The 144,179-nt window shown below is 40.8% G+C and overlaps 2 protein-coding genes across 12 annotated transcripts; both read right to left on the bottom strand.

The window, feature by feature from the left end:
• Positions 1-41,168: 41,168 nt before the first annotated feature.
• On the bottom strand, positions 41,169-43,246 carry LOC131592974 (Bardet-Biedl syndrome 10 protein homolog). The gene is made up of 2 exons (XM_058865014.1): positions 43,019-43,246; positions 41,169-42,949 (listed from the first exon to the last, which is right to left on the bottom strand). The coding sequence occupies exons 1-2, from the start codon at positions 43,213-43,215 to the stop codon at positions 41,197-41,199; spliced, it is 1,950 nt and encodes a 649-aa protein (XP_058720997.1). The 5' UTR covers positions 43,216-43,246; the 3' UTR covers positions 41,169-41,196.
• A 125-nt stretch (positions 43,247-43,371) lies between these two features.
• Positions 43,372-127,062, bottom strand: LOC131592973 (oxysterol-binding protein-related protein 8-like). 11 transcript variants are annotated; one of them, XM_058865012.1, is made up of 26 exons: positions 126,918-127,062; positions 122,886-122,969; positions 97,640-97,741; positions 92,337-92,373; positions 89,365-89,530; positions 88,488-88,622; positions 71,912-71,982; positions 68,515-68,595; positions 67,609-67,710; positions 66,732-66,935; positions 62,897-62,981; positions 61,600-61,771; positions 58,236-58,470; positions 56,675-56,859; positions 55,901-55,982; positions 55,115-55,213; positions 54,573-54,669; positions 54,098-54,196; positions 53,237-53,334; positions 52,478-52,567; positions 51,775-51,911; positions 51,215-51,400; positions 48,842-48,929; positions 48,334-48,436; positions 47,676-47,781; positions 43,372-47,455 (listed from the first exon to the last, which is right to left on the bottom strand). In XM_058865012.1, the coding sequence occupies exons 6-26, from the start codon at positions 88,576-88,578 to the stop codon at positions 47,320-47,322; spliced, it is 2,547 nt and encodes an 848-aa protein (XP_058720995.1). In that variant the 5' UTR covers positions 88,579-88,622; positions 89,365-89,530; positions 92,337-92,373; positions 97,640-97,741; positions 122,886-122,969; positions 126,918-127,062; the 3' UTR covers positions 43,372-47,319. The 11 variants fall into 11 exon arrangements, with proteins under 11 accessions (XP_058720995.1, XP_058720991.1, XP_058720994.1 ...); XM_058865008.1 differs by having other exon boundaries at positions 89,365-89,457; XM_058865011.1 differs by having other exon boundaries at positions 88,488-88,619; positions 89,365-89,457.
• Between the last annotated feature and the right edge of the window lie 17,117 nt (positions 127,063-144,179).

Genomic DNA, 144,179 nt, shown 5'->3' with positions numbered 1-144,179 from the left:
GGACTTAGAAACACAACCATTCAAAGACCACTTACTGATTAGTTTGCATAAAATCAGAGGTTGATAAGTTGCTCTTTTCCCCTATACATGAACTATGTGTGATTTCCTGATCAATGCTGAGAAGTGTTTAGGCAAGTGAAATGAACCAAATCTTGCTACAGCGATGCAGCTGCTCTGCATCTCTTTCTGTGGCCACCCCAGATGTGCTCACTGCCTAGCCCAATCTCCTGGCTCCCTGCTGTGCCAGTGTCCTCTTTTCCACCAGGAAGATGTCACTGTGCTGGGCCATGCAGTGAGCACGTGGGCTTGTCTTCACAGATCAGACCTAATGTGTAGCAGGTTGAGTTTGGGAGAGGCCACAGCACAGGGAAGAATCCCCGTTGCCAAGTGGCATTGAGGAGCCCAGCCATCTGCAGCTGATCACAGATCTCATGGGCAGGCAGATTGGCACATGAGGCTGTGGGCTGGGAGGTGAAACTCAAGGACAGCACATATTTCTGCTTGCAAGGGACTGTGAGTCAACAAACAACCGTGGGTGACCAAGACTGGTCGGTCTTCCCCCTAATCCTGTTTTTGGAAAGGTGCAGTGCTAACAAGGTCATGGTGTCATGCTGTCCTATTGCTCCCAGCAGCAGCAGCAGCAGCATGTTCCTGCCCCTTTTCCTGACAGCTTTTTCTTTCTCATAACAAGGCCTGGGAATTACCTTGTCTTGTGATTCATTCTAATGCTCCCACTGCTGTAATACCTGGTTTTCACAAAGACCTGTCAGGGTATTATTCCTGGGAGGTCACAAGCATCACATCACCAGTGGAGCAAAGCAGGAGAAGAGGCACATCTGCCACATGGAGCACAGTGTGACACAGCAAGTGCTGAGGTCCCATGGACCCTGTTCCAGAGCTGGGACCTTCTCAGCTGTGTCTGGCGCGGTGCTGAGCGGGCTGCAGGCAGCTGGCTGACACAGCCACCTCCCTGGGAAGCTCCCAGGGACAAAACTGCATGTGGTGACAAGGTGCCACATCAGTGCCTTGCTCCACTGCTTGGACGTGCCCAGGAATGTCCCAAAGTACTATTTTTAGGATATCAATTCAGCACCATTTTCAGGCATAGATATTCCAAATGGAAAAGACCTGTTAGCTCTCCTGACCATCCTTCTTGCCTAGGAATGGTTATGAGAGCCACTGATACCTGAATTTGCATCAGTCTTTCCAAGTGTTCTCTTTGCAAGTATAAGCACATTGGCTGCAGATTGTTCCTAACTTGCAGCTTCTGAATCAGACACACCACTGCTAGTGCTTAAGGGAAAGCAGGGAGCATCTGGGTGCAGCTTGCCAAAGGACAAGGCAAATCTGTGGGCAATAGTATTCATTCTTCCTAGTCTGCCTCCTAATAGTCACAGAAGAGGACAAGAAAAGAGAATGGACTAATGTGTAACAGCATCATGCTTCTCCTGCATGCACTCACCCCTCCTGGTGCCTGCAGGACAAGTCAGATTTCCTGGGACAGGAGATGTTAGGCTTAATTCCTTATTTTGTCAGTCAAGGCAAATATCTGGAAATGTTAATTCCATCTCTGGAATGTGAAGAGGAAGCAACTCTCTTGCCTTTACATGCTTAAATACCATTGCCTCCTGGGGATTGGCAGAGCCTGTTTGATGAATCTTAAATTGGGCTCGTAATTGCTTTTAGGAAGTACACAGGTACTGCTCACATTGCCGAACCAAGCACTTGCTTTATTATTCTAAGACTCAGATCAGAGGAGAGAGAAACAAGAACTTGTGAGCTCCTTTATACCCCTTTGCATCAGGAGTATCTCATGTGAGCCTTCAAGGGTTAACCTGGCACAGAGCTGCTGGGAAGGAGAAGAGAAACAGGGCCCAGTAGCAGACCACTTAGCTAGAAGCTAATTTCTCTTTTGCATTCTTCTGTTTCCCTAGTGCAAGAAGTTCCCAGCTTCGGACAGAAGTCACAGGGAAACTCGCTGAAAGTACAGCCTCCTGCCACCTCCACAAAGGAGCCAAAAATCACATAGCGCTGGTGGGCTGGGAAGGTTTATAAAACATCTTAATGTGATGCTGCTGTTTGTTAAACACTGAGGGCAGAATACAGAAACAAGGAAGCAGCGAGCCTGGCGCTCCTTGCTGGACCTATAGGATGATGGATGGGTGTTTGTTCTCAGTGCACTCAGCACTGCCCAGCTCCCCTGCTCATTCAGCATTTCTGCGGGGCTCTCTTGGCTGCTGTGAGCAGCTGAGGGTGAGCCCTGGCAGTGCCTGGCTCTGCGGGGTACGTGTGCCATTGCAGGGGACACCCCGCACAGAAACCGGACAGTACCACACCCATCCTGACAATTCATATGCTCGGACAAAGCAGCAAAACCAGAGAAACTGACACAGTTATCCTGCCCAGCAGCAGCTCTAAATGGACTAGGAAAGCACTAGAAGCTGTACAAAACCTTGAATTTTTTCAAAGAATAAAATCTGTTTTCTTTAATGCAATATTCCTTTAAATTGGTTTTTTGATTTTTTTCAGACAACTGAACAAACACAGTAGCAGATGGAGTCCCTGTTTCTTTTCCTGGCATGTTCACAGCTGGAGTGTGCAAAGCCTTAATCTCCATTTATAAGAATATTAGGAAATATATTTACATTCAGTGTTGCTATGGAGGCTGAACGGTAAATAATTATGATCTCAATATACCGAGATGGTTGGCAAGATATTAGCAATCAGTACCACAATACTTTTGTGTCATACTGCAATACCGAAAGATTTCTATAGGAAAATACCTGTTTTGATGTATTAATACATACAACAAATACAGAATTTTACTGTTATAATCCTACATAATACTGAGGTCATTTATATGGATTTTTTTTTAAAAAGAACAATATATAAAATTATTCTTTTAGTATGACAAGGCATAATTTGCAGGGGCTGTCTAAGGACTAGATTACTTTTAAGCTACAGTTTGGGAAAAAGAATCCAGCAGCTTCTTTAAAACATGTTCTGGGGTCAGCCCTTCAGTTATCACCTCAGTATGTGAGGGTGCCAATTAAATTTGGTGTTGACAAAAACTTATGAGGTTTTGTTGGTCCAGGGGCAGATGGTGGGGTGGTAATCAGATATCCAGAGGGCTGAAGTGGCAGGAATCAAATTGTATTTGGCAAAGCAAGGTGGAGGAACAGGCACCAGGGGATTAATAAGATGGTAACCTCAGAGCACATCGGCTGGAAACTGCAGGGGAGGAGAAACACTTGGGTACAGCAGTCAAACTCAGAGAGACTATGTGCTGGCAGTGTGATGCCTCAAATGGTCCTTGGGAACATATTTCCAGAGGCAGGGAAATATGAGGCAGTGGCTAACTTAAGGCATTATAACAGTTTGATACTATGAATTATTGATATCATAAATGTTAAAGATTATCAATACATCGAGACCAAACATAAAACAGAGCAGCACAGCAAACCCTCCCCTGCTTTGGTGTGGACTTTGTCCTGTTTCTGGTACAGCCACACACCACTGCAGTGGATTGGATATGAGGAGCCACCTTGTTCCTGGCTGGAATCTGCCCCACCTGCCTTTTAGGACAACCCCTACATCATCCAGATTCCTTCATCAGAGCCCGCCACCCAGGCTTGCTCCAAAGTTGAAAAGGAGCAGGTATTTTGGGAGCTGCAGTGTGTCTGATCTATTTTAGACAGCTCCTCTGGGGTAAGGCATACCATGTCCTGGAAGTGCCTGTTTCACTCCGTCGCTAGACATCTACATCTGCTCCCACCCTGCCTGCCATCAGCAGGCTCAGTCGAGTCCTGGCAGCCCAGCTGACTGTGGGAAAGTTTTGCTAAACAGACAGATTCCTCTCTGTATATTGCTGGTTTATTTACTTTTCAGGAGGGTGTTATTTATTTAGTTTTATTTTTGTTCAGGATCTCTAAATAGTTTGAGGGGTGAACTCTGTGTTTCAATTTTGAACTGCAAGTATCAATTTAAATACTTATTCTTGTTTAAGAATAAGTATTTTTGCTGGAAGCTTCTTTCAGAGAGTTTCTTGAAAAAAAAAATAACAAGGATTTTAATTATTGTGTAGTTTGTGCACTTGCTTTTAGGAAACTGATTTTTTTTTTTCCAGAAAATATATGACAGTTAGGAATTTCTAGCCCTGATCTAATTTGAGTAAGCTGGCTTTGAGTGCTTGTAAGAATCCCAGCTGCAGATTTTAGACCTCATTTTGACTGACACATTCTTAATTTCAGTATGGCAACAACTGAGAAAAAGCAAGATTTTAACATCCGCTCTCGTGGTTTTACACCAGCAGTAGGAAATCCAGTTGCTGTTTCAGTCATGCCCCATAAGTGATTGAAGGCCTGTTTTGCAAAGCAGGACGATGCCTGTGTACATTCCCAGGCTGATGCTACCTGTTTGTGCAGAGAATCATAGAATCCTGGAATCATCAAGTGGTTTGGGTTGGAAAGAACATTAAAAACCATCTGGGCAGGGATAACTTTCACTAGACCAGGTTACTCAAAGCCCCATCCAACCTGACCTTGAACACAGAGATGGGAAATTCACTGTCCCACGTTTCCCAGAACAAGTACATTTGGGAACATGGAGGTTGTATATTGAGGACCAGGGCCAGAAGATGTACCAATGCTTCCAAGGCAAAGCCATAGGTGGTTTTTCTTGGAAAAGAGAAGAATGTATATTACATTCTTTCATATTTCTGACTGTGATTGTGCCCCTTCCTTCAGCGTCTCTGAAGCACCAGCTCTGTCCCCTAGCAGACAGCCATTACTCATTACACCTAAGCCTTGCCATTATTTTGAGGCTTCAACATTAATTTTGTTGGATTCTGTTATGTTGTTTGAGGTGTTTCGAGGTGGTTCAGGCATCCACAGTGATCTCCAGGCAGTGCAGACCTGTCCTGTGTTCACGCAGGTGATTCCCACTCACTGAAGAAATCCTGCTCAAGTAAACGTCAGCAACAGCACAAGTACAGAACTGTATAACCAGACTGAACACCCTGGAAAATTTTGCCATCAAAAGAAAGACAGCTCTCTGGAGCTCTCCTTTTCATATTCATGAAAGATGGCAGAACTGCAGAGGAGTGAAAGTAAACACCATGCATAATTTAACAAGTATTGGCTGCAAAAATATTTTTAAGATTACCTGCAGAAGACCCAGAAAAATGTGACTAATTCATGTTGTGTGGTGAGGAAAACAAGAGAGCCCTCATGCAGTTTGCCATGCTGCCTGCCTGCTGGTACTGCTGAGTGATGGTACAGCTCATGGTACTGCTCTGGTGCAGCTGTCCCTGTCTCTGGTAGATATTCCCACAGAGTGGTGGTGTTGCTCTCAGTGCCATGCTTGTGCTCATGAGCACACCTGCAGCCCCATTTCCACTGACAGGCAATACATCTGCTTCCTGCCTGTCCTGAGAGCCCAGCCATGTGGTTAGGAGAGATGGATTTTGGCTGGGTTTCCCTGGCATCTGCCTCAGTGTTATTTCCATCTAGCTGTTCCTTGCCATGGCAGAGTAAATGTTGCTAAAGGCAACTTTCTGACAGTTTGGGATTTGGGTTGGAGAATGGATGGAAAAGAGTGGAAGCCCTGCTGGCATGCCATGTCTACCTACATACACCTGCTTTGAAATAAAAAGGAAATATGCAGAAGACAGAGTAAAAATCACCAGTTTTTAGCAAGAAGCAGAAGAGTGGCAATACTGAGCTGGCACTCCCTTTATATCCTCTCTCTGTATCCTCTCTCTAAAAGCAGCCTAGAACAGCTGCCTCCAAGAAACCTGGACACTACTATTATTGGTTCATTTCCCCTGGGTAAAATGTCTTTTGCACCTGTATTAAATGAAGGGTGTTACGGTCTGAGAAATGAGTATTTACATGTACATCAATGTAAATGTAATTTACAATTTATCCCTGTCAAATAATCACTTCCAACACCATGAATAGAAATAGGAAGCCTTTCTTAAACAGACGGAAGGATTCCTGCATTCTGGTCTGGGCATACGGTTTGATTTTCTTCCAGTTTCAAGTCAGTGAAAATAAAGACTCATAGAGAAATCAAGGCCAGAAAGAGCAAAGAAAACTAGGCCAAAACAAAGCCAAAAGTCTGTAGGAATTTAACTTCAGAAAGCAAAGATGGAGTGCAGGAGAGAGGCCATTGTCATTCCAAGCTGGGTTAATGCAAAGCCTCAGAGCCTGAGAAGCTGGTTTGTTTTCTTCCTTCTTTCTCTGCCATATAGATATGGCCTTTGGGTAACCTGGGCATACAGCAGAAGAAATGTCAAGAAATCAAACCGAGTTTATTTTTTGGGGAATACCCATCAAGCTGCATGAAAGAAAAGGTCACTATCTATTTGACAGGGTTTAAAAACATTTTCTAGATTCTATGGCTGGTACAAAAGCCAAGGTTGTGTAATTCTGGGGAAGCATCAGTGGTCCTAGTGGTGTTTCTTTCCCTCTTCTCTGGAGAGAGAAGCCAATTAGAAAAATTAGCAATTCTTAAAATTCTTCTAACTGCATGAAGTGTAGGCTTTTCCATTTACTTTATTCTGTTGCAGGCACTTCAGTTGTTGGATGAGTGATAATCACTGTGGGATTTGTGGAAAATTAACCTTACAAGACACCTCTTTCAGGACTGGTTGCAGGTAAGTTCTCCAGAGCATCATTTAATCAAATGGTTGTAGCCATAAATTATTTTTAACTAGAAAACAGATACATTTAAAAGAGTGAGATGCTGAATCTTGAACACTTCAAAAACAGTGAACAAAACTCCCCAGCTTTTTGAAAATTGCCTTGAGTTACTCAGATGTAATTAAACTTTCATTTTAATTAAAAAAAAAAGAGAGAAAGGAAATTGTTACACTTTTACAAAAAGCTATTTTTAAAACTTGAATGGCCTGTTTCTCCTTAGTGTTTTTATCTGTGTTGAATGAAGTGTTAGGGATCCAAGTACAGCATCACTTCCCTCCCTGTTTCAGGGCTGTGTGGGCACTGGGTGCAGAAAAACATGATTCTGCATGGTCCTCCAGACAGGCGCTTGGGAGCCCTTTGCACATACCACTCAATATCTGGAGGCGAGATCATTAGGTATTAATAGCCATGTTGGTTTGTAGATGGCACAGAGAGCCCGAGGGATTAAAGATTTCATCTCTTGACTCCTCCTTGTGCACTGGAGGGGTGCAGTGCCCAAGAGATGCATCTTCATGAGTTTGCACAGCCATTAACTGCATCTGTTTTCCCCAGCTTCTCCTCCAGCCTGGGCCACGCTCTCTCCAAAGGGATGGTGGGCAGAGCCAAATGTCTGAGCAGTGGGAGCTGAGAACAGCTCCATGGGTGCGTATGGGTGTGTGTGTGTGTGTGGGTGTGCATGGGGGAAGGTGGAGGCACCCCCAGCACCTTACTGGGATGTGTAAGGGCAGGGGCCAAAGCTGGCATGGGAGGAATTGTCCAACAGCTGAGTCCGAGCCCAGATGCAAAGAGCCACTGCAGCTGTGTGATTTACACAGCTTTTGACCCTGTAAGAAACACAGCTGATCCAAAAAATATTCCACCCACATTTTATAAAGGGTAAAAAGGCCTGTTCTTCATAACGTGTTTGGTTTCTGCAGGTTTTGTCAATAAGCCCGACACAGATTCGTGCTTTAGGCTCCCAGACACCCACAGGTTTCCTCTGTGCCCTTGAGAGGGAGTCAGGTCCCTCCCTCCTGCTGCTCCCTCTCCATACAATGAACATCACCAGTTTCCTTATGTCACAGGTGTGTGGTCAGGCTAAGGGCACAGAAAGCCAGTTTGGCAATAAAAATGCAGGCAAGTATCCACTCTCAAATCCAAAGGGCAAAGATGAACTCTTTCTCCAGAAAACCTTTGTCTGCAAAGAAAACAGTCCTGCTGCAAGGCCCTGCATGGGAGGTGCAAGTGAGTTTCTGCATGCAAAGAGCAGAGTTCCCCCAGGAAAAGACTTTTACTGTAATTCCCACCTCATCCATGTTTTTCTTTCAGCCCCTGTTCACCATTAATTATTTTTTCAGACTCTACCAATTTCTCCTGTCTTTTTCCCCCAGGCAATTGCTTCAAGGTACTTCAGCGTTAATGGACCATGTGTTTATTTTTAGCTCTGCATCTCTTTAGTGTAGGAGAACCTGGTGGATGGCAAAATAAGTACTTCTAGCCATCATGAACAAATTCTGCCTCCGGTGCCCTTCCAGATACTATTTTGTCATTTTTTCAATTAAGTGACAAAATGGTGACCTGCTGCACAAGATGCAACCTGTGCATCTCTGTGACAGGCACCTGCAGGCAGACTGCCTGGAAGGGCAGAAATGCTTCCAGCAAATTGTGGAACACCAGCTTCACCTCTCTGCAAGCGCACAGAAACAGCAGAGAATGGAAGAATACTCCAAAAGTACACCATTCCTCAGTACAAATTGCAGACCACCCCTTCCACCCCAGCTGGAAGGACTTCACAAAAGGTATGTCAGTGCTGAAGCACCCCAGAAAACATGAAACTATACTGAAGGTCTAACTGGTGGTGAGGAGGGTTAGGTCAAAATGCTCACACAGGCACAGGGACAGCCCAGAACAAGCCCTTGGGCTTCTGAGTAGTATTTGCCAAACAAGTTCCTGGCTCAGGCTTGTTTTGTCTGAGGCAACTGTGTGCCAGCACTGCAGGTGGTGCAGAGCCCCCAGCACTATGGCGAGACCTAGAAACAGAACTCAAAGATGACAGCCCTAAATGATATGCACACACACTCTCCAAGCCATGAGAATTCCCAAAACAGGGAGGGACCAACCCAGAATCAAAAGGTATCTTCAATACAGAAAAATGAGGGACCTGTATGGCTCAATTAACTGGAACAGGGCTTATTCCTGCAATGTTTTGGTTGATCTGTTCAATGTTGGGCATGACTTTTCACCAGTGGGACACTCTTCTTGGACTGGCATTTATTTTACATTGTGCATTATTTGTGTGGTGCTTTTTAAAGCTCAAGGCTTTTCCTAACCATTTCCTAGACTAGTTTTTCATATTGACACCTGAGGTCTGCAAAGCAGAAGTGACACCACCACAGTGTTCCCTAAAGGACTTCCAAAACATTTCACTCAGCACGTGTGGATGTGGATCTTACCCAGCAGTTGGAAGCATCACTGTGGCTTTGCTGGGCTGCAGTATAGCAGCCCAATTACATGAAACACACAGCTCCCATGACTGACTTCCCAGCCCTGGCACCTTGCTGATTGCACAAACAAAACCTGTAGATGAAGGCTGTATGTCTCATGACCTCTTTGCAGGATGCTGACACAGCAGTGTCCTGTGCAAGCAGCAGGAAAAGCAGGAGCCAGCACAGGTCACCCCAGGACTGGGCCATGTTTGCAAGGAGAAATGCCTCCTGACAAGCTCCTCTTTCCAACAGGCAGGTCTGCATGCTTATCTCTGGGGCTGAAGGCTTTCTTCAAAGCAGGCGTCAGGGAAAAACACCACCTGTACTTTGAATGCTCCTGGCCTCCTTCTGACCTTTCCTCAGCCCCCCTCTGGGAGTGAAATCTGGATGAAGGCAAGGATTACCTCTCTCCTTTCATATCAGTAATTAAGTGCAAAAGGATAAGGAGAAAAACTCTGGGAATTCATCCAAGAGAGGCCAGGACAGGGGGCTGGGAATTTCGTGTGGGTAAAAGTGTGGAGGTCAGGAGGTCACCCATCCTGGCATAGTGCTGGACAAGGATGGGTGAGCAAGCCCCATTCATCTTTGTTCCTCCAGTTGCAGCATTTTAATAATGCATGATGCAGGAAAGTGCTGCATAGAGCAGCTACTCATAAAGTCCATCCAACTCATGTGTGAATGAATTCCAAAATATTAAGTTTTCCCTTAGCCCTTAATAAAGAACAGGTTGAGCCCCATTTGGATCATTGATTTTAAGTGAGGGTTCAATATCAAAATGCTTTTGATGTATTTGCCACCTCTGTAGATTGTAGGAGTTATTTGCTGTTGCTGCATTTTTGATTTGTCCCCTGACTCTGGGAGCAGAGTTGGCAAGTGTGATCTCAGAGAGGGGGGCCCCTCTGGCTAGCTGATGGCTGGTGGCTGGCCTCCAGGATGACAAGGTAATGAGATTTGCTTGCAGAAGGTGTCAGGAGCCCCTGTGCCACAGCCAGCCTCTCTGAGGAAAGCACAGGGACTGGGCAGGAGAGGGACACAGGGATTCATCCACTCCTGTCAGCTCCTGCCCATTTCAGAGGTCAGCACACATGCTAGGAGGACGTGTATGCAAGTTCATGAGCTTTTTTCAGTCCAGGGGGAAAATATCTCACTGAATTGGATGGCTTTTGACCCTATTTTGGGTCCATACCATGCCACTAGTTTGTGGAACCTTATTAAGCTGGAAGCTCTTCTCTGAGGGAAACTAGTAAATTCTGTGAAGACTGTTTTGCAAAATTTTATAGTGTGTTTTATGTCTTTTTTAATTTTTTAACAGGAGAGCTCCACACTGGATGTTCTTTCATCTTCTTGCTTTCCTTCCCTGTGGTTGACAGTGATTCAGATCCACTGAGGGCAGAAAAGTCACGTGAGTACTTAGAAGGTGAAACATAAAGCTTAATGCTTAAATAAAAATTTGCACAAAGATTAGGCACTTTCTTGTAATTAATACCAATCTATAAGTTTTGTTGATGAACATTTCAGCCAATAAATGCATTGTATAAGTCTATAAAGTATTATATAGACTTATTTTCCCAAATTCCTTCATAGTCTTATAATTATCGAAGCTTGATATGTTTTAATCTCTATAACGTAATTGACAGCTGGGATCAGGAAGAAACGTATCCGTATGCCATACAGATATGTTCTACTTTCCCCAGTGCATTCTAGTGTGGATTTGTTTTCTTGGAGGTGGTTTTTTGTGTTTTCTGTAGCTTCATAAATAGGTCGCTGCTGAAGAAACAAGAAACGAGACCATCGGCAAATCGTGGTGTCACAGTTTATGCATTCCTGTGCAATATGGGGATGTGGGGGAATTCTCATTGCAGTGGGTGAAACAGTTTCCTTTAGAGGTCCCTTCCAACCCAAACTCTTCTATGATTCTATCCTGGCCTTTGGGTCAGTGACATCTTGGTCTTTATTCCCAAATCTGGTCTGTTTTGCTGAGGATTAGGATAACATTAGGATTAGGAAGTTTTTGCAGGGGTGTATATGTGTGCCATGAAGTTGCTCCTTGGAGTCAAAAAGAGAGCCCGTGCTGGTGCAGGATTTGACTGCTGGCGGTGAAGTATGATGTCCTCTCAGAAAGAGGGAAATTGAAGGAAGACATTTACACATGAGGTGCTGGCCCATGTGTCAGTTAGGCCACAGCTTTCCTGGAGAGGGGAAAGAAGGTGCTTGTGTCCTTGAAGCCATGTGAAGGCAGGCAGGCAGAAGGAGAGGGCACACAGAGACCAGCACCCTGTGTCAGATGGGTCCGAGATGGGGACTGGAAAGGGACCACCTTCTAGTTGGGGTTACGAGATAATAAATCAGATGTCAGGCAGAGAGATGCATTGCCTGCAATTGTTTGCAGGCCCCTGTATGTGAGTTTGTGCAAAGGGAGGAATGAGAACTGTGATGGAGGATGCAACAGAGGCTCTGCCAGTCACGTTGGATGTCCTTTGCATAGGGTCACCATCCCAGGGCACAGGCATGGAGCAGCAAATCCAGGTGTTGAATGCTGGAGCAAAGCCTGGTTGCCCCAGCTGATATGTAGTCCTGGCTATGTGGGCAGCAGGCTGTTCTCCAGGCACATGGTACAGGCAGCGGTCAGTGGGGGATGCACTTCTGGGACATAGGTGAAATGATGCTCTGAGGAATCCTTGCAGGGAAACATAAGGGCAAAGCATGAACAAGGGTCTTTCCTCGCCTAAGTGGGCACATGGTGTGCAGTGTTGAGCCCACCTAAAATTCTTTGTGCCCTTCAGATGGAAATGAGCATTACTGAAATGCTTTGAAGATGCTGCATAAGAATTCCCCCAACCCAAAAAGACAGATGTTAAAGAGCACTTTATGATGAATAAATGATGTGACAAAAAGGAACAAGAGTGAGTATGCAAGTGCTTCCCCCCATCACATGCATGGGCTCAACTCTTCCCTGCTGCTTCCTCACAACCTCTTTACCCTTTCTATTTTGTACTTATGGAAATATGCATCCTGTACTCTAACATACCCTATAGCCTTGCTTTATAATCCTCTGTTATCACTTCATCTTCCAGCACTTGACCACAGCACACTGCACAGCCTGACCCACCTTTGAAATAACTCATTTGAGCTCCCTCTTTGAGGGTCTGACTCGCAGCAGCCCACGGCTGCTCCGTGCACTGCAATGAAAGCAGGGCATGGCACACAGTGGGCTCCCTCCCACGGGTGGGCTCCTTTCCACAGCCCCCCAAATTCATGACTACTTCTTCTGCTTCTGTGTAAATGAAAACTGCAGGATCAGAGCCCTTAAGGGCTAGGAAATATTGTAGTGTTAACATTTAATCAGTCTCCTTGGGCAGCTCAGCTGGCAGGTCGTTAAGTAACAGCTGAGAAGGAGGCAGCAGGCAGCAGTGTTTGAGAAGAGAGAGTGAGAGGGAAGGAGGCGATGGATAGAGCTCACAGCAGGAGCTCCTAACTCTAAACCCTGAGCAGCTCAAGCAATATGTGCTGTATGTCAAAGGCAAGTAACAGGCAAGGAGACAGTAGTGGTTTTCATTTAATAGGGAAACACAATTTCTGTGAAATGCTGCCTGCAATATTTTGCCTCTCGGCAGCACAAGTGGTATTTGTGGGAGAGATCAAGTGTTTGCAAGCCATTGAGCAGGAATAAAACATCTCTCATGTTTCTCCAAGTGCCTGACTGCCTGGGGGGCAGTCACTGGACTCATTGAGCCAAAACCAATGGGAATTTGACAGTGTGGATCTTCTTCCCCAAGGATACCAGCACCCATTCTTCAGGCAGTGTGCTCCATTCCTAGCAGCTGGGCATGAGGTGCACAGCACTCTGAGCAGTGTGGTGGCACAGGGCAGTGCCAGGACACACAGCTTGTTAGGCCTCACCCACAGCCAGGTTCCAGGGGCTCTGCTCACCCTGCCAACATCAGAGACAGGGCAAAGGCAGAGCAAGTAAAAGGAGATTTGCACATCTCCCAACTCCCCATCTTATTTTCCCACTTGGATTGCAAACTCTTTGGGTAGGGGTCATCACTGGAACACAACCCAGAAATGTTTGGCATTGGAGATAATCCAGTAATAACAGGAGGTACTAGTTCTTCAGAAAGTTTGTTGCTGGATGCTCATCTCCTTGGATGATTCATTATTGATGGTCTCCACATGACTTTTTTCAGCAGTCCCTTTTAAGTTCAGTTATATGCTTCATTTGGAGAGAAAGAGGAACTGAATGAACATGTCACCGGCTTGTCACTTTTTCATTCCTCTTTCTGCCATGGCCCTTCCTTTAATAGTCTGTACCAATTTTAGAAAAGTCTCTGATGTCATTGGTGATCCATGGCCTCTGAGAACTGGAGAGCCAGCTACCAGTCAACGTGGGCTTGCTGCCACTTCCCAGGAAAGAACAGTGTTAACACAGGCAGTGTTGGTGCAAAGCTGATGATGTGCTGTGCGATCTCCTGCAGCTGCTTCAAAAATTCCATTTTTAGTCCTTTTATTGATTAAACTGACAGACCTTACCCCTGTTCAAGAGACATTTTAGGCTGAATGCAGCTATCAGATATAGAGGTACTAAATATGCTACAAGATAAAAACAATAAATCTTTAAAGCCCCGGTGCCCCGCAAAGACAACTTGTGATCTACCTCAGTGCCCTTAACGCTTGCAGTCCAGCGCTGTGCTCAGCCCAAGCCCTCAGTCCAGGCCTTGGCGTACCTGATCCTCATTGCTAGGAGGAATAACGGAGGGCTGGACTCCCCTATAGCTGAGCAATATGTTCTTATTCTGGCTAAACATGTCATTGCATGAATAAAGAGGCAAATCTAGTTCAGCTCTGTCTCAACCTCACTGCTGCATCAGTGCCATGAGCCCTGCAGACGGAGTCTGGGAGAGACAGCTCCTGGCTGGGCAGCAGGAGCTCCAGATGGCAGCTCAGCTCTGTGCCTATTTTGCCACAGTTGGAGCCAGAACTAATGAAGAAAAGATTTTCTGATTTTCCATGAAGTCAATCCTGGACTTCCCTGGTTGGACAAGAGCGGTAGGAGTGGGGAAGAACAAAAAAATAAAAAAAAACAACAAAAAAACCCCCACAACTTTCTCTCCTCTATCAGTGAGAGGGAGATAAAAATATGAGGGTGGAATCACATGGGTGAAATTAGCACTCTGCCAAAAGCCAGTCAGGAGTCCTCCATGGATTTCAGAATATGACAAAAAGAGGAAAACCCAACACATTAAATCTAGCCAAGCTTGAAAACTATAGCACAAAATCATTCCTACTCAGATGCCAAACCTAAACTGTGGTGAGAGAGAGACTTTGCTTGGCTGGAGGTTGGGCTAGCAACACACTTGGTACCAGCTGCTGTACTGTGTTAATGACTTCTGTTCAAGACACATATTGAAAGATGTTGCTCAAGCCATATAACTGTAAATTCTTATTAATTCTGGCATAAAAATCACCTGACGAAGGTGTTCCAATAATATTGCTTATTGTATCAGTTAGGAACAGCCTGAAGTAAAATCCCATTTTACTACAAAGAGCCTGTTCACAGCCTGGCATGCAGGAAAGGCCTTTGGAGAGGTTGTAGCTCACACACCCAGCGAAGTCACCTGGTGGCTGCACATGTCCCTGGGAGAGCCTTCATCCTTCAGGATCCACAGAGGCCTGGTGTAAATGGCTCTGCACTGCCAACCCTGGAAGTGCTGGAGGAGAAACAACAACAAAACTTTGACGTATGGAGGCTCTGGACCTCTGGGCTTTCTGCACATAGGAGCAAGACAGGTAAAGCCATGCTGGCCACTCTCACTGGCTGTGGCTGATACAGCAGCTGAGTCTCAACACCGCAGGGATGGCTCAGAGCAAACGTCCCTGTCAGGCTGGTGCCTCAATGGCTGAGCAGCTCAGAGACATGAGGTCCTCAAACCCCTAATCTGAATGTTCCTTGGATGATGGGATAATTCAGCACACACACTGGCAACTTGTCAAAGCCAGGCTTTTGCAGGCTGTCCTGTGCCTGCAGTGAAGAGGATCCTTCACAGCAGAGGCAAATTTGACAAGGCAGTGGTTTATGTCACAGTGATCACTGACCAGGTAGATGTTGCACCATGCCTGGCAAGCAACAGGGACCAAATCACACACTAGGAAAATTCTCCAGAAAGAGAGTCCTGTGGTTCTGTCCTGTGGTTATGCTAAATGATAATCCTCCCACATCTAGCTGGGGCTTTTTGTTTAAAGTATCCATATGCTTTGATTTGCAGGCAGCAGAAAGCTCTGCTTGAGACACATCCATCAAAAATTAGAGCTCTTGATTTTATGCTCGACTCTTCTGATTTTATGACCAGGAATGGTGACTTGTGTCTGATGAGATTTATTGCTTTGCTGTCACTCTCCTGTCACCATGCCGCCCAGCACCCAATGCTGGCACCCAGAGGTGTGCTGAGGTGTGCAACAGCACTGGGTAAAAACAGGCTGGGCTGGTTTTATTTCTGTACTCATTATCATTTCAGATTTATGGTGGCCTTTGTGTGCTGAAGTCAGAGCAGGGTTCAAGTAACATAAATTCAAATCCAACCCATGCCTAATGCTTCCCTTGTTCTCTGCAGGAAGTTGCATAAACTCCTAAGCTGCAGAATAGAGAGAAACCCTCCTAAAACTTTGCTGCCCCTAATGCATTGTCTGGACAATCTGCTTAGACTAGTTCCTTTGGACTCTTAGTTGCTTCTGCAGAGGTGTTTGTACATCTGGCCCTGAATGTGGCTGAAAACTTGCTCTCCACATGTGACAAATCAATGAATTGCATTTACTCCTTCTGGCCTTCAGTAAGTGAGAGGCTCCAGAAAAATCCTCTGCAGGCCTCGGGATGCCACAGCCCCTCTGCCCAACAGGATACAGCAGCCAGGCACTGCAGGCAACAACTCAGTACAACAGACAAGCCATTGAGGGCTTTGCCAATAAAACTAGGCTTCGGTGTAGCTGGAGAGAAAATGGATTGATGCCGGACCTAGACAGCTATGAGGTGACAAGAAGACCCTGTTGGGAATTTGCCATTCCTTAGATCCATGTTTCTGCCCTCATACATGCCCAGTGCTGTTCAAAAACATTTCTGGGGGGGATCTGCAGCTTGTGTCCATCAACTGTCAGCAAATCATCGGCAGTGCCTGATGATGAGGAGATCGGGGTAGCTTGTGCCAGCTAAAATTTTGTCCTCCTGGCAAAAGCCATGTCAGGCAGCTAGGACATCCTACCCCAAGAACAGAGGAAATGGCAAGGCTGTGCTCTCATAACAGAGAGCAGATGACAGCTCAGGGATATTTTATTTGTTTTAATTTGTGGTATGCAAATTCAGATGCTGCAGCAGATGTTCTGTAGTCTTTAGTCAGAATATGTTCTCTGAATGTCACTTTACTGATCTTTCCTGCTTTTTTTGTCAGGTTGGTGATCCTCTGCATTACATTTCCTTTTAGTGCTTCTTTGTTATTTAGTGGCAAAACACCCTGCAAAACAAGCATTTTTTCTTCAGGAGGTTAGTGTGATCTGAATATCATCTGGCCTATTTCATATATTTTGTGAAAATATCCACAACCTTCTGCAAAGCTGATGTGGACAGAATTCTGACAGTCATCAAGCTACGAAAAAAAAATCTTAAATTATTCCATTTGGGGAATTTCTACCGGAAAGATGACACAGAGTGATGCACTTCACTCAAGTGTCCTTGAAAATACTTTTTATCACATCACTTTCATGTCAAGAAAGTGCTGAAAGCACTGATGGAAAAAAAAATCAGTATTCAATGTGCTTTCTGAGAGCTTTCTAGCAAACATACAGGAGTGCAGCAAAAGCCTCCATTTTTATTTTAATATTTTCATACAACTCCTCATCAGAAAACCAGGCGTGCTGGAGCTAGCAAGCTCCAGAAGGGCTGTGGCCAGCTAGCAAAGGGGAAAACATTCCCCAGTGCAAAAAAAAATGAATACAGTTTACAATCTTGCAAAGAACACAGTAGCCCCTTTGGCTGGGCAAAAAGCTGGGAAAAGGGCTGGATGCTTTTCCCAGTCTTTCTCTTGGGAAATCCATGAATCAAGGGCTGGGGCATCATGCAACATCTCCATGAGCTGTAGGTTTGCAGTCATGTGGGGAAAATTTCCATCCAAAGATGAGTGGGATCTTCCTCTGTAGCTCTGTGGGGATGCTGCAAAGCTCCTGTGTGAATGTCAGTTTGAAGGTTTTGTTGCTTCAGCCTCTGCTCATCATCACCTCTCTCAGGGCTGCTTCTCCCAATGGGCTGTTTTCCCTCCTCCTGTGCTTCAGGTTTCACTTCATGTCATTTCTGAGCCTCACCTAAAAAAGAAAAATGTAATAATCTTCTTTGTCTAGAAAATTATTTTAATTAGCAGTAATTTACTAAAGAGTTCTCATGTGAACAATGAGAAAGATTAACATTTCACATTGAAAATACATTCAAGTGACAGACATGTTTCTTTTACAAGACAGCATTTGACTCACTTAAATTTCAGTGGGTACTGGGAGATTAGTCTCTAGTAAATACGATCCAAAGCTACCTTGCTGAGGGGGCAAATGTCTGTTCATCCAAGTGAAATATTGATTCCTCTGATGAATGCTAAGCTAACTCAAAATCTTAATCATCTGAACTGATTTCTACAGGAAAGTTAGGGTGACAAAGGTATTATGTGTTCAGACCAAGGGTCTTTCCATACTAGATGTCTCTGAAGCCAAGCCACCACACATTGGCTCTGCATAAGCTAGAATGTGGCCGTTTTCATCCTATTTTGTGTGTCAGTGATCAGGAAAACTTGGAGAAACTGCTGAGAATACTGCTTATAGTAGGGGGAGCACAAGGTCAAAAACAGAGGTTGATGATTTTGACCTGCTATTTGCATGGGTTTTGTTTGTTGTAGATCAAAGCAGGTACTCAGGTGGTGTGTACAACAATGTGCATATGTTAATGTGTGCTCTTATATATATATATATATATATATAAAAAACCTATGGAGGAGTTTGGTTGCCGCTGTGAACAATTGCTTAGGGTTGGGCTTCAGGAGGGGCTGGGTGGCAGCAGGCAGCAGAGCAAACAGCAGTGTGTACATGATACAAAATGTATCACTGGGAGGAGCTGCTGACTCCCTCAAAGGCAGGAGGGCCCTGCACAGAGACCTTGGCATACCAGAGGACTGGGCAGTCACCAAACACATGAAGTTCAACATGGAAAAGTGCTGGATTCTGCTCCTGGGACAGGACAGCCCTGGATGGACAGACAGACTGGGGAATGAGAGGCCAGAGAGCAGTGCCAGGGAAAAGGACCTTCCTGGTGGATGGAAAGCTGAACCTGAGCCAGCAGTGCCCTGGCAGCCAGGAGGGCCAACCCTGTCCTGGGGGCATCAGGCACAGCATGGTCAGCCAGGCAAAGGAGGGGATTGTCCTGCTCTGCTCTGCAGTGGGGCAGCCTCACCTTGAATATTGTGTGAAGTTTTGGTCACCAAAATTCAAGAAAGATGTTAAATTATTAGAGTCCCCAAAGGAGGACAAGTATGATGAAGGGCTTTGAGGGGAAGCCCTGTGAGGAGCAGTTGAGGTCATATGGTCTGTTCAGCCTGGAGGAGACTGAGGTGAGACCTCATGGCAGCTACAACATCTTCATGAGGAGAAGACGAGGAGCAGGCCCTGGTCTCGTCTCTGTGGTGCCCAATGACAGGACCCAAGGGAATGGCCTGAAGTTGTTTCAGGGGAGGTTTAGGTTACGAATTAGGAAAAGGTTCTTCACCCAGAGTGTGGCTGGGCACTGGAACAGGCCCCCCAGCACAAGCACCAAACCTGTCTGAGTTGAAGCAGTGTTTGGACAATGCTCTTGGGCCCATGGAGTGACTCTTAATGATAGTCCTGTCCAGGGCCAGGAATTGGACTCAGTGATCATTGTGGGACCCTTCCAATTCAGCTTATTCTGTGATTCTGTGAATATCTGCCTGTCACTGATAGAAGTCAAGGAGAACAAAATACCACAGTCCTGAGTGAGGACATCCCAGTTGTTCAGGCTTAACACTGCTTAGTTCAGGGCAGGACAGGAATCATCATTATGGACAAAAATAAACCCCAGTTGCTGTTGGAAGCTTTCAGAACAAAAGCAGGCTCGGAGCACAGCCAGTACCCTTCTTCTTGGCTGTCTCTCCCCCCAGAAACAGTTGGAAAGGCACAAAAAAATGGGATTTTATTTTTTTCATTAGTCACAATGTTGTTTCCTTTCCATCTCACTTGTCCTCTCTGGAGCACTTGTTGGTGCCCACAATTTTTTGTTCACTACTATATTTCTGTGAAGAAGGACACAATGCCAAGAAGGCTGTTACCACAGCGGTGGTCTAAGGTCAGAGGAGAAGCAAGATTTGCAAGGAAGAGTCATGTCTTTTACACCAAACAATACACTCAGAAAAAAAATGGAGACACCCAAATGCCCCAAAACCTGCCTGCTCTTTTCTCCTGCCTGTGTCTGGTGGTCTAGTAAAAACTGTGGGCTCTCCTGACAGAGCCTGTCTCCTGATGCCAAGGGATGTTCTCTGTGCTCTAACGCTTCTGGTGAGCACAGAGACTGCCAGGTGCTTTGTCCCTGCATTCAGAAGTCCCATGAGAGCCTTACCACATCCTTTGGTGGGGGTAGACCTGGAGCTCCCAAGCACGAGAGATTTCTCTGTTGTACAAAGCAGTCCTTTGCATAGTGAGACACACTGAAGGCACTGAGCCACCTGCTCAGCTAATTGTCTCCAAATGCTTTCCAGCATGTATAGACAAACTCCAGAGCAAGGAAGCACTGTATGTGCTCAGTCATGTGCTGTGAGAAACACACAACCAGCCTGCAGCCTTTGTCCTCACCAGCCAGCCATGCCAGCTAATATCTCTAAGCAGAGCCTGTTTTGCCCTTGATGGTATTTGATGAATGATCTCTCTCCCTGTCCTTATCTCAACTCATGAACCCTTCATTAAACTTTCTCTCCTCTGTCCAGCTGCAGAGGAGAGCACAACAGTCAAGTCCCAGGCATGAGAATTGCCCTGTAAGGCTGGAAGAGCCCTCAGTACACACAGGCTGGTTTAAGTGTAGAGGACAAGGTCTGCAGGGAGCCATGGTTTTTTCCATCCCAGGGCTATCTTGCTTTGGGCTTTGCAGGTCAGTCTAACTGGGCCCCGGTGAGCACAGGCTGGGGTTTCCCTGGTCAGGTGCTCCTCACCCTGAGGCCCCTGGGAAGCAGATTGCTGCTTGCTGCCTTGGGGAGAGGGACTGCCAGCAGGATGCAGGGGACATGAGGGATGGGACAGTATCCTGCTTTGCACTTTTGGGGTCCCTGGGAGCCTGGGCCCTGCAACTGGTTTCTGAATACTGAGGAAAGAGTTATTTCTCCTCCTGCCCTAAAGAGAGGGCAGAATGGTTTCAGGTCCGTGCTGGCACTGCTGACACACCTTGGAGCAGCCACAGCTGAAAATGCTTGCTTCCTTGAACAAGGATTAAATAGCTCACCAGAATAAGTTTGCTGTGGTCTCTGACTTCAGTTTTGCAAAAATATCAGAAGAGGGTAAGGCCAGGGAAAGAGTTCACTTGCTCTTGTATTCAGATTGCTCTTTGGAGACAGTGGCTGTAAAGACCACTCATCCCTGAGCTCCGTTCCCTCTCTCTGTGTCCTGGCTGAATGGGGAAGCAAGGCAGCTCCTTCTGTGTGCTCAATTTTCACAGCCACACATAAGCAGTTTCCTTTCACCTGTGGCTACATGTAGCATCATTCAGTCTTAGGACTGAGTATTTTATCAAAATTTTGCAAATGGATGCCCCTCTTCCCCAAGTAGTCTGAACTCTGGAAACTCATTTGATTACTTCTTTTAATGCATGATGTCTGCTTCAGTTCTGAGTCCAAATAAAGATAAGGAAACTGCAGAGATCTGCTAGGCAGAAAGAGTTGAATTTATCTTTTTTTCAACCTGACAGGGAAAGGCCAGTATAAGCAATCCTGGAGGAGATATGCTCCAAGGACAAGGACAAGAGCTGGCAGGGAGAGTGGGTGGCTTGGCAAACCACCCTTCAGTGAAACCCAAGTGAAACCACAGCTCTGCTTTCACCTCAAGACTGCTCACCCTTCAAGCTTGCCTGAAGGGAGAGCCCAGAAACACCCCATATGCCCCCACACTCCCCTCCTCATGGTTTGTGTTTTTTTATTTCCATGTGCTAAAGCAAAGCAGGCAGCCAGCAACTCCTGGGGCCTTTCCTCTAACAGCCAGGGGATATTTTTGGAGGTGGATTAGGGGACTTGTTTGGTTGACTTTTGCTTGGTTGTCTCTCACTGGATCAGATACCAGCAGCTCATCTTCCCAGGACAAGAAGGTCTGGCAGGGAGTGTGCTGGTAGACATGGCTTAGCCGGCTTTCCTGCCTTGGGCAAATTGCCTCTCTGCATAATGAAGGCCATATCCTCGGGGCTGGCATGTGCCAGGTAATCCATACTGCAGGATAACTCTGCTCCAGAGGTCCTGAGAGCAGCACTAAAACCATCAGCACTTGGGCAGTCAGTCAGGAGATGCGGCAGCCTCAGTAACCTCCAATCCCAGCCAGGAGATGTCCTGAAGGAACCTGACCTCCAGATACCTTTAATTTTAGTCTGTACTGAGCTTCAGAAGGGTAAAATGAGAATCAGTGTGGGTGAGTCACCTCTCCAAAAGCGTGACAGACAGCACCTGTGGCACTGCCCTTTGCTGTGGATGGTGCTACAGGTGGACCTGCAGCCCCGTGGCCCTGGGCAAGCAGCTGTGAGCCACACCAGCCTCAACACCACGAGCCCCTGGAGCCGCCACTCCGGGTCAAGGAGCTGCAGGAGGTGATTGCTGTCCCTGATGGTGAGGACTCAGACCAGCCAAGGGCACACAGACAGGGAGCAGCAGCAGAGCTGAGATTGGGGCAGACACCCCTGTAGGGTCTGATACTGAATCAACACCACCAGAGCGCATCACAGGCTATGATGCCAAAGAATGAGCCAGCTGAAGAGGATATTCCTCCTGAAAGCCCAAAAGGCATAACAAGACCTGTGTGACATCCCTGTTTTCAAGCTCTGGAGGACACACACACATCCTGATAGTGGAGGCCTCATGTCACACGAGCAGTCTGGGCAGCTGCTTTTGGCTGACATGGTTGGGGCTGAAGGCAAACTGATGTCCTGCAGGCTCTTCTTTCCAGCAGATAAGAGGGATGTTCAAGATGATTTTAAGCATTTGGGCAACAGCAATAGCACAAGAGTAATCCTTTAGAGATAAGGGAAAGAAAGAAAGAAAGAAAAATTTGCAATGGCCAACACCATTGGGAGGGCATCTTGTCAAAACAAAGCAAGAGTCAGCTGGGGCTGAGGACAGATGGGCTGCTTTTGCTCAGCTGTGATTTTGTTGTTTATGCAGCCTCTGAAGCCAGCCTAGGTCACTGATCTCAGCTGTCAAGGACCACGAGCCCTTGCTCAGAGGAGTTCAGAGGAGACTGCTCTCAGGGCAGCACAGACACGCTTCCACAGCACGAGGCAGGCAGAGATTTAGTGTTAGATGTTATTTTTTCTGGACCAGCCTCCCAAGCAAGGAATGAGCTACCAAGTACCCCCATTTAGACATTCCATCTGTATCCCTCAGGCAGTTTCTCAGGAACCAGGTTGATAGCTCTCTCGGTGCTGCTAAAAAAGCTGCTGTGGAATTCCCACTTACCGAGCTGGAGTCAGCAATGCTGAGGCTTTTCTGGAGTTTCACAACAGCCATGGTGCATTGATATCACTTACTAACTTGATATCATTTACTAACTAAGCAGAAAGTGAATTAAGGAGTCTGTGAGACAAACCTCCTTTGGTCACCTCTATGTCCTCACCTACAGAAGATGCAAGTTGAAAACTTCCCACACAGCAGACCTGACCTCCTCCTCGCTTTCCCACTGCCAGTTTCCAGTCTCCAACTGACCAGCAATGGGAAATGAGAGATTAACAGTATTCAAATGGCTGTGTAGCACTCCTTACAATACCATGGCACTCCTGCTGTTTGTTACAGCCCAAAATGAATCAGTAGCCTAGCACAGGTCTCCAGACACCTGCATGGCCCTTGGTGAACACTTTCCTGTGCTGATGGTCCATCTTTGCATGCCTACCTCTGCCCACCAGGTACCAGTCTTCTCCCCAAACCTGACTGGGCACAGGGGAGCCGTTCTTTGAGGCTGAGGGCATTGACGTGCGCAGCCAGTTTAGCTGCTGTTACACACAAGCTATGTACCTATACATACCAGTACCTGGTCACAGGTACGTGTACGTACACACAAGTGCACACACCTCTGTGTGTGCTCCGGAGTGAGCAGAGGACCCTGTGCCCAGAGGCAGGAGGCTTTGTGCACACACGCTGCTTGCACGGGACCTGTCAGACCCCGATGGGTGCCGAGCCTTTCCTGTGCAGACGTGGTGCTCCAGAGGTGCAGAAACAGGGAGAGCTGCACCCCCACAAGGTCCCTCTCCATTGCCTTGGGCGAACGCGTCTGAGTCTGGGTGCAGCATCCCTGGGGACAGCAGGTGACGTGCCTTTTGTGCCCCATGGCCAAAGCACAGGAGTTCTCTGGCTAATTTAGCAGCTCCCACTCAAATCACGACTGCTCAGCCCCACGTGGGCTGCTGAGGTGTCCCAGGATGACCGTGCTGCCCATGAGTAAGCCTGAGCTGGCAGGGGCGGTGCTGGCTGCCTGCCGGAGCACAGCGTGTCCTGCCCCTCTGCCAGGCCCGCAGCTCCCTCCAGCAGCCAATTCTTCAGCAAAGCTGAGGTGACACAGCAGAAAGAGCAGTGTTCACTGGCAGAATCATAGCATGGTTTGAGTTGGAAGAGACCTTAAAGTCGTCTAACGCAATGCCGCTGCCATGAGCAGGAGCACCTTCCACTATAACAGGTTGCTCAAAAACCCTATCCTGCCTGGCCTTGAGCGCTTTCAGCTGAATCTCCTTCCCCTCTTCCCCTTCTGGAAAGCAGAAGGAAGGACGAAGCTGGATGTTCAGCTGTGTGACCAGACACCCCAGAGCCATGCATGGGCACCATGCAGGCAGGACTGGCAGGCAGAGGTCTCCTAGAGCCTGCCTGAAACGCTCCAGCCATCAGGTCAGTTCTAGGGGAGGTGACCCAACCAGGAGCTCATTCGGATCAGGCACACACGAGCTGTGCAGCAATTTCTGCCTGAGCACTAATGCTTGTGCCACCACTGTGGCCTGAATTAGCAGGGGAAAGGAACTCTGCGTAGTACATTGAAGCAGCCCCACAAATTCACATTTCAGTGAATTCACACGTGTTCTTCAGAAACTGTCTCAGGGAACGGATGCTTTTATAATGTGCAGATGGGTACAGGTGTTAAAACTGGCACAAGTACAGGGTAGGACAGGTCTGTACCCATGCAGAAAGAACAGGAAATTTTGCTGCAAAAGACTGCTGTGGGAGACCTCCCTTCCAGCTGTCCTTCCCAGGTGTGACAAGATTTCAAACCCAGCTGAAGCAGCCTTCCTGTGGAGACCTGGTGCAAGAGGTGGTCTCCCTCAACCCACCTGCACCTGCATCCCCCCCTTGAGACCAAAGCTGTTGCTTTGGGCTATGCAAAGTGTGGAAACACCTCAGGAGGAGAAACCAGTAATCAGGCAGACTGCTCCAAGCACTGGGCAGCTGGCCCTGACCAGCCTGTGGTACTCTGGGCACGGCAACCTTTTATAAATGTGGAGGCAAGCACTGTCTGGGTAATGTACAGTTGCCCTGGGTTTATTACAGCCAAAATGTGCCAGCAGGCAAGCTGTCACTGAAGGATTTACCCCATATGAGGTAAAGGACTTGCTCTCTCCTGAGACCACCATGTGCAAAGTCCATGCACTCCTCAGGGGTCAGTTCCCCAAAGCTTTATTCCACATTCAGTTTCAGGTGAGGAAGAAATTGTTGCAACAGATGAGCTGTGCATGATATCTGCTTGTTATCTAAGGGATAGGTGAGGGAAGGAGAGAAGGAGAGAGAAAGTGTTGTAGGTGGACAAGGCAGAATAAAGGGAAAGAGAAAAAAAACCAAGATGAAGCCAAGATGAAAACACAAAAAAAGCCAAAAATAGCCAACCAACACCCCCCAGAATTAAGCCAGTCAATCTGCCTCTCTTTCAAGACAGTCAATTCCTGTCTTTCACAGCTGATTTCTCACTTGCTTGATGCCAATTGCTCAGGCAGGAATTACCTAATTATAGGCTGAGTTTTCCTGGAGTTTGCCTTACTACTCTACTGTGCATGATTCCCTCCTGGCAGCATCTGCGCCAGCAGCTACTGTCCACAGTCTTTGTATCTGGTGAGTGTGCTGCATCCCCACAGGAGAGGCATGAAAAGGTTGCTCCCACTTTTCAGGATGATTTTTTTTGTTGCAGGCCACACATGGCTGATAGTTCATGGTCCCTAGCCTTGCCTTACAGTCAGGAGAAAATGGATAGTGAGACTGACTTCTTTCACTTTATTTTCTTAATTCTTTTCTATTTCTTTAACATGGGCAACACTGTTCATCCTATAATATTTATTAAAGGCAAGGGAGAAAAAGCATGACAGTGATTCATTCATGCAGAGCAAATTTTATGGGAAAGTTTTGTTTATTTGTTGAGAAAAGGATTAAATTAAAACCAGAAAGAAAAAAAGAACCCAAAATTAAGAAAATACAGGGTTGGGCAGGGGTAGTTAGAAGACAGCTGTCCTGAAGGTGAGGCACAGCAAGGCATCTGTTGTCAGCCATCACAAATAAGTTGGAATCCACTTTCTATTGATTTCATCATTCACACATACCTGAGGAGGCTCCTGCTGTTTAATCCATGGCTTTACTAGAGGAAAGGCTGGAGATTTCAGCAGCAACCCTATTCTTGTGCTTTTCTAATGCCAAGGGTTGCTGTGGCACAGCAACAAGCCAAACACCCATCACACCAGCTGCTTCCTCACCAGCCCAGAGGGTGAATGAAGCACAGGGGAAAGCAGGATCAGCGTTTGGCAGGAGCCAGCAGGGGTTCTAACTCCTCCTTCAGGTCCAGGTCCTGATGCCCAGGTGAGGTTTTCATCCTGCACCACTTCACTCAGTGGATTTACAGACACAAGATTATTTTCAGGTTAGTGCTTTACAAGTATTGTGAAGATTTTTTCCTAACAAGTTAAAAAAAGAAACGTGAAAACATGACTTTAGCTTTCCAAAGCTAAAGCTGCTGTCCTGGGTATACCAGGGTCAAAACCACACGTGGGAAAAGGTGCCTTTCTCATTCTTGTTAGCATCACAGGAGCCGGCAGATTAAAAAGATACAATAAACAAGCAAATATATTTTCATAGTTCTGTGGTTTGAATCTCTAACGGACATCAGGAAAGTACCTCTTTTTGCAGTGAAGAAAAAGAGAAATACTTACAGCAATAACTGGCTTTATATGCTTGGACTGGGTAAAGAAAGGCCTGGTTTGTACCCTGCTGTTCAGTAACAGCTCATTTCTAGGTCTCTGACTCACTTGGAGCACAGCAGCCATGTACATTGTTTGCTGAACTGCAGCAAAACTGTGCACAGTGCTTACAGATAATGCCTGATGCTTTGTGGTGTAGCAGGCAGCAAATGCCTGCTGTGGGTGATTTGTACCTGAAGCAAAGCAGAGGTACACAATGAAACTCAAAGTTGCAAGGACTTGGTCTACTTCTGTAAGTGGAGAGAAGGCAGCAAACATGTGAACTCCTCCTATCCACAGCCACTGGAGGTACAGCCGGACCAACTTCTTTTCCAGAAGCATGACTGGGCAGGCATAAATAGCAGGTTGTGCTCAAAGAAGTCAGCTGGAGAGAACAAACCAAAGTGGTATCAGGGAAAGGGCCAGTTGTATGCAATACAAAGGGCCAGTATATGCAACATTTTAAGATGGTGAGTAGGAGCACTTTGGTTGGGTAATTCACATTACCTCCATTGAGAAGGATAGCAATTCCTGCTCAAGCTACCATGTTGCTTTGTGGCAATGCAGCAAAAACATGCCTACAGTATGAGTCTCAAAAACTGGAGATATGCCAATAATTTAAAGGTTATTTGACCCCACAGCTTACCCAATAATTTCTGGACATTTGAAGCTTGCCTCTGCTGGCACTGCAGGAGCTATACAGCAAGATGTGAAGGTGGTTGCAGCACTTGAGTGCCACATACCACGGTGGCAGCTGCCTGGTGTCCCTTCAGAGGGGTTTGGCGTGTGCTCTGCCATCCTTGCTCAGAGGCACTGCCACCACTCACCTCAGTGGCCCGGAGCCCCTGCAGCCCCTGGAGGAAGCAGCCAGCCTCCTGGGGAGCACTGCCCTGCTCTACTTTCCACGCCTGCCAGGGTGTCAAGCCTAAAATGCTCCCTTTCCAAATGAGTGCTGAGGAACTGGGGTCCCTGCAGCCCAGTCCTGAGATCTGTCTTAAAAGAAAACCATGCAAAAATGATCAGCTGCTAAGAAACAACATAGTCTTGATGGGCTGCTCACAGGCACACCTCTCGGAATGGGCTGGCAGGGATTTAAAACACTGACAATTAAATGCAATCCATGGGCTTTGGTGGGACTTTTGAAAAGTATTTTTTGAGCAAAGCCTTGTGACAGAACACAGCTTCATTTTCAACAACTTTTAAGACTTTTTGGATTTAATTATAAATAATAATTTTTAAGCCTTTTACAGTTCAGGTTTCAGCTTATTTTTTAGCTATTATTCAATGTTTTCATTACTGCTAACTAAATCCCAGGAGCTTTTGTAGTTTTAGCCTGAATTAAGCCTTTATTCCTCATTTGTTTTAAATGCATGGAAGTCAACTGAGTTGTTTTGTTTGATATTCTCCATGCCACGGTGAATTCTGTGCTGGTAGGACAGTAAATGGGCCATGTTGTTCATTAATTACTAATCCCTGTCACTCACATTTTCTGGGGAACACATGCTATATTTAGTCTTTATATTTGGAAAAACAAAGCTGGAGAACTCTCAGGCTTTTTTCTCATTAGGAGTCTTCAGAATATTCCCTAAAATTATAATTCAAGTTAGATAATTCAGTCACCAAGTATAAGTGTTCTTCATTAACCATGGTGGAAATTAGACCCTTGAATTGAGAGGCTAATTAAGATAATTACATCTAAAGCCTGAAAGGAAACTATACAGACATTTCTTAAAATCTCATTTGTCCTTATGTAAATCTGGACCAACTCCACTGTCATTTTCTGGATTTACACCCAAGTAATTGAAAGCACTATTGAGCTCTTCTAAGCCCTCAATATCAGCAAAAGGCATTGAAGTAAAACAATTAACAGTCAGGCTGTGTTTTTCTCTGTAACTTCTAGATGAACTTAATATCACAATGCTCCTCTTTCCAAAGGTATTTTGCCATTCTGATGGATTACTTATTTAAGGAAAAAAACAAATCAAAACCCATGATGTATTTAGAGGGCTGTCACCAATGCTGCCAACTTTTACAACATTAGCAAATGAAGAGAGTTGAAAAGTTCCAGTGTCAACTACTGCCTCCTCCAGGGCTGATGTTATTTTTAAACTGCGTCTTTCCTGTGGAAGGAACTTTCTCCTCTGCTGTTTCTTGTGACTGCCAACTGCACTGAGACCACCGTTTAGGAAAAAACACTGAGTTAATTCTGTACATGAACCAAGCTGAAAAGTGGATAAAGTGCGTGAAGAACACCATTAAATCATACACAGTTATGAGTTTTAGCAGTGTGCATTCCTGTGCAGTCACCTGCCATGCAGCTGTCAGGAAGGCGAACCCCTCTTGGCTTATACTCACTAGGAGGGTTGGGCAGATTTCTGACCACATGATGAGTTCTTCTGCCCCCCAGCCCATCCCACCAGTGATATCAGCTGTAGACAGATCTGTGCCAGTCTGTCTTACACAGAGCAAATGTGAACTGAAAGGCAGCCTGCCTAGACAGCTATGAAACGCCAAGCCCTGCTGTCTGCTTATCTCTTATATCCAAAACCAGTCATGAGAAATGGGGAGAGTTCACAGCTCTCCCTGACCCAGATCACCTAAGACAATTCCAGGAGGCACATACCCTCACATCTAAATTCTGAAGGCAGGCAGGCATTAAAAAAGCTGAAGACCCAAACCCTGCCCATCACCAAAAGTATCACGTTATTCCATACTTTGGAGCTGGTTTTTCTCTCAACCTCAAAGAACTGAAGGAACCAAGAGCAAGAAGCAGCCTGGAGGAGACCAGATGCTTCAGCTGCATACAGTTTACAAAAATACATTAACAGGAAGGAAAGAAGGGGATGGAAAGAAGGGCACTGTAAGATAACAGCAGGACCAACAGCTCAGCCCAAGGAGCTTTGCAGTCTCTTTCTGTAGGCTGATACCTACCAAGCAAATGCTTGCAAATCTTCTTGGGGTTCCTGGTTCTTCCGTGATCCTTTGGTGAGATTTCAAGACTAAAAACTGAGGGAGATTCACAACCTTTACCTGTTTTCACAGGCAGTGTCTGTGTAAGGAGGAAGGCCTCCAGGGAAAGAGAAAAGAGGCTTCCTTTCATCTGGGTCAAAAAAGAGATAGAGGGGAGACAGGTTCATTTAGTATAAAAATACTTAAATTGCTTCTACATATGCCTCTGAAGAGTATCCAGGATACCTGAAGCAGATGTGGCATCTGAGGCCAACATCTGTTCTCATTACTGATACAAAGTGTTGTTTCTTTTTTAAAAATTCTCTTCTTTGGAAGGTTTTTAGTGGCACTCACAGCAGTCAGACAGAGACTGCCAACCTCGGCATGGGAGGCTGCTGCATCACAGGGAATGTTAGCTCGCATCTGGAAGACGGCCAGTTCTCCTGCAGTTCTGGCATCTCAGCAGGAACTGAGAGTCATTGCCTTGCAGACAGCAGATATCCTCGGCTCAATAAACATGCAGGATGGTCTCAATGAAACCGGAGACAAATGCAAATGAAACCCCTCCGTCCAATCCCTGACTCCCATTCCCATTTCACAGCGCTTGCAGTCTGAATTCAAATTTAAGGAGTCCATGCAAGCATTCCATCAGCTCTCTGGAGTTCAGAATCAGCCCTTCCCAAATGTCCCTTGCCTTATAAACCTAAAACCTTCAAGTTGCCATCATGTGAGAACCCAGGTTCTGTAGAGTATCTTGAATTTAGGAAACAAAAGAGGTCTCCATTTCACCAAATGCAAAGGGGAGTTCATGCTTCAGGACTGTACACTCTGGTTTATTTTCCCATTTGTACTCAGGAATTTGATTTTTATATATTAAGGAAAATCATTGCAAGTAACTTCTTTCAGCAGCAGTAAGGCAAAGCAGCTTCCAAGGCAGCTTTCCATGACCCAGGGCATTAAACCAGTCTGCCCCTCTGTGGCACAGCAAAGCCAAAAAAACCTTCCTCTCCTTTCCCAGTTCTATACATTTAGAATGTAATGACAGTAGTCTGACATTTAATGCATCATACACTGGTGGGATTTGGCTTCTCCAGTCAATCTCCTTTGCAGCAGCAGTCAGATTTTAATCAAAATCTGTTGCTTGTTTTATGAGCAACAATAAGCATCAACCTTCTTTGTTTTTAACATAAAATTGGGGTTTCAGTTACTAATGGCGTATGATTCAGTTCTCTCTGACTTTCCCATATGACACTGAGGATAATTAATCAGCTTTTTAACACATTCATGCCTCTCTGTCCTTGTCTTTGCTGCTGGGATGTTCTGTCAAGGTACCTGTGGAAGTTCAAGTTCAGGGCATCTGGCTACAACTGACATATGTAATTCTACGAATAAATATCTAATACTCTACACATTTAAAGAATTGCTATAGAAATGACATTCTGCAAATTAAGTATTATACAAGACACCCAAGCAACGCAAATCAACTCTCAAAACACCCCAAAAAATGTTGTTTTTTTGTCCATTGGAACAAATCTGAGCAAAATTACTTCTTTCTCTTTTACAGACTAGAGCTGAAGGACTGAAATGTGGATTAAAATCCCAGGTAAGAACCTGATTTGTGTTGGAGCTGTTTTTTGTGTAAAGTTATATGTTATACATGTCTATTTTTATTTTTTAAAATGTGATCTCTAGTATCTATGGAGAAAGAAGCAAAATTCCATAGGTAAATGATAAATATGTAGGCATTGGACTCACTATTTTAATGGCAGTAGTAAGTCTTCCAAACCGTAGAATATTTCATGAGGACTGTTAAAGTTTAGTAGTCAAAAGAAAATGGCAAGACATTTTTATTGTGCTGGTGATTAACAGAAGCAAATATTGGAATTATTTGACGAGTATAACCCACTAAACAGTCTCCATCTCCACATGTTCCATCCTAATGCAATCACCCATCCCCAGTGTTACATGGCTAGTCTGCTGCACACTTAACCCAGGCTCCTAGCAAACCAAGTGATACACTCCACAACAAATGTGTTGTTCCTTAAAAAGTTACACCTGGACTTGGATTAAGGAACAAATAAATGAAAGATTGGGCTGCAAGGGGAGAAGAGAGAGTTTTCCAGGCAGTGATTTTCCATACAGCTTTCCTCCACTGCTTTTAGGAGACAGAGCTGGTGCCAGGCAGTATGGCAATACTCCTGGCTGGCTGACTATGGAGAAGGTCATATCATTGACCTGGGCATCATTATACCATACACAGGCCATGCCAGCTCCAGAAGGGAGGCAGCTTGCCTGGTTCAGCCAGGGATACCAGGGCTTCCTTTGCACCTTTTGGAAGTCACTGCTACCTGTTCTGGCTGGGCTACACAGCACATATCCTGATTTTCACAGAATCACGTTTTTACTTGTTCCAAGCTGCTTGGAGTTCAAATCACAAGCAGTGGCTCAGAGAAATAAAAAATAACAAAACAAAAATAATAATAATAATAAAAAAATTTAAAAAGAAAGTGGAGAACGGGAAAGGGGGTTCATTAAAATCACTGCATTTTAAACATTTCTCTGTACTGCATGCAAAAATCCTTAGCATGTAAGGGAGCTGGATTTTTATTAGAAGGGAAAGGAATGTAGGAAATGGTGCCTGCTTCCTCATTAGCAACTCAGTTTTCCCACAGCAGTCATGGCTAAAGGAATACAATGGGTAATATCCCCAATCCTGGTAGAAGCAGTTTTTCTCACTCTATAAAAACATAATTGAGAGACTGAGAGGATATAAAATACATTACTTTTTTTGCTTTCTTTTTTTTTTTTTTTCAAACAGACAATGATTGCATTTGCATCTGTCCATGGATTTCCAATGATTTTAAGCATGGTCTGAAACCTTTATGAATATGAAGCCCACTAATATCTCATGATGAAAAATTAATCACATGGGCATTAACTGACTTACTCCAGGCTATGCAGTAAAGCAGTGCCAGCAATGATAAAACCCTGGGGTCTTAAACTCTGCCTCCTCCTCTAGCTGATTACTGTCACTCCATGATATTTAATAGCTATTCCTGCAGAAGACCAACTGTTGGTTAGTTATTTTTACAATAAATGCCTGTTATTGTGAAAAGTTTGAAAAGTCCTCAACATTGGCTTTCTTTAAATTGAATATTCATATCTGCTGTTTGCTATTGAATCATTCAATGACTCTTAAACTTCATTTTTGAATAGGGTGATTAAAAAAATGTGAACAGAAAAATAGTAAGTCAAGAGAAATTCCAGCATCTCAGATTTTTAACAAAACATGACAACTCTCAGCCTTGAGGAAAGAATATAGATAAGGAATGGCCAGTGTCACATGGCACATCAAAACAGTGCCAGGGAGGAAAATGACGGAGGGAAAACACATGTCACATTATGGAAACTAAAGAAAGATACATGCACACATTTCTTCCTACAGACGTGGGTGTTTTTATGAGTGGAGCAAATTTATTCCAAGTTCAAAACTGGAGCATTTGGAAAGCTCATGATGACAAGTGCAACACCATTAGGAGCTGTAGAGGCAGCATTTCAAGGCACTAGCATTTATTCTACCTTCTGACGTGAACACCCACTCATTCTGACAACAGGAATCCAGAGGGAATAATGATAAGAAATTTATTTCTCTGCATTTCAATTTAAATTCAGAGTTCATTATAAACCTGAGCAATGTTAAATTGTAAAGATACAATTGTTAAAAAGCTCCACAGTTTATGAGATCCTAAATGCCGTTTGCAGATGCTGCTGGTTCAGGATCCAATCCTAACCTCGGGCACAAATTGTTATAAAACTCCAGAAGAAAAAATCCACTAGTTTCCCCCAATGGTTAATGGAGTCAGATTTCCAAGATATTCAGAGATGTTTCCTACGTTTTTATTATAATTTGGTCTTTGCAGTTAAAATGCTACAGCCAAAGTCAGTCAGTTACTGAATCAATAAAAGGCTTTTGAAATCATATATTAATCATATTTACAAAGCCCTAGAGACACCACAGAATAAATGGTTAAAACTCAAATATGTTAAATACAATAGCAAGCAAATGATTGATGATCTTGTTCACGCATTTTAATTCAACCATGTTTTGTTTTTTTTTTTTCAGCAGGAAAAGCAGTGTGAACTATTATTTTAAAAAATCTGGTATCAATCATCTTCTGCTCTAAAGTTCTAGGCAATTAATTTTACTGCTCTGGTACTCTGTCAATTCAATATCTTCTGTTTATAATCACTTGAATACATTTGAATTAGAGGTTTGGGGTCTGAATATGCAGAGGCTGAAACCTGCTGTTTTCAGTGAGGACTGACATTTTTCATAGGTGCTAGCTATTAAATAAACAAGATGCTACCAATACTGGATTGGTATTGGAGATGCTGGAAATCTATGATTTTTACAAGAGTTGTTTCTCTTAACATGGTTCAGTCTTCTGAGAAATCAGAACTACACAAGAATTTTTGTTTTCCCTACAGTTCAATAAGGAGGGTAAAAGCACTGAACTCCTGCTATATTTCACTATGAAAAATAAGCTTGGAGGTCCTAGACTGGCTTTCTATGCTCTAACGCAAGTAAATTTAGCTTCATTATCTAAGGCCTAGCAGATGGCAAATTTATCAGCTGATGATTTATGACTTAAGGAAGAGTTCATACAATTATTTTCAAAGCAGTAAACCCAGCAGCTTCCCACTACAGCCCTGTGTTATTCAGTGGGTGCCCTGAAATGTAAACCTGAGTTCCCCAGGCTCAAGCTCAAGCCCTGAGCCCCTCATCACTGAGGCTGGGGAGCCAAACTCTGTGTTGCTGATAACAGCCTGTACCTGCAAAAGACCAAAGGATCAAAGCACATTCCGGAGGTTCAGGACAATGAGGACAAGATGTGCTATCTAAATAAATGTAATCCACACCCAGTAATTTCTTACCCACTCCTAGACACTGAGCTTCAGGAACAGAAATGCGAATCTTTATCTCAGGCTGCTGCAAGTTTAAAGCCCAGGACACCTTGAGATATGTAGACAGACTGTCTCCACAGCTCCTAAAGCTTTCCAAGATAGCTACTCCCTAACATCAGGACAGGAGAAAATCAGTTTTATGGATTTTATCTTTTACCATTTGGCAACTACAATCTACCAGTCTTCCAAGGGGAGAGGAGAACTTAATGTCTTTCCTTTGCTACTGCTTCTCCACAGAGAGAGGTGTGAAAGCTGGGGCTGCTTCTCCCCATTTATGTATCTGAGACTATATTCTTCCTTCTACACGACAGTCCTTTCCTATGTTCTATTCATCAATCAACCTTCATCTTTCCTCCCTCTTCCTTTTGAACTGGGTCCTCTTATCTCCTGTCTTCTCTTATCTTGTCCCTCCTTCTCTCCACCCACACACCCATAAAGTTATTACCATATTTCACTGCCTCATGAGCTCTACAGTCAAGCAGAAAAGAAAAAGCAGTGACACAGGAGGGGGAAAATTCCTGCTTTCTGCGTGATTACACATTGGCTCCTCCTGTAACTTCTGCAGCACACAGGATTATAGCCCAGGTGGCAAACTTTTTAACAGAGGGGAGTCGTAGAACAAAATGATCCTGATACTACTTGCTAATTACTGCCAAGTCTTAAAATGTGTTTCACTAAAAAATTCTGCAAGGTGACAAAAATGTCTCAGATTACAGGGAATGTAATTTCTGATACTTGCTGCATTATAAGCACTGGTTGTTTGGAAATGCCAAAAAACCCCTCCGCTTACCTACACCACAGCTTGCAAGATCTACTGAGCTGCTGAAATTGAATCCTAAACACTCTGGTAAGGTGAACTGTACCACATCTAATCTTGGCACCATAGGACCCATCTTTGTGTGACTGCTGGAGTGCAAGGGCAGAGCCACCTCCAGTACCAACAGGAATGGCAGCAGCAGCCCTGCTGTGGGGCACTGCTACTCAGGATTATACTCCTAGCACGAGGACATTAAAAAACACTCATGCTAACAGCATCTCCAGTACAGTCAACACTGATAACAGATTTAAATTGTTTCAGCACTTTGTGAGTATTTTGTACTTTTTCAGGACTGTATCAGTAATTAAAAGTCTCAGTATTTCTGATTTTAGGAAAAAGCTCCCAAGCAGTTTATTTGCTCTACGAATATAATCCAGTAGTTTCTACAATCATTTTTGATGCTCCAAAAGCAGTGGCATATAAATATAATCCTCATGTAAGATACCAGACATGCATCAAATCTAAAGTTAATATCTCAGTGGATGTTACTCTAATCTGGAGCTCTGTTCCCCACGTACACAGAGAAAGCCCTGCTATGTATTTCCTCTCTGCATTCCCATTTTAAGGTAATATTTAATCACATGCTTAGCCTGCAAAATGAAGACACCCACTGAAAGTAGGTCATGATTCTTATCAGGAGCAAGATCACCATGCTGGATTGTTTTACCAGGAATCTCAAAATAAGAACAGATTAGAAAATCTGTGCAGTAAAACAATACCTTTTTTAAAATACCTTTAATGGAAATTTTATCTTTTATAGTGATTTCTGCTGTTGATGGCTTAGGACACAGCCATGCACGACAGAGCATTACTGATGTGCCCTTAATCCCACACTGGACCAAAGCCTCAGTGTAACAGTTCTTTTATCTGCTGGTGACTTTGTGAGAAGCAAGCTGTTTGCTGAACCAGCACAAATGGTGTCCCTATGGAAAACTGTTTTGTTTCCTTTTTGCCAGGACTGTTTTTATAAAGGGTACACTGCTTGATCTATTACAGGAATAAGCATTGCTTACAAAGTCTGGTCCTTTATTGAATCATATAATAAAGAAGGAACTACTATGTGTTACATATATTACATTTTTGTTATTGTTTTTAGTTTTGGAATGCACAAAATTAAAATTCTTATTTTCTGGAAATAATGATTAGCTTAATATTCTATTAAGGGAGAAGTAATTTGCATAATCCTTGATCTAAACATCTATTTTTAGTCTCATTAACAGAATACAAATGACACCTTACACAAAATGATACTGCAAAACTATAATCATGTTAATTATGCCCAATGTATTTCAGCCAATAATAATAATAATAATAAAACAAAAAATAAAAAATAATAAATAATAAATAATAATAAATACAGCCAATGCAAAGTGACTAGTGATAAATTCAGACATTTACTCTCTTGTTTTGTTTAGTTTTAATAGCAATAATGGGATAAATACTATAGTAAATAGAGAAAGTATTTAATATCTGGGTTTACTAGTGACAAAACCATAGTAGTTTCTTAGATTTCAAGATCAAAATTAAACTAAACAGAAATTTACAACTGAACATTGAAAGCTTTTCTCTCTTAACAAGAGATTTAAAAGAACCTGACTAAAAACAATATGCAAGAGGATAGATTAACCTAAACAAGGATAGAAATAAATCAGCAATGAAAACAGAAGTTTCTACCACTAATAGCAGATCTGTCATGTAACAGAAAGGAAATTCAGAACAGATGAATGCAATTCTAGTGAAGTCCAGGAGATACATGCAAGTGAAGAATTTAATCTTCCTTAATCTTCTCACATGGTGTGATTAATCCCCTACCTTTGGGATCTAGACGATGACTTCTAGAGATAGCACCAGAAACAATGTAATTTTTCTGCATATAAAATATACAGAAAAATATAAAATATGCCATTATACAGTTATGTTCATGAATAAAATGTTGCATTCTCCTATCCCTTCTTACAAACGTGATTCAGCAGCGTGAGATTTGTGGCACAATAGAACAACATTCTTTGTTGTGCCTGGTTCCTATTTAATGATGCTCTCTGTATAGCTGCCAGAAACACTGAAGGTCAGCTAAGCATGGATGAAAATGTAAGGCCATGCTCAGGTTGCATAACTTCCACTAAAGAAGTTAAGCAATAACAAGTTGGTAACCAGGGAGCTGGTGTCATGGAGAGCAGAAAGCAGGGCCAGGGAAGGTGCTGAGCAGGGAGGAGCTGGCAGGGTCAGCAATGGTGACAGTGGCTCCAGGAGAGCTGGGGAGAGGAGCTTGCCTCAGTGTGGTCCCAGCACCTGCAAAACTCTGCTCAGACTTGACCCCCACACAAATCAATAAAAAACACTGTGTTCCTGACATGTAAATAGATTATCCCCATTCTCAAGAACTGCATGCAGGAGGCAGTTTCAACCTAGTCTCACTGCACATTACTAGGCACATGTATTAAAACTGGGGTTTTTAAAATGTAAGAAAAAGGAGAAACTACCTGCCTGTATATGTGAATCTGCTACCTGAGAAACAGGATTACCTTGCTTAAAATATACCTACCAGTCTTTGTGGGTGGGGTGAATGCCTTCAAAATATTCTGATGAATTTCATGTGGGGCAGAATCCAAGTTTGCTAAGGGCTGCAGAAAGGAGAGTTTAACATCAAGATTTTTTTTAAGCCATTCTTTTAATCTTAGGCTATTAGCATTAGCATCCCTGAACTTTACATTGTATTTCAAGACTGGATCTGAGTTGAAACACATCCATGTGTACCTGACTTCCACTTTGCATGGAGGCCTACCCATATTTAGGGTTAAAAGTAGTAGAATAATGGTGCAAAATAGAAATAGTCTCTGTGAAACAGTGCATGAAGAAAAAGCCATAGTGAATGTCCCAAACCACTGGTCCCCGTGGTTTTGAGTGATGTCCCAAGCTGTCCCAGGTAACCTCCTTGGTCCCTGTCACTGTGTCTAGAGACCACTTGTCCCCCTGTCAAAGGGCAAGCTACAGCTAGAGACAGCTTTAAAAATCAGGATAGCTGCAAGATGTCATGAACAATGGCATACCTGAGGCTTAGGTAACAAGGAACAGTAACAGCCCAAGCAGCCTCTGCAATGCAGGGCCATTGCTGTAGCAGGTCAGAAACAGCAGCAGAGCAGAAATGGCAGTGGCAGCACCTGAGCCTGAGCCCAGAAGACAGACTGAGCTGCTTCTCAGGGCTACAAGGAGACTTTCTCTTAGAGGGTAGATGGGATAGCAGTGAACCCAAAATATTTTCTAAGATAGATCATGTTTACACATCCTGGGTAATTACTGGAGAAGACTCCTAAGGATAAGAAGGACCTGAATCCAGCAGTAAATCTGTTCTTCTCGCCAAAGACTAAGTTAATGCCTTTTTTTTTTTTTCTTGAGCTGGTGCACATCTTGTAATGAGCTTAGACTCCAGGACTCGGACCAAACAGCCAAATCCTGAACAACAAGCATCCACTTCTGCAGACCAGGACAAAGAAAGAAGGGACATTCCTCTCCAAGGAAAAAAAACTTCCACTTTCCCAGTTCTGCAGACAGAACAGGGAAACTAGCTCAGAATGGAAAACTGATTGTTCATAAAATATAAAAGGACAGAGAAGTCAAAGAAATATAGTTACTGCTTCAATGAATCTTCAGACTCGAGAGGTTTCACCAAAAACAGGTCAGAAAAAAGTTTTATATAACTGTCATTTTTTAATTCTCCTTTGTATCTCTGGCATGCAAAAGTAAGAGTTCTATATATGATAAAATTTCTGGACTTTCTTCTTCTTCTCAGTAAGAATGACACCATTTAAATCAAACGACCAGAAGGCTGTTCATGTAACAAAATATTTTTAATCTTTCAAAGAAAGCAAATCTGAAAGTAACCAGATGTGCAAATGGTATAAAGTAATGTCAAATGACACAGTACTCTCTTTATTCAGACAGCACCTTGATTTGGAATACAAAAGCTGCTTCTGCAGAGAACCCCTGCTGCCACCAGGCTTCACATGTTCTACACCACAGTTGTTAGACTACCACAGAGTCTAGCTGTGGTAAATCACTCATCCTTGGCCAGCAAGTTGGTTGTGGTTTGAAGAGAGCATTGCAGAAACTTATGCAAGAGCAAAACTGTCTCATCAGCTCATTACAAGAGTAAAATGCAGACCCAAGTGCCTGTTGAAGTGCCAGGGCTGGTGGGAGCTCCATCCAGGCAGAACAGGGCACACAGCTCCAAAACCTTCCACAATGGAGGTTTCTCTTGGCTCCTACTGGACCCTTCGTGCTAGGCAGCTTCCAAGAGCACATGGCAGCAACAAGAATGGGATTCTCCTTCCTCCCTATTTCATTCTCTCCCACCCCCACACCTGCCAAAAGATTCTAACAAAAAGAATTACTGTCCTTAGTTCTTTATTAAATCACTCTAGTGAGCTCTGAGTTTCATTATTATTCATCTGCAGATGTCTGTAAGGGTGTATTAGTCAGGAAAAAAAATTATTACCGTGTTTTATATTACCAGGAGTCTATGTAAAATGTCAATGGAAAGCTGTAGTCAAACGAAGCATTGCTGACAAAACATCTGAAAGAAATTTGGCAGTTTGAATCTTCTGAAGAAACTGAAAAAGGAAATGCATAAATTAACGGAGGGGAAAACAAATCTCTTTTCTAGCTGTAATCATCTCAGGTATAGCAGGTAAATATGATTTATGCTTATGGTTTTAAAACAGCTCCACTAAATTTTATTTGATGGTAGATTAAAAAAAACCAAAACCAAACAAACAAAAACAAAACAAAACAAAATAGAAAAAAAGGAGAAAAAAAAGCCATTACTGGCAGTATTATGCAACACTGGGAAACACACAGAGAACTAATTTGATACCACTATCAGCTGGTCAAGTTACTCAAAAACCTCCTCCATCAAACCTGTAGTTTTTAGGACCCAGCAGAAAGGGTGCAGGTGCTACTGGGCCTAAAGCAAATATTCTTACAGTGAAAAATCTAGGGAAAAAAGAAGGGAAAACCAGAAACAGCCAAAAATCAAACCCAGAATGAAATCCCACATGATCAAAGACCGAACTGTCCCAGCTTTTTCACACAGATCTGCATTACTGTCTGGGTAAACTTTTCCCATAAGTACATAGCCTTTCATACCAGGACCACAATTCAACCCATGGTAGTTAAAATTAATAATTGTACTAAGCAATGACATATAAACTAATTTTCCAGAGAAACTGCCATAAAGTCATGGTATGAAATTATTTTTAACTCTTCTAGTTCAACTGAAATGAATTCTATCTCCTATCAGAAAATTCTTCACTGGGATACACCACAGTGGTTTACTGCTGCCTGCCCCAGTGCTGAACAGGCTAACATTTATTTTTTTCACTTTATAGTCAAAGTCATGACATATATAAAATAGTTTTATTTAAAAAATTAATCTGGCTAATTTTGAAGGCTATGAAATCCACACACCGGTAGATTAATTTGAAAGTTCAGTGGCTCATGTCATACTGGCAACTTTTAACATGCCAAGAAAACAAATCACATCTAGCTTGTGAAAACACTCAATCCACTAAAAGAGGCAAAAGTGACCCTTGGCTTGAATGTACATCCTCAGCATGTGGATGGAGGCTGCACTGCACATCTTCTGCAGTGGAAATCAGCTACGCTCCTTCACGCTCAAAATATCAAACCCAGTTCTCCACAGTCTCAGCTGGTTAGCCTTTTTCTTCTATGAGAAGAAGCATCTTTTAGTCTCTAGCACCAACTTTTGAGGGTGTCCATTTGACAAGACACAAGGAAACAACAAATCATCAAAATCATTCTTTATTAACAATTTCAGGAGTCATCTTCTGAGTCACGATCCTCATTTTTTTGGAGCGGCCGCCTAATACCAATTACTAAGTCTATGGAGAGAAGCTCTGTAACACAATGAAGAACTGAAATGACTAACTGGTATTTGCAATACACTGACTCTAAGCCTTCATCGTTTACAGGCAGTGGCTGATTTTTTCGGAGCAAATTAATGGCTTCAAGATAGAATTTGGTAAAGCCATCTCGTTCTGCAGTCTGGTACAAGGCCTGGGGAATACTTAGCAAAGCATCAGCAACCGTGTTAGATACAATGATTACCTCTGCCTGCTGACACTGTTTTGCATAGTCCTGAATATAATAATGTAACAAGATTTCAAAGTAACCTCCTACTGGCAAAACTGATCCTGCTTCTATGAGGCAACTGGAGTAATCCTGTGCAATACCTGCACAACTCTCTTCCTGTTTAAATGGAACTGCATGGCAACACGTCTTCTCTAGACCTTTGCTAACATCCAGGCCCTCACACACAGTGACTGTATCAGTGTTATGTGCCACTGACACAAGAGTGCTGTGGTTCTTTTGATTGTGGACCAGCAGATCACTTTCTAAGATTTTTCTCTCTGTTTCATCACTAAGTGCTTTCAGCTGACATTCAGAGACCTGGTTACTATTACAAGTATTTTCTATCACCAGTTGTTTCTGAGTAGCTGAAGAATGCCAAGTGCAAACATCCAAGGTTTCGCTCTGGCTTTCACCTTCTGCTTTCCATTCCCCCCTCTGATCAACTGTTTTAAACAGCTGCTGCAGCATCGTGAACGCCTCCTGCAAAGCAGCAGCATGTTGCTCATTAACGCCATCGACCGGCCCACAGAGGATCAGGCAATGGGGCTGGAAGGCACACACACTGGTGAAGCCAATGTGGACGCATCTCTTGGAGGCGAGCAGCAAGGGCTGGCAAAACGTCACTACGGCAGTTTCGGCTATTTCTCTGTCCATGTTATCACTAAAAGGTGCATAAGGGGACACACCGGTGATTTCACTGATAAGGGCCATTTCTTCCAACGATAAGCACTCTACCACAGACACACCATATAATTTGGCAGAGTAGATAACTACTTCTTCTTGCTTCACACTCGACAGTAACAGCTTAACGTTGTTACTCTGTAAGCGTTTCATTACGGCTTCTGTCCTGTTAGCGATCCAGCGCAGGGAAGCCTGATACTGACCTTCGGTGTCTACAACAAACTCGACACCGGGGGCCGTCAGGGCGGGCCGCAGGGGCTCGGTGACGAGCAGGGCCCGCAGCTCCCCGTCCGTCGGGCAGTAGGCAGCGAAGTCCCTGCGGAGGACGACGCCGGGCAGGATCCTGGAGCTGGCCAGGGGCAGGCCGGGCACGGCGGCGTGCAGCTCCGCGAACCGCCGGCCGAGGAGCCGCAGCACCTGCGGGCGGGCGGCGGCGGCCGGGCCGCAGCGGCGGCACATCTCGGCGCAGAGCCGAGCCAGGAGCCGCCGCTCGCCGGGGCCCAGCCGGCCTGCCAGGTACGGCTCCAGCAGCGGCTCCAGCAACCCGGGCGGCGCCGGCCGCAGGTGCCGCCGCAGCCCCCGCGCCGCCGCCCGCTCCAGCACGTGCGCCTCGAAGTCCCGCAGCGCCCGCCGCAGCCCGGCGCCGCCGCCCGCCGCCCGCAGCCCGCCCAGCACGGCCGCCAGCAGCACCACGAAGCTCTTGGCGCCGTCCCCCGTCGCGGCGCGGTGGCTGCAGGCGCGGGCCGCCATCACCCTGCGGGGACACGGGCAGCGTTAGGGAGCCGCCCCCGCCGGCCCCGCCCGGCCCCCCCCGCCGCGGTACCTGGCCGCGGGCGGCTCCACGCTCAGCGCCTCCAGCAGCCGCCGCCCGTCCCGCGTGGGCAGCGCCTCGCCCGTGGGCCGCAGCAGCAGCGCCCGCCCGCCCCGCGGCCCCAGAGCGCCGCGCACCGCGCCCGCCAGCGCCGCCGCCTCCTGCCACAAGCGCGGCCGCTCCGGGCCGGCCGCCGCCATGGCCGCCATGGGCGGGCCGCCCCTTCCGCCCGCCGCGCGTCACGGCCGCGCCCCGGCAGCGGCTGAGGGGCGGGACAGGGGCCCCGCGCTGAGGGGACTGAGGGACGGGACAGGAGCGGCGCACAGAGCCCAGAGACGCGGAGGTGCGACACATCTTTATTGGAGGCGGCCCGTAACAGTTTAGAGCCCTCAGACAAAGCGGTGATCCCGGGTGCCGGACAGGGCGGGACACGCGGGACGGGGAAGCGGGCGCTGTGTCCTGAGGGCTGATTTTCCCGCTTGGCAGAGCCAAAGGTCAGGGTAGGACAGAAAGGAGAAAAAGCCTAAATGATCTCGCCTTGAAGTTACAGCGTTCGAGCTCTTTCTGTCTTACCACAAAGTAGTGCAGCTTCACTATACACATCCCAGATCTTCCACTCTCCGCTTACCAGCCAGAAAGAAGGAATAGTGTAATGTTTCAAGAGCTGATTTTTTTTGCTCCCCCCCGAGTCTGACTAAGCAGGAACATCAGTTCTCAAACACAACAGCCCTCACAAAAGGTTTGATATTATATATGGCACAAATCTGGCAAATCTTTACATGTCTCCAAACAGCATAGAAACCCATCAAGAAGGCACTGTTTACAATACTTGAATATCTGCTAAATTTTCTGTGATTTGCGGGTACTCTTGAAATAAAAATAATTAAAACTTAGAGATGTACAGAAATTTGTTACACATTATTTACACAAAAAATAGTAATAGCTAAAAATAACAGCCTTCAAGAAACACTGAGTTACAATCTGTTTCATAAACACGAGTCTAGGAAGAAAGAAAATTGCCAAAGGCACAGAAGGGCGGCAAACAACAAACAAAAAAAAAGAAACTGTAACCATTACATTTTACAGGAAAACCTTGCCAATAAATTTGTGAGATTTCACAAGTGGGAGGAAGGACATGAAAACTGGGCTATACACCCTCATCAATTAATACCATCTATTTAAAAGGAATCAACACATGAAATTCAAGAAACATCATCTACTGAGAATGATACTTGTTGCATTTCACATGGCATATTTACTTTTTCTTAGCTTAGGTTATCTGTACCCAATTAGGCAACCGGTACCTAAATGGCAAATTAAAGGCATAGAGTGCATTTGAAAACAAACAAACCAACCCAACAAAACCATATGGCAGTAAATTCTGCAGATATTTCCTGTACAAGGAAAGAAACCCAAACAAAACAGGATTTGGAAATCAAATGTGAAACAAGTGCTGTTATAAACTTTAAAAACTAGAAGGCCACAGCCCTCAAACATCTGCAAACTGTACAATCAATTTTTATACATGTGCACAGCTCAGTCTTAAACAGGTAGTAGTCAAAGTCTGCTGTACATCATAGCTAAAGAGACAATGGTGACACACTAAAGAAAAAGATCCATACCTGTCTGTGACCAACTGTACAGTAAAAATTAGGGAACAAGTTTCTTTGTTCTATTCAGATGAGAGAACATACAAAACCCAGCAAAATAAGAATTACCAGGTATTCACTGTACTTTTCAGAATTTATCCAATCATAAAGTCTCGCAGAAGTCTGCAATTTTACTTTTCAAGAAGTTTCATCACATATTCTTTACCTTTCCAGATCATCATTAAAACCACTTTTTCAATGGAATTCAACTCTAAAAAATAAGTTGAAAAGGAAAATAAGCATCAGGATTTTGTTTTGCTCTGTTCTGTTGAGTTGAGCATGAACTTCAGCTATGGAGTATCTTTTTAGTCTGTCATTGTCCAACACCAAGCTGCCAGCCAGCCAGCTGGCTGGGTCAAATCCACTCACTACCATGTGGTCCATGTAAAAATGCATGCAGACTGTGTTACTCACTGCTCTTGAATAGAAGTGATTGAAAAAATCAGCATGAAAAGGCAGAAGGATACTATTTACAAGGGAGATAAAAGCTTGTAACTATCAGTCAAGAGTTTAAGCACCACATATTTAGCAGAGTACTATTTTAGGGGATTGAAGTTATTGCCCAAATCTCACTCATTGGATTATTCTCACGTTCAGAGTATGTTTAAAGGCTTGCAATGGATCTCAAGACAGGTGAAGCTTTGAACTCTGAGTGCAATAATGAACAGCCAAATTCTAGGCTAAGAATGTTCAAGTGAATGCTGAAATACTCTGCTTTCCTAATTCCATTTCATACATGCATAACAACTTCAGTTGCCATTTAGAGACTGAAGCATTCGTAATTACTTTGTTTGTTTATGAAGGGACTTTCTGTGTTCACAAATTTTGCCCCATCAGCTGTAGATTTATTAGAAGTCCAACCAGGTTTGGTCTTGCCCATGGCTACAAGATCTGGTTAACGTAACACGTTCCAGAGAAATTATTCAAGACCAAACCATGCTGATGTGAATCTGTACGAAATATGCTGAAGTTCACTGCTTACACAATAAACTTTTATACAGCTGAGGCCCAAGGAAGAGGAAAGGTAAAAGAGAAGGGGAGGTGCGTGAAAGTGTCAGCCACAGAAATATATAAGCTGGATAGACAAACGAGTAAACAGTATTTTCACTAAATACTAGTGAGACTGATGCAGAACAGAAAGGCAGATCACCTTGAGAGTCAGGTAGGCTGCCCAAGGCAGAGGCATAACCTGGCCATGGCAAAAATCCAAACATGACTTTCAAACTGTTCCACTGCCCAGGATGGATTTGATTTCTGAGAGGATCCTCTGAAATTGAACTTGGCTGTCCATTGTGCCATTCATCCTCCTGTTGTCCCACCTGGGATACTGAAAATACCTTTTCATTTCTACAGCCCCTTTTTGCCTTGGTATGCTTGACTGGCACAGGGAACTCGCCAGATAAACACCAGCACTACTTTTTTTGCTGGAATTTTACAAATTCTATACATGCATATATTTCTTCAAATAAAAAATATTACAAAACCTGGTTTTGAATTTAAGCTTTGCATGAATTTGTATGGCTACAGCATACTAAGAAGGTGCATCCATGTATTCTGGTAGGTAGTATATACTTGCAGTAAAGAGGGATTTCACAAACACTTGGATTTTCTTCTTATTTGAGATATGTGGTATTAGCCATCACACAATTTCTGACCTTTTCCTGTGTAAACACACACATTTTCATTTGCAAGTCTACTCACGACAGTAGCTGAATCCTATTCTACATTGCCTTTTGGAGATTGAGCTCAAGCTACACACTAAGCATACCTCTTCACATTTTGTTCCAAAAATAACCATGAGTTGTGGCATCAGCAGTCTGTCTGCTTACCGTGACATGGCCACACACAAATGTAAATCCAAAGCTGTAGATTTTTCAAGACTTACAAACATACCAGAAATCCTTGACATTTGCAATTCATGAGAGAGAGTAGACCAAAACAGTACCTCCCTGGCTGTTTTACTGTTAAAAATGTGCTCTGTACAGTAGATGTGGGAATGTTTTTGTGATCAATCAGAAGTTTTAAAACTATAAAACAGCTGGCTTACAAGCTTATAGTAATTCAGGATAAAAACCTTATACTTCCAAAACCAGTCAAGGACATTATGTTGCAGATTTCCCAAAGACTTTAGCTTTTTACTTGCCATTTCCTAACACTCATAATTTTTCATATAATAATGTTTTTGTTTGACCTTTAACAAAAGTTTACTTCCAAACACCCAAAGCCATATACAAAAGCTGTTGGCTACTCCAAAAGTTTCTTTGTTACAAAAATGATAAGTTTATATGTAATGAAGAATGCCTGTCTACCATTCTACCATAACAGGAATCACATCCTACCTATGGGGTCTGACCTCAGTGTTTAACTTGATCTATTCTGTGGTGCAGATTCATCGGTATGACGCAATATAAACACAAGGCTGATGTCGTATGACTGCGAGACAGAGGCACACACCAGGAGCAAGAGTGTACTGGCACTTACACAATTCTTACTGCAACTGGGTAGACACAAGTATGATTCTGAACCATGAATGCTGAGGCAAAGTTCTGTAAGTTGTTGCTACATGGTTCTTTTACATAATATTGCATCATTTAAAGTCCAGCTTAAAATGTGGTCCCCAGTAACAGTTTGATCATTCCAGTTCAAGAAGGCCCTTGTTCACACTTATTTGAACAAGAAATTAATGATAAGCTGCAGCAGAACCATGAGTACAATGAAGACATAGTGCTTAAACTGCAAGGAATGGTAGTCCCAGGGTGATGAATGAGAAGTGACTCTATTTCGTAGTGCCATGATCTCCCTGTAAGACACAAAACAATATCCTGTAAATTACTGACAATTTGATATTTTTTACTATGTTAGGGCTCCCTACAGAAGGCAGCTTTAGGGGAAAACTAAGAAACATCAATGAGCAATGAATATTTGAGAAGAGTAAAGACACATACCAGCCTCTATGGGAAAAAAAAAATCATGAGATTACTATTCTGTAAACCATTTTAAAGCATTTTAATTAGTACTACCTCTTAATGTCTTCCTGTGTGTCCTTTATAGACTCAATGGCACCCTGCAGTTCACCAAGATCTGTCCCTTTTTTTCTTATTCTTGTATTATGCTTCAAAAGTTGTGCTAGAAGGATACAAAAGCCAGATGTAATTGACTGAAGTAACTGCTGTCATAAAAGGACAAATGACAATCTAAAGCTGAAGTAAAAATGAGGAGAAAATTTTCTAACTAGCTTCTATTGAAAACTTTATTTCAGAGTCACCTACACCACGGGACAGCAACTTAAGTGCTTGAAATATCTTTTGAACACTCATCATATTGTTTAGCTTCTGCAAACATTATCAACAACAAAAATCTACCCTCTAGCCACATACTAATCTACAAATTAAAACAATTAACCTTTTAAGAAAGAAAACAGTTTATAAACACCATTCTTTTTCCCTAGATATCAAGTATGTGCAGCACTTAAGTCTACCTACACTGCATTTAAAAAGACAGGAAAATCTGCAATTAAAAACATGAGCCATTCTGCTCCTTTTGTTTTCCAGAACATGCTTCACACATTGCATGGAACTAAAGCATAATAAAAACATTGAGATAAGAGGAGTATGTGTGACACTGAACTCTTCAGCTGTCAAATTTATTATTTCTGTATGTAAATGTATCTTTTCGTACCTTCACTCCCAGAGGAATCCTGGTTATCAGGCTCTGGGGATGAGAAACCACACTCTCCTTTCTTCTGACTGGCTGGCTTTCGTTTGATTTTTGGAACAGTCACCTAAAATTGATGAATTTATGGGTTATTTCCAGAAAACCAGAACTGTAGCAAACCAGCACATTCAAACAATCACAGTTAAGAGCACAATATCTAATAGGAGTACAAGTAAAAAATTTTGATGTATTAGCAGTCTGAATTTTGTGCATCTTCCCATCTAAGGGAAAAAGTACACATTAAACTGCTGAGCTCAAGTTTGCGTATTTTATATTTCTATCCAATCAAGTAATTTCTACTGCTTAGGATGCAACACAGAAGTGAAAGACGTTTTATGGACTGTGTGAACAACATTTTTGTAGGATACTAGCATTTCCCATCAACCTCATTGCTCTGATGATCTATATACACATAATGAGTAATATATACAAGCTCCTGGATTTTGCATGTGCTGTCAGAACTGGAACATACCATTGGTGTCCGATGTCGAACTTTTGTCTGGATTGTGCCATCTTTTTCAAACTGGATCATATCATTCAAAGGGTCCCATGGTCTGGTACTAGACAAAGTGAATAATATTAACATTACAGCAATTTAAATAAGAAATATTTCCTTGCTCAGAAACTACTCAGTATGAAGAGGCTAAAACTCACCCTGCATAGAAATCAGATATGCATCATGATCTTATCTTCTACCTATAGTCCAGTCTTAACCCGAAGGGCCAATAGAGCTAAAAAATGAACCTCATCTCCAGATGAAACCCCCAGCCAGCTGATAGGGGTACAAACTATTAGATTAAACAACAATATTATGAATTCTTTTTGCCAATCATATGTATTTGCAAACATGGAAAGATTTCCTGCTTCAGATACAGTTATTATTTTACAACTACAGGGAAATTAGGGGAATTTAAAAATCTTTAGACAGCTTTTTGTTTTCTTTTTGTCCTTTTAAAAGATGCCTATGAAGCAGAGTTTAAGAATCAATTACCTGAAACCTGCTTTCACCCGAAAGTGGCTTATGGTAATCAAGATTGGTTTCATGAGACACTATGCACAGTTTTCTTGTACTGATTTTTTAAGAGTGTTTTACCAATTACAGTCTGCTAGAGAATTTAAAAAATAACACAACAGCATAGCTCACTGGAGAACAAGCAGCCAAAGGAAAATACCAACGTCACGACTGATGACAGACTTTTCAGGACAGAAACTGCAAGTGAGCTGCAGGAAGGATATTCTGACGCACAGCTTTAGTGAGAGTAGATTAAACACGGATTTCCTTTCATGTCCTCCTGTATGCCTTTTAAAGAGCTGTAGCTGTTTCAGATGTTGTGAACACAGACCTGCACTTACATCTTAGCTTAACCTGACTTGAATTAAATGTCATCTGAGGTAATTGGGTTAAGAACTAGGCATTGCTCTCTTCTCTATTTGTAATCCAGATGCTAAATCCATAATCCAGATACCTTAACAAATGCTCCAGCTCACTGAACATCCTTCACAGTAAGTGTAGAAGACTGCTCTCTACATGGACCAGGTGGTGAGCCAGCATTATATGCTTGAAAAGAAAGGCCTCTTCCAGGGAATGCTGTCAGTGCAGACTGCTCTCTGGCACACAGCAAAATTTCTGTGGCACATCCTTGAACCACAAGGCCTCAAGGACATCAGAAATAATGCAGATTAACATGATAGATCTTAAAGCTGCAGGGTTGAGTCTAAGAGATTTCAGGTATGGTTCTCTTCCTAATGGTTCTGCAAAGGGTTAAAGAGTATGGGCCGTCAATTCAGATAGACTGTTCACAACTCTTCCAACAGGAAGAGCCATCAACAGCACTAGAGAATTCAAACCAAGAGCGAGTGCTTCACTGAGCATTTAGTCTAGTTGGGGAATTTCCCTGCTACATGATGTTTTCAGTGATGAAAGTCTGCACAAATTTAATAAGAAACCAATGAAAATCATGGAAAATAAATATATTGAGAGTTGTTATACACACAGATTCCTTGTTTAGTTCCAGAAAACCTCCAAGTTGCAAATTTGCTGGAGACATGTAGAATGCTCAGGATTTTTGTACTCTTCCCTGTACGTACACTTAGGCCATTACCTCAGTATCTCCATTCTTGAACAGAAAGGTAAAGGCCTCCCAGGTTTAGCCATGGAAACATGCTTCCAGCATCCATGGGTTCAAAGTTACTTAACTTTGTGTGTATCATCTTTGGCTATTTTACTTTACAAACCCTACAATACAGAAGCAAGCTGGGTACTGAAAAAAAAACCTCAGCAGAGCATGGGTGCTCTGTGAAAACCATCACTAGTGAAGGGCTCAGCTTCAAGTTGACTTTTGAAACATTGGTGAGGACACAGAATGCATCCTTCCAGGAGTCAGGGACACAGCTACATCTTCAGCTTCTGACCCACAGCATTACACGAAGACATTCACAGACACTCTTGTCCAGGGCATATTTGACAGGCAGAGCTACCTGATCCCAGCGTTAATTATTGCTGTCAACCTGCTATTCTAAGAATTATTCTAATATATCGCAAATTAAATGGCTCAATCCAGCTAAGCACAGGCTTCTCTGATTTTCAGACACTAGATTTTCTGATTTCCAGCTGGTATGCCTATATGTATCACATTTTCCAGTTTGGGAAAATCTATGTAGATGTTCTGGTCAGTCTAGGGGGAAAGAAGGGAGGACAATGCACCCCAAATTCCCATGCCCCCAAAAAATCTATAACATAGCAAGGCTACATGGCTACATGTAAATAAGCTATATGAATTAGTTCTTTTGTTGCAGAAACCACAGAAAGAGGCTCAGCAACATTACCAAGCACTCCAGGACTCACTCAGCATATTTGTAGTGCCACTCTCCTGTGACTGAATCCTGATCGAACAGCTTGCATGTCCACTCTTCACCCTTAAGTTTCCTCTCTTTGGCACTCTTTCTCTGAGCTTCTTCCAGAATATACTTCTCCTGAGTAGCTTCTGTTTGGTCTTTATTATTTATTGCTTTTGTCACTTGTTGCCAAAGCCTGACAAATGAACAAAATACAGAGTCACCAGAGTCACAATTTGGCTCACAGAAAGAATTGCAAACAATTTCCTCAATTATAGGCTAAGTAAATGGACCACCTTCCAAATTACCCATATTACCCTTTTAATAGATGTTTTATATACATTTATATCAAGATTTCCTGATTATAAGGTATTATAATAATAATAAATATATACAAATATATAAATAATAATAATAATAAATAATGATCTTATATTTAACAATGTTACTTTTATCATCAAAAGCTAGTATCATCAAACATGGGAAAGTAATTATTATTTGCTTCTAATTTGGAGAAGATTATGAGTTTTATTTTGGTAAAATAAATAGATGGTTCTAAAGTGAACTTACTTCTCTGACTCAAAGTCATCTTGCTCCTCAAACTTCACAGTGTATCTATGTAATCTACGCTGTTTCATATCAGATGTTGGGTTCCAGAATGTCTCTGAAACACCTGTCTTCTTGTCACTAATAATAACTTCACTGTCCTGTAACAGATATGATTGGTATCTTCATTGTAATTATCTCCAAAAGTGCCAAAACAACAAAAAAGCAAGGAAGAAGCCTTTTTTTTTGGTAATAAGAACTTATTTTCTTTAGAATGCATGCAGTTAAGAATAATCAGATATGCCAACTTTAAAATTATATTTCTGCCCTCTTTGCTAGGTTCTAGCTTGGAACAGAGATGCAATGGAATCATTACTACATCCAAAAATGAGTGATGCCATGCCACTGCACCAGAACTGAAACAACCTTAAAAATTTCATTCTGGTGCCATAAAAATTCTTAATAGTACTCATGCATATACCAAAATATTTCACAAGCTTAATTGTGAAGCAACACTTCATTTTCTTCACAAACTACTTAAATGTGCACTTTTCCACCTTTTAAGAGCTGCAAATAGAACAATGTTGATTCTATACTTGCTTGAATACTTTCTGCAAAAGCAGTACTGAACTTTTTTTAAATGTGAGTCTTTTTTGTATTTAAGAACTGGTTTCACCTGTCTCAACCATCAGCCAGAATTTATAAAAGAACATCACTCACTACTTACCCAGTGACCCTCTAATAAGGCCAGAACTTCTTTGCCAAGCTTAATTCTCCCTGATATTTGGTTAACACTGTCATTGTTACCCAAAAAAGGCTGCAAAACAAAAGGAAATGGTTTCATGTTTATTTTAATAACATTTTATTTTTGCTTATATTTTGTTTAAGGAAAAATGTGAATTTGTGAAATGTGCTGTAAACAGCCCTGATATCTTTAATATTTTATCTTCTACCTATTAAAGGAGTGTAAAACCAGAGTAAGTAGTTTCTTATTTCCTCCTTCTGAAAAGATTTTCTGAGTAAAAGTATTGTGTAACATATGTGGAAAGAAAACAGAAAATAATGCAGAAAACAGTGACAATATCCCGAATGACACAGTCATTTGCTACACTAATTTCACAGCTTTGCCAAGGACCATTTGTTACTAAAGATTTTATTTTGTAGAAACAACAACAATTGCCAGGGATTTTCTTTGGCCTTTTGACAGGCTGCCCACGTATCCTGTGGACTGACAAGGCAAATTGTCAGTTAACACAGCCTCCCAACTTTAATGTTTGCCCTATAATTCCAACTGAATACAGTTTCCTTCTCCATGTGCAGACTTCTTGAAAACTGTTTTTTCAGCTTTAAATCAGTTTCCACCTCAAGGATAGCAAATGCATTTTTCAGAAGCCATCTAGAATTAGTTGACAAACCTTTGTTTAGCTCATGTGAGTGGACATTATGTTCATTCTCCTTCTTGCGCCCACTCACAGCATTCACTAACCTTGAGTTTGAATTCAATTGTTGCACTGTAGCCAGTCTTCTCACAGGTGATGTTAACTATTCCTCCAAGCTCCAAAGTCATTGTTCCATAAAGAATTCCTGCAAGAGAAAAAAAAGCAACAAAAAAAAAATCAAAAACCTCCAGCTAAAACAAATGTTTTTAACTGAACAAAACAAAACCCCTAAGTTGATTGGGTACAATTGCTAGGGTAAACATGCTTGTGCCAGAGGAAAAATTGTATTTTCAGATGACCTTTCCTGTGTGATTCTGTGTATTCTAAAAGGGAATTCTGGAGTATATGGGTAGAAAATACTAAGTTACAGCTTAAAAGTGAGCAATTCTGCAACCTATTATGTGCTATTACCTTCCAGAAAACTTACAAAGCACTGACCTGTTTCCCATAGTGAAACAAAGGGCAAATGTTCATGATTTATAATCATGTGACTTCTAATCAAATCACACTGTGGTGTAGATACTACGTTGCCTTTCATGTTTACTAGAGGAAAACAGTGGAAAAGCTCAAAGCTGCTCTAAAAAAAGGCAACTCAAACAGTAAATTAATGTCATGTAGTGACAGATAATCATGTATGTACATATGCTCTTACTATTTCTTACTAGTTAGGAAAAAAAAATCTTTTCCAGTGTCAAAAATTAAATCATGGCTTAAACAACAGGTGTATTTTTCTCCTGATAAAATATGTGGAAACCTAGAGCCTCCAATGTTGCCAATGTTCAGAACACTCTCCTCCAGAGGACAGGCTTGAATTCAACACAGCATATTATTTAGAAAAATGAACTATTTAGAATAACAAACTTCTTTTCTCATAACTTTGCCAGCTAGAGAATGAAAAAGAACACTACCTTTACAATGGGCATATGGCATTGTCATTACATAATCTTCTCCCCTATTTAGAAACGTTAGCCGTCCTTCTCCATCTAGTATGGCAGATAATGAATTCCCTGAAATTCAAAGACAAACTGTCATATTTCTCACCCTGCAAGACATCAGTAATAATTTCCTAATAATAACTAAGCAATACAATTAAAAAAATCAGTATATTTAACACTGCAACCTACCCTGTCTAGTGAAGCCACTTTAATACATAGCATTCTCCAATTAAAAACTAAAACATAAAAATAATATTCAAACATAGAAAACATTCAAAAATAGAAATTAAAATTCTGAAAACCAGTAGCAAGAACTTTGTAAGGAAAGGACAATACAACAAGCAAAACACTGACCCTTCTAAAAGCCTTTCATCCACAAAACATAGCTCACGTGCACCAATTTTGCATGCCTCAATACACATACAAGCAAAAAAAAAACATTATTTACCATAGAATTTTGATTTGGCCAGAATGCTACCACTAAGGCAAAAACCATCTTTACGGTTGCTAACATAGAAGGCAGATACTGGAGGATGATGTGACACCTGTTGGAAAAACAACACACATATTTGAGAAAAACAAAAACAAGCAATGTAGTAAATATAATATAAATGTTGAGCTAATAATGACAATGCAAAATTCAGGCTGCACATATTAGAGTGAAGTTAATACATGAACAGTTTGACTAAAACCTTTAGAGATAAAAATCAAGCAATCACCTACTGAATTTCAAGAATTAAGAAAATCAGCCAATAACTTGTTCCAGGGGAAGAGGAACAGAAGTACTGGAAACACTTTCTTCCCTCTCTCTCTTTAGGAAGACACACTTAAAAGAGACATCTGTAAGAAAACTATGCTCACTGGGAGAGGTTTTAGGATGCTATTTGAAGACTTCAATATATTTTCTGAAACTACCATAGCATTTAACTAGCAAAAATATACACTGCATTTATTTTTCTTTAAAATATTTTTTCCAGTTAGTGCATCTACCTGTTCTGCAATATAAAAAGTCTTGCTGTTTGTCCTTGGATGAATCCACATGCAGCGGAAAAACTCCCCAAGTATCGGATTGTACGGCTTTTTTAGTCCCTAAACAGAAATTGAATAGAGAGTAACCATACTGTGCACTTACACAAGTCACAAAACACTTTATCAGTCTATCATTGAAGATAAGACACACAGGAAAAAAAATTATTATCATATATATGCTAAAGTACATGGTACTTGATTTCATCATTTGAATATTATGCTCAATTAGTCTGCTCTTCATTCTAAGGAAATCATCATACATTCAGTATAGCAAATAAACTATTCTACATGTAAGGACACACAGAATGTAAGGGGTTTTTTTGTTTTTGTAGAATTATTACAGAGCTTTTATCCTAAGTTAGGTAGTAAGTACTTTCTGTCAGCACTATTTCCCAACAACATGACTATGAAGAATATTTAGTGCAAAGCTAAATGATGTGGTGGAAACATTAGTCCTCCAATTTCAGACTTATATCACTGAAGAATGATAAATATAGAGCTGGCTCAACTTCATAAAAAAACATTTAGTTCAACTTCTACTCCAAGGGACAAATGCAATTGAATATAGCTTGAATTGAATGGCTAGGGACCAAAAATTTCCATTATGTGTTTCTGTAAGCAATGCAAACTTAACTTTGATTTTTTAAAAAGTGCATTAAATTTAAAAAGAAAAACTTACTCCAGTATATCCCTGAGTCCTCAAACTAGACGCAATGACTAAAGACAAAATAATATGTGAAAGTATACCTTTGGCTTTTTGTAGAATCCTGATAAATACCATTTCACTACTTTTTTCATGCGGTTGTAAGCATTCTCTTCAAGAGCAGCTCTGTGAAACACAACACACAGATCAAGTATCAGTATTGCATCACTTATAACATGCTATCAATTGTTGTGACATATCTTCAATGTATGAGCTGACTAAAAGAAGGTCTGTGATTTGTACTACTGCAAAACTTTCAGTCCAATCTCACCAAATTTAAAGTTTTCAAATAATTGTCTGAAAATTGAAGTCAAACAAAAATACCAGAAATGGTATTTCCATATTTGAGTCTGTTCTTTGCAATGTTAAATTCTGCCCCACCTCCACTCAAGTTCTTCCATTTAGTTTACTACTTTGGTATCTTTTTACTACCAGCCTGCTTACATGCAGAGCTCTGAGCTGAATAATATTTCAATTTACAGTCTTTAATTTATTAGCTACATTTGAGCAGGCAACTATAAATATGGACAGAAAATAACACTGAATTAAAAAAAAATAACTAGTATTGGTTTCTCATTTAAAATATGCTTCTTGAAGAAAAAAAATTGAACTAATTTTCTGAAGTCTTTCAACCAGTCTTCAGAAGCTAAACCAGAAACACCTGCAACATGACTACTATTAAATTGTAAGAAGGGCCAGACTTCAAGATGTATTATATGACCTCTCATGGCAGTTAGCTTTCAGAAAATGACAGTATCTGACACTGTTTTAATTTTAAAAAATGGTAAGGATGAAAACCAGAGACTGGATTGACTTACTCAGACAGAAAGTCTGCATGGTAGTAGTAATCAGACAGCTTGTCCAGGAAAGAGCGAGGTTCCAAAATAAATGTAGGCAGTACAACCTTGGACAAGTCCATTCCTGGCCTGACTTGCTTCAACAGTGTCCAAATCAAACTTTTGTTTTCTTCTGACACTTCTTCTGTCTGAGCAGCCTCACCTGCCTAGGATGAACCAAAAAACTGCTTACAGAAAGGACAAAGCAAACAATCCTCCAAAAGACAGGTCAACACATTCTAAGGTTGCAGTGAGAATGGGAAATGGATACTTAAAATAAACCACTCTGAGATGCTGAAGCAACTATGGAAGTTAGATCAAGTTTCTATAAATGCACTTATGATACATCTTTAATGAAGTATGACAGATCTACTATTCAGCATTAAAAACTGCATTTGGTTTACATTATCTCTAGCCTGGAAAAATTTGAGATAGAATGTGGTTCAGAAATCCTTCCTTAGTCCTTCCCTAGGCATCACCTGCATTACTCTCTTCTCAAATGCAGGACTTAGACACCAAAGGGCTGGTCATTCTTCCAGCTCTTCCTAACCATAAAAGATGGCATGTCTACACTTTTCACTGTCTGGGATCAGTCAGCACCATCAGTGGTTTTCCTTAAAAAAAAAAAATACACAACTTAGGGGTAACTGAGCAAAACCAGCAGCCACACTCCATGCTCCTTTCTGTCCAAGAGGGGAGATATTATCCCATATAGTTGCTGAAATCAAGAGCAATGGTTGTAGGGAAAGCAAGGAAAGGCATCCTTTTTTCCAGAACAGTTCTAAAACACATACTCAAAACTCTGTCACTTAAAACTCCTCAGCTTTTTCTCAAATATTGCTGTCTAGACATGGTACTAGAAAGCACTAAAGTGTAAGATATTCAAGTTCCATGAGTAGAAAAAAAAAATATCTCACAGTCATTTCTCTTAAGAAAAAAGAGGAGATTTGTGAAAAGACTAATTTTGATTTCTGTTACCACGATTTTTGGTTTACAAATCCCTGTCATATTTCCGTGTATAGGCAAATACATAAAACAACCTGCAGAAGTGGAATAGCAGCTCTGGGGAATCATTAGAATGCAAGGTGACATCAGAAGCACAGCAAGCCTTCCACTAAATTCTGCAGACTACAACTGCTTAACTTCTCTCTTACAGGAGGAAAAAAAGAAGTGTCAGGTTGCATTCAAACCTTCATTTCAAAGATTTTTACTTAAAGAAAAGAACAGGTCTAAGTTAATAAAAGCCAAACAGAAGTTTAACAACAAAAGAACAAGTAGTCATGATGAACTTCTGCTGCAGGTCACCCTTTCTGTACCTTCTGTCTGAGCAATACACTAGGTAATTTCCTTATTGCTGTTAAAATCTCAGCACAAGAGTGGCAAAGCAGAGCAGAATATGGGTGAACAGAACCTTTCCTATATTTTATTGCTGAAAATATGAAAGCCAATCCTGCAAGTCAGCTTTCAAGTGGAGCCTGACCCTTAAAACATCAGCTTGCTATTTGGAGAAACTGCTTACTCAGTACATCAACAGCACTTTTACCTCCCCAAGTTCTTCATGATTCTGTTCTAAGTAAATGGTTTCCTTGATATCAATTGGTTCTGGATCGACATAAGAATCATCCTGTCGCTCTGATGTGTCACTATCGCTTTCTTCACTTTTCCCCAAACCATCATTGTCAGATTCCTCGTGGTCGTGGTCATTTTCCTTATCAGACTTGTCAGAGTAGGTATCTTGATCTTTGAAGTGATGCCTTTCCATTTCACTGTCATTTAACCTATTAAAAAACAAAGGCTAAATGAATCTTTAACTTTACAAAATCATTTAATTGTTTCCAAACCAGGATCTTAATAGAATACACACCAAAATTACCAGCATCAAGACTGAGGTGGCAGCAGTCTCAAACTAGTCTTGCTGGAAACATACTGGATGTATACTCTTCTCACTGAACTGTCAAATGACACTGATGAGCCTGGGAGATCAAGCACCTCTCTAGGAAGCCTGTTCAAGTGTCTGACCATATGCTTGGTAAAACACCGCTCCCTAATGTCCAGTCTAAACCTATTCTGATTATCCTTTAAACCATTCCGATGCTTCCAAACCAGAGAGAAGAGTTCAGCACCTCTCCTTCCAGTTCCCCTCCTCTAAAAGCTGTAAGAGAGCTCAGTTTGCATCTCAGCCTCCTTTTCTCAGAAGGAGACAAAGTTCTCAGTCCCTCCTCACAGATCATGCCTTCCAGCTCTTTAACAAGATTTGTTGGTCCTCATCAGAACATAGTCAAAAACCTTCATAACCTTTCTAAATTTTGAGGCCCAGAACAGCACACATCCCTCAAGGTGAGGCCACACAAATGTTGAATATAGCGGCATAATCAACTCTCTTGACAAGCTGGGTAATGTTTGTTTGTTTGATGCACCCAAGGATGGGGGTTTGCCCTCTTTGCTGCCTGGGCTCACTGCTGATCCATGTTGATCCCACTTGTCAGACAGACCCCCTGGCCCCTTCCCACTGCCCCTCATCTGGCCCTGCACTGCCTCACAGCCTTGGGCCACCGTGAGGGCAGGGCTGCTCCCCAGCCACGCCTCTGCCAGTCTATTCTTGTGCCTGGCATTACCCTGCCCTAGGTGCAGAATCAGGCACTGGGACTTCTTTAATTCCATGCCACTGATGATTGCCCAGCTCTCCAATCCAGGCAGAACCCTCTGCGAGGCCTCTCATCCTTTGAGAGAGTCAGCAGCACCTCCCAGCTTGGTACTGTCAGCAAAATTCCTAAGAGTGTATTCAACTCCTACATCCAGATCACTGATAAAAACACTGAACAGAACAGGCCCATGACTGAGCCCTGAGGGACACAGCTGGTGTCACCAGCCAGATGTAGCTGCATTCACTACACCCCTTTGAGTCCTGCCATTCACCCAGTTCTCCAACCAGGAAGAACTGACCCTGCTCAACCAGGACACATATGAACAGCTCATCCTTAATACCCCATAAGCTGGCATGGGGAATTAACTCAGCTATGGGGAAGCTGTGAAAATGGGAGGAACTTCACAATTGCAGACTTTCTGGGCAGCTGTTATTTGTGGAAATTAAAAAGTCACAAGAGAACTTTTGGAGACCTCCATGGCCTGGTGAGAGAAACTCCTCTCCCTACAAGAACTGATGAAAGACTATTGTAGAGGTGGTAGCTGATTGAAAATCCCAGGTTTTGTCTCTATGTCAGCTGGGGAAAAAAATAAGTCAGGCAGGGGGAGGAGAAGTGTTCTAAAAGTTTTATTCTGATCTTACTATTCTTTTAGTTCTATTAATAAAGTTTTCTTTATACCTTTTAAGTTCTGGGCCTGCTTTGGCCTCCTCCTAATTCATATCTCACAGCAGGAAAGGAGTAAATAATTCTAGTAGGTGCATTGACAATTTTAGTCAGTGCTAAACCCACTACATTATTTGGTGCATTGGCCAGGAAACTCAAATTGGCGAACTCCAACCACTACGGGTTGCAGGGGGCAAGCATTTGCCTTTTTTGTGCTTTTCTCAGACTATGTATTACACAAAAAAGAATTGCATTTCTCCCAGTCCTGGTCTCTCTCTGGCAGAGCATACTTGTACCAGCAGTACAAAATTTCTGCCCACCCAGAAAAGACAAATGGACAGTTAAATCTTCACAAAGTATGTTGAATTGGTGGAAAGTTACTGAGATGGATGCCTGAGAGGAGGCTGTGAACACGCGGGAGGCCTGTTCTGGAGCAGGCTCCTGGCAGGGACCTGCAGACCTGTTGGGAGAGGCCAGCGCTGGAGCAGTGTCCTGGTAGGACCTGTGACCCTGTGGGAGACCCACGCTGCAGCAGTCTGTGCCTGAAAATCTACCCCCTGTGGAAGAGGGACCCACATGGCAGCAGTCTGTGGAGAACTGCTGCCCATATGATGGACTCATGCTGGAGAAGTTCAGGGAATTATCATTATCCCTGTGAGAGGGACCCCGTGATGGACTCCTCTCCCTGAGCAGCAGCTGGAAAACCATTCCCTGCCTCTGTGCCTCTGGGGAAGGAGGAAGGGGTAGGAAGGAGGTTTTTTTTAAGGTCTTATTTTACTTCTCATTATTCAACTCTGATTTTGTTAGTAATAAATTCAGTTAATATCACTAACTTAAGCCTGTTTTGCCCATGATAGCATTTAGTGAGTGGCCTCTTCTGGTCCTTATCTCGATTCATGAATCCTTTGTTAAATATTCTCTCCCTATCCAGCTGCACAGGGTAATGAGGCTTTGGTGGGTGCCTGGCATCCAGCCACAGTCAACCCACTACAGCCATTTATTCACTACACTTAATTTATTTCCACAAAAGCTTATGCTCACAAAAATTGGGCTGAAAGTTTTTATTGAAATAACCAGGGAGTAACTCAAGGGCTCTCAGACATTAGATATCAGGTGATATAAGACAATTTTAACTTTTATTCATTTAACCATAAGGTGACTGAATTATTATTCATCCGTCTGATGATTCATGCTGAAACCGTTTAAATAAAGCATAATTTATTTCTTTAACTAAAAAAGCAGCAACTTAAATTCACATCTACCACCTTTTGTCACATGTACTAAGCTTCTGACATTCTGCTGAAGCTAACAAGAGACACCACCTTAAAATTTTAATTTTTCTATTTTGAACAGTTTAACTGAGTACTTAAACTTACTGATGAGATACTCCTAGTTCCTTGGATCAAACTTTCCCCTGGATCTGCTTTGCTGGAAAAAAGATTTTTTCATTTTATGTGCAGGGCATAAAACACACTGCAAATAAGGCATATAAAGAGAACTCAGGAGCAACACAAACTGCAGCCTTAGCCTCCCCGTGGTGAAATTATCGCTACAAGCTTCTGCCAGAATGCAATCAGGCTTAGTAATTAATTCACTTACGGTAAGTTTTCTCCACTGTGTAAGTTGTTAGCACGAATCAGACCATAGAAAGAGACATGAGTACTGTCGGCTGAGGAGTTCAAGTCGTGTTCTTTACCTTCCCTAATCATTGTACGTTTAAGCAGACCTGAACACTTCAGTGCTAGCTCCAGAGCATCCATCCAACACCTGCCTGAAGACAAATTTAGTATTAGACTAAAAATTAAGGATTTAACAGAACTATACCACTTCTGTTTCCTACATGGGAAAGTTAGTCCTTTGGGCCTGCTTACATTGCCTTTGAAGACACACTTCAGAGTTGTTCCATGTTACATGCATTGGATTTTACAGTCTGGTGGGGACATAAAAATATCTCACAACTGCCCAGCTTTGGTACAAGGGATGCTTCAGGGCAGGAGAAGCAAGGTAAATCATGATTTTGTTAGAGCATATTCCAGCATTTCTTCCTTAATGAAAGCCTGGTTCCACCCAGGCCGTGACGGTGGAATGCCCCCAAAGTTGCCTGCAGCCCTGCTCTAGCTCTGAAGACTAAGTAACTGCATCATTTGGCAAAATTTACCCAAGTAATATAATAATAGCATGGAAAAAGAGCTATAATGATAGTGTATAAATAACATTTCAAAAGATAAAAAGCAGATATTCTAATTTTCTTTGGCAGAAAGTAACTGAACAAATTTGGGTATTCTTTCCCCTTCTTACTACTTATTTTCCATGTATCTAATCCATTTCTCAATACAGAAGAGAGAGTCTGGTTTTTAAAGTCTGCAGGAGTATGCTTAATTAACCAGTAGATGAAAGGCACATGCTAGAAAGAGCCACACAACAGTTTGGTATAACTTTACAAGGTGGTTGCACTGATCACCATCTTCCCAGTGAAGGGGTGTTTACAAAATGACATTTTGAAGGTATTTTTACTACTAGAACTCAGTGCAACTGCTGCACTTAACACATAAATGCTTTAATAAGAACACATCCATATTAGCACATTACATAGGCAGTTGATATTTAGACATACATTAATATAGCTAAATCACAGATAACCCTTTCCCCTTTCTCTACCCAGTCAACAAAAGGCAACTGCAAGGAGTTAAACAGCTTTTCCTTCAGGTCAATATTCTCCTTTAAAAACCATGAAAATGTACTAGTACCAAAACATTATTGAATACTCTAAATTAAAGGAGAGCCTTCACAACAAACTACAATCAAAGTGCTGTAGCAGACATGATAAGACAATTGAAACCATCTTTCTCATAACTGACTGTTGTCACTGCTGAAAATCAGTCAAGTATCTATTTACCATCTGATTCTGAAGCGGCTCGGACAATCAAGTAACTGGTGGGCAACGGCAGAGTTATAGCACCAACTGCTTCACCTTTAGGGCCCTTGAAATACACAAAACAAGAACGAGCATCAGATATTTTAATTCAGTTTTACAGTTTATCATTCAATGTAGTAAGAAGCTGACACACTGCAGGGCTATTTACTGTTACTCAGCAACATCTAATGAAGACATGAATGGAAAGATGGACAGCCCTCTTTCACTGGGTTTCTTCAAAGACTTCATTCTAAGTACAGGACCCAATTCAAGCCCACTTCTCAAAAGAATGGTGTTTGGGATTTAAAAAAAATAAAATAATTTGGTTGGGGTTTTTTGTTTTTTATTTGGGTGTGTGTTTTTTTGGGGGGGGTGGGGTGGGGTGGGGTTGTTTATTTGGTGAATAAATCAGACTTGGCCAAAGTTCTATTTTCAACTGTGAAGTTCTTCACACTTCACATTTTTTTAAAACAAACAAACAAACAAACAAAAAAACCCCCACAAATTCAAAAGACTTTCCATTTCTGTCAACCTTCATTTTGGAATAAAATGTTAAATAACCATTTTAAAGTCCCTTCCAAAAAAAAGTTTATCTACGGTAACTTTAAGACAATAGATAGGCAAAGAGGGCTGTATTAAACATACTTGAAGCTATTGCTGAAAGCTGGGTTAAGCCTGCCTAACTGATGAGTTAACAAACTTTGATCTTTACTGATTTGCCCCAGAGAAGCCTAATGGAAAGCCAATATAAGGCTTAGAAGAGGGAATTGGAAAGCCAGCAGAAGTTTTGAGCAAAAGCAGATAAAGGCAGGTAATTTTAGAAGCAAGCAAATGAAACAGCCAGAACATTTCTGAGGGCGAGAAGCAGGTAAAGGAGTAGTCTTGGTGGGACTTAAATACCAATACAGGCAAGCTAGTGCTGGTGTAAATGATGTTCAGAACTCCTGAGGAGTCAGTATAGAGTAACAGCAATTGGGTGCTAGAAACAAGATTCCAAACCTCAGTCTTCCTCTGAGAGAGTGGGAAGGTGTGCCTACAAAAAGTCTTTGGTGAAGCAGCAACACTGGGGTTAGGAGTTAGTGGGTACCAAGAACCAAGAGGGACAACCCCAATGCATGACCACTCCTCACCCCAAGGGTGGGAAGGCAGGGAAGAAGCCCAGTGTCACCTGAGGAGGGGAGAGCACCATGGCACCACACCAGGCAGGGATGGGAGACATGCTGGGGTGCTGCCAGCACTGTGCAAAGTCCTCAGCCACCAGAGGGCCTTGAAACTCTCTGGTCACAGAACACTGGGGCACACTTCTGCTCATGAGATCTGCCCTTTGGGTTTATACTGTGGCACTTTAGGGTAGGCTACTTACTCTGTACCAAACAACTACAGTTTATAGGTGAAGTGTGGTTTTGGTATCTGGTTTTGCTTTTTTTTAATTCAAGAAAGTTACAGTCCCTAAGTGTTCTAACAATATATTGATTAAAACCAAGTGAGTAATTTTTAGCAAAGATTTAAGTAAGGTGACTCATTTTATATAACTGTTCATGATCTTGATTTCCTCTAATTGGTTACTGTTCCAACAGCACCGGATACTCTTCTTTGGTATCACCCATTATGGTTTCAAAACCAATTTCCAGTAATTAGTGATCGGTACAAGAGGCACATTAATTTCTGTTTGCTGGGTGACTTTATTTGGATTGTCTCTGTTTCTGGTGGAATGCTGCTACTACTCCAAGCCAATGGTCAAGTTAAAAATTCTGTTATATTAAAAAATGTTGAAGTTTACTTCTTACAGAATATTCGTGTCAATAAAACTCAAATGCCATGAACATTGTTTCAAAGACAACAATGGAAACTGATATGCAGTCACCCTAAAATTTACTCAGAAAAGATTATTTGCATTAACTTGTCTAATTATTAATTTCAGAAATTGAAATGGCATCAGGACCAGGCACACAAGGAAGATGAACACAGTACAGTGCATCAGCTACCTCAGAGTGCAGGGGGAACATCAAAGACCACAGCAATAGGCTTAAGGGAGCATGTGAAGTGACTGACCACAAACTACTGCAGAAGAGAATTTGCAGTCTGCCAGAACTACACCATGGGTAATGTGTTCAAGTCAGAAAATCTCCTGCAGTACTTATACCTCTATACATGTTTTTTGCAATGCTATCTTTCTGCACTAACTGCAAACAAGGCTCAATTTGCCTTGGACTTGAGGCTCTTTCTGGTAAATCTACTCTAGATCAGTCAATTGCTAATACTCTCATGCAAGTTTGCCTTGTAATAATAAATCTGTAACTGGGACATTATGATTGACTAGGTAAATACGGCAGAAAAGGGTTTCAACTTAAAGGCCTTTTATCTAATGGAATCCAGTAATTCTCAACTGCAAATAGCCATACCAAAATGAACAGATGCCACTCCAGCTCTCAGCACATTTAGAATGGACAATATCAATTTGTTCAGGTTCAAAATTTGACCTACCTTAAAAAAGTAAAAATCTGGTAGGGCATGTCCTCTAAATTCTAAATATCTATTTAAAAAAACAAACAAATCCATTTCTCACTGCCAAGCAATTAAGAAATATAAGACTGATTTGTGATCCTCTGCAGACAGGCCACCACTTTGCAATGTATGTATACATATCATAATAAAACACATTAACACCAAATGCTATAGCTTTGGAAAAGGATATGGACTTTGTGTTCTGCAAATGTGAGATCACCACTAATTACTGAAAAGTTTGCCTAAGCAACAATAAAATAAAATTATTCAAAAGAAACTACAAGTGATTTGATCTAAGTTTGGAAAATCAGGTAACACTAATAAATGATCACAATCCAAAATGACCACACGCATCAGGAATTATACTGACTGACTTGCCTAAGAAAAGGATGGCAAATTTAACACAGCATATTCTACAGATGTGACAGTAGATCTGTATCAATTTAAGATTTAGAAGAGCTACTAATTGTGAGATTGTAAGATGTATATTTTAGAGAGTATAATTAATTATAACAAGGCTCCTAATATTGTACAGTAATTTCATCTAAAGCAAGGCGTTATTTCAGAAGGAAAATATGTTCACTTGTGCTGTGCTTCCACATCCCCTCTCCACATGTAAACAAAGAACAAGGACTACAATAGTTTATCAGATTATAAACAATGAGTAAGAGCAAGCATTAAAGATCTTTACAAGATATTGAAATAAACCTCAGCAGAACACTCCTGTGCTTTTCAACACACTAAGAACGGCTCACAGTATTATGCCGCGTATGACAAGGCAAACAGACATCAGAATTGAATGAAAACATGTATCTTCCTAACACTAGAAGAAAAAGGAACAGCCTTGGCTAACAAGTTTCGATATGAGCTATGATTGCACAAGCAAGAAATCTGCTTTCTGACTCTTACAAGCAAATTGAACTAAGGTGACATTTTATTACATGAATATAGAAGTTGGACACCAAAAAATGTTTATAACTCTTTTATTTTGGCAAATCTCACCTTAATTTCTCAAATTTGACTGGTGTAAAATACAACACTCATTCCTTTAATTCGTGTGATTGCCAGTGACTGCATTAACCTTTTTAATGGCAACCCTTTGCACACCACACTTCTGAAACTCTTTAAGCACAGACAGCAGCATAAATCAAATACTTTTTCTGAATGGGACTAGATGTGCAGGGCTTACATTTGTTATCAACACCACTGAAGTTGAAACAGAAAACACAGTTCAGCTTTTCTTTAAGGTTGTATTTACTCATAGCTGATTAATGCTAGTCATCCCTTAAGAAAGATACATGCTACCACTAACCTTTGTAGCCCATATGGTCTGCTCCAAAGGATGAAAAAGTTTGAAACAAAACCCATCTTTTTTAGAAGGCCTCTCAATGAGTTCACAAACGTTCAGCAGCACTGTTCCTACCCACTGGTCATTTTTGGGAGTTTTGTAAAGAAGCAACACTCCTGGTTTCAGTACACACCACAGTTTGGTCCAGCTTTTCAAGGTACCACGAATCTGTAAGATAAATAGTTACAGTTGTATCTCAGTGAAGTCAATACCGAAACCATCCCCCTTAACAAAATTAAAACTGATTAGCTTTTATTTCAGAGCAAAGTTTATCAGGTCTTTCAAGAGTTTACCCAAGTTTATTAAAGAATATGAAGGTATACTTGTTCCTCTGTTTTGATGAATACTCCTTTCTACAAATGGGTAGGCACGCATCCAGATATGGGAAGTATGACAATTCAACTGAACTACTGTTGATATTATAAACTGCTATTTTTAAGACAGCAGTAACATCTAGTTCTTAAGAGAGGAAAGGAAAACTATCAGAAATACACAAAGAAACCTGCATTCAAATATCTGACTGAATCATTTTTGCAATTGTTATGTATGTAACACACCCACTTCAAAGCGTAAGAGAAGGACAAAATGAGAACAGCACAGCCAACTCATCCCAAGTTGATGGCTATGCACACAAGAATAATGTGACTAGGGTGACTGCAGTAAGGGGGAGCTAAGTTCCTCTACTGGTCCCCTAGGATTTGAGCACAAGGACCTTGGGATGCCATTAGTGGCTGCTGTGCCTGTAGAAAAACATTAACAGCAAGTAAAAGATTGATCTTTTTCTATTCCGGCCAGAAAGCAGAAAGCAATGAAATGCTCCATCTTCAACTCAGATTCTGACCTTCAACCAGTCAGCCATAACAATAACTGAGGGGTCCGTGATTGTGCTAAGTAATTCTTTCGTGGCTCTCTTCTTTTCTTCTCTGTAGTTTTTCTTTTGAACCTGCAAATAATAATAAAAATGTTCACAATGTCACAGCCCTGAGGCAGTTATCAGCACAAAAAAGTACTGACCAATACAAGCTGAGGAAAAACTTGCTAAATTCAATTTGCAATATAGATATATAGAAAAATAGCTTTAAAATAGAGTATTTGACTTCAAAGTGCAAGCACTTACTTCAAGATCAGCTAGGACATAGACAATTTTGGATTCTTTTGCAATTTTATTTTTAAACTGAGGACTTTTAAACTCCTGTTAGAATCAAAGGGAAGGAAAAACCAGCCAAAACAAGTTCCAGTATACAGGTACATTATCTGACCCATGGTCTTTACCCACCAGTTATGTTCCTACCCACCAGGAGAAATTTGAAGCAATGCATCTCCCGCATTTAAAGTCAAATAATTTTACATTTCTCCTGAAATGGTATCTACCAAACAGTGGAATTTGGTCTTGATACAGTACAGAGGGAAGAAGGTAATAGAAATGCATTCAAATTGCAATTTTTATAATTCCATTTGTTATTTCATTGCATGTAGATCTCTGAGGTCTCTGTCAATCTGAAATAATCTACAATCTTCTGAGTTATTCCACAATACTGTGCCATGTTAAAGACTGCATTATAGAAGCCATTACTCAAGTAAAAATACAGTAAAATTTGAAGAAACTCAACAGCACAACTTCTCACAATACTTAAATATTCCCTAAGTATCATCATTATTTGGCATTTTTTTCTTCCCATCAGAGAATAAGGTAAAACTACGTGAATGCATTTACAGCCCATGAGGAGTTACTAGGAAATTAATTCACCTTGAGAGATTCTTTTTTTGTAAGTTTGCTTGAAGATTGAGAGATGTCCTTCTCAGAGCCATTGAAAAGCTTGGATTCAGACTGAAATTCACAATACACATAATAAATAAGTGACAATGATAGATACAAGAATATGTTACTGATGCTGACAATAGCAAGTATTTGAAGTGCAATTATGTTTGTAAGGTTCCCATTCCCTCTCACTTCTCTACTGCTTCCCCCATTAAAAGCCCAAATAAACCAATAAACCACAACTTGTAACATGAGCTCTTCACCACTCATTCATGGAGTCTCTTTTTATGGGAAGGGTTTTATGGGAAAGAAGTCTGAGGTTCTTTCCTTTGGAAGTATACTGACCTATATACAAGTAAGTATTTAGCTCATGCAGACTGTTACTAGACAGAGCGTGCTGGAGTAGTTAGACATTATTTTAGCAGAGAGAGAATGTTTTCGGAGAACCCAGGTGTTTCAACAGGATATATGAATCAGAATATAGAATCAGCTGTCTTCATCCACAGCTTGACAGCTTCTCCAAATGAACTGCTATAGAGGCACTTACCCTGTGACTCATGAAGGAAAATACAGCCTCTTCAGTCTAGGATTCAGTGCTCTAGAAATCATCAGAGCACAGCTGCCCACTAACGGCACTTGTTCTGCTCCTTGCACCCTAAATCCATGCTCTGATTACTTTGCAAGTCACCTTCAAGAAGCTCACGGTGGCATCAGGCAGGAACAAGCCCCAGGTTTGTTCGTGACACCCGAGTCCTGTTCCTGCAGGACAATAGCTGCCTCAGCACCACATGATCTCTCCCCCCACCTCTCCCCTGTGTCTCATAAGGTTCAAAGATTACTCCTAGGGGTTTGTTGCCTACTGGTTGAAAGGGAACCCAAGCCACCAAATATTCACTTTGGGAACAACACTCTTTAGGAAAAATAAAAATGGAAAAAGAGGAATCTAAGAGGAGTCTGCCATGGAGTTTTCATATCATTCCTATTGGAGGTCAGAGAACACTGAGTAGGTATTGACTATATACAAACTTCACATAAATTAGAGTTGTGTTTCTTTGTGCACTGAAACATAAGCCTGGTGGACCCAAAATTTCTGCATTGTCATAAATAGAAAACCAAAACAATGTACCATTCTAAACTGTGTATTCAATTCAAATTCAAGGGCATATTATCAAAACTGACCTTCAAGATGTTCCACATTTCAAATGTCAAACTATAGTGCAAAGTCTATTCACTGAATACTATAATTCACTGGAATACTATAAAATGACAGTCAAAAAATACACAAGCTTTGAGTACAACTTACAGCAATAATAAAAACAGTGCACTTGAGCGTTCTTTTATCTCACAGGCTGCTCAAACAAAAGAAACAAAGCCTAAAGTGTCACAAGCTGTACAGAACAATTTAACCTGGATTCTGCTTTACATCTTTAATTCAGAACTAAGACTTTACAGGAGTCTATTTTGCTACTGTAAAAAAGATATGTGCAATAATTGGCAAAAAGTAATTTTAGCTCAAAATTATTTTAATGATAAGTAAATGTTCTTTAACTTCTGTATCTGCCTTGGAAAAATGAAGAAAACATCTTGTAATAAAGGTATATTCTTGACACTCAAAATTCAGCTTTAAGATGAGTGTACAACTTGAAATTAAATTCCTCTCTCTAGAATTTAAAAGAAACACAGTACTTTAAATGTAGTAAGAGAAGAGGGGATAAATGATTATCACTGTCACATAAGAAGAGGTAATGAACTCATTATGCAAGCTATAATGGAACAACTTCAGGAAAACATTCATAAATATTCTAGTTGCTCACTAACAGAAAGCTAAGGCAATCTAAAGGTCATGCATAGAAAAGCCCCAAACCAGTAAGTTTCCCAGGCTAAAAAAACTCATTTTCTCATGGTTTCAGTTTTAAAGCTCATTAATATGACACTGAGTAAAGGTCTACATTTAGCTGCTCAGTGTTATGAGACGGGTCAGCAATCTGTATATTTTTTAAGCCAGCAACCTTCTCACCGTTACATCTACACAAAGCAGATGAGATAAAAAATTTAGAAGAAAACACCTTAAGAGAACCTGCTGTAACTCCCATCAAGGTACATTCAGTACCAGATTCCAGGCAAGTCCCATCACTGCTTTTCCATTCTCCCTTAGGAAGAAGGGCTGCAATTTTACTTCCACTAGTAAAATTAAGCCCCAGATACAGCATTAAAAAAAAAAAAAAAAAAAAAAAAAAAAAAAAAAAAAAAAAAGTGAAGAAAAACATGTATGAGCAGAAGTAGGAATATTGGTCTCATCTTTGACATAAAGGCACAAAAAATGTAACAGCAAAGAACCCAAAGACTTAAGATCCTGTTGACACAAGAACTAAGAAAAATAAGGGAGAGGAAAAGGGAATTGGATAGTCAAAGATAAAATGATTCTTTGGAGTCCAGAATAAATCCATGTCAAAAGAGATCATATTAACTTGATTTCCAAGTCAAACTGATTTTGAAGTTTCTGGACCAAAATAAATATTTTTATCACAAGATAGTAAAGTACACTTCTTTATATCCCTGACAAGTGAGGCTCTAGAATGCAGTAAAGCAAAAAGATACAAAATTTTGTGATTCCAAGTCACATTTAAGACACCAACAGTTTGAAATCCTTAACTACACACCACAAAGCTGCATCAGCTGCAGAAACTGAACTGCTTATCCCATTGCAATTTCAACACCACCACTTAAGCCTGGAAATCTCTTTGTTTTCCTTCAGTATCTTTGTAATATTTCTCTTTATAGCTCTGATATATCAAATACCACAGGAGAATTTGTGCCAGGACCTCAAGTGCAAATCCTATCTCCAAGGGGTCCTGCCCAAGCCCAGTACCGAGTGCTGTGGGAACAGCTGTGTGCAAAAGCAGCAAAAAAAGCAGGAATTTCCCCTTTTCCCCTGGGAGCTAGCTGTGCTCAAAATCAGGTCATCACCTTCCAGAGCAACCCACACCTCGAGCACCCCAACAGTCTGTTTAAGTGTCTGTTACCACATTTGCCTCTTTAAAAAGACAGTGGACATCCCAGCAGAAAATAGAAAACCACACAGCTGGGTAAGTTAGAGCCTTTAAACTCTACAACAAGGCAATTTCAAATCAATGGCAAGGCAACTTCCCACTCCAAGATGACAGCAAGAAGATTTCATATTTAATTTTCATTTCTTTGAACCACAGATTTGGATGTGATGTCATCCTGGGAACTTTATTAATAATCTTTATCTATTGCTGAATCTGACGAGTAATCTTCAGGATTATATACAACAAGAGTTAAATACATTTGCCTTTAATTAAAAATGTGTAACTCCTTTACACACCAACATTTTTAAGGGAGGTTAGGAGATTGTTTTCCTTACCTTGCTTTTTGACATAGAATATGCTGAATCGTCTTTACTTTGTGACACATCATCCTTCCCTTTGTCAAAACCTTAAAGAAAAAACAGCATTGTTGCAAATGATTTAAATTCATTAGCAAAATTTATACGAAATAGCTTTTGAAATAAATTTGCCAATGCATCTAGTATAAAATAGTACAAGTAAATCAGATTTTCAAATAACATATACATACCAGTCCGTCTTATCAGTTGAAAACATACCAGCTGCTACAACATACACTAATTTAATACTTGCCACTAAGAGGCAAGAACAGTCCACTGTATTGCGATAATGCTGCATCTGATCCAATAACCCAATGAATTGTAAATATAACGTGCCAACTTTTGTCCTTTTATTTTCTCATTCTCCCCTACCTGCATACATGCAGGCACAGAGAAAAGTTCTAAATAAAGCCCTTTTTTGTTTGTTCATTTCTACAGCTACATAATTGTTAAATACCGCCTACATGAAAGCAAATCCAATTCAAAACACCAGTCAGGATTTTTTTGCAAGAAAATGGAAAAAGTTCCTTACATTAGCTCTGAATTTATATTTTTCATTTGACCCTGAGGAAGCATAGCTACATGGTTTTATAATGAAACAGTTGTCAAAATCCCGTATTTCTCTTCTCTGACAAACCCCACACTTCCTCAGTATCCAAAAAGCAAAGTAAGTTGGTGTCCATGTGACAATGGAAAATAGGGACACAACTGGTACGGGTGCTGCCACACAGCTGCTATGTGCCAGAGAGCATATACTGAGAGCCTGGCACCCTCTCGCAGGAAAATCGCCTACTGTGCTTACAGGACACAAATCTCACTCGCTTATCTGTTTTATTTGAAGAGGGTGGTGGCAGCATAAAGCTTTTATAAGCAGGAATAAAACAGATTGCACAATGCATTTATCCAAGTCCACAAGCCATCATTTACACACCCTCCAGAGAGGAGGCAGATGAGACTATGAAGTCGTGCATGGATTTCAGAACAGCCCAGGCAGCTGAGAAGCGTGGCACAGGGGTGTCCAAGAGCTGTGCCCATGAGAGGGCATTGCAGCAGCAGGGACACCCTGCACCAGCAGGACAGTGCACCCTCAGACAGCGCACCAGACACAGCACCAGCAGGCACGCTGCACCCATGGACACCACCAGTGCTTTGGAGCATCCCTCTGGCCATGGTCTTGACTTTGAAACAGGAATCAGTATTCTGATCCTTGAAATGAGAAGACTTACCAGAGAAACTCCTTCATTTCACATTCTTCAGGGGAATGTGTGTATGTGAGGGGAAATACGAATTTTGAAAGAATTTTTAACTTTCTGTAGCAGTGTTGGGTAGTTAGCCCATAGTAGGAATTATTTTTATTATTAATATCTTCAGCCTTCCACAGCTTATAATAACCAGAAACTCTTATGACAGAACTGTCACAATTACACATCCTGAGAAGATTCAGAGTTAAAGGAGCATTAGGTTGATCTCCAGGTTACATGAGAAACCTTAAAATTCCTCTTGATTTTCGTTTGGTAATCAGTCTTTTGGGGATTTTTCTCCCTTGATATTTATTACCTTGTGTAGATATTCCTTTTTAAGATCAGATTTCTAAAAATTATGTACTGCAGTACACCTTCTCATGTTACGTTCACAGAAAGAAATCCCTACATGTCTTTACAAACAACTTTTACACATCTTCATAGAAGCCCCATCTGGGCACAGTTGATCAAATCCTTCATTTTTAAATTCTTCCAACACATCTACAATAGATATGTTCAGCTAATGAAAACCTAGAAGACCATTTGACAACAGGGAAGAAGTACCTTGACAGGCGGAAGATTTGTAGTACGAGGGAATCCACAAAAACTCCAGACACCAGAAACCACATTTCCTATATAAATACCAAATGCAAAAGCACATTTTCTACAGCACTAGTTATCAGGCATGAAACAAAACAAAAGGTTGTTTCAAGTCTCAGAGGCTACACTTGCCTTACTTCACTGAGAAGTTACTGGATTCAGTGCCAGACTTAGGCAGTCAAACACACACCAGAACCACAGCAGAGGATTTCTCCTCATCCCAGTGCCAAAAGAAATTCCTCAAAAATCTCACTGAAAATGCAATGCAGGCATTTTCTAATGACTTTCCCATTTTTGTTTATTTAATGGCACATACAGAAGCCTTAGTGAGGGGGAATCAGCATGGAAATGCTAAGTCAGGATCGTTCTTACATAAGAGAAGCTATAACTCCAAGCTTGCTCTCTAAAGCACAACAATTTTAAGGACTTTACACATCCTTATCCAACAGACATACATTTTTTATTTTCACAAACAAGCTTTGCATCAGTATCACCAAGAAGAAATGAAACCAGAAAGAACTATTCTGTCCCAGAGAACTGGACACAAAGACCAAAGTTCAATTGCATTTCCATGAATTTCACCTCCTCGCTTTCAGTGTCTCGAGCTGGAGAGGTGCATGACAGTTGATTCATGAACTTACCCACCTCACCCCTCCCCACCCACAGCACAGAAAAGGACTCTCTCAGGGGTTCATTAGCAAAGCCAAGTCAGGGTGCTGCACCTCCTGGAGCACCCTGCACTGCCCCATCTCAGTCTGTGAGGAAACCCAGTCATCCAGCTTTGCATCCCCCACCATTCTCCTGGTAACCTCCCTCGGTGTAGAGAAATAACCTCACAATACAGACATGTGTGGAGCAGAGACTGCCAGAGCACAAGAGGCTAGAAGTAGGGTGTAATAAAAAGAAAGTGTTTCAAGTTTTTCAATATTTATCAGCAGTGGTTTTGGGCTTAATATTTTAGCTTACTTGTTCTTTCCCACCTTGTAACTCAATCAGCAGCTCTTTAATGAAATAACCTGAGCCTACCTTTCACAATGTAGAAATTCAGGTGTTGAACACAGTCCCTTTCTGTAATTTCCTCTCTACTGAATCCTTTGAATTTTTGTATAATTTTCTATCTACAATCCTGAAAGCAGTATTTAGAGTTAAGACTACTGTACTCTCTAAAGCGGTTCTGAGTATCAGCTATTGCATACAAAGCAAACACCACATCTTAACAGACTTTATCCCAGTGTGATCTTCCTTATCTTAACAGCACAGGTGCCATGGGCTCTGAAAGATGATCCCAATGCCAGTGCAGTCAGCCACAGTTCATGGTGTGACCTCAGAAGCCAAGGGAAACTGTCCATTAGAGCATTCCTACAGTGAGCACTCAGCATGTTCTTCCAAAACTTGCGCATGAAAATCTACATTAAAACTCATCAGGAGCTTTCAGAGATATTGAAGAGCCTGACAGAGGAACCAAAACCCTTGCATACAAGAGGTCGATCAAATAGTGCTGCTTTAGAGATTGAGATAGATTGTGTAGTCAATAACAAAAAAATTTAAATAAATAAATAAATAAATAAACCCAAAGACTTCAAAACACTGTTGTTGGCAAAAAACAAGGCTATATACACTGCAAAATTAAAGACTATTAGAATAAAGACTGTGGCAGGGTACAGTTTCAAAATAAACTGTCTAGATAATAGATTTCAATTTTCAAGCATAACACACTTTTTAAAGTTGCACCCACAATCTGTCCCTTCAGTCAGTTTTGAAGGAAGGGAAAAACCAAAACCAACCACATCTCTTACATCTCAAATACTGGTTTTGTGCCTCTCAATAAATGCCATCTGCAATTATGAGAGATGAGAAAAATACATCAGAAAATAAGCAAGTTACTTTCTGATGTCAGATCTGTTTTATCCATAAAAGAAATAATTACTATCCACTGGAGGCTCTTTTTCAAACACAGAAAAAACACTAAGAAAGCAATGCAATGCATGAAAAGATCAAAATAGCAATCCAAGCAACAATATTATTGACTTCCAAATGAAAAGAAAGGAACAGCCTGATTTGATTACTGTTGTGCATGTGCAGTTTTGAGGAACAAGGGATTGAGCTGGAAAATGCTTCTGGAAGAAGTATGAGCTGTACTTAGTTGGCATTATCAATACTGGTGCTATATAATAAACACATCAGAAAAAAAAGGAAAAATCTTTTTAAAGAATTGAACACAGGGAACCATAATCTTTTTAACTGACTGACTTTCAAAAGCTTGTTGACAATCAGATTTAAGAGCACAAGCCCATATTAACTAATTCAGATTCCTCCATGGACTTTGAGAGCAAAGCTATCAGAAAAGTACGCAAAGTCCTTTTATGTATTTTCTAACAGCAGTGTTCTCTTTTGTAAGCACCATATAAAATAAATAAATAACCAGAGACTGTCATCACTGTAACTACACATGAGTATATATAAAACAGACAATTACTCTTTGCTTAAACCAGTCTGAAAGAGTATATAAAAAATGTCCATTAAGCATGTTAAGAATGTTGAAATACTTCAGAGATATATGGAAGATTCCAAAATAGAAAGCATTTTTTAATTCTATGTACACACTCAAATGTTTTCATTAAAAATGCTTTCTATTTGTTCTGCATTTTAAGTAGTCATTCATTGTCTGCTTGTGAACAGTGATCAGCTTTAATTGCAGAATTCTATACAGAAAGGAAGCAAATACACAATGAGACCCTTTTTCCTTTTTCCACTAATTACCAGACTACACATTTACTTTAAAGGTAGGAAGCATCTCTCTAGTTGCCAACCCCATGCTTTCAAGTTTTGAGATCTTTTATTTCGTAAGCAGCTTGAATAAAAGTCAGTGTTAGATTCTTGATAGAAGGCTAATCATTTCCTAAAACAGAGTGAAAGAAAACATTCCAGGATAAAATAAGTTTAATAAAACATGGTGTCTGCAACCTCCCCCATGCTCTGCACCCAACTCTGCTCCAGGGCTTCAGAAGCAGGGCTTAAAAATTCAGTGAGCCATGCTGCAGGAGGCACGTAATAGAAAGTGAAAATTATTTTATTCCCTCTTTCCTTCCCCCCAACATCCTGGCCCTGCAGGACTACACAATAAAGTGCATCTCTGCGCATGCACAAGACAAATCACACAACCAGAGCACTTCTGGAAAGAATGCACAGTTTGTACTATGATCCCCTTCAGGAGTGGGTGACCTTGTAACACATTTTCAAGAACTGAGGCTTTCTGAAATAAACTGCAGAAATTCAGGTACCTATGTCAGAAGCACATTGTGAACAGTGATGTGCAATGATCTACAAATTAATTTCAATATTCCAGTACTGATTTTCAGGAAACAACCAATCTGAGCAAAAAGGAGATTAAAGCCCTTTCAGGGGTTGTAAGTCTTCAACTACACTTGCACTTCAGAGTTTAGCAAGGCTATGGTTTTAGCCCTCATTTCTATCTTGTAATTTTATGTCAAATCGTTGATGACCAGCCTGCAGAGTTCCCAGTAGTTACAGCTAAGTGAAAACCTTCTGCTGTACCTTACAATTTTAAAGCAGATCCATTATGTGTGTATGGTGGGGGGGAAGGGGGAGGCACACGTTGGAAAGTACAAGAGAGGAAAGCATTTATAAACCACATCACAGAACCTCAGTCCTAAAAGCCCAAACAACCAAAACAAACATTCCACTCAGTCTCAAATAAACCAATGCATTTTGAAGTGAGATTTGTGGCAGTGTAAAATCTAACTTACTCATTTCCCTGTCTGCAAATCTCGCCACTACAAAGAGCTGTTATCTAAATACATACAAGCAATACTCTTTCTGATTTCTACCGACATCTCAGTACATTACTGCCATTCAAGCGTGAAAATTTGAGGTGGAAATTATATTCGCTTCCGTACATTTTAAGAAACGCAAGACCGAAACAAACCTGGTAAAGCAGGAGAGAGCTCGTTATATCCGCCAAATGAAGCATTCCGGACGAGCTTTCGGCCATCAGCTCTTGGAGAAAACACAGATGAAATCCCAGCACATGAAGAAAACCTACGTCGCACTGGACCTTCTTCCTTCATGAGTTAAGGTGTTTGTGTAAGGATTATGTTCTCTGTGAAAGCTGGTTAGCATAAGCTGCTTGGAGCAAGAGTGTTGCAGTGGCAGCCTTTTACCTCACATTCTGATGAGTGGGATACAAAAGAGGAAAAAAAAAGAAACAAACGAAGGGCGCGCATGAAAAATGCAGTGAAGAGACAGAGGCTGCCAAATCAGCAGCAAGCCAAGCAACACTATACTCCTCTCATCAAAGCCCTTAGGATGCTTAAAGTGGAATGGCTTTGCTTCAGCTCCTTTTTCCTGGGAAACACACTTCATATCATTTTTTTAATGGTATATATGTTTTAAGGATTCCTTAAATCAAGTTCCTGTTAGTATTTCAAGTCCCAAATTTATATTGCACAAAGAACAACTCAAGAGCTTTGTGGCTTCCCTGTTTGATACTGTGGTATGCTAAGGGAATCTCAAAAAAGGGAGTCAACTGCTTGCATTACACAGCCAAGTTGAACTTTCCTGTTCAGGCACTCACCTGACTAGTTTTTGTCAATAGACATGGCCTCTACATTTTTATTTCTTATTTTTCTTTAAAAGGTGAGGCAATTGCTTTTTCTTCTTAAAACTCTCCCATATTTTTATATACAAACCAGCCTGACTCACGGAAGAGCTGCCCTAAATGATCTCCACAAAAAAGGCTTTTTATTATTAATGCCCCAAATATTTTATTCAATGAATAAAACACTTAAATGGGCCACCTTAAATTTTAAACATAAAAAAAGATTCCAATAAACTGTGCTTCAAGACTAGAAATTTGCTGATCCAAACTCCTCCTGCTGGCAACTACCAGAATAAAGCCAAATAATCTTTCCCTAACCACCTTCATCCACCGCTCATTACATCAGCAGCCTCTTTGCCGCAATGATTAGTGTGCACATCCACCCTCTTGCAAATGTGGAACTTCCTTCACTTTGGTGTTTCTCTGCTGGTCCCATTTTCCCCATCAAACCTTATTTCTGACCAGCTTTTGAAACCTTCTCTACTAAAAAAACAGGACAAAAGGACACCAAGACTTGCCTTGAAAATAAGAACTTGAGTTCTTACCTTACTCCATACTAGATGTCTCCTTTTCTTACAAAGTGAATCACATGCCCTAAATTAAATCAATAGTAGCGTGAATGTGATTAATCCTCAAATAATACTATTTACTCCATCTCCTTATACAAAGAAGTATAGTTAACTTCCCAGCATATGACAAGGTGAAAAAAAGTACCAGAAAAAAACCAAAGATGAGGCATGGATAGCCACCAATAGAAACCATTATATTCTATATGAAAAACATGATTCACTTAAGCACAGGGAGTAGGAAAATCTGGATAAGCATCATGTATTCGGGCCTGTCTCCATTTATCCAAGTCTGTGCCTCACTTCAGCTGAAACAGTCCTTGTCCAGATGTCCCAGAAGGAACAGAAAAAGCAGCTAAAAAACTAAAGGAGTGGCTGGGCAATGAGGAAGAAATACAAGGAGGGAGAATACAGCCATTTTTTCTGTTTGGCTTTGGTTGGGTTTTTTTTGATTTGTTTATTTGCTTTGTTTTAATAAACACAGCTCCATATCACCTCTCCAAATCTGTCTTAACTACAAAACAGAGCAAATATCTTGGTCCAAATCTATTCAGAATATGCATTTTCTTTTCTTTCTAATTAAAGTCAAGAGAAAGCTGCAGTAGGACTCCCCTTCACAGACAGAAGGAACTGTATCCTCTCATTACAGACCTACCTTGCCCAGTTAATGGGGCTGCTCTCCTCTTTCAGAGTCAGGGCCATGACCCTGCCCAGAACACTCTGCTGACCCTGGTTTCCATGTCTCCCTCCTACCCGAGTGGCTGGGTCACACACACTAAAGGTTCCTCCAGACACCCACACACCCCTTGGTCTGCATCTGCCTCCAGCTGCTGAGCCCTACCTGCCAGCCCACCAGCTTGTTTCACAGCCGGGTCTTCTCTGCCATCTTATGTTCACTAAGAAGTGGCTGTACTTCCAGGGGTTTCAGGAAACAACATAATACTGAAGGCCTGGCCTTTACTTCTCTCCATGCCCTCTCGGGTCCCTTGACACTGCTTATGTAGCCAAACTGTAAACAGGAACAGATTAAAATACCTTTTTCTCCTTCCTATGCCTTTTTCTCCATTTAGAACTGAAACTGAACTCTTTGGGTAGATAAAATTAAGAATTTAAATATGGATAAGGTTACATTTCCCCTCTCTGTGGCTCTCTCCACTCAAGGAAGCTGTCAGCTGTTATTCTAAGCACCTTCTGCTTTAACTCAACAGCAACACAGGAGAGGAAGGCTCTGAGCCCTTTACCAAAATACTACTCTGTCTCACCACTAAAAAAGAGGAGGAAAAGAAAAATATCTAATTTAAGCTTCCTCCTCCATCTCCTCACCCCTTCCCCCTCGAAGACCAAAAAATTGCATACATCTTTTCTCTTCTCTCCTTCCTGAAAATAAATTCAGACAGAATAGGTCCATCTTCTGATGCAATCAAACTTTGTGATCTTAGGCTAATGTCCCAGGCAGCCTTCTATCCTTTTGATATTAGTTTTGAGTGCCTTAAGAATTGATATATTTAGAAAATACACTCATACACAGCTTAGAAGTTTACATAGTTTCAGATACAAACAGAACTACAGCCAAGTCCAACTGCATAAGTCAGACATGGCAGAAAAGCCTGCATAAACAGGGAAGTATCTGCACTTTACCTTAAAGGCATCAGGTGCATGACACAGTGTATCCACACATGAATATATGAGCTTTTTCCGTAACAAAAGTTGAAGTCATGATAGGAGGCACTACATTACGTATGTCACTGAAACTGAAAAAACAAAAGTTTCCTGTTTTTTCTGATTTATAAAACACCTGTATCAGTAGGAAGACAAAAATACCTACATTACTAAAATATTTAGTTCCTGTATCTTGGGGCAGGAGGGTGTGGAGGGAGCACAAGGGGAAGGATCCACTCCCAGTCAATCTCTTTAGAGGAGGAAAATTTATTTAATGTATATATTTTTCTAACAAAACACGTTTCTCACAGCAGATATTGAATATTAATTATTCAATAATTAATAATTCAATAATTAATATTAATATTCAATATCTGCTTCTTCAATAGCAAATAGTAAATGCTGGCTGAAAAACCAATCCTAATCCTGTGCTTAAGATATTCTTCCAGGATACTGCCTGGAGCAAAATATAAAATCTCAGCGTACAAAACAAAGTAGAAGATATGTGGAGTTCCAACAACTTCTGAATACTTTGGACAAAGTCTGGTTTTAGTTTTAAAACATTTCTCCAATGGAAAAATATTTACAGCTGAAAAAAACCCACAGTCTTAACAAAAAAGACCTCTCTAAATTGTAAAGACATGAATTCAATGAAATTGAACTCAAATCTATCTGGACTATTCAAATGAGGAATTTTCAGTATAATAATCCTTTTTATAGAGATTTTAGAAGTTCAGAATAACTAACACATTCTACAAATTGATGCTGATACAGTAATACAACTATATCTAGTGATGCAAAGTAAAAAAAAATATCCTTTTCCCTTTACAGGTACCCAAGGAAAAGCCAAAATCTTATTAAAACCAAACTCTGTGAAAGCTAGAGAAAAAAGAAAGAGGAAGGAAAGCTCGGTGTAGTAGAGGAAGGCAGAAGCCTTTTAGACTTGCCCTGCAATTTTGACAGTAATTTGCCCTGACTTTTCAACATTACTACCTTTTCCAGTAGAATTCTCCCCCCAGTCCATGGAAAGGTCATAAATAATTCTCCACATGCAGTATAAACACACTCTTTGCAGCATGCCGAAGACAGTAAAACAGGTAGACTATCATACCTATGAAGGTTTTATCCAACACCTGCCTTTCACATGTGGATTTCAAGTAGAAGTGTTTTTTTCCTATTTAATAAAAAGAGTATTAAAGATATACTTGCCTTCAGCACTGATATTTGATTCAGAAAAAAATTATACCTAAACAATGAGACTACAAGTTGCAAAGTAGTTGAGAGAGGCAAATTTCTTTCACCAAATATTCTTCTGTTCTCTGGTGTTCCCAGGTCCAGTACAGTTTAGCTGAGGAGTAATTCCAGAGGCAAGCCTGAGAGTGGTGACCAATGACCACCAAGTCTGCCCATGCACTTGGCTGCACCTCCTCACTTGCTAACAGCCTGCTCAGCTCCTCCCACACAGAGTAAATAGCTTTGCTCACTGTTCAGGTTTCAGCATTGCCATCTCAACCCTGAGGAAATTCTCAAAGTCACGGCTCAGGTTCAAATAGGCCAGTGCTGCACAGACTGTCATGAAGAAAGAGAACTTGCTTGAGATGTTTCACAGCAATCGGCCCTGCTGAGCCTTTTAAATCCAGTACCACACTTTCATAAAGTTATAACCCACACAGAAAGCAGTATATGCAATTTACCCAAGCCATAAATACTGGGTGGAGTAGCATTTCAGAAATGGCAAGTTCTAATAAACACAATGACTTGCAGAGAGGAATGTGCCAGAGTATGCATGACAGTAAGAAAGCAGGAGGTCAGGATAATGTTTTCAGGAGACTAACCACACATAGCAGAACTTAAAACCTTTTACAAGAAATTCAGTTCTATGACACAGACTAAGATCAATTTATTCAGGAGGGCTCAAGCTCCTGCTGTCACCAGAGCCTCGCTCACATCCCATTTAAGACAAGCATCACTAAAGCTACTCCTAATAAGTTAAACAGTTTTGTGGAACTGGGGCTTCACTTCCAAACTCTGTCAAAAAACTAAAAAGTGACTGCCCATGTCCCTAGGCTCAGAACCTGCAGCAGGATAACAGGCATTAATCCAATACCACCTAAAGAACAACCAGTGCCCATGGCTCCCACACACTTGATTACAAAAAACTTCCTCATCATCAAAAGCAAGGCAAGACTCTAAGGTGTTAGAATTCTTATATGGCAGGAGAAAGCAAAAATATTACCATTTTTCTAAGATATTAAATGCATTCATTCTGCAGAGAAGGTGCCTTACTTCAGAAGCAACACTTGCTGTTCATACTGAAGTATTAAGAAAAAAGCTTTTTGGAGACCCTCAAGTAGACCTTTAACAGTTTCTTCTTTAGCAGTGAGACAATGAGACTGATTTATGGGAAGATGAAGTGAAGTAACAAAGCATAAAATGCTTAGTAATCAGCTCTTCTTACTGTGTCAATACAGTAAGTTATTCAACCATTCTTCAGCTTCTCTGTTCAAAGAAGAGACATAGTGAAGGGAAACAGGAGACAGGATGAAGTTACTTCCATGACAAAGTCTGTCTACATGTAGAGAGTAAACTCATAGGAAAGGTGAAAAGAAAAACAGGAATCACTATTAAAGATAAAATGTAACCCAAATATCCAGAAAACAGCTTGGTTTAGAACCAGATAGATTGGCAAGATTTTGCCATCTGCAAGCCAAATACTATCATCCAAAGGAATTACTAACACACTGAAAGCAATAGTTGGAAAAAAAAAACCAAAAACAACAGCACAAACTGTCATTTAAGCAGCGATCAACTCCCAGTGGACTTACAGCTTCGCCTGTGCTCAGTGCATCCATCTGCTGGAATTATGGGCAGTGGGATTTCTCTCCCCAGCTCCAAGACAGTTCCCCTCTGCTGTGGTTTCAGTCCCATGCATCCATATGAAAAAAGAGGCTCTTCTGACCTCTAGGCAGAAACGTGCCCAGAGCACCACAGCCTAGTGCCTATCTCAGGTAGAGTTGCCAATACTTTAAAAAGGCTCTGAGTTCACTGTCACAGGGCTGCATCTTTCCTTCCATCAGTCCACTGACAGCTGGTTAAGAGCAGCTGCATTGCTGTAGCTCTGGGGCACCTTGCACACTGACCACTGGGAACCCAGAACAGGGATGATGAGTCAGGAACTCCGAGACCTTTGTGACTGCCCAGTGAAACAAACTGTGCTCCTGCTGTCAGCTGAGCCAAAAAACTGAAACAAATGGGTTTTTTTAAGCTGCAAGTTGCACAGGTCAACAACAAATCAGTTTTAACTTGTTAGTTGCCTTGGGTACACAGCCAGTAACACCTGAGTTTGGTATTTTCTCAGTCATTAAGGCTCCAAAGGCATCTCATCCCTTCAACAGCTAATAACTGTTCTTTAGGACCCACTGCTTAAAAATGCCTATTCTTCACTTTCCACCTTCTCTCACATACAAAAAAGGTTAAATTCCTATTTTCTCCAAAGATGCAGCATCCTGTGGATTAAAATCCTAGCACTAGCATATCCTTTAAATGTTTCCTCTGGAACTGTTTAAAGTACAAGCTCAGCACAGCCAAAAATGCCCTCACTCTTCCCCAAAATCACCTTAACTTCCTTCCAATTCATGGTGATCATCATAATCATCATCACTGGCAGACGTGTAATTTTGTTTCCACTGTCAACCCTCCTCCCTGCACCTAAGCCACTTCTGCTTCTCAGTCACGAAACACAATATATTTTTAATCACATTGCAAATTAACAACTACTACTGCTCTGCTGGAAAAGAAAGGCAGATCCTGTTTCTTATCTCCTGTCAGACTCCATACGGGCACACACATCCCACAAGGACACACTCACATTTTCACCTCACCTGCATCTCACTGATGTTTTGAATAAAGACAGGAAAAATACAGAAAAGTCTGACATTCTCAAGCATTCTATTACAGAGTTCTTAATAATACTATCTTAACTAGATTCCTCTATTTACCACAAATATTGCTATTTAAGCATCTATGCTGTCTTCATAAAAAGTTTGAAATATGTTTTAAGAAAATATTGGTAAGTTAAAAACGTTAATAATAATTTATAAGGAGACTGCTGACTTTTTCATAAATTTCATGTAATAACTGATAAAATTAATTAATGCAGAAATAAAGAAATAGATCAGTATGCCTCAGTTAATAAGGTCTACAAGAATTCAATTTACCAGGGATAATCTGACATAAATGACATCAGCAAGCAAAAGTCAGCTCGATGGAAGTTCATTTGTTTGTTCATTACTAGTTAATAACATTTTTAACCACTGAATGCAAACACAGAAAACGAGCTAAATTAGCATCATACAATCTGTGTGTCAGCTGCTAGAACTGAAAGATGATTTAGCAGTGCTAACATGTATGCACTACACTTAAAAAAATATGGTCTTGGCCAGTTGGCAAGGCCATGCTGCCCACTAGAGCCTAAAGACACACCATCCCACAAACATAAGCAAAGCTCCACAGATAAAACTGCCTCCCCAAGCTCATTTAAGTTTCCATCAAAAGGCTACTGAATTATTTAGGTCATATTCCAAGTCTGACCAGTCCAAATAAAATATTGAACAAAAAAACACAGTATAATCATTTAGTATGTTCAAGACACATTAGTTGTAGCACTATGATCAGGACTAGGCTATTCTGACACCCTAGTTAACTACTTGATAGGCAAGGCAGGAATAAATTAAATCCACATAAATTAAAATTCAAGTTAAAATCATACAGGAAAAATCTCCACCATCCCTTTTTTTTAAAAGTACACTTCCATCAAACAACCTTGCTAAAGCTTTCTATGGAAGTGAGACACCTACACATGCCAGTTTGCAGCCTCACAGGCAAGCTACTTCAGCCTCAGAAGAAAGGACAGCGTAACTTCAAGGATCTTAAAAATATTTTGTAAAACAGTGCAAAGATCATATAGAACAGTGACATTTTAAATAGACTTATGCTGAACAGTCACTAGACAACACTGCCAGATCAAAATGTACTCTACATTTACAAAATAAACTGAACTGGACTCCAAGAAGACGATCTCTATCTCAGTCTCAGACAACATACTCCATCTCACAAGAGTGACAGGAGTGAGGAAGGAGGAAGACATATCTTGAAGGAAAATAGAAGCTTTCTGAAATCCAGAACTATGGTCAGAAATTAAAACACAGTATTTATACACAGCAGCACCTAAAATGATAAAATACATACAACTTCACATTGACGTACATGGTTCTCTTTGTTCCAAATAAGAAGTCAGTGGCTCAAATCGATGTTAATCTGCCCTCCCTCACATTAAGGCTCATATAGTTTTAACCATATTTGTAATACTTGTAATTAGGATCTTACTTAAAACACAAGCAGATGACACAAGTTAAGCTTGCTCCAGATTTTCCAAAAAATGGTCACTGAGCATGGCTGTCCCTAGACAGCTGCTGGACAGCCACTGTGGTGGTTTCCACATTAACACCAAAGTTAGTGCTGGTTGTTCCAGAGACTGCCCCATCATAGGCTCTGTTTCATTCCAACTCACCTGCTTTTGAGTTACAAGTTGTATGCCAAAGTGGCCTTGCAACACAGGTGCTTTTAATTCAGGCAGCAAGAAACAACCTAGGTAAAAGTGGCCCAATAGCGTTGCACAGCATCCAACTGCCTCGCAGCAAAGGCTAAGTACCTGTGCCACAGCTCTCCCTTATATTTATTGAATCTGTTCTTTGTAGATGGCATCACACATTTTTCTGTTTTGATTCTCTGTTATTCTGTGCCTAGCATGATATTGAATTATTTACACAACTCATCTCCTAAGGATGAGTTTGGTGTCAGTGACTAAAAGCATTTCCATTTAGTTCCTTGCAAATGCCTTCAAATTCTGTATCTAAACATTTCCCATCTCACTGTAGAGTACCACAGGCACATCGTAAAGACCTTGGTTAAAAGGATTTCAATTACAACAGTCAGCCTCAAGTACTCCATCACATTAAGCTCTGTTCTACTTCATATTTGTCAGGCTTCCATGACATCTCTTTTCTCCAGTATAATAAGCTCACATTTTGCCAGCACTGTAATTTTGCCTGTAATTAGGAATACCTTGCATTGTAATTAGGAATAAGTACCACTGAATATTCACCCAATTTTTAAATGTTGGTCAACCTACTCCATAAAAATCACCTCCCAAGCTGGAGATAGACTGCAAGACAACTGTGGGTTACTGAAACCTAGCCCACATTGTACCATTTCTCGACTAAAATGGAATGCAAGCCAAATTTCTTGTTTTATGGAAGTGTAGCCTTATATCTAGTAGTGCTTCTGGAAAACTAAGTCAGTGATGATTGATGCTAAAAAAATACAAATACATGTAACTGCTTTAAATTCACTTATATAAGTCCTGAAATATTCAGAAGGGAAAAAAAACCAAAAACCAACAAATGGAGAGAAAACTTAGTATTTGCAAGGAACTTGATGTAGGACAACCAAGTCTTAGTGCTTTTCAAGCCCATTTTAATGATTTTCCTATGAGTGAGAGCCCTGAAAAAACGCAACGGTTTGACTTTATAACTTAGTGGGAACATCAATATTAAAAGGAAGAACTTATTAGAATACTCAAATACACGTACATAACTCCAGCATTTGTCTAGCACAGGATACAACACAGTACAGAGAGAAAATAACCAAAAGTTCTTTCCACATAATATAAATTACAAACAAGTTATATTTCTATTATATAGAAAATATTTCTGGACTTGACACAAGCCAGAGGACATCAAGTGCTGTTTCCCTGAGATAACACCAGGAATTAGAATATATATCTGAGCTAGCTGTGTGTAGTACCAAAAATACTACCATAGTAACTTTAGAATACACTAAATGCTACCAGATTCAGCACAGTAACAACTGTCTTTGTTTCAAAATCTTTTTCTTGTCTAATAGAACTGAATGGGAAAACAGGAATATGATTCAAAGTTACCCAAGACATGGCCTTTATTACTCTGAAACACTAGCACTATTACTTTGACAAAGCAAGCTATGGCACTTAGGGAGACTAACACCAACAGTTAAAAACTGAAAACCATTTCACGAACACTGCTCATGAAAAAAACTGAAGGAAGCATGGATGACTAGCATAGCTGCCCATAGTAAAATGGAAGAGAATTTTAAAAGCCTCAAATTTTCACTAAGAACTTCACACACCCCAAGAAACATGTCCAATGATTTCCTAAGCAATAAATGCAAGTAGCTTCAAATGCAAATAAGTGCAAGGAGAGAAACTATCCCTTGTTTGTTTCTTAAATAGTTTATCTTTCACTTTCCATCCCATCACTTCTCATGGATCTAGAGCTTGTTTCCAACAGGTTTAGCAAGGCAGAGGGACCTTGCTTGAAACCTGGCAAAAAATAGCATTGAGACTTTTTTTTTCTTTTCTTTTCCTACAGAGAAGGGTCTTTCAGTAGAAGTAATTGTTGAAGTATCTTTCTACAAAAGTCCCACTTATGGTACATCATTAACATTGCTGCATAAAGACACAACTTGAATACTGAGAAAAGAGTTACCATGGGTTTTACAGGACCACACACAAATAATCATTTACCATCATGTGGACTGTTCTCCCATCAAACAAATCATAGCTTGCCTTAATATACTAGTCCATCACATAGGGCATTTTTTTCCTGTTTCAGATTAACACAAAGATACAAATAATTACATACAAAGTTTCAATATGCTTTTTGCCTTATCTCTTTATTGTAAAAGGCAGTGATTTTGAACCAGTATTTGGGACAGATAATTAAGTTCAGAATTTAAGTTCTTTAAAACCTCTGTAAAAAACAACTTTGTCTTACCTTGACTATGGGTAGTTCCTGGACTGAGACATGGTTGGAGTAACTCTTTGGTTGGAGTAAAATAGGCTTCTCTTCCCTGGTGCTGGTTCATTCTTCCTGGAGTTACAGGCAGTTCATCACTGTTTGTTACCACTGCTGAAATGCAAAATGAATGCTCATTCAATGATGTTATGTGCTTGTGTACAGATTTCTATTAAGAACTTCACTGTCATTTATGAAATTGGTATTCAACTGCTCTGTTGTGAAACATTTCAAAGAACTGAGGTTTTCAAACCAGATATTTGCTTTGGAGAGGATGGCAGAAAGAAGCCAGCAAGACTGGCCTAAGACATGAGGCAAAAGATGGAAACAAAAATTAGCATGAGGTTGGAAAGGCTGATACTCAATACAGATACAGCATTGAGCTGTTGCTTATTTTCTGAAATACTTATTTTCTTTGCCACTTCTGTGACAGCTTTTGGTTTAACTAGCCACAACTCAGCCAACCCATGAAACAGCTTGCCAGATCAAGCTGTACCAACATCCCAGAAAGCTAAGATGAATGTCTGTATATATACATCACAAGAAACAAGTCTTAGCAATACAAATCATGTACAAATTCTGTCAAGGCAAAGTTTTAAAGCAGAAGAGTTACTCTCCTCATCAGTCTGAAAGACTTGTCTGGTATCTTCTCACCTATTTCTAGGATCACCTGGCCAGCCATCCTGTTTTACAGTTTCTGTACATTTCGTTAAGCTGCACACAACAAAACTGTACCTTTTTTCATAGTCAAAGAATGACTGCCTCTGTAACACCTGTCGTGTGAAAGTAGATATACTGACAACGTGCTCAAAGAGGGAAACAAGCAACATTTACTAAAGAAAAGACTGGAACTTACAACACTGATGATTTTAAGAGTTCCCAAGCTTTCCTTAAAAGTTCAGCAGAAGATTTGAGTCAAACCAAACAAGTTCTATTCTCTGGATGGACTCTGAAAAGTACAAAGGCCTTCTTAGCTTTATCACTACTCTTATTACAGTAGTGCAAACATTTTGCAGCAAAACCTGGAATGAACACAAAGCAGTATGAAAAAATAAAAAGGTGCTTGAATGTCCAGAGAAGGGCAAGGAAGATAGTGAAGGGTCTGGAGCACAAGTCAGATGAGGATGGCTGAGGGAGCTGGGGTGGTTTTAGCCTGAAGAAAAGGGGATTCAGGGCAGACTTAACTGTTCTCTACAACTTCCTGAAAAGTAGCTTCTCCCATGTAACAAGTGACAGGACAAGAGGAAACAGCCTCAGGTTGTGGCATGGGAGGTTTAGACTGGATATTAGAAAAAATTCTTCACCACAAGGCTTCTCAAGCATGGAAGAGGCTGTCCAGGGAAGTGTCACCAATCTTGGAGGTATTTAAAAGATGTATAGATGCTGCAGTTGGGGACGTGGTTTAGTGGTGGACTCCTGCTGGGTCATGGTGGCAATGCTGGGTTAACAGTTGGACTTGATGATTCTTAAATGTGTTTTCCATCCTAAATGATTCTGCAAGGATTGCAGTACACTCACCTGTTATTATTTTTCTGCAAGAGATAAGCCATCTAAAGCTCTGCTTCAAACAAACTATACTCTATGTGAACTGCTGCTGAGGAAAAATATGTGAGGAAATGGACAAGCTCATTTTACCAGCTCAGAATTCGAGTGTCAGTGCCAGAAGGCTGGTATTTCAAAGTAGTGTCTGATTTTGCTCTTCTTGTTGTACCAAACTAGCTGTTTATTGTTCTGCAACTACAAGTAAGGGAAAGGGGGGAGCAGGGCAGCTGCTGAAGTCTTGGGAAGGGACTGTACCACAGAAGGACTTGTATGTGAATATAAAAAGGGGGGTAAGAAAACAGTTGCATCACAGGTTTGCACAAAATACATCACTGCAGAGAGAGTGAGCTATACTTGTTTTAAAGATTTAAGATGTACAGTGCAATGAAGGAGGGCAAACTTTCAGCCAACTAGATGAAAACTCCTTATGATGAGCCACTGGCCACTTAGCTTCTGCAGGGATGGGATTTCTCAGCCTACTGTGCTCTGCCAGTGCCCCCACCAGCCTCTGCAGCAGGTGACACCATGGGCTCCACAGCAGGAACTGCACTAGCAACCCTCTCCTGAGTAACCTGTGCAGAAGGCTTGTTTGTGAATGGGCAGCATGCAGCACTGCTAACTCTTTTTTAAGCTTTAAGCTTTGGGAATTCCAAAGGTTTCTTTAAGCTGTCACAATGCAATAATTTCTCAGGCAGCACTTGCCAGTAACCTGGAGCGTAAGCAAGCTCTGCACACGAGTGTTACTAAAGCATGAGCTACATTCAGCAGTGGTGACTCAGTCACACTAACGGGACTACAAGCTACAAGCTCTCTGTAAAATTCATATTCCTTCATTAGTTGTCAATTAGGCCCTGCAACAACTCCTAGAACTGTCAAAAAGGCTCTTTTCCTACCAAACAGAGTTTATGTACCACCTAATACATAACATGTGAAAAGCACTTCATATGCCTGGGGATTAAAGGTTAACTTCTTAAACCAAGTGGGATTTTGAGAAATTCAAATAAAGCTGAATAATGATTGGCAGGAGAGTTTGTAAATCTCCTTTTTACACAAACCATCATAAAAGTACTAAACAAATGGAAATAAATCAGTTAAGAACATAACTATTTATCCACACCATAGCAACCACCAGGAGGAAGTTGTCCCCCCTCCTGCAAAATGCCGCATATCCTAATGCTCAGACAATTTGCTCTGAGGTGAGGGAGAGACAAGGCATTATTTTAAAGAAACAACAAATAGTAAATATCAAAGCCTCCCTGTGACTCTTTAGAGGTCACATTTTAGTACCAACAGTACTGTTTAGAGTTGAAAAATACATACTTTGTTCATGTTCAGCATACTGGTCATCAAATTATTAATATAAAAATTTGTCAGTACAATTTATACCTTAGAAGAAACATAAATTGGGGTCTTTATAGCAAATTTATTTCAGGTAAAGTTATGAAAAAAAAATCTGAAGTGTCAGATTGCCACTTCTGTTTCTATAATGAGCCTATGAAAGTGCCTACACCACTGAAAAGAGCACAAGGACATCATACACAGGAAGAGGCTTATTACAATTCAATTCAACTTTGTTTTTTAATGTCTATAATATGCCATATCAGCTAAGACCACAGCTTCTGCACAGATTTCTCATAGAAAAAAGAAACAATTTATGCCTGTACCTTTTTTTTTTACCCCAAATACACAAACTCTTAATTCCAGGCAAAATTACTCTGCCAGTGGCACCAGTAAGTCTTTGGCTGCATGTACGCACATAGATACATCTGAAGTTTTCCCTAGCACCTCACCAGGTCCAATCCTGAAGAATTACAGAATATATACACCTGTTCAATTCTGAATATGTAATATTATTGAAATGAAGGGAACCACACATAGCACTAGAAGTTGACAAGCTCAAAAATAAAAAACTGTTTCTGAACCATTATTTCTATACCTTTACTATCTATACTACAATAGCATTTGAACATTTAATTTCAAACTGATAAAAATAGCCTTTTCTCTTCCAGATAAATAATATAATTTTTTTTTTTCTTGCCATGACTGGGAGATGTGAAGAATAAACTTTTTCCACTAAAAAAATAAAGGCTATGGTAGGGAAACATTTGGATGAGTGGTATGCCAGGCAAAACATTTTTCCAACAGCAAATTTTCATCACACTTCAACTGTATCAATTACAATACAGAAGAATATCTAGTATTTATCCCAGCAACTATATGCAAAGATATATGCTAACTACTATAAATATATGTGCAAACATAATGTAGGAGTGAGAAGTCACTTACTTGATAGTCCAGGAGAGTCTCTGTTCTCACCATGATGCTGTGTACACATAGAATTGAGGAATGAAGAACAGCAAACATAAAAATCCAGGCCAGGAAGAAGCAAGTGCACAAAAAGCAGCAGCAGCAGCGGGAAAGAAGGACAATGAAAACAATGTTAGTTCATAACTAAAATACAACATGCACCTCAATGCCAAAGGCAAGACCTCAAGAGACTCTGCAGTTCAGAAAAGTTGAAGCAACAAATCTGACAAATATGCTTATTGAAAAAGCCATTATTAGAAGCCATCATTAGTAAACAGTGACTGCCTCAACCACTTCTTCTGAGCAGAAACTCCAGCAGCAATTTAGGGCTTGTATGACTTGATACACAGCATTTTTAAAGAGATTTTAAGCTGGACTGATTTCAAAAGACTGAAGCCCTGAAGAAAGCTAAAATAACACAAAATGTTTCCAAAACCACTTCACTTTCAGAAAAGCGTTTTGGAAGGAAAAAAACTTTAAAGCCATAAGTAACGTGCAAGCTACTAATGCTAGATCCAAGCCTAAATGCTTTTGCGTACAAACACAAACTTAGAAGCCACAGATCCAGTTCATCTACAAACACAGATAACATTTGAAATTGCTTAGGATGCAAGACAAACAGTGCAGCTTTAAAATTAAGAGGATATTTTATATCTAAGTATTTCCATAAAACCAAGTTGCATAAAATTTCTCTCCCACTGAACACATCATACAAAGGCACTAAAAGAGGGTAACTACACAGTAAATAGCCTGTACACCTTCCTGATATTTGATCTGGAGTATTTTTTAAATCTTTGCTAACCAAGACCACAATCAAGGCTAAGATCCCACTGTGCTCAGCTACGTACAGATAAAAGGCAAATTCCACTTACGTCTCTAAGGATTTACTACATTTGAAATCAATGAATAATAGAAAAGCAGAAAACAAGAATACTGATCAGCATGAACATTTCCTCCTTAAAAATAAAATAAATCCAAACATGACATATCTTCTGTATCCCAAATACATAAACTAGCAAAATCTGTGCTCTGCTTTAAAGAGGATCCAATCTTGCCTCTCTTATGAGGACTTAACAGCAGGAAATGTAAAAAAAAAATAAATCAAAATGTTTGCAAGCAGGAATCTTGTCTTGCACTCTTGACCTCAAAACACTGATTTTTTTTTTTTTAAATCCCTCACATCTGCCTAAGGGTGTTAAGTTGTAAATTGGCAGCGCAATATGCAGATGCGAAACACTGCAATGATATACAGCAATTGCAGTACACATCATTGGAAAGGTGAGGGGAACCCTTCTTTCATAATTCTGCACTTTCTGGAACAGGACTCAACTGAACAGGAAAAACTGTAAATATAAATAAAATATAAGTACACTTGGTAAATAACCTTCTATTCCCACCAGAGATTAAATTCATGTCAAAGAGTGAAACCCATTGGGTAGTAGTTCATGAAATGTATTCAAGAATTTAAGGGCTTTCAAGGCAAAGTGTTTATTCCTAATGTACAGATAACATACTGCAGACTAGGAAACAGTTTATGTTCAGACTGGAACTGTTCTACCCTATGCTGATTTTAGATTCAAGAGACTAGTGGCTGACAAGAGAACAAGAAGCCTGCAGAAACTGTACAGAGATCTAGCAACTGACTGAAAGAAAGGGAGCACCGCTATTCAGCACTGGGCTGTTTTATTTGTCACTGGGAGCTGGAAAGCAAGAGAATGGAACTGGAAAAATACACTGTCAACAGACACACAGGATCAGAAGTACCTGAGACTCAGCCAGATGCTCACTCACAGTGCACTACTTACATGTGGAAGAAACAAGAGTGAAAAGGCACCGCAGCAGATCCTGTCTCACTACCTGCCCTGCAAGCACCCTGGCCAAGATACAACGTGACACCAGAGAGCAGGGCAACCCGTCACCCGAGATGATGATGCAGGGGCTTTTCATGTAAATATTTTAGCATTGCATGGTTAATCCTATGAACTGGTACAAACACCTCCTATGCCAGAGGCTGAAACACAAGCCTCTCTAACTCTGTCCTTCATCTTCTCCAACTGACATTCTGTTTACAGACCAAACTCCCTCTGTTGCTGGTCAACACCCTCTCTTCATCAGAGGTATTTGAGTCTGTGTGTTTACCTAAAACCTGCAGAATACATATTTCTAAACACTGGAGCAAGATGAAATGAGACTATTTTGGTCAAAAAGACCTTTTCATTTTCAAATGGCCTTCTGCACCTCTATCATCTGCAATTCATATCACTGCAGGCTAAGGTTCCAAACAACTAAGGGAACAAAACATGATGGTTTTACTACTTTAGTGTTTTTTTCTGAAAAGAATCCTCTCAGGACATTCCTGTCCCTTACCACCCACAACTCTTATTCTAAATATACAAAATTAAGAGAAACATACACATAGTCACAGAGGCAAAGCCTACCCATATTTTCACATTATATAATTGATGACTTCGATTAGAGATTACAGAACAAATCCTCTGACAGGTTCTCAACACTACATGATCAATTTCAGTTCTACAGAGGCACAATTTAAAATGTTGCTACCAAAATATACGAAATCTAGACCTCCTCCCAGTAAAGTTTTTTACTAAGACTTAGAAGTAAAACCAGCAATATAAATCCAGCCATATAAAGTGTCATATGAGACAGCAGCTGTAATAGTTTTTATACAAAGACAGCTCACGTGCTTCAAAAGAGTACTATTTTTAGATGTTCATTTTTCAGAAATAAAGCTTATAACAACTGATACAAAACTTCAAGTTATATCTGGCAAGTTCTTCTAAAAAACAAAATCCTTTTCCTGTTGAATATTAGGGTAAAAGCAAAAGCATATGTCATGCTAGCATGTCTGAATCTCATATTACACAAGCTTTCTTAAAACGCTGTTTTTACAATCAAAACATACAGCTAAATTTTTAAGAGTTTAAATGAACATTCTAAAGCCAAGTTTGAGTTTTCCCCTTGCTCCTTGCTGAAGACAGACTTCCCCTGAAGGCAGTCTCTGATATGTGTCAGTCATTAAAATTAATCCAGTTACACTTAAATTCAGGACCCCTAATCCAACCTGCAAACCTGATCAATAAAAAAGACCTCTATTCAATGCTTCAAGGAAAAAAGGTACTTTTATGTCTGTTGATGTATTAAGTAGCAAGGACTGACACTGACTGTATATCACAGGCATATTATTTATTAAATATATGCCTTAGCAAAAACTAGAAGTGACTAAAAATTACTCAAAAATATATTTCAAAAAAAGAATGGTTTACACCATACATTTCAATGTAATGTTCTAAGTTCTGGGGCAATGAGACTTAATTAAATTATTATTTTTTAGAAAAGTAGACAAAAACTGTTCCCAAACTAGAATGCAGAGCATCTATTAGTTTGCACTCTTTTAATGGTGTCAGACTACAAAAATAGTTTGCTGAGCTGTCACAGCCTTTGTCTTCAAATTCCTATTCAGGACATATCAACCTAATTGTTAGGATTGCATTTAATATAGGACTTTTCTCTGTATGCTGATTCTGGAAATGAAATAGCACAGCATTAAGGTCTGATCTCCTCATCTTTTGTTCTTTTATAAGCAAGCCAAAAAAGCAAATTATAAAGCTGACACCTCTAAAAAAAGGTTTTTTTAAATACCTCCAAGAAACATCTCAATGGACTTAAAAGTGGAGAAAAAAGTTGATCGGTATTCCTCAAGCACATTACAATACATGCATTTAATGAATTTTATCATGACAATGGAACTTTAAAAAAAAACCAAACAAACAGTTTGCACCTAAAAGTCTGGAATAGTGAAAAATTTTAAACATGATTTTTAAAAAAATTTCTGAGAAGTGTCAGGATTTGCATTGACTACAAGTCTGCAAAACTACTGGGTCAATCTCTCTTGAAATACATATCATATTTTTAATATTTAATTTTCACTGCTTTTACTATGATATACAATAGGCTGTATATTAGACTACCAAATAAGCTTTAAAAAACGTTTTTACCATCTGCAGTGCAACACACAAAACTGGCTGATATTTTGATAAGAAATGCTTAGAGCAGCCTATTACAATACACCATCAGTTAAAGTATTCTGAGATGACACTTCAGAAGCACATTGAATAAAAGGCAATCTGTCCTCATACTTAGCATTCTTCTAAAGGAGTCTTGGTAAAACAGAGACTCATTTTGAGGTACCTTCTTATGATCATGCTCTTCTGAAGGCATGTCACAAAAGGAGAAGTAGCACATTTTCTGTTACTTTGAAGTGTTTTGTAAACTGGTACTTTTTAGCACATTTTGAGGAAACAAGGAGCCCAGCTACTGAACTGGAAGCATTTTTTTAAGAAATTAAAATACTCTTCTGCACAGTTGACAGATGATACTCATAGTATGTTGCATCTGGGATATAAATGCATGGACCACACAGCAAATCAATAAATTTGTTCATTACAGAAAAAAGCCAAGAATTTTCTTAACATACTGCAAAACAGTTTGTCTCCAAACTCACCACTTAAGATAAAAACAGTAATAAAACACTTGATCCAATTAATAGCACTATGTAGTACTTGACTATCACAAATGAAGTTTGTCAGTAATGAGGTGTTAAGTTTGACCTTGACCTCAGTTACAGAAAAACACATCCTATTTTGCCTTTGGAAGGCAGTGCTTTGGAAACTATAAAACACTTCCTGCTTCAGCTGTTAAAGTGCTTCTAGATGACACAGCTTGTGGAAAAACTAAAGTCTTAAATAATGTCAACATTTATGATGACTGATGATCAAGCACAACAGTACCCACTAGCCTTTCCTGTTTTTAAACTGTGCTTAGAAAGAGCTTCACTGCCTCAGATATTTTATAATAAGTACAGATTATCAACTCTTACACCTCAGTGTACTCTGATAACATATAATTATCACTCCTTCTGTCTTTTCTACTCCTCATTCCACCAAGAACTACATTATTTTTTTCTATTGTCCATAGTCACTACCTAGCAAAGTATCAATTAGACTGAGAGGAATACCTTTTTTCTTTGGGACTCAGACAAATTCTAAAAATCAAATCCAAAATCTGAAAGTATTTTGACATTCAGCCCTCCTGCCATGAGAATCTAGTAAATGATACATGATACTAGATGATACTCCAAATGCATTCACCAGAAAAGCATCAGTTCAAATCAAAAGTGAATAGATTCAAGTAATTTAGCCCTTCCCCTGCAAAAGCATCTTCACATTCATCTCATTACACAAAAGCACACTTGAGTTACTCACTGAATTTCTATCCAGTTCCCCATCAACTGGAACGCTCTCCATGTTGAAAGGGCCTGTTCTGTCGCTATCAGTTAGAGTTCTTCCATCCTGCTACTCGAGATCCTAGAAAGGAAAAGAAAAATGCAATCATTTAATTTCAAGGGCTGAAATCCAGTAGAAAGCTACACTTTGTCTTCCGTCCATTTTAAGAAGCTAAATAGTCTCGTATGGTAACCTCTGCGTTTTACAGTACCTTGCAAAACATGAACTTGGGAGAAAATCAACTTGGGAATGGAGAGAATAGCTTCAGATAAAATAGCCAAAACAAAAACTACTCACAGAGGCAAGCACTCACTTCTACAAATAAGGAAGAGTTATGCAAAAAAAAAGAAACCCACAGGTTTTGCCCTGCACTTCCCGTTGTTCCAGAGTTCCCAGCAGCACATCGCTCCCGCCCCACAGGCATGTGCACACCAACTGTTTGGGTACAAAACAAAGCTGCCCCGGAGAAGCCAGAGCTGAGGGCTTCCCAGCATAACTCCAGAGACAGCCATGTATTGCTTTGTGGAACCAATACACAGAAATTAAATAATATGTGCAAGCCAGCACCTTCTGTGGCACAGCAGGCACTCATCTGGGGGTCACCACACACAGCCAGAAAGCAATGCCTCATTCCCTAGGCATTTCCTATTTATTTATTTATTTTTTGCAAGAGAAACCTACAATGAATCTTAGTATTCATAGCATATTTAAAGTCATTAGTGAGACAAGCACACACCCTGGAATCAAGCAAAACTTGATGGGGAAAACAGTGCTTTAACCATTGATTTGTTAAGCAAATCAAAGAAGTGCAGACCAAACTGGGACGCCTACTGAGATGTCCAGCTACAGCCCATCACTCTGTCTCTCTCTCCAAGACCTCCATCAAACAAGAGAGCAGTGGAAGAGAGGATGTGTGCTTACCTGTTCGAAACAGTACAGTCAGCATCGTGCAGGGAGAAATCCCTGTGGTCCCACCCTCCACAAAGCCACGCTCACTCTGTCCTTCCCGCCAGCCACAGCAAGTGTTGGATCTGAGAGTTAGCCCAAGGACAATTTTCTCCTTTCCTCTGGCCTTGGGTGGGGTGAGGGGCAGGAAGCAGCTAAATTACAAACTCAATTGCTAAACCAACACTTGTGCAAGAGCCGGGGTAGCATGGAGGTGATTTATTTTTTTTTATGTTAAAATGTTAGCATATTACGCTTAATCTGTGCATCAAGCTAATGGCAATGTTTAGTAAAAACAGATCAAGTGAAGACAGAAGGGTTAGGTGGGAAGACACATCACAGTGCCTCCAAGGAACCTGAGGAACATCCTGAATGCAAGAGGATGGGAAAAGGGCAAACAGGTAACCAGAATACACAGGATCTTCTGGTTCAAGGTCTGTCTCAGGAAATAGACACTCATAAAAACAAATCTCACTAAAAAGAATAACCTTTTATTCAACTGCTTTCCATGTTTTATTATAATTGTTTTTTGGTTTTGTATTATGTAAAGCAAGTTAGAATTTTCCCTCAGGAAAAAACATACAGTATTAATACACTCTAGCTAATCACCGTAACATACGCCAGTAAACCACAAAAAAGACCCATTAAAAAAATAGTTTAACAAAATGACTGTGTACTAACAAAATTGTGAAGTTTTCTATGACTTAGTCCAATGAACTGAGGAGGACCTTGTTCAAGCACCTGAGTGATTAATTGAGGTGGCACACAGCTAGGAAGCATGGCTAGATGTTCTCATGTAAATCAGAAACAGCAGACATCTGAAAGGAGATGACTACAAGTTATTAATTTGCATTAATAAAAGGAAATATGCCATTACCACAGAAAGAGGAATTCACCCTAAAGCTCTGTTTCCCAGAGCAGCAGGCACTGAGACCCTTATCTTCCACACCCAGACATGAGATGCAGAACTAGGTAATGATTTTTGATGTCTGTTCCTTGTCATCGTTCCCCCACACAACCATTTTAGGTTCTCTTATTAGCAGGAACACCAGACTGCATGCATATTCACTTTGCAGAAACATCAAACTCTTTTAAATAGGATGAAAAATGAGTGGCATTACAAACAGATGCAAGCAGTGCTATTTAAAGCAGTTTCTCAGCTTTTTTTTAGTTACACAAACTTGTAACCATACTCAAGTTATCAAAAGGAACATATAGTTGTTGACAGGAACATTCAGCCTAAAACACTTTTAACTTACTTTTATATTTAACATTTTTTAACACTTAATTTTTTTATTGCCAATGTTCCTGGTGTATTCTGCTTCTCCATCTGTTCATGTGACCACAGCTTTCCTTATCTCAAGAGTGGTACCATCAGAAAGGTACCCTAAGGTCTCATTCTTAGCATTCATGATCGCTTGCAGTCCCGAAGATTCATTCAGCACGCTCCCAAAGGCTGCAAGGGAGTCTTCTGGGAAAAGGAAGGAAAAATTTCTACCTGCTCATGTTTAAACACTAAAGCAGGTGCAGAAATGGTTAAGGACTACCTTTCCCCGAGCTGTTTAGCTTATGAGTAGACAGCCAGCTTGCCTTATTTTTCTTGGCAAAATGAAGGCTGAAAGTGAACAATATTGCTTCTGTTGTATGCCAAAATAAATACAAAGGAAGGAAAAGGGCTGTCTCAGCAAAAGGATATTGCCAAAGAGTCAAATAAGTATGAAATTGGAGAACAGATTTATTTTGAAAATTACAGAATGCTTCTAACCATCTGAGCCCCAAGGCTTTGAAACAATTTTCCAGCCAATGTAGGGAAGGGGAATTTTCTTATTTGTAAATGCAGCCAGGTTATTATGAAGTGTGCTTCCACAAGCAAGCTCTTTTCTACTTTAACTAATCCAACCATTAGATTTGAAGATGCAACCCCAAATGTACCATTTTATTGATTTGGGGCTTTTTTTGCACTTTTACTGCTTTCTATTACATTCACAAGTGTTTGCAGTTTGGTCAGCTTGAGGTTTTAATTAACAAATGCTCCTTCACAATCATAATTCTTAAAAGCTGAAGTGTTCAGGAGGGCACATGCAACATGAAATTGTTTGAAAATAACTCTGTAACGGCATCCAGCTAGTCAGCTATTTTTCCTTTACAGACAATGGGTATAATCAGGCACTCAAAGGTATTATTTACTTTAAAGAACTGTAACAATTGTAACAAACTGCCACAAAATAAGCTTCTCTTTCTCTCCAACTGTGAAGATGGCTGAACAAGTCAAAAACACATACTTAAAGCAAAAGGGAAATGTTTTCCTCTTATCACACAATCCATAACCTGTCCTGTTAACACTTGTATTCCATCTTATTTTTGCTGCTGACACCAAAGTGTGGTGCAGCTGGCAAGCTGGAGGGAAGGGGTGCCATCCAGAGGGACCTTGGCACACTTCAGAGTTCGGTCTGTGTGAACCTCAAGACATCAGTTCAACAAGGCCATGTGCAAGGTCCTGCACCTGGGCTGGGGCTATCCCAGGACAAATACCTGTAAGCACGAATACCCAAGGCTGGGCAGAAAATGGGTTGAGAATAGTCCTGAGGAAAAGGAACCGGGGATACTGGTGGATGAAAACTAGACATGACCTGGCAACATGTGCTTGCAAGTCCAGAAAGCCAACTGTATCCTGGGCTGCATCAAAAGAAGAGTGGGCAGCAGGTCAGTCCACCAGGTCATTCACAGATCTACTCTGATTTCACAATGTTTATATTTGATATTAGAAATAAATTCTTTACTGTGAGGGTGGTGAGGCACTGGAACAGGCTGTCCAGAGCAGCTGTGGGTACCCCATCCCTGGAAGTGTTGAAGGCCAGGTTGGATGGGGCTTTGAGCAACCTGGACTAGTGGAAGGTGTCCCTGCCCATGGCAGGGAGATTGAAGCTAGATAGTTTTTAAGCCACTTTCCAACCCAAACCATTCAGTGGTTCCATGGTTTAAACAGATTGCTTCAGCCATTGGTAGTTTTTATAATTTGGTTTTCAGTTCATTGCACCTTGAGAATAGGAAAATCCTCTGTAGGACTCCCACAGAAGAGAAAAAAAAATATGCATCAATGAAAGCTACAACTCCACATGGACACATGCCACATTTCACATGCCACAAAGTGGATATCTCAGTACTATACTGTTACCCAATATTCTCTTAGATATAGTTACACAGACCACAGATCAAAAGCAGCACAATTTAGGTGCCTCAGCCACGAGAGAAACAGTGGCAGCATGCTTTTGTTCAGTTCTATAGAGATCAGTGAAGTGGATATGGCAGTGTTCTGCATTGACTTACATATTCTCTATGTTAACCAGATTATAAGCTTTTATTGCAGGTTATGTTTAACTAAATAAAGGAGTTAGTAGGCAATGCAAGGCCCTTTTTCTGACAGCATATCAAGAGCTCATCACCAAACATGATATTTGCTCCAGGCACAAGAGACCTTAGCCCTGACACCATGACAGTGATATTGTTGGTATATTTATAACATTAAATCATAATTCAGTTCACAAAAAGACTCTTCCTCCCCTTCTCCCACACAAGATTAGCTTCAGTTCAAACACTTCACTGAATTTGGAGAGTTTCATTAAGAGTCCCCACCGTCCCCACACAAATTCCTGAATTTCAGCCAAGGTGCAGTCACAAAGTGCAAGTGGTATAGATGACCCCTGAATTTAATACATTCTCTTTTTAGACAATGGACCAAGTTACTTGAACACCTGCATACTGTATTATATATAGGCAGGTTTTAGCTTTCTTCCTAAGGACTGTGACCCATGGGCACTTGCACTGCGACACTGTTTTGTGATCTGTTAGAGTATCACAGCACCCTCCTGCATTCCAGCACCAAACCTCACAGGCGAGCCCAGCCTCACCATGACCTGCATGGTGAAATGGCTGCTGCCTTCTGAGCCAGCCTTTCAAGAGGGGAACTGCTCTCCCGGGCTCTGACCTCCAAACTGACCTAAGCTCTGCTGGATGCCTGCCTTCTTTCCCTAAAGCCTAAAAGAAGCATTTAAATTGCCTGAGATAAGTATCAAATAAGAATATACCGTAATTTTTTTTAAGATGACACAAGCATAATAATACATTGACTTTAAAGATCAATGTGGCAGCAAGCAAAGGCAAGGCACACTAGGAGAAAAGAAAACTAGTTGTTTACATTGATTTCAAGAAGGATAAAAATCACCTAGGTCCTTACTGGAAAGCAGAGTCACAACAGTACCAATGAAATGCTATTTCACAGGGAATCAGAGAATGATCAAAGTAGGAAAAGACCTTTGAAGGTCATCTTGCCCAAGCCCCCTTTTGCAGAAGGATGTCTAGACAGGTTTTGAATATCTCCAAGGATTAAGACTACACAAACCCCCTAGCCAACCCGTGCCAGTGCTTGGTCGCCCTTCAAGTCAAAAAGTGTTCCTGATGTTGGGCAGGAACCTCCTGTGGTTCTATTCATGCCCATTGCCTCTTGTATCATCGCTGAGCACCACTGCAAAGAGCCTGTGTCTGTCACCTTTATACCTTCCCTTCAGGTATTTATACACACTGATGAGCTCTCCCTGAGCCTTCGCTTTTCCAGGCTGAACAGACCCAGATCTTTCAGCCTTTCCTCACACAGGCCTTTGATCACCTTCACAGCCCTTCACTGGATTCTCCACTACATCCACATCCCTCTTGTAACTGCACCCAGCACCCCAGATGTGAACTCAGCAGTGCTGAGTAGAGAGGAAGGATCGCTATTCTCAACCTGCTGGCAATTCTTTGTCTAAAGCATTCAGGAACACCATGTGTCCTCTGTATGGCAAGGGCATGTTACTGACTCATGTTCAACTATCTGTCAGGATAACCAGGTGAACTCCAGGTAAGCAGCTCTATAAGATCCACAAGGAAGTTTAAGGTAATACTCTTGACACAGGTATCTAAGTGCTAAAACAACTAAATATTAAGAGATAACTATAATGGTTATAGCTACCTATAACTCCTAAGAGGTACAGGATCAGTTTTAAGAGATTAAAGGAAATCTATACCCTAAATCTAACTAGGGTGATCAAACCAAGGCTCTCAAAAAATCTAAGTGTCTTTCAGGCTGTTTGACTGCCAAAGGCACTTTCCCTTTGCTCCATGCAGGGGGGAGCAGCAATAGCACAGAAGGTAATAGAGGTAACGTGTCTTACTCTCAAAGCTCTTTGAATACCAGTGCACCAGAGGAAAAGCAGCCTCTTGGTTTAGCACAAGGCCGCAAGATCATCTTTCTCAGCTAACAAGTCTGCACACCAAGTACACTTCATTATCAAGCTACAGATCAGGCCAGCTTCTTGCACATGACACAGTGCCACTGCACGCCAAGTACCCTGTGTTTGTTGAAATCAGTTCCAAGAAAGCAGGAACTGAAGCAGAGTTACTGGTAAAAATGGAGAAGGGCCAACAGGCTCAAAAAAAATCAGCAAAAGATCTGGTAAACAAAGAAATCACAACTTTTTCTCACCTCTCAAACCAAGCATCTTACACTAACAAGGACCCAAAAGAACTAGAAACCGGTTGTATTTTGCAATTCTAGAAGAGAAATCTGAGAGTTGAGTAAATCTCTAGATTAGATCCCTTCTACTGTGAAGTCAGTCCAAACAGGAGAGCTTGACAAAACCAGTAATTATACAGAAGTCATAGATGACAAACTGCATAATTACATTAACTCTGATTTGCAAGGTTTGAATGATTAAAAGTCCGCTACAAGTATAAACACACCAGAATCAACAACTGCCTCAAGTTCCCCAAGTACACTGTAATCACTTACTGCTATCAGCCACCAAATCTACCCTTATGAAACACTTCCTTCCACCCTGATTTTCATCACCTGCCTTCTCATTTCCTGAATAAACAGTCCATATGCAGAGCAAGCTGTTTCCTCTGTTTCTGTACTGCCGTTTTCAGAAGGGAAAAAAATAATCAAATACCAAGCCACCAAAAAAAAACCCAGGAAAGCTGAAATGTTTAAGACCAGGACTTGAAAACACCCCTCATCTGGAAAAAAACCTGGCACAGTCCAGACACCTCAGCTATCTTTTGAGAGAATTAGATGGCAATGAAGGCCAAGGAAAGCATAACAAACTTCTGAATACCCAGTACAACTTCAATAATTACTACCTTAAACTGGGTTCCACAAACAAACTTGTCTTGGAAAGAAATGAAAGAGTACAGAAAATATGGTAAGAGTCAAATACAGGTACTAAATCCCAACATTTTCTCTAAAAGCTTGAGTTCCCAGGGTTCTGGAGCCCTTTGGCCATTGAAATACACTTCAAAGCTCTCAAACTTATCCCAGTCTTCATGGTAAGTATTGTGTAATACTGTTCCCATGACTCAAACAAGTTGTTGGTCTTAATGGTAAAAATGTCTATTTCTTCACTTAAAGGTGTCTAGTTACCTGCAGCCTGTTACACTTTGCCTCCACGAGCCATTTTTACCCAGGGCTCAGTCTAACTTTGGAGCATCAAAATAAGAGAGGCAATAAACCATTGATTTTGTTCATTTAAGAGAGAACCTATGAAGTTTCATAAAATATTCAGATACTTTTTTGTTTGTTTCATTGTGAAGTAGGAAAATATTTATTCAAACCTTACAACACCAAATCCAGCATTTTATTTTTAGATACATTTATTTTTTACTTTGCTGCAGTACTAACCAGAAAAATAAGCAAGTGGGTGTCATACACAACCTTAATGCAAGGTTGAATTGGCCAATGACAGTCTTGATTATGAAGGAAAAAAGATGGACTAAAACTAAGTGGTTAGAGACACTGCAAACCATATTCCTTTCAGAACTCCACCCTGTGATTTTCTTCTGCATCTGCACAGTTACTAATAATAGTCTCTCATATAATACTCTATGTCTTTCTCATCTCCATTTTGGCAGCTGTATGAAGAGGCAATGTGACACACTCTGCTAGAGACAGCTGGGAGGGATGAGGAGATTACCAATCCTCCATGCCTGGTCCTTACCACCTCTTTCCCCACTGTGGCTCAGGTTTTCCTGAACTGCCAGCAGACCTGTCTGTGCAGGTGCTCCCTAACCCTCTTCTGTCAAGAGGATCCCACACTATTGCAAATTATTTTAAACAGACACTCACAGAATGTGTATCATTTAAACTGAGCTGGTCATGGGACTTGTGCTGGCCTGGCACCGCAGGGATAACAAACAGCTGAGGGACACCACTCACCTCCAATCCAACCATAACAGCCTGGCTGCAGCTGTAGACTCCCACAACACCAACTGAAAACTATTTCAGGAAATGAAGGGAATCAAGCCAAAGCAAAAGGAAAAGTAATGTTGTTGTTAGAGGTTTTTCTGAAATGAAAAAGTACGGTAAGTCAGCAGAGATGTTTCCACCAACAAAATGGACAGGTGGCAGAACAAATCCTTCTGACACTGATGCCAAAAAGGAATCAGCTGCCCTCCTGAGAGACCAAATAGATCTGGATTTCTTCCGCATGAATCTTTCCAAAACAAAACACAAGACTATGAAAAATGTTAAGAATATAAGAATTAATTTATTGTGCTGAAAAAGCCTTAATAAGAGGATCTTAAAAGTCTACTTTAATACTAATAATGATATATGATGATATAATATAATGTATGATATACAATGATCTAAACATTTAAGTTATAATGAGATAATGCATAAAGAAATATTTTAAGTCTCATCTGCAGGTCAAGAATACAATCTACTTCATAAGGAATAAAGTTTCAGAAAGCTATTCTGAGAGTATTTATAAACAATTGCAAGTAATCATATGTCCTGGGGTGACTTTATGATACTGGTATCCCCAATCATCTGGTTTATGTTATATATTAAGTTCTGCACCTTTAAGACTGGCTCTGAGAGTGAGAGTGGGGGGAAGAAGAAGCTGCAGTTTGTGTTAAAGAAAAACATCACTCCCACACATCTCGCTCCTGGACTGTGGTGTCTGCAGCATGGACACACGGCAGGACAGAGCTTCTCTCTGGCTCTAGTTAGTTTTAGCTAGCTGAGGCAGAAGAGTTCCCTGGACCTCTTTTTTCTTTTTTTTTCTTGGATCTGTGCAAGCCTGCTCTGGACTGAACACCCAGCCAAACCCCGGGAGCTCACGCCTGTGGCCCACCGGGGCCTGGGCCTCGGCACTTTCCAGCGCCGGAGGGACTGATAAGAAACTGAGCGAGCCGAGCTACACCACATGAAAAGGACTTTTCTTCCTAGACTTGCCATTCCATTGAACAACAAGAGGTTTTATTATTTAATATTATTCAATTTCTGTTAAATAAACAGCTTTTTCCACTTTTCTCCAAGGAAATTTTTTTCCTTTCCCAAACCAGTTGGGGGGGAGGGGTCATTTGAATTTTTTTTCCCTGGGGAAACCCATTTGGAGTTTTTCTCCCAAATTTGCCCTAAACTAGGACATCATACCATTACAGATGAATGAATTATTAACTGCTAGATAAACTATATGTGACTAGGTGAGTGCTTTTTACCTACTGCAAATAAAGTAAACAAGTTAGCTTAAACTACCATGAAGTTTCTGTATCTCAGAAGCTGCAGTGATTTTGGTTGGACAAATAGGCACCAACATGCCGACAGACATCATTTGCCACATCAGACGTTATTGCAGTCAACTTCCTACATGAATCCATAAGATTTTCCATTAAATGAATACTATACCTCCAAAACTGAGCCAGTGCAAAGACCAATTTTCTAATGGCAAATCTGCTAGTTTTTTAGTCCTTCCTTTGCATTATATATTTTGCCACCTCTGAGAACTGAAAAGAATGCCCAATGTATTTTCAAGGGTGAGAGAGACCTTAGGGCCTCTTTTAAATTTTCATAGTTATTGAAAGGACACCCTAAGTGTCAGATCTCCCAAATACCTACCAGTACAGAAGCACTTTTCTATACCCCAATGGCTGTTTCAGCCAAGTAAGAACTGAGATTACCTCTATAATGAGCATCACAGGAACTCAGTTGAGAGTAACTACAATCCTAATTTCTGCTCTAAACTGAAATAAACAAAATAGAAAAATCAATTCAAGCTCCAAGATTAGAAATATGAAAGAAGTCTTAACACAGACAAACAAGTTTCAGTTGAAGCTTTGTTGTGTGAGAAGTTTCTAGGAAATGGGTTTTCTGCAGGCTTAAATGCAGATATTTCAAACAGGAACCTTATGTTTATGCTCATGTACAATTTAATTGTCTTATTTTAGCAGCAGTCTCTCTTCTTGATGTTAAAACAGAGTTGATGACATAATAAATGGCCTTCATTTCAATTTCTTTCACCAAGTGCTAGAAGGTAGTTTACTCAAGTTTAAGACACAGGATATCTGTACAAGAATTTAAGAACAAAAGGTCAGAGTAGCCTGCTGCAATAGAAAAAACCCTAAAAATACTAACTTAAAGCAGCAGCAGGTTCAAACAGGCAGCAATAGTATCTGGTTTACACATCATGGTTTATTAAAAAGCTTTAGAAAGTCTAATTTGGATTTCCATTGGTTATGCCAAGTTTGTTTTTTTCACTCTAACACTAAAGTAAAACAAGATGATGAACCCAGCTCTGCTTTTTAGATGTCAGTGCTGTTCTACATGATCACAACTCAGGATCTTTTGTAGGTTTTATGGCAGGGCTGGTTTTTTATTTGTTTTCATTTGTTTATGGTTTGTGAGGTTTCTAGGGATCCTAGGGAGGAAAGTTGGGGTTTTTGGGGAGGTTTTTCATTGTTGTTCTGTGGAGTTTTTTTAAATACAGGAGACAAATATTGCAAATAGACTTCATACAGGCTTAACAAGTACTAGTGCTTTTAGCACCAAACATCCAAGTTTGTCTTCTGAAGCTACTGAATAACTGTTGATCAACTTTGATTTGGAACTGCTACAACAATCTTACATAGCTTTTAGTTTAATAGGATGGTAATACTTAAACAATATTGCCTGATCCACAGGAACTGTACAGTGTTATTGCATTGCAGACTTGGCAAGTGACCTAACACTAAACTTCTTGTTTACCTACCCATTTCTATTTAACAAATTACAAGCTCCTCTATGGCACTTCTTTGGGCAGTGAGAAGCACCTGGCCCACCACAACAAACAGCTACAGATGAATTACAAGCAACATCAAGTGACAATTTACCTGCAATTCACAGCCCTCAGAAATCAGTATCACTGCCTAATTTAAGCCAGACCAGTGCTCACACTATTTGGAACAAACAAGCAGCTTATATAATTATTTTTTTTTTTACAGAGAAGTCAAGCCTTTCACAGATCAAAGCCAGCCCTCAAGAACAGAAATTAAACATAGTTGCTCCCAAAGCTATCACATTTCTGAAGAACAGAATGCTTTTTGCTCCCAGTACTGCAACGAGTCACCAAGACTTTTCATAGCATGAACCAGATATTATGAAGGTACTTCTAATGTTCTGCTGCAGGGACCAATGTAGAAGTTACTATTTTTTCTCCTTCAATCAACAGAGAATGTGATCCTGTGGTTGGGATAAAGGGTTTCTGTTCCCTGACAACCAGGGAGTGGTGGTAAGCATGGACAGGAAAATAAAGTCTTGACACCTCCTTACAAGTTATTTGAAATACTTCAGAGAAGAAAAAGAGAGAAAAAAAATCACATCCTACGAAAAGCATTATTCTGTTTGAGGTTAAACAAATATTTAATGGACAAGGAACTTCCTCCTGCTCTTCTACACAGTCCACTCAAGTACTGGGAATTCTCTTTCCCATAAAATGGTTTAATGGGGCCATCAGATAGTTTGAGCACCTGATTTAAAGTGAATACAATCCTCTCAGCTGTGCAATCCCACAGGACTGTGTGATAGCAACTTTTGTATCCTGCCTCCCCACCATCCTCCATCCAGCCCCCCAATAATCAGTTAGTTAAAGGAGGCAAGAGACATCACATAGCTCAGGAATGCAGAAGAGAGACACAAATCCTGGGAAGGAAGGAAGCAATACTTGTAGGTTCAAACAATTTCAATTGCTATTTTGGCAATAAATAAGGGAAAGAATAATTCCAAGATGGAATGTGTTTCTTTTTTAAAAGAAAAAAAACCTACTTCCTTCCCTTTCACAGCATTACAATATTCCAATATGTCCTCTGAACTGACAAGAATTATCAGTTAACAGCATTTTATAATTTACTTTCATATTTAAAATCACACACAATACCAAGATAACACAAGCTTAACTACCGAGATAATATTAGCATAAAGCAATTCAATACCCTGTATCTCTGCCAAAGCAGTTAACTACACCTCTATGTATAATGTTACACATTTTATTCCCTTGAAGGCAGCTTACACATGTATTTCCAAGTCTAATGCTAATTTCCATGCTTCACAAAGTAAATGGGGCCAGGCAGCAATAGCTCAGAAGCTGTAACTGAACAAAAATGTATGTCCCAACCTACCCATAGAGTAGGATTGTGTCCCTGGGGCACATTCCATCCCTGACACTCACTTTCACACACTGCACTAAGATGTCAGAAGGAAGAAAACTGCAGGTACCCATTCAGACTGCCTGCAGGAGCAGCTCTAAGAGTAACTGCCAGCACATGCTTCCAACCATGTGCAATGCCAATAGGGCCACTGGAGGAACCTTGCATCCTGCACCTCCAATTCATTACTGAGTACTGAAAAACAGCTGTCACAGACACAAACTAGTCAACTTCAGCAGGTATACTGTAGTGACAGTTGGAGTATTTAATTTTTTAGACCTATGATTTATCCAAGAAATCTTATAATGAACATGTAGGAGAGTACAAATTTATTGGCTTGGGGTTTTTTTTCCAAAACTGTAAAGCAAAAGCCGATATAACACTGATTTTAATGACAGCAACAAGAATGCAGAGCCTCTAATCTCAAAACCAGTTTGGCATACAAATCTTTCCCATGAGAAAAGATTTCGTTCCTTTATTTTGCAGCCCTCAACAGAGTTCAGAGAAGGATGAGCTGTCTTTCTGATGATTACAACCTGAGAAAAAATACCATATGCCAGTAGTTCATAATACAGTGGCACGTTTTACACTCCCATGACACCTTCTAGAACAACTCCAGCTTTTTCATTTCCAAATTGTCTGCAACAGATATGGAATATGAAAATAGGGCTTGTAACTCCAGGAGTGCTATTAACTTCATAAAATCCAGATTAAAAGTGAGTAATAGCCAGATAGATATTTCAAAGCCATTTATTAGCACCAAACTGTAAAGTAACTGAGACACCCATCAAAGCCACCTAACCAAGATAAGCACACAAACTTTCCAGTTACAGCATGAAATAATAAGCAGCTTTCCCCCAAGAGAAAAGCACTATGCCAACACGTCACATACAATGAGAATTGACCGTTCCCAAACACTGATAAGTATAATTAACCTTCTAACTCTGTCTTTGGCCTTGCACATTAAACCTGAATTCATCTTGAAAACCAATTAAAATGCTAAGCAGTCTGTCTTCTTTGGAACTGGAGAATAGCATTCAATAAAAAAAAAAAGCATAGCACAATTGTCTCCTTAGACACCTGCAAGGATCTGTTAGCACTTTTAATAAAAATTGTGATTCATAAATAAATCACATTTTAACAAGAACTGAAAAATTCTTCAATTCTACATGAAGATCCTGAAACATTTAAGGTTTATGAAGGCAAAATTAAAGGTTTAACAGAAAAAAATAGCCACAGAGAAGAAAGATAAAGATGACCTAGGTGGGCTACAAAGTTTGATTTTGCCTTTTCATGCTATATTTAACAACAGATATTACTTGTATGGTACAGTTCCCAGTCAAAGAACTTAACTTCTCTTGCTCTCTCATTCGTTCTCCTTTTTGATTGACTACTGATGAGGAAATTACTTATAATTTATGTCACCCAACCTGCTTTTTTTGGCTGCCATTTTGAAATTAGCAAAACAACTAGATGGGCAGAAGGAGACAGAATTCTCATTTTGCTTTCTAACTTCTTCTTTCCTATATAATAGATAATTCCTCTTACAAAAAAAAAAATCATGCCTACTTGCTATGAAATTTAGATGTATGTGACAGATGACCACATTTCTTCTCATAACTTTACTTGTTCAACAGAAGGAAAAGGAGGTAAAGTGATTTCTGATTCTCTAGTGAACCTGAGCTGAGTACCATTTCAGAGTTACTACTCAGTTTTAACATCAAAATTTTTTTCCACTGTTGTATTTTAGTATAACTTCATTCACTATTCGAGTTCAGAGTGGCATTAATTACTTTTTCTTCCCCATTTTCAGAATTTATTTTTAAATCTACACACTATATCTGCTTAACAGTATTATACTGTTCCAGTATTCCAACAAGCTTAAATTAGCTCTTCATCTTGAAAACAGGTCCTTTATGAAGTGGCTCAAAGTCAGAATCATCTTCGTGTCACATTTCATGCCTTTTAAGTTCCAAGGAGCTCTCTCGATGCTGTTCAGCTACCCCTGACAGTGCTGTAGATGGCAGTGTTTCACAGAGCTCACCTCCCTGCCCTAACCTGGGGCTAAGGACTGCAATACAGGGAATACACCGTAAGGCTGCTTCAAGAATCTTCAGTTCAGGCATTTCCGTAACATATCATACAGGGTAAGCGTGTATACGAAATGCTTTAATTTGAAAAGCAACCTTCTCAGATGACTAAAGAAATGTATCATAACACCAAACAAAAATGTTAAGTTACTGCAGGTGAGATCATCCTTATAACGGAGATCCACAATAAACTGTTCCCAGATATGGCATTTGAGCACACTCAGACACCTAGTTTCAGATTACCGAAAGAAAAATCAAGTTTTCCACAATAACCTCATATTTCTGACTAGAAAGTGCTGTTCTAGTGCAGGTATACATCTGGATTTCCTGGGCTTTCACTTTACTTGAAACTGAGGCACTTCCAGAAAATAATTTCCTGCACAGAAAACATCTCAGTTTCATGCTAAAATACAGTTCTAGTCTGTCAGCAACACAATTTCCATGCAGAACCCCCCAAAAGTAGTCACTTTTGCCGGGAAGCTGACTGTTCACATCATGGCATGCATGCACAAGTTTCACAGGAATGAACTACCACTCACTCCTGGCAAACTTAAGTAACATGAATCCAAGTGTATATATTGCTTTGACTTCCAATTCCCTCTCTTCCTAAAATTTTAGCAGGAGCTGACAAAAGCAAAGTATGCTATAACTCACTGCTACAACTCTTACGTGTTCTGCTGCACATGCCAGAGGACTGAGGAGCAAACTCTGCAAATCCCATGCCACCATCATGGTGGGTTCACTTTATTTCATAGTGGGTAGAAAAATGACTCAGTCACTAGCAAGTCAGTAGCTTTAGGAACCACCTCAACAGCAATTTCAGTGCTCCCTCAGATAAAATCCATCTCCAAGCTGTCAGCCTCATTATGCATCTCAAGTGAAGTACCTAACACTAGCTGCCAGGACACCGAGCATGCAAACTTGTCCTGGTAATGCCCACAAATCAGAATTCATAGGAGTTTAGCACTTCTATTCCTTATGAGGAAGGACAGGCTGCTGAAGATCAAAATTATTGTCTTTGCTACTCAGCAAAACATTTGCAGGGTACTAGAAAATGCATGTGACACCAGAAACAGTGATGCAGGAAGAGCAGAAGCCAAGACAATAATATGTCATCCTCATTAACTCAGAAAACAAAGTCCAAGGCTGTGATGGAGAGTAGACTGATACCACTGCATTCCACCAGAGTATCAGCAGTAGGGCTCCTACAAGTGCTGGTCAGAGCAAATAAATTTGTGCAGATAATCTCCCTGGACTCAGTACTGGGAGGAGTGGAGTGTTACTAATTTTGTTTTATAGCTTATGCTTGCAGCAATTTGTTTGAGGAGGGAGGAGACGTTGACATAAGCACCTGAACTGCAGCTTCCCCCACACTGTTACAATAGCATGATCTTTGCAAGGTAAGCATCAAAATCAGCCAAGCATGGGATTCAAGTATAGACATTTAAAATTTCACAACTGCAAAATATTCATACATCATGCAAGCTTCCATCAGTGAACACGCGCATTTTTATCCAGAGTAAGTGAAGCAAAGCACAAGAACACAGAATGCTGCTAGATTTCTGAACTGTAAAGATAGGCAGGACAGCAGCAAAGAAGAAAAAACAAATATGCTAATATACGCTTAAATGAAAGGAGAAAGGTGCATGAGGCTAAAGATAAAACTTTCATTGACACAGAATAAAGCTGGGTTGGAGAAAAGATGTTTAGAAGTGTCAGACAATTATAACCACAACAGTAAATTACACAGGGCCATCATCTAAAAGATGACTACAGCAAGACAAATAAGGAGATAAATGTATTTTTTTTAAAACACAGAACAAATTTCAAGCAAACATGACCCTGCAACAGGATAGCAACTAAGGCTGCCAGAGCTCAAGTGGGATTTTGTTCAATACTGATGGCAACAGCAGCATTGTGTCACAAGAAGAGGACAGATGCTAAGCGGAGTTGGAAAATTTCACCTATTATACCTGTGAGTGGTAATAAAAAAGCCTCATTTCAACTCTTGGGACCCTTGACACTGGAGAAGGGAGTGAGGATTCAGTGAGAGCTTTCAGACTGAAAGGACTGACAACATATGCACACCTTCCTTCACTCAGGTCCTTTTCTAAGACTTCATATGAAACTTGTTTAGCAATTACTTTTCGCTCCTCCACAATTTTCCCTGCTGCAGAACACACTGTGCAGATTGCAGGTGGTCAGCTATAGCAAGTTACAAGTCATTAAAACACCATCTGCTCCCTGACAAAAAACAGCAAATAAAAAGATCACCAAAAAACCCCCCACATCCCTTTCTTCCTTTCCTCCATCCAAAAGTTTACAGAGGTGCAAAATCAAACATTATCTCTATGAAGACACTAAACTACATTCAGGAAATTATTCTGAGCCAAGAGCTTGCTTTTACAACATTTCCCTCAAGACCTTAAATCCAAATGAATCACAACAGATGCTACTCATTTGGCAAGAAAGACAACCCAAGCTTCTTAAAATCTGCATTTGTAAGACAGAAGTATCTGCTAAGCAAGCAGTTTATGTTTTAATCACAAGAAACTAAGTCAAAAAACCCTAACCAAACCACACCACAAAAAAAATAGAAAACACGAAACTGTTTAAATGAAATTTTTAGCTAACACTGGAAACTCATGATTTTTTTTTTAAGCCCACAGAAATGTCTACAAAATGCCAAACTGAATCACAATCCAAATTTACATGTGATACTGCAGATATTTTTCAGCCATCACTTTTGAACACCATATAGTGAAATCGACATCAGGCCGAGCTCTCTCACTCTAATTTCCCTTTCTTCTTCCTGGGCTGCCAGCACAAATGCTTTTTTACATAGCAAATTCACCAAAGGTCAACTGCCACATACAGAGTTAAAAGGAAAAACAAATTAAAACTCATTATCTTTATTTCTTAAGAACAATACACAATGAAGTTACCCTTAATACTGTTTTCTTAAAATGCAACAAACCTTAGCTTCCTGAAGTTTAAAATTAAAGCCAAAACCCAAAAGAGCCAGCAACTAGAGAAGCTTGAGCCTCCTGTTGCTACACAGCAATAGCAAGTATCTACATTGTTACAGAAAAATCACTGGTTTCTTCTTCCCAAAGCAGACTAAGCCATCTAATTTTTCTGCTGGATCTTCATCAGCCTGATGCATAACATACTGTTGCATGATGAAGACAGGAAGATATGGTTTTTAACTGTTCTCAGCATGAGAAATGTCATGCTGGTAAGCATTTCAGATACATAATGAATTCTTGTACCTGTAATAAGAGGAAGGAGTCCACAAATTATTATCCAGAATAATTAAGGAAGAGTGTTCAGAAATAAATCCATGTAAGGGAACAAAGAAGGAAAATGCAGGAAGACAGGCAAAGCTACAGCTGCAATATATTTGTATGAGCATCCTACTGGTAAATATTTAACCTATACAGGATGTCAAGAAAAATAATCTCTTTTGTGAATGAAAGACTACAGGTGACACTTTGAAGCACTCACAGAATACAGCAACTGAAACAGTATAGCTAATGTTGACTTTTGCCTTATCATGTTCATGCCTCAATTCCATCTATACTGCTAATATGGCCATTAATAAGATGGAGATTATTTCAGTATAATTACATTAAGAGATAACACGAGTCCTGTTCATAAGTAGGTTATATTTACAAAAACAATCTAACAATCTCAGAGGAAAGTGACTTAAGATAAGCAAAAAACCCCATTTTTCTTCATTTCATAAAGAAGGATGAAATACAATTCGATAATTGATAAAACAAATAGTAAAAACGTGTATTGCAGTTATTTTCTAGTCAATTAGTAGCAAAAAAATAAATATTTATACTCAATAAATGGCACAACATGCAGCCATCGATTTTTTATGCTTGAAAAATAACCACCACCTACCAGATCTTTAATCTTCTTTTTGACATAAATCCAGCTCTGTTTAGGAAGAAGATAGAAATCAACAGTAAGATATACAAGGAAACCTTTTAAGTCTGCTGAAGACAGATACTGTTTATAAGCCAAAAACAAGGGGAAAAGACCAAAAGTTTGTTTTAATTCAACAGGGATGTGTCTCTGAACACCAAAATAGCACAACTTGTAACACGTGATCTGACAGTGACCAGAGCAGAGGTCTTCTAGAAATCAAAAATAAAGCAAAGCAAAACCACCAAAAACTAAGCCCTCTCAGACCACAGGCCTCATTTCCTTCCACCAGTTCTTAGCTTACTTAAGAAGAAAGTATGTTTCCCTGCTCCAAGCTGACAGCCAAACAGAGCTGATGACATTGAAAAAAAACTGATTATTAAACTTCAAAGAAAAATATTCTTGTTAGCGCATGGAGAGGAATATTGAGTGGTGTTCTTTGAAGCACTGACAGTAAGTGGGTATAGTTAATATTTAATTAAAGTAGCTGACATGGTACAGATCCATCTGTACACTCTGTCAAGTTTATTTTTTGCCAGTTTCTCCTTCACTTTATAGGGCAGCTCATTGCTCTCTGTTCTGCTTTCTACCTTGATTAGAATGTATAAGCTTTCTGCTCAGTGCTACTTTGCCTCAGCTGACTTTTTTTTTTTAGTCAAAGGAGAACTTTTCTCATGAAGGAAGAACATTTACTCTTGTTGATGATTTCAGAACTGTGCCTTAAAAATTCTGCTTGCGCCCAGTAATTTTGTGTGCTATTTAAATAGATGGAATTGTCATTTCTGTAGAGGAAATTCTTTCTGCTTGCCAATATCAGAGACCTCAAGTCTTTGCTTTCCTCTGATGACTTTCTAGTCCAGGTATTTTAATGTAGCTGTTTGCATTAAGGTTCAACCTGACCATTTTCAAGGCAGCACAGGTTTGTAGCAGTTAACTACAACCCTGCTTGCAAGCTAGAATCAAGGCACTGTTTTTAAAAACAGCAAGCAGTAGATCTTTATAGGTAGCTTAGTGTGGGGGCCTCAATTTGGTGTACAAAACAAGATCTGAAGGTTAGCTTATTGGCTTCTCTGCACAAAGAGTACTTTTTAATTACTGATAAGAAATTACAGAATTGTGATTTCAGCAGAGGAAATATGTACTGTAACATAAATCTTCCAGCCTCCAAGAGATCATAACAGACGGCACAGCAAGACAGTGTGAGAATTGTAACTTGTCACGTATTGCGCCAATCCATTTTTTTTTTTGTAAACACACTAATTGAAGCAGAGATACCTTCAAAGTCTGCAATTTCCATCACACAGATAAGCAAAGTTGCCTTACTTACCCATACTAACAACTTTTTTTCTACAGGGGTCTGCAAGTAAAATGTAAGACTGCAAGTCACAGCTACCTCGATTGCTGTGCTAGGCTGAAGACATAGCTGGGGGCCCTGCATTGAGAATTGCCAGCTCACAGTTTACAGGAGGTTATCTCCTTCTAATGTACTGCTAGAACACTCTTTCCTATGCAAATATATACATGCACACATGCAAATTACATTCTACAGGTTCAGCGAGTTCTTGCAGCAAAGCAGATGCTACATCGGCCCTGTATCCAGACAGAACACACCACTAAGTAACACTGGCAAAAATATCACTTCAGGAAAAGACAAAAATAAACCCTCCTCCAGCTAGTAGTCCTCCACAGTGTCTGATCTATCTGGAGAGAATATAAGGGTGTCATCTTGCCCTCTCCTAAAACTATGATCTCCTGAAAAACAGCTAAAGCCACAGTTAGTCAGATGGCGCCTACAGCTACAAGAAATCAGGCAGAAAATTCCCTTCATCAATGGTGATTTTTGTAGACCTAGGCAGAAGACAGATGGTAAGTATCCAGTGAAATTGGAACAGGTAATGTGGCTGGAACTGCAGATGAAGTAGACACAGGCCATGTCTCACAAGAAAAAGCAGCAATCCCAGATGTCCTTTCCTTAACAAAGCTAACAGAAGGAGGCCCTCACCATCCTGCTTATACAGAAAAAAAGGGACAGGACAGAAGCAAAAAAGCCACCTCAACAGCGGCAGAGCAGATGCTATTACGTTAGCAAAGAGATGCAAGTGGCTTCACTCACAAAAGATACTCCTCCATTAGTAATGTGCATATAACATCCACTTCAAGCATGCTAGACATCAGCTACAAACGCATGGCCAGATGTTCAATCACACTAAATTGAACCTATCTGCTACTTCAGGTAAGAACTGAACAGTATTCCTCAGTCCTCCTCCTTTCCCTCTCCAGAATATTACCACACCTTTCATGACATTGCCTGAATTGGAAAAGTATATTAGCAGGGACAAAAATCAGAAGCCAATAAATCATTGTAAGGTTCCCACATAAGAAATGGAAAGAGGAGAGCAGCAGATTTCTTATTCAGGGAATCACTCATGATCAGCCATCTAGAGAGCTGGAAAATATGCAAGTCTAAAACCCCTACTGATACGGAAATTTCTCCTTGTGTACCTTGTCCTTTGGCTCCCCAACAGAAAACCTAAATGACTTCTGTTGCAGAGACCTCCCTTTTTGCCTCCCAAAGTGGAAAGAGGGCATTAAGAACAATGCCCTCTAAGAGAAGAGAGCATGTCTGCATTATCTTCTGCTGCAGCATAATCAGTTACTCAACTGTACAGTCATACTAGCAATATTTAACATGTTTTCCAAAATTATATTGTCTGGCATACTATACCCAGAATAAATGTGTGGTGGTTGTGTAGTACATGTAACAAATCCACTGAGATGAGTCAAAGCCAAGTTTTCCCTCCATTTGGCCCAGGTTTACAGTGCAGACTATTAACCAAGTTCAGCTGGTGTACAATGTCTCCATGTGGCAATATTGTTCAGAAGGAGAACAAGCTATTAGAAACAGTGAATTGACACTAAGCTGATGCCAATTTGTGGCTCAACTCTACAGAACTTGTCCTTTGCAGTTTTCCCTCCCAATCACAGTAGCTGTTACTTGACATCTTCAAGTAATTTTTAAGGTTTTTTTTTTTTTTTAAACTCTGTATCTAGACAAACTTTGTTTCCTCTAGGCTTGGATTAAACACATTCCTAATTACTCAGACACTCCTTGCTAAAAAAAGCAATAGCTCCTTAGAACGCTGCTTAGTAGCAATGGAAGTGTCCCTTCCAAGCCTTGTCATTTTCATCTTGTTAATGTTTCAACTCAGAACCACTACTCTGTTTCTAGAACTGGTATACGAGAACACAGTTAACACTTCCCTTATGTACCAGCCTGATCTCTTTGGCTCCATTATTCCATATCTATGCATGGACTATGTATAAATAGAATCATCATGTTTCAAGTACTTAAAATATATATCCTTTTTTTTAAAGTTACTCAGTCTTTATTAAAAAAAATCCAGTAATCCTGAGTGTCCAATAGTCCCTCAAAAAGTACAGTACAGCAGCTTCCAAGATGTGGAAAAATGACAACACTAGCATTAGTCACATTAAAGTATTCAACTTCTACCAAAAAATTAAATTATTAAATTAAATTACATCCACCGACTTGGGGAAAAAGAGCACTTGGTTGACTTCACAGGTACTCTTCACCTGGAAATGACCAAGGCCTGAGACAAAGTAGTTCCAGGGGTTCACACTATCTCCACCCAGCACCACTCCTACAGTTTACATCCAATTTATCTCCCAGTTGTAACTCTATGGAGCCAGTGCTCAGTACAGCACACAAACGCAGTGTCATGTCCAGTAGCCATGGTGTAGATGGCAAGGAGTTGGCACAACTGACATGTTCCTACACAGGAAACACAAAGATTATCTGTGCCAGTCTACAAAGCAGGAGATGCACCAATGGTAAACTGCCTAAGAACAAATAAATGCCTCCATCAAGAAGATGAGCTGCACATGTGAGGTGGGGATGAGGGAGAAGAAAATGCTAAGTGGTTGGTTCACTCTTAAAAGTCAGGTCCAAGTAACATAGACTGCATTATATGCATAATACATCTGTTTAGGCCTAAACATTTTCCTTGCAGTATGTAATCAATTGCAGTACTCCAAATGGAGATCTAAACTGGCTCAGTTCCGTTCAGAGACACAAATAAATTTGTTCTTATGATTGCTTTCCACTGGAAAAAGTACTGAAAGAAATATCACAAGAGCTCTGATTACATCAAAAGCCTTATAACAGAACTCTTATTGGACAAAGGTAAAGGCATGCAAGGAAAGAGACTGGTAACCTACAGCCGTGTTAAATATTTGTTTTTGTATTTGTTATCTATTTAGAGTTTCAGACAAACTCTAGTATGTTGCAGTCCCTCCCAGACTTGTTCTCCAGTGAGGAACAATAGGAAACACTCTCCTGGTACAGTATGGTGCTGCTGTGAGTCCCATAGTTGAAAAATAATGAACTGCAGTTTATGCAGACCTGCTGCTTTAGCGCCTAAACAATATCCAAGCTATCCCTTCTGTGCTAAAGAACAACCTTTGACTAACACAGCATAAAGGTTCACAAGTTGCACCAAAACCTCCACTGCAAATAACCTGGCTGCTCTTGCCCTGGCAGCAGCAGCACCCCACCACACAAAGAACAAACCTCCTGTGCTGCTCCTCTCCACCTCCCATCCCCTTACACATCAGATGTCTCTCAGGCAGCCACCTCCAAGGTGAGACTGGAAGGAACAGCTTGCACTGGCAAATGGGATTTATTCAGAAAGCTTCGAATGGCTGCGAACAGTATTTTTCCCTAACTGTAGTCATACATTCTGCAATATTTTCCTGCCCTGCAGAAACAAACCACAATATGGCCTGCTTCAAAAAAAAAAAAAAGTGACCCATAAGCAGCTATTTACATTAGCATTAAATATGCAAGAATAAAGAAAAAATATGTCAATTAGTACTGAGAAGAGCTTATATACATCACCATGTATCCTCATACCAAGTGAGCTTTTCTACCACACTGCAACCAGACCAGGGAAAACTAATGTTTCAAGTTTCTCAACTCAGTGCCACTTAAAGAGTATCTATTCACAGATTTACAGCATTAACACACTAATTTTTAAAACCTGCAAAGATTGCAGGATCATAAAATATATTAACTAAAAAAATAGGTCAGTGCAATATTGAAGCAAATGTTGCTCATATTTTACCTAAAAAATATTCACTTTGCCCATAAAGGACACTTTTTACTACATATCTTAGAAGTAATTAGAAAAAAAAAAAAAACCACATGAAATTTCAAGCAAATGAACTTGCTATGTACTTGGCCAAGTGTTTAATGAATCTTAATATGTCACATTTCACCTTTAGAATAAAGCCAGGAATCTTATAATTCGTGAACTTGACACCAACTAAATCTATAATTTACTTTCACAAATCTTTTATCAACAATATGACTCCCTTTTGAAGTATCACTGGATAGTCTTAAGTGATAAATTTCTTGCCTTAACTCTCCAAATCATCTGTAAGAAATGCAACATATAAAGAATAATTTTTGTGGAAAAACAAGCCAATCACTGGGACATGGCCCTCTTAGGTAGTTAGAAAAAGACCAACTGTACATGAGACAAAGCGAGGTTTGGAATGATGCTTCTGCTACTTGAAGAGTCACAGAAACCATTTGTGGGTGTTATCCGTTACTTGTGAATGAAGTAGAATGAGAGGTGAAAAGTATCCTTTAATTTATTAAGCCTTGGGAATTCTTAGGACTAGATAAATAATACCCAAGCCACAGTCAAGTACCCAACTCAGTTTACTAGACCACTTGCTCACTATCAGCTTTAAACATGTGAATTCTTAAAAAAACCCACCTATTTTCTCAGGTGTAATTCCTTAAATAGCTGAAACTGTCAAGCAAAAAAAGTCTCCCTACAGCACACATGCTTCCCTAAGCTGAACAAGAGCACTCCACTAAAAAAAATTCTTTTCATATGCTTAAATGACCAGTATTATACCTGCACTTCCAAGTCCAAGCCTATTCAAAAGAAACTCACTAGTCTTTTGAAATAACCTTCAAAATACCACGGCTTCCATTTCCAGGCAAGAAAAAAATAACTCTGGAAGGAAACATGCTGCTTTTCCTTATCTCAACTTAATAGTCATATGAACAGCTTCTGCAGGACACAAACACTGGGTGACAGGATTAATGCACTGGAAAACAGCTGAACATACAGACAGCATATGAACTAGCTCAGGCTTAGATGCAATGAGAACACTTTCAAATGGATGAATGAATGGTTACATGAAAAAATAAAAATAAAAAAAAAGGAAGATCAGATACACATTCCCATATTTTGTCAAAGTCACCTTAACTTTAAGAACTTCTAGAGACAGATGCAGCACTTTTAGTGTATGAATGACAAGTGCTGTACCCTGTGCTGAGGGAACAAGCTGAGAAAAAACCTCACATCCACAATTAAGAGTGTGAAGAAAATGAGGTTTATTTATTCCTCTCCTAGCACCAGAAGTCCAAGCTATTTCCTCAAAGTGAAAATCTGACTTCCCAAATGCCTCCTACCATCTGTCAAACAGTTTTAGCTGTTCTCAAGAAGCTTCTTATGCTACTACACACATTACATCTGCAACAGATTTCCTTCTTGTAGAGTACAGATGGGATTAAACACTGTTTTATAACAAATATAGCAAAATACTGCTCCAGATTTCCACTGTGTACAATCTAGAACCAGTTACTCTGAATAAAACACTTTTAACATATCTGCTACTAATCACTGGCCTATTATGAGCACTGTTTCCCCAACTTCACTTACTGCATTTATAGAATTCAACACTCCACATAGGGCTTCCTTTTAAAATCCAATGTCAATCCTCACAATGTCAAGCTCCACCATGGTCTGAAATTATCAAAATGAGACAAATTACCAGAAGAAGCATGCAATTTGCTGTTCCCACAAGCTGGACAAGCATATGTTAAAGACAAAGCTACGCAGAATTGCTTCTACCGCATCTAAAATGATGGAGTTTCTTAGGCAGAGAAGCTACCTCCCTGATCAGAAGCTAATTTATAAAAATATCCCCAAACCAATGCAGATTCTTTAAGTCCAGGGTCTTAATCAGTCCACAAGGCAGCAATAATATATCTCCTTCTACTAGTTATCAACACCATGAAGTATTTTTCAAAGTCAATAACTCATTTTTTTCTAATTTCTGGTTACTAGATCTTCTAACACCTAGAAAACTTGTGCAAGTCACACTTATCTCAGTATTTGTTCACACATTCTCAAGAGAAGCAAGAGCCTTACAAAGCCCTTCACGTTGCTCTGTCTTTAAACTCAGAGCATGACTCTCCACTTTGTATTAGTGGGAAAGGTGTAGGCAGCAGAGGGAAGGAAGGCAACTATTTACCAGCTGAAGCTAAACAGAGGTTATCAACTTTACCCAAAAGACAACAGAACACCAAAAGAAATCACTCAAGCAAGATCCAGAGACAGTCCTCTAAAATGAATCAAAGGCTTTGGGAAAAACATTTTTTTTTTTTGTTGCTGTTGGGTTTTTTGTTGGGCTGAGGTTTTTTGAAACAAAAATGACCAAGACTATGCCTATCATTTCTTCTGTGTTAAACAAGATTTATTTCTGAACTATATTGCCATATAGAACTATATTACCATATTAGAATCACCTGTTCTAATAGAAGATAATTGTAACTGCTGTCTAACAAAACAGAAAAGATTAACTAATTCAACTTCATTATCACATCAGAATACTGAGAGGGGGGAAAAAAAAAAAGAATACAGTAAGGGCAGTTCACTCAGGAAATTATCTAAAGAATCATTTCACACTTAGAAGTAGTATTTTTAACTTCCTCATCAATTCACTAAAATAGCCTAGGCAACAAACCAAGCTGCTTCACTCTTACTGTGAAAACTGACTATACAAACACCTCCCTCAAAAAGCTTTCTGCTACTGCTCTTCTGCTTCCCAACTGTACATCTGCCATAGAAGCAAGATCTTCATTAACAGCACAATTTGTTACAAAACACAATTTACCTGACCAAGATGTTCACATTACAGTTTGGAGAATAGGATCATCAACTTTTGTGTTGTGTAACTTTAATTACATTGCACAGACTGGAGAAAAACCCACACTTGTAGGGACTAAGACTATGCTGTTTTCTACAGCTATCACTATTTCTTCACTGAAGGTCTTTTTCTGTTTTCCTTCACAATTCTCCATTTTGTTGAATAATAAAAGATATTCTTCTGTGTTTAATCATAAATTTGAGTAATGTAGCACTTGATGCATGCTCATTAAAGAGAAACTAACAGAACTAAAACCAACCACATTGCTTGGCCCATTGGGAAGTTTGTAGTATACAATACAACATTATGTAAATTCTCAACAAATTTATTTTCTGTTCTGAAACGGAAGACCAGGAGACTAAGAGATAAGTTATCTTACAGACAGCCTAAAGCAAGAGGAATTTCACAGCATAGGAAGGGAGAAGGGAGAAAAGGCCCTTAGAAAACTCTCCTGCATGCTTCAGGAAACAGAATTTGTGGGAAATGCAGTGGCGAAGCAGGTTGTAAAACAGTAATCAGTGAAGAGATGAAAGCCTAATAACTGACTCGACACAGTTCATTAAAACTTGGCTGAGTGTTCTATGCAAAGATTTGCTGGACAGAGAGGAGGCTGGAACACTTCTTCACAGAATACAAAGTTTGCATAGTTTCTTTGCTAGGTAGTTGCACAACCATTTATTTGAAAGTGTAACAGCAGACCAGACAAAAGAAAATGGGTAAGTGCTCCATTGCCTAAGACTCTTCTCAATCTCACTTCAACCGAATTTAAGATGAGGCAATCTAAAAATGAACAATCTTCAACAAACTTCCCTTCCACCAAAACTATTTTCCTTTCATTTCTGCATTTTATTTCTCTTTGGAGCAAAACCTGAGATAATATAGCATGCACTATTAAAAGAACAGGAGCACAGAAGTCTGACTTTCTGTCCCAGTTCAGCTCCCCATAAAAAGTGTATGAATCCAACCTTGTTTCCTGCAACATCAGAAAATCCCTCGTCTTGTAGAAGTTGACAAACATCCACAACCATTTATAGAACAGATTTTGAGGTACTCTGGGGGTTTACATGTGCAGCAGAGATACGAGCTGGATAGCCATTTACTAAAAAGCCTAAAAACTACTAAAAATTTTTAACTAATTTGAAAAAGCAGTGTGTTGAAAAGAAGCTCTTTCCCTGACCCATGATTAAAGCAGAAAAAGGATTACTTATTGCTAGGTCTAAGCTACATCAGCCTCGAAAAATTTGGTTTACTTACAACATGATTTATAGGGTCTTTTCCAAGCTAAACGATTCTGTGATTTTCACAACTCTATAATAAAATAAAACAAAAATAAAGAGGAGCCAAAGGGTCCACAGCTGACCACAATCACACATCTGCTTTTTTCCCCAACTAGTTTCAATTCTGAAGTAGACACATCAAATCAGCATCTGGAAAGGAGGGCTCTACGACCAGGTTTTGGAAAGCTGTATAACCACAAAACAAATTACTTCAAAGCTCAGGAGTTTTGACTAAAAACTAATTTGGCTAAAACCACAACTTACCTCCGAAGTTTGCAGGGAATTCTAAAACAGAATAGCACAGAAAATTTCACCAGTCCCTTCTACAGTTACTTGATAGCAAACAATGCAATCACATTCTTCTCTTATTTCCTGTATCATTTCAAACCAGAACTGTAACAACTCTAAACTCTCGTTTGCCAAACAATAGACCTGACAAAGACGAGAGGGAAGCACTGCTCTCTACACAGTTCTGGTGCTGCCCATCGTGTTCACTTCGGACTAACAACTCACTACTAACTCCTGTCTTTTCAAAACGGAGTTGATAATTAACAGGCATTAGCAAGGTCCCGACTGCATTAACACTTAACAGATCAAACAGATTTATATCTCCTATGATTAAGTGAAATTATTGAAGCTATGAAAGTTGCCAGATGACTGTTCTTAAAAGGTTTCCTGATCTCAGCCCCAAGAACTCTGCTTTGTTTGGACAGTGGCAGCACGAAACACGTTAGAAACATCTTCATTGACACTCCGAATTGACGGCTTTCCTCCTTTCAGGAGAAGAATTCCACAGCGCACTGCTATAACACACAATTTGTGAAGACTGTTATTTCAGGAAACCGTGTGAGCCTCATCTGAACGATCACCGAGCTCGGAGCCCAGGCTCTTTGGGACGCGTGCCATTTGCAAGGCCTGCTAACAGGGGTGCAGAAGCGCGGCAGGCAGCGCCACGGGACTGGGGGCAGTAACTCGGTTTCGCTGCCCAGGGCAGGGCTGCAGCGCAAGGTAATTTCCGAGTGCGAGGGCAAGGAGGTTACCGGCACTCACGGGCGCTACATTTTAACTGCGCTGAACGCCACCGCTCCAACGGCGCCGTGCGGGCCCGGGCTGCGCGCACGGCACCGGCCACAGCCGGCCCGCGCCTGCGGAGCCCCGGCCGCGGTGCCCGGCTCCGTGGGGCCGTGCGGGCGGCCCGACACCGCACCGAGCCGCCGCAGCCCGCGGCACCCAGCCCAGCCCAGCCCGCGGCACCCGGCCCGGGCGGCGCCGAGCCCTCCCGGCGCGCAGCAACACCCACCGGGCCCGGCGCTACCGGAGAGCCGGGGGCGGCGGATCGCAGCAAACCCCTCCCGCCCGGCAGCCGGGGGGAGGCGGCACGCAGGCACCGGAGGGGGCCCGGCCGGCACCGTGACACACGCCCCACACCTCCCGTCCGCAGCCGCGGTCGCGGCGGCGCCGCCCCGGAGCCGCCGCTGCCCTCACCTCTGCCTGCAGCGGGTCCGGCGGGAGGCGGCCGGGACCCCTCCGCTGCCGTCCCCTGCCGGCGCGGGCTGCGCTGGTCAGCTCCCGCCGCTCCGCTCCCGCTGCTGCCGCCGCTGCCCCGCCCGGTCGCCGCCTGATCCGCTCAGCCGCCGCGGCGGGAGGCGCGCGCGCAGGCGCGGGAGGGGGCGGGGCCCGGGAGCCGCCGGGGGAAATCGGCGCTGTTCATCGCCGCTGTTCGTCCTCCCAGTTCATTACCGCACTTCATCGCCGCTGTTCATCGCCGCTGTTCATTACCGCTGTTGGTCGCCGCTGTTCCCGGGTCGGGCACGGCCCTGCCGAGTGCCGGCACAAGTGCGGGCAGAGGGGGCACGGCGCCGCTGGTACGCCACCCGGCGTGCGGCTACGGGGAAGCTTAGGCAGCGCCAAAGTAGTAACGGCGCAAATAAAATGCGGTCTGAAGCATGCCCGAAAAACTGCAAGACGTGGTCTCCGATGAACATCACAACGGGAACCCGGCATTGCTTTTTTTTTTCCTTTTTTTTTATCGCCTCAAAATGTGACTTCTCAGAATCACAGAATCAATTAGGTTGGGAAAGACCTCTGGGATCATCGAATCCAACCTATGACTCAACATCAAGATGTCAATTAGACCATGGCACTAAGTGCCGCATCCAGTCTTAACACGTCCAGGCACTGACGGTGGCTCCACCACCTCCCTGGCCAGCCCACTCCCATGTCTCGTCACCCTTTCCACGAAAAAATCTTTCCTAATGTCCAACTTAAACCTTTCCTGCTGCAGCTTGACGCTGTCTCCTTTTGTCTTGTTGCTGGCTGCCTGGGAGGAGAGACTGACCCTCACCTGGGTACACCCTCCTTTTGGGGAGCTGGAGAAAGCAACGCTACCCCTGAGCCCCCTCCTAGCACTTTCAAACGCATCATCGGTAATAAGAATCACCGCGAGCAACTTACATATATTACTGCATTTCAAGTAACATCAGCATGTCCCTCACCTCGTTATCACCCGACAGCCCTGAAAACATTGCAAAATGCAGAGCATCTTCACTTATTTCACGGGAAAGTACTGTCAATACATTTAGAAGATATCTGGCACCTTCAGCACTGACCCCCAACAAATGACGCAGAAAAGTTGACGCGGGATTAATGTTTCCAGCTCCAAAAATAAGTCCTTTTGCTCCATCCAACTTTCATAAAATCATCTGCTATATCTCAATTATGTAGCAGTGTGACTAGGAGTCCATTATCTTGGGCTAATGTTCCACTCACAATCTTTTCATTCTGTTCCTCGGAATCAGAGTTAATTAAAAGGCTGACTATTCTTTCCTCAGCACTCTTTAATGCTTCGGCAGAAAGATGTGTATATATTCCTGGCTGTGGAAGATTGCTTTGTCTTCTCAGCAATGAGGTACAAAATGTTGAATAATACAGAGAACATATCTAATGATAATGATAATATAATGATTGAAGTTTCTTTGAAAAATTGAAGTTTCTTTGTGCAAAGCTTTTTATAATTAAACAATACTTCTTCCCAAAGGAGGGCTCTGGAATGAGCTAATTCACTCTGACAAGAGCTACTCACCTAGGCTTTCTTGCTGTGGAGCTTTAATTCACAAGGGTGGTTGCAGTCTACAGAACAGACTGAGTCTGGCTTTGGGAAGCAGTCCTGCACATGTGTGCAATTCATGACTCATTTATGTCTTGCCTTGTGACAGAGCAATGCTTTAAAAGCTATTTTCAAGGACACTATATTTCACACTTCAACACTTTGAGAGCTCCATTAAAAAAAATGAAGTTCTTCAAATCGTACTAAATGCCCAGGGAGGGGTCACAGTTTCAGGTATACAAAGTATGCGATATTAGGCTGTTGGGTGCAGCTGAGTGACTATGCCAGGTGAATCCACACTATGCTTTTTGCTTCTCCTGGAGGGCACTGATAAACTCTCGTTATTTATTCCTCAGACTGCTTTCCTAGCTTTGTAGAGTTCTTGTATTCTTGTCTGAGATAGAATGGCGAGGCTGGCAGCACACCAGAGTAGCAAAGAGCTTGTGGAGAACTTTCTCCTCATATGTGTGCTGATGCTTTCATCACACACAATGCTGAATTATGGCTCAGATATATTTCATTAAAGAATTTCCAATGGGAAAAATGGGGGTGAAATGCCTTAAAATATCACAGCTTCAGACCTGAGGACACAGAGAACTGATGAGTAGTGAGTAGGTGATGAATAGAATCCTCACTCCTTAGAGGATTCCTTAGTGACTCCTTAGTCAAGTGGAAAAAATACTTAACTATCACCACAAATACAGAAAATCATAGCTGGGTTGGAAGGGACCTGTAAAGGTTATCTAGACAAAACTCCCTGCCAAGTGCAGGGATACTTCCACCTAGACCAGGTTGCTCACAGCCCCGTCCAAAGTGGTCTTGAATGCTTACAGGGATGAGACATCAGCCACCTCTCTGGGCAACCTGTTCCAGTCTTTTACCACCCTTCATTATAAGGGATTTCTTACTTATATCTAGTCTGATTCTGCCCTCCTTCAGTTCAAATCCATTCCCCCATACCCTATCACTACACACTCTTGTGAAAGGTCTTTTCCCTGCTTTGTTGGTCTGCTTTAGGCACTGGAAGGTGCCATAAGGTCTCCAGAGCCTTCGCTTCTCCATGGCAAGCAGCCCCAGCTCTCACAGCCTCATAAGAGATGTGCTCCATGCCTCTGATCCTCTTCATGGCCTTCCTCTGGACTTTTTTCAGCAGGTCCAGATCCTTCTTATGTTGGAGACCCAAGAGCTGGATGCTTTGGACTAGGGAAAGCATTTGCCTGCAGTGTAGACATCTGTGACGAGGAATAAACAAACAGGAAGCCCACAGCTAGCAGAATAAAATAATTATCTAATTTTTTCCTGTAGAAACACCAGAACTACCAATCCTGTTAATATGAGGGTCAGAAAAAGGATGTGAAAAATGTTCCATGAAAGGGGAGAAGCTGCTTTCCATCTTGGACATAGGCTTTTAAATAGGGCATACTTCCAACCCACTTAAAATAGCAGGGATTCAAGTAATTTAAAGGAGGATCTGATGTTTGAGGTTGTCAGGGAATGACAAGGACAAGATTGTTCCCTAAGGGAAAGGTGAGTGGGGAGCCAAAATTGGTAATGTACCTGTCAGGGCAGGTACCTCAGCATCCAGGACCCACTGTCACATTCAGCTCAGCCAGACAGACAAGAGACAGTCAGAGTCAGCCAGAAGCCCAGATGATAAGACAATATCACAATGAAGGGAGAGATGTGAGGTGAAGACAGAAGCAAAATCCCTTAGCTGTGGGAACTGGATGAGGTCCAGCAACCACCAAGGCAATGAGACCAGGCTGATGTCAAGGCAGGAAATCAGGCCAGAGGTTGAAGCTTGAATCAATACTTACTCTAGCACAGACTTAATACTCTTCTAACACAGCTCAAGTAAGGACTGAGGGCCCAGGGCTGTGCTTAAATAGAGCTCTTGGGCCTATGGGTGCAAGTAGAATCTGCAGATGAGGCTGCTGAGAGCCATTAAGGCTTATAAATGCACTTAGGACCACAAAGAGTTCATCTGGTCCCTTTTTTCCTTACAGGATAAAATTTGCAATGATACACTGAAGCAAGCTTTTCACCTCAGCTACCCACAGCTGCTCCTTTCTGACTCAACTCTTGTGAAAGGAGGGGTGAAATGGTGAGAGAAGAGCTGTGTGCTAGACATGAAGCTGAGCCACAGGAAGAACCACTTCCACCTGAAGTGTGGGAGCTTCTGGCAGTGCCACCATCTCAGGGTTAGTTCCCAAGTGCATCTGTTCTCAGAAAATAAGATAAAATACTTCAGAGTTGAGGGTGAACAACAAAAAGGCAGAATGTTTTGTTTTGTGGTTGTGCACATCTTTGATTATGATATGTACATGATTAGGGCTGTTAGATGCTATAGGAACACAAACAAGCTGTGTTCAAAAAGAAGATAAAATTTGCATTATTCTCAGATAACCTGCTTGCAGTGTTGATAGAGGATATTCATTGTAATCCTGCTGGGTGTTGTCTAATTATCTAGTGTTAGCACAAGCCACTTGGGGCTTTACTGGTGAAGGAAAGCAGAGAAAGACTAAAAGTAACAGCAGAGGCTGAAGTAATGTGAGAATTCTGCAGTCCTCGCAAAGGAGGCTTCTGCACACACTTTATTTTTTGGTTTCACTGAAGTGAATAGTAGTTTCCTGCTACATCTACAGGTGTAGGGAACTCTGACAACATGGGGGAAATTAACAAAACCAGAAAAAAAAACCCTGAAATACTGTATTAAAAATATTAAGAGGAAAAATATAGCAATTTTATGTTTGCAGGGAACCGGTCTTCTTTGCACTTCCTGGAAGTTTCAGCTTCCAATATCTGTCAAAGAGAACAGAGGTTTTTGTTCTCTGCTTAAAAAAAAAATCATTGTAGTAAAAGCTAAAATCAGGACCATTGTTCTAATTAACAAATTTTGGTTTTAATTAAAAAGTAGCAAGGGTTTGGCAGAGAAGTGAAAAACTTTGTCAATAAATGCTCACTTAGAGTGGTTTTAGTGTGTTGTGGTGGAAAGAAGCTGAGTTTTGGGTCTCTCTTCTGTGGGAGAGCCATACTGCTGCTGATAGAGCCATGAGCTCTGTGGCCTCTGAGCTCTTGTGGCTCAGATTATCTGCAATTATCTGCATTCTGACATTAGTGAAATTAGAATTTTAATTAAAATTAGAACGGATTATTGTTGGGTGGTAAGTACATTGTATGTGGTAGGAAACAATGTTTAATAGTAGCCTTTTTATCATTGAGTTTGGTAATGCACAGCTGGTTTAGAACAAACATTTTGAAGCTTTAAAACCACTGACATTGCTAATATTTTGAGTCTCTCATTTAAATTCAGCATGTTTATACTAATTAAAAATGAGATTAAAATATTTCCACTTTTATTCTAAAAGCCGTATGGCAGATATCTGAAGTATTTCTTATTTACAGTACAGTAATTCTCACTGTCTTCAATTTCTTCAGTTACAGATGCTATCCTTAGGAAATTACTTTTGCTGCAGTAATCCATCATTTACCCCAGTCATTCACAGGGCTAACATAAAAGAAGTCAAACTTAGTTTTCCAGTGTTAGATCACATTTTTATTTTATTAGATGCAGAACTAGTCATTCTGTCACAGACCTTGACACTGCAGAATGTTCCTCCCTCCTTTAGATCTAAGCTTGTCTCTATGAGCTATGCCAGTCCTGATTTTCTGCATTATATTTAGTTATTTAGGACATGATGTTACAGGATTTTTAATTCAACTCAGGCATTTTTCAAGTACCCGCATATTTTTATTCTTTTGCATCACCAGTTCAAGTATTCTTAGCCCTGATCTGGTTTGTCATTTCTGCAGCTTTCAGTATGCTCTTGTCTGACAAGTCTTCTTTAAATATCTGCTGTATCAGCTCCTCTTCTGTCTTGGAGAAGCTCCTTCCCCCCATGTGTCTGTTTTTAGCCTCCAACTTTCATGTAGAGAACTTCACATTTCTCCTGTACAGTGAACTGAGCTTGATAGGATTATATTTAGCTGTATCAGTAGGATTTTAATCCAATAATCCTGTTGAGAGGGAGTTCTTCCAGCAAGGACACCCAATGCACCTGTTTCACCTGCCACTTAGCTTGCACACAGTAAATTTTCTCAGAACTCTTCGGGTTAGTTTTGGTATTGTGAAGAAATAGAGAACAGCAATCCATCAACCCTACCATGATGATAAATGGTAAACATGAAGGATGTAAAACATTCACATTGAATGGAATGTCAGTTCTTTCTGCCTGCTGCTGGGAAGTAGTGAATGAACTTCTTCTTTTGCTTTGCTTATATGCATGGCTTTTGTTTTCCCCATTAAAATCTCTATCTCAACCCACAGGTTTTCTCATTGTCACCTTTTGGATTCTCTCCCCATCCCACAGAGGGGCTGTGGGGGGTGTAAGTGAGCAGTTGCATGGGGCCAAGATGCTGGCTGGGGAAAACCCATTGGTACAATTCCTCTACCACATGCCAATTTTTTTTAGGAAGAAAGGAAGACATAGACACATTAAGATCAGGATGTTCCAGGTTGAACCTTCTTTTCCAGAATTTCTTGCTGATATGTTGTGTTTTCCTCTGTTACAGAATGAAATAAATATATTTAAAGTCATAAACCTGTCTCTCAAAAGGACAGAACCTACTTGTGGGGGGAGAAAGGAATCTCCATAGTTGTCAGGCTTCTTTCTGATCCCTTGTCAAGTCAGTGGGCAACATCTGCTGGCCCTTTCATTATAGATTTTTTACCAAGGCTCTCTTCTCAGTTTCCTTTTGTGAGTCTTTTTGTTCCCTGGGATGATTCTTGCACCCTTAATTTTTTTCTTTCAATAACTCTCTTCTATATTGGATGCAATATCATTCCATAGCCTAAATTTGGAAAAAATAATTTAATACAGAGTGAGTCCAGGCCTTCCCTTTTCTCAGACCTATTTTGGATTGCTGGCTGTGCAAGCCCATTCAGCTGGACCATGACATGTAACAATGTGGTCCCCCTGTGACTAGCTGATGAGATGGATGCTTCAGTTAAAGCAACAACTGCAACTGGTCCTTAGCAGATGCTGTCTTGCTGTAAGCCTCCCTTCTGACCCTTGACTGCCAGCTTGATTCATACCCTTAATGTATGTAGGTTTTATGTCTTTCTATTGTATATCTTTAAAGCAAAATTCACAAAACATTCTATTTCCAGGCCTCACCTTAAGCAGTGTTGATCATATCTAAGTTCCTTCATTTTTTTTGACAGATAGCTATGTTCAGTTAGCTTGTAAATGCTTGGTCTCCAGCACATCATTTCTGAAAACAAAACATACATTCACTGTTCAGGGCAGTTATATAGTCAGTGCTTGGGGGATTTTGTCAAAGAAAGTGTACTGTCCCATTTGATTTCCTCTCACAGACAAACATTCATTAATTCAGTGTCAAGCGCAGACATCTCTCAGAGTCTTGTTTGGATTTTTATTTAGCAGTAGGGCAATTGAATCAAGACTCCATCCACCTCTGCAAATGTGTGTTGTGATTACATGGTCTCCAGTCTTTCAGAAGCTTATGAAACATTTTCTAATCAGGGAAAGACAACTGAAGCAATTTTCTCTCTTTCAGCTCTTGTACCACACAGCTCCTGTGTTATCTGACACTTTGTTTATATTGTAAGAAAACCTGATGCAGAGAAAACTACGTAAAATTAACACACCCCATGTGTTTTTAGGTCCTTTCCATGTCATGCCATTCTATTTTGCATTCTTCATCATGTTTTTCTTATCTCCTTAATATAAAAGGCCAGTGCCTCACATCTGGTCCTTGACAGGCTGATCTTGACATGCTGAGAGCTCTGTTTATAGATGTGAACATCACAAATGAAATATGATGTATATGCTCACCATTGCCCCAGCTACAGGAAACTTCTTGTCATTCCTCTCTGCTCGTAGCCTTGCTGTCTGCAAATCTAGTTGGAAGTTGCCTAGATAGCTCTGCATTTCTGTCTTATGAAATATCTGAGCTGTCTTTTCCTCTTAGGTTTTATTTCTGTGTGTACAGCTGTCATGAAACTTGTCCATGAGCAACAGCCTGAGTCCTGAGCCCTTTATTTATTTGCAGAAAAGAATATACATTATCACAGATGAGGGAAATTCTAGAGGCCTGTGAAATGGAAGTCACAGTGGCCATCTTTGGAAGGACGGAAGGGGAGAAGAAAGCAACTAAGGAAAATACACTTAACCCCTTTTACCTTCCTAGAAATAGCCCAGCATAAGTTATGTATGTGTAACCCCTAGAAGATAACAAGGTAATGAGCAACAGCTGGCATTAATAAATCAGAACAAAGCATGTAGAATTACCCTCCTTTTCTCTACCCAAGGAATTTTTCTGAATGTGACAAAGTCAATGTGATATATTTTAAATTTGGTAATAGTAAGTACAAAGTTACAGTCTACATACAACATCTGTAAAGTGGGAATATAATATATATGGAATTTTATTTTTCTGGATTGAAAAATGGAAAAGATGACAGTGGCTCCTGTGGGTTTTAGACAATGGTTAAAGGTAATAGAATAGTATCCTTAATTCAATGTGCTTTACTGAAATAAATGTGAAAGTTCATGAAGTTGAGCCAGTCTACAGCATTTATTTGCTGAAGGAAAGCATTCACACAGCAAAAGTTTTCTTCAGTAACCATGAACACATATGAGTGAAAAAAAAAAACATTGCAATTGGACACTTTATTACATTATTCTCCAGTGTGCATTTCTAACCTGTGCACTGTGGTACTTTTATACTTTTATACTAGAAAGGAATCTACCTCTTCTTTATGAGCTTCACCAGAGGGAATGGGTGTGGATCCAAGCTTATTGCATCCTGAAAGCTGAAAAACATAGTTTCAAAGTCTGATTTTTTTCATGAAAGTTTTAACTTAGCAAACAACTCTATTAAACAATTCTTCTCAAAACCAAAAATGGCTGAGCTCTAGATGATTACTTCTAATAAATTGTGGTGATTCTGAATTCAATCCTGCCTCCATGGCTAGGGTTCTGTAAAGTCAATGGAGTGATCAATATAGCATAACTGTGAAAATTACTAAAACCACCTGCTCCTTCCCCAGCACACTTCAGAAAAGCACTGTTTCTTGGGAGAATGTGTTCTGAACTGCTGTACCTCATACAAATGATACAACTGTGAAGTCTAAAATAGAAAAACAGACAGCAGAGGGAGGCATACGAATAGGAACAGGAGAAAAAATGTGGACTTGGGACCTGAGAGCAAATGGGATGAAAAGTGAGAGCATGTGGTGCAGAGGGACAGTGAAGGGCAGGGCTGCACAAGTGGGAAATGAGAGGGTAACTGCTGGTAGGTACCCAGCCTGTGAGCCTCTGAAAAACCAGCCCATTGCTGGGATTAATAAAAAAATCAGGGGAGGCAAGCTTGAATTTCCTGGAATTGGAAAGAGGAGTTTGTTTGTTTTTTTGTTTTTTTTCCTCTTTGTCCAGTTTCAGGTGAAACACTCTCAACTCAGTGAATTTTTACTTTATTTACTTCCAGGTAGCAGCAGCTACTGATCACTGATTCAGGTATTGGACAGAGAAAAGAGAGAACATAATTAAACATTTTAAGAGATACCTTTCATTCCTCATGCTCTGCTTTGGCCAAAATCTCTCCTGCCTCCATGGTAGTCTCCTGTTTCACTGCAGGCCATGCATTGTCACCCCAGGGGGAGGTAGTGTTTGTGTCATTCCTGCTCTCTGCCACTCTCCTGTCTGCAGCCCCTTCCCTTCCCACTCCTTCCCTTCAGGGGCTGCATATCCCCAACATTTCACATGACATCCCCAGCTGTAACAGAGGTCTTAAACACCTTTTCTTTCTGGTAAATCCATGGTTTTCTCTGGTACTACAAAAATGGCTAGGCAGGCCATAGAATTGTTAATAGCACTATTCATATACATGCAAAAAAATTCTAGAAAGAGAATGTTACTTTTAAACAATTTTAAACAGAAAAATTCTAAAATGCTGCTGAATATATTCAAACCAAATCTAGGTTCAATGGTTTTGCCCCTAAATACCCTCCCCTGTCTTCCATCAGATACAATTTTTGTGTCTCCTAAAAGCTGCCATTAGCCTATTGATGATAGGGAGAGTCTGCCTCTTACTAAATTTATCTGCAATGTGGTCCTGTGTGGTGAAAACCAAAAACAAGGCAAAATACATCCAGGTACTCCATCCCTGCTAGTGCAAACACTTGTGAACAATAATGTAATCAAGTGGTAGCTAAGCTATTTTTGTCCCCAGAAGTCTAAGCTTTTTCTTGAAAAAGAGAGAAAGTTCTCACATATGCAGTTTTTTCTCTCTCTGTAAATCATGTACTGTTGCAAACATTAGTTGTGATACCAGCCTGTGAGGATGGTGATGGGTTGAGAAAATGCCTTGCCCTCTTAAGCAATCTTAACCTAAGACCTCAGAGGCACAAAGATTTTTTTCCTTCTATTTCTGTATTTGCAGAGACCTTAGGTGAAGGGCAGTCTCAGAAACATTTTTCCCAAAAGTATATTCTTAGGGTGTTATTCAGGGTTTGGTGTGGGGTATTTTCCCCCTTGCTAAGTTGGTATCTTAATGTCACAATGCCTTAATGCCCCAGTGTTTGTTTGTATTTTCTCTTTTGCTCAATATCAGGACTGTCCCAGCTTGCTCAGATTTTTTCAAGAAAATTTGTCTGCACTAATGAAGATGTGCTTTACCTCTGGGCCTTCCCTTTGTGTTTGAATTATGGGACAAATTGTCTCTCTGACAAATTTCCACATTTGTTCCAGTGTTTTCCAGCCTGTAGTTTTCAAAAGCTGTAGGGATACACTCTGATAGTCCTCTCTCTGGTTCAGGTCCCAAACGTGATATTGCTTATCCAGATCCATGAGCCAGGGGCTGAGGGATGACAAAAAGACGTCAAACTTTCCATCCCGAAGTGCTAAAATAGGAGCCCTGTCAAACTTCTGATTAAATTCCATGGGGCCAGGATTTTACCCTTATCTGAAAGGCATGGTATTTCTCCTTCATGGTCAGTGTCTGGTTAAGTAGACAGACCTGATCCTGAACTCCAAGTCTAAACAACTAAGTCAAGTATTTTGGTACAGTGTGAATTTTGTCTGAATGGCTACAATTTGGACCCATCTCTACTGTGCATAGGAAAAACAGTTTTGAAACACATGCTTTGTGTGTCCCAAAACATGGGCTGTCAGCCTTTCAAAAACAATATACATTATATTTCACTGTAGAATGCATTTCCATGTGAATAACAATGTAATACAGAAATATTTTCACAATATCTCCAAGAGCTAAGTAAAGTATCCTCTTTTTCTTCACAGATTGCAATATTTAAATAGAAAATCAAAAGATTTGACCCGAGTTCCAAAGAATAAGCATGTGGATGCTAACTCTGAAGCAGGCAGCAAAGTGCCTGTGGAATTGCAGGCCACATAGCTTTCTCAGTCCTGCCTGAGAAAGTAGCCTGGGAAGTTTTAAGGAGGATTTAAAACAATCCTCAGGGACATAAAACAGCCTTGCAGGTGTTGTTCCTCTGTCCCTTCTTTTCTTTGCAAGAGAAAGTCAGGGGGTGGTGTGCCCCACTGACCAATGATGGTAATGCAGTAGTTTGCTAACCAATAAGAGTTTCCTTTCTGTACTTTCCATGTATCGGTCTATAAAACAGACCTGAAGCAATAAACTGAGAGAAATTCTCCTGATTGACTCCTAGAGAGTCTGTGTCGTCTCTTCCCAGCCGTTCCTAATAGAGCGACATAAGCATGTCAGGATTTATGGCTGCTTCTCAAACAGAGGAAAGCTTTACCCTGAAAAGGCTGTTATGTCTGTGGGTGATGCCCTGGGGTACCTTCAGCAGGAGCTTCCTGCCTCAGCAAGGCTGAGGTAAACTACAGTTCCCAGGGAGCTCGAAATCTTCATTACATCTGATCTTAGTACACTTCCAGTATAGCTCCCAGCTGCCTGTGCACTGAAGGCTGCTCTTGCTGCTGTCAAGCCCAAATATAATGAATGGACTGTAGGATCAGTGTATGAAGCTGCAGATGGCTCCTATAAGCACTCTCACTTATCCTCTGTGCCCGACAATGCATAAATCACTAGCACCATCTGCCTGCTATTTCTTTCAGCGCCTTGGGCATTTTAACTCATTAGGAGATGGCAGGGAAATTCATCTCAAACAACAAGGAGTTTGCCAAAAAACACAAGACTTTCAAGTCGAAGGAAGACCAATACCTCATCATTTTGCTAGCACGCTGTTGCAGGAAGAAATGCCTGCTTCATTTTGTACTTCTACTGAGGTAGAAAATGGGCTATTCAAAAGCCGAGGGTGTCAGGCAGGAAATCCTCATTCCCTATTTTTCTATGTTTCACAGTGAGAGAGAGTGATGATGGGTTCATATCCTGGCAAATCTCACCATCATTCTGTTTGGCCCGGAGTCACTTGCAGTCACCCCTGTGCTTGCCTGCTTACTATAAATAACAGTCAGAAAAGAAGAATTCACAGCTTCTTAATCTGTTGCTGGCAATAGGAAGCTATTTTCAAATGCTTGTTAAGTATTTTGGGCTTGGATTTCTACAATCATGTCTGTAATAAATCACATTAAAGGTAGAGTTAGTTGTGCTATATGTTGAGTTTCGTTCAAGGAAGTTTTTACTTGAGAGGGTGAATGAGAGAGCAAGACACCAGATGAGGAGAGTATTCGAAATTGTCTCAGATACAGAGAGCAAGCAATGTGGGAGGATGCAGTCTGAGAGAGAAAAGGCTATAGGAAAAAAATACGGTGAGTAGAAACCCTTAGGCTTTGTGGGGAAAGGAACTCAAGGGTGAGAGGAGGACATCTATAGCTGGAGCATGACTAAACTGAGTGGCTGTGGGAGACAGGGACTCCAAACTGCCAAATTTGTAAGGGTGGGCTCAGGTGAGAATTCTCATTTCTACTGGTGGGTACAGGGCTTTTTATCTAGTTAAAATATTCACAAATTTTTCATGATGGTGACCTTCTTAACACGATTTAGACAAAGAATGAACGTTTTCAGTGTCTGAATGTTCTACTAGCATCTGTTACCTTTAAAATTGCAGCTGTTTTGATCTCTGAAGGCACCTTTTGTTTACTTACTGCTTATCCCCAGTGGAGGTCCATTCCCTGTGCTGTGTACAGGCAGCACTCCTGGTTACTGGGTAAGGGCTGCATGTGGCCAGGCACCAAAACAAGCCAGCAAAGGCACCCTTCTCTTGCTCATTTCCTGACTCTGACTGCAATTCTCAAACACTAGTGTTCTTGCAAACCCAGTTTTTGGGGATGTGTGGCCCTGCATGCATAAACCTGAGTTCAGGTTCATAGGTGTCTAAGGAGCAAGAGTGATCAAAGAGCTATAAAACAAGAATGTGCTTAGTCATTTCACTCATAGGCTTATGACAGAGAATGTATTTTTCTTTGGCCTTGGTTTCCAGAATGATGGAAGTATTAGCAATGGATTCCTCAAAAGGGATTTTTGCTGTTTTGAGCACTACCCAGTAAGATATTTCAAGTCTTGTCCATATACAGAATTCACTGACATTTTTAGAAATTGTTTAATATTTAATTGTTTTAATGTTGATTTTTATCAAGTTGATGATCCAAACAAATAGCTGATAAAATCTGTGTGGGTGTGTGTATAGGGTTGTTACATCAGAAATACCAGTTTAAGTCATAATTTACATAATTTAATTGTAATATAGGTGTGTCTGCAAGCAAGGTTCTAATGCGGATTTTCTGTCCTCAGTTAAAATTCATAAGAATTAGCTGTTCTGTTTCTCCAGTTCTTTTATTTTTACATCCTTCCTGCAGTTTCTTGCATATATGCATTTTAAATTATTTACAGTATTTCTTTCTGATACTCCCTGAGAAAATCTACAATGTTCTTGTTTAGAATACCTTAGGCACACCAAGGGACTTATTCTGGTGCGAGCTATTTTTCTAGCTTTTTTTTTTTCAATTCTGTATGTGGCTTTAGATCAGAAGAATCTATTCCTTTTAAAATGTAAAGCATCAAGAGCATTATATTCTTACCTAGTTTTACAATGAGAAGAAATTCTAATCTGCAGCAGTATCTTATAGAAAGGAAAATATCCTGACTAACACCCAATGCATTTTAGTCCAGCAGAAATTTTATGGTAACTGTTGGATTGCTGCAAATGCACAGAATAGAAATCAGTGGAGACACATCTTGCAACTACCACTCCAAGCTGTAACTTTGTAATAAAGTCTCCCAGAGCCCTCATTCCCTGCCAGCATGTGCTTCACTTCCATTTTGCAGAAAATTCCCTAGAACTCAATGATCTGCCAGAGTTAGATTGTTAGATTATTCCATCTTTGGATACATTGCAGAATTCTTTTTTTTTTTATTCTTTTTTTTTTTTTAATCTGTCCAGGAAGAAACAAGCAGTGGGCTTGATAGATTTTCACATTTTCAAAGAAAGGATTTTGGACTGCTAGGCTGTCGCTCTACTGGGAACGGCGAGAAAAACGACACAGACTCTCTTGGGAGTTGAACAGGAGAGTTCTTTCTCTTTCTCTCTCTTCTTAAGGTTTATTACCTCAGATCTTCTTCTATAGACCACTACGTGAAATTACAGAAAAGTAACTCTTAATGGTTAGTAAACTAACACATCACCATCATTGGTCAGTGGGGTACGCCACCCCTCGACCTTCTCTTGCAAGAAAACAAAAAACTGACAAACACCACCTGCAAGGCTGTCTTCTATCTCTGAGGATTGTTTTAATTCCTCCTTATGATTTCCCAGGCCACTTTCTCAGGCGAGACTGAGAAAGTTATGTGGCCTGCTATTCCACAGGCACTGTGCTCCCTGCTTCACAGTTAGCATCTATATTAGACAAATGTCCTTTTACATGATTCTGTTTTATTATTCTAGGTATAAGATGCACAGAATGCAGAGTGAAACCTACTATTTTCATTTATGTATTTGAGGAGAGAAATAACATATGAGATCAAAGATACTTTAGCTACCTTCCTGGGTTTTCATGTGCTTCCTTTTGTTTTACTGTTTCATAGTGCAGACAGATATATATTAGGTTAGAAATCATCCTGCTTCTTCTGATGATATTACTGCAGATGACTAAAGCAGAATAACTGTATTCAAAATAGGGATCACATTGCTCTTGGTTTTCTTGCTTTACATACGGTAGAAAGAATAAAATAGATTTTTTTTAAACTTGTGACTTGCAGTGTTATGGCAGAGTTTGACTCCTAGATTGTATATCATTATAAATACTGTTTAAAAACTGTCAGTCTAGATGGGTACATGTTGGACATTGGGGTTACATTTGGGGCTTAAATAGTGAAACTGAGGAAGAATAGAGGAAAAACCTTCCCTGTCTGCCTAGCTTCCTGCAGGTTTTCTGTTATGCTCTATCACAGCACGAGAGCTCGAGTTGCCTTCAAGAGAAATAGTAGTGTTTACATGGCTAAAAGGTAGGTAGAGTTGCAGCAAGTGTCTGTGACACAGCCAAGCTCTGTGCAACCCCAGCAGACCCATCCAAGAACGCATCCCTGGTGTCTTTGCTCCTGGGCTTGCTGCAGGAGTCAGGGTGGTGCCGCAGGAGAAGCAGCATAGGAGAGGGCCATAACTCTTGCTCTGACTCCAACCAACGCATCCTTGGCAGATGGAGCCAGGATACAAGATCAAGCTTGTGGGCATGAATGTGTGCTTGCATGTAAAAGCTTAACACAGGGCACAAACACCATGTGGTAGGGATGGCAAATATCCCTTCTGTCTTGTTTAATCAGGGTCTGCCATTGAATGCACTCACATAGGCAGGAATGTCACCGAATGTGTTCATCCTTCAGACAACTTGAACTGTGTTGAAATAGACACCAGGTTGGAAAGATGGACAAAGAGAAACTGTTACCATGCTTTAAATATGTAACAGGCACACGTTCTGTACTGGTTTGGGGTCTTGAAAAAGGCTGGCTGTGAAAAGGGTCCCAAATAAATGGATTACTGGGGAGATATCTTGTCCCCCAACACAGCCAGCCAATGCTAGTCCTGCACAGCGTTCCTTTTGCTGCAAGGGACAGGTAGTGCATGGGTCAGCGCTGCCTTTACTGTGTACTTTAAGGAAAAATGGAGTCAAACCTCACAGCAATTAATGGAGTTCAGGGGCTTCTTGTTTTCAGTCTCAGATGGCCTCTAAAGTGTGAAGAGGCATGTGCTGTGACAAGTGCTTTCTTCAAGTGGCTGGGCCTACCTGCAGTATTGAAGAGCTGACAAAAGCCATTTCTGTTCCCAGACAAAGGCACAGGTAGAACTGCTGGTCCGGCTTCCTAGGAATAAACTAGTGAGAAATTGCAAAGTGATAAGTAATGAGCTGGACTGGATTGGAGAGCTACTATTGAGTTAATTTGCTTCTATTCTGTTCTAGTCAGCATGAAAACCCTGCTTTTCAGAAATGTGCTAGATCAACTGACCTTATACCTCAAGAAGTAATTGAAGATGCTGAAGTAAGCTTTTTTCTCTGCATGCAGCTTCTAATTAGTACAAATTATGTTAGACTATGTTTGTCTCACTGAAACAGAAGTGGGAATTAAAAACCAAAGTTAATGCCCAAGATATTAACATGTGTATGCACACAAATTACACAAATTTTCGTGCACACAGGATAATTAAACCGTCTTAAATTTTAAAATAAAAAGTAAAAAATACTGAAACAACAGTGGGTCAAGAGAACATGAGATGCAGGAAGAGATGCAGCTGCAGGAACCAGAACGGATTTTCTTCTCTCCAGCAGATGGCAGAATTTTCTCAGCTACAAACAGGCAACAGCAAGTTGAATCACCCGAAAACTGATCTCTAATGAAGCAGCATCCAGCCTTCTTTGACTTGCAGAACCCTGAAAAAACTGGTGGAGCTCTGAGTTCAATAGATAACAAAATAAATGATCGCTTCTGATAGAAGAGATGTGGAAGTCACCTGGCAGCACAGCTAGCAAGAGTCAAGGTAGCTCAGATTTACTCTACAGCTGAATACCTTGATCACAATACATATGAAAGCCCACAAGGTTTTTCCAAATAGCTTTGACATGTAGTTGAGGAAGTTCAGACAAGCAAATGTGCCGAGTAGAAGAAGGATATTCCAGCTTTTGTGACAGCTCTCAACATCTATTTTCAGCCACTGATTAAGGTAGGATACTGAGCTAGATAGACCTTTGACATGACATCATATGGTTACTCCTATGATACTTTGCTATGTTACTTACTCTAGTAAATTCTTTAAATAATGTGAGAAAATAATATTTTGTTACTGATGTTTTTTAAGTTCTTATTCACCACTATGTGGTAAAGCAGCTGCTGGGTAAGGCACCAGGGTTTAAACCAGGGTAAAATAGCTTATAAGACATAATACCTTATTCTCTGTACATCATTTTTTGGCAAAGTCAGTCAGCAGTGAGTTTTTCAGCTTTCTACCTGAAAATTTGGTGCAATGCCCTCAAGAGATAAGGTTTTAATTCTTTTGATGAATTTGTCTTTATTAGGAGCTCAGATACAAGAGAGAAGAGTTAGAATGACGGCTAGGAAGATGGACTGTTAGCATGAACTCTCGACCTAAATACATCCTTTTAGTTAAACTTTGAAATAGCTCCTGA

Source organism: Poecile atricapillus, chromosome Z (assembly GCF_030490865.1).
Source record: "Poecile atricapillus isolate bPoeAtr1 chromosome Z, bPoeAtr1.hap1, whole genome shotgun sequence".
NCBI lineage: Eukaryota > Metazoa > Chordata > Aves > Passeriformes > Paridae > Poecile > Poecile atricapillus.
Note: the sequence above shows the minus strand (reverse complement) of the source record. Positions and strands in the feature narration are given on the sequence as shown.

What these genes read in the sequence shown, in the direction of transcription:
- LOC131592974 (XM_058865014.1), bottom strand. Translation starts at nt 43,215, where the DNA reads ATGGCGGCCATGGCGGCGGCCGGCCCGGAGCGGCCGCGCTTGTGGCAG. An exon ending in GTGGAGCCGCCCGCGGCCAG is followed by an intron (nt 42,950 to 43,018) that starts GTACCGCGGCGG and finishes GTGTCCCCGCAG; the next exon opens with GGTGATGGCGGCCCGCGCCT.
- LOC131592973 (XM_058865003.1), bottom strand. Translation starts at nt 97,681, where the DNA reads ATGGAGAGCGTTCCAGTTGATGGGGAACTGGATAGAAATTCA. An exon ending in AGCCGCTTCAGAATCAGATG is followed by an intron (nt 61,772 to 62,896) that starts GTAAATAGATAC and finishes ATTTGTCTTCAG; the next exon opens with GCAGGTGTTGGATGGATGCT. An exon ending in ATCATGAAGAACTTGGGGAG is followed by an intron (nt 56,860 to 58,235) that starts GTAAAAGTGCTG and finishes GGTTCATCCTAG; the next exon opens with GCAGGTGAGGCTGCTCAGAC.